The 119,759-nt window shown below is 39.2% G+C and overlaps 1 long non-coding RNA gene across 1 annotated transcript; it reads right to left on the minus strand.

The window, feature by feature from the left end:
• Window positions 1–258: 258 nt before the first annotated feature.
• LOC138845024 (uncharacterized) lies at window positions 259–70,057 on the minus strand. The gene is made up of 2 exons (XR_011381639.1): window positions 69,794–70,057; window positions 259–13,090 (listed from the first exon to the last, which is right to left on the minus strand). It is a non-coding gene; the product is annotated as an uncharacterized lncRNA (long non-coding RNA).
• Window positions 70,058–119,759: the final 49,702 nt, after the last annotated feature.

The raw sequence follows: 119,759 nt of genomic DNA on the forward strand, positions 1-119,759 counted from the left end.
TTGTAGACTAAGGTCTTTGATTCATTTTGAGTTGATTGTTGTGTAAAATGTAATGTAGAGGTCTTGTTTCACACTTCTGCATGTGGAGATCCAATTTTCCCAGCACTGTTTGTTGAAGAGACTGTACTGGCTCCAGAAATGTTTGAGTTTAGCTCTTTTGTCAAAGATAGGATGATTGTAAGTGCATGGACTGATTTCTGGAGTTTCTGTTCTGTTCTATTGGTCTCTATCTTTTTTTTTTTTGCCAATACCAGGCTGTTTTCATTATTATTGTTCTGCAGTATGTATTTTTTCAAATGTTCATTTATTTATATGGGATGTATGGGATATACAGTTATAGACAGAAAGGAGGAGAGTCAGAGAAAGGTCTTCTCTCTGCTGTTTCACTCTCTAAATGGGTGCCATGGGTAGAACTGGGCCAATTTGAAGACAGGAGACAGGAGCTTCCTCCCGGTCTCCCACGTGGGTCCAGGGCCCAAGAAGTTTTTCCATCGTCTACTGCTTTTCCAGAGCATAGCAGAGAGCTGGATGGGAAGAGGAGTATTTGGGTAATAAAACAGCACCTAGGGATATTGTTGCCATAGTAGGAGGTTTAGTCTACTATACCACAGTGCCAGCACCCTGTAATGTCTTGGTAATTGATATTGTGATGCCTCCAGCCTTACTTTTTGTTGTATAAGATGTCTTTAAAAAGATGTTGGCTGTGAGTTTATATAAATGTGTTGATTGTGTTCAGGAATGTTCCTTCTATATTCAATTTGATTAAGATTTTCATCATGAAAGGCTGTTGTAGTTTATCAAATGATTTTTCTGCATCTATTGAGATAATCATATAGTTTTGTTCTTCAGTTTAATGTAATGTGTCACATTTATTTATTTGCAGATATTGAACCATCCTTGTATACCAGGAATAAATCCCACTTGATGATCATTCTGATGTTTTCTTGGATTAAATTAGTTACTATTTTGTTGAGGGTTTTTGCATCTATGTCCATCAGAGAAATTGGTCTATAGTTATTTCTCTGTGGTATCTTTTTCTTGTTTAGTAATTAAGCTGACTAAGGAAGTAATTAAGGAAGTGGAGCAGCTGAGACATGAACTGGCACCCTTATGGGATGCTGGTACTGCAGGCAGAGGATGTACCTGCTATGCCACAGTGCTGGCCCCTGCTTAGGTTTTCTATGTCATTGTGACTCAATCTTGGTAGATTTTATAACTTCAGGAATCTACCCATTTTTTCTAAATTTTCCAATTTGTTGACATTCAGTTCTTTGTATTAATTGCTGATAATTGTTTTTCCCCCTGCAGTATCCACTTTTACATTTCTTTTTTTAATCTATGATTTTATTAATTTAGCTCTTCTCTTTTTCTGGTTAGTTGTTCTAATGGTATATCAACTTTATTTTTTCAAAAACTTTGCTATCCATTTCACTAGTTGTTTTGTATTTTTGGTTTCAAGTTTGTTTATTTCTTCTCTAATTTTAATTATTTATTTTCTCCTACTAATTTGGGGTTTGGTTTGTTGTTTTTCTGGGTCCTTGAGAGGCATCAATAGCTCATGTAGTGGATACATTTCAAATGTCTTCATGTAGGCACCAGTTGCTATAGCAACTTTTCTCTGAACACTGCTTTTGCTGTATCTTATAAGTTTTGATATGATGTAGTGTCATCTTCATTCATTTCAGTTTTTTATGATTTTTTCTATGACCCTCTTTTCATTAAGGAGCATGTTGTTCAATCACAATAAGTTTTCATTTCTATAGACACATGAGTTGTTGATTTCCAGTTTCACTGCATTGAGGTCAACAACATTGCATGGTATGGTTTTGAAGGTTTTTGTTTTGTTTTAAATATTTATGTATTTATTTTAAAGATCAAGTTACTGTGAGTCAGAGGTGGAGAGACTGAGAGAGAGAAAGAGGGCTTCCTTCTGTTGGGTCACTCCCCAGATGGCCACAACAGCTGGAGCTACACCAATTTGAAGCCAGGAGCCAGGAGCCAGGAGCTTTCTCCAGGTGTCCCATGTGGGTGCAGGGGCCCAAGGACTGGGGCCATCTTCTTCTGCTTTTCCAGGCCATAGCCAAGGGCTGGATTAAGTGGAGCAGCCAGGACCTGAAACAGCACTCATATGGGATGCCAGCACTGCAAGTGGCAGCTTTACCCTCTGCGCCACAGTACCAGTCCCTGATTTTGATGTTTTTGAATTTGCTGAGACTTGCTTTATGGCCTAGAATATGGTCCATCCTAGAGAAAGTTTCATGCACTGTGGTGTGAAAAGTTCTATAGGTATCAGGTCCATTTGGTTCACTGTGTCAATTAGTTCTGTTGTTTCTTTGTTAATTTTATATCTAGTTATCTGTCCTTTGATAAAAAGTGGGAAATTGAACTCCCCCAGTTATTATTATATTGGAATCTATGTCCCTCTTTTCTGTCCATTGATGAAAGTGGGAAATTAAATTCCCTCAGTTATTATTGTATTGGAATCTATGTCTCTCTTTAGATCAATTAACATTTCTTTTAAATACCCAAACACCCAATTACTAGTTACATGTACATTTATTATACTCACATATTCCTGTTGAGTTGATCCCTTCATCATTACATAGCGTCCTCCTTTTTCACTTTTAGTAGTTTTCATGTTAAAGTGTATTTGGCTGATATTATGATGGCTTTACCTGCTATATTTTTATTTCCATTAGTATATAATATGTTTTTCCATTCTTTCACTTTCAAAAGGTCTGTGTGTATTGTTGGTGAAGTATGTTCCTGTAGGCAGCAAATAGATGGGTATTGTTTTTTAATCCATTCAGCCAGTCTGAACTTTTTAACTGAAGAGTTAGGGCATTTACATTAGATGTTGCTATTGATAAGTAATGACTTGGCTCTGAATTTTTCATAAATATTCCTATTGTTTACTTTGAATTTCCTTTCTGCACTTACTGAGATATTTTCAGCCTTCACATTCTTTCCTACTGTTGAATATATTTCTGTTTCTGCATGTAGCACACACGTTAGCATATTTTTAAGGCTGGCCAAGTGGTGCCAAATTCTCTGCACTTATATTTGTAATGGGAGGTCTTTATTTCACTTTCATTCAAAAGTAAGAACTTCACAAGGTACAGTATTCTAGGTTGAGATTTTTTTTTAGTCACTTAAGACTTAGACTGTTTCTCCATTCTCTCCTAACCTATGGAATTTCTGATGAGTAGTCAGCTGTGAGTCTAATTGGAATTCCTTTGAAAGCAATCTGGCATTTCTCTCATGCACATTTTAGAATCTTTTCTTTAGGATTTATTGTGGAAATTTTGACTACAATGTGTCTTGGTGAAGGTCTTTTCTAGTCATGTCTACTAGGAATTCTTTTTGCTTCCTGTATTTGGATGCCCCATTCTTTCTTCAAATTGAGCATGTTTTCTGTAATTATTTCACTTAATAGCCCTTCTAATTCTACCTGGGATATTATTTCTTCTGTTCATCAAGTCTGTTCTTAAAGCTTTCCAAATCATTTTTATTTCATGTATTGAATTCTTAATTTCTAATATTATTTCAAAATTTCAATTTCATGGGAATTATTTTCATTCATGTCATGTATAGATTTAACTCCTGGATTTGCTTCTGATTGCTTTTGAGTAGTCCTATTATTAATCATTTGAACTCCATTTCAGGTATTTCATCATTCTCTTTATTTTCAAATTCTAATACTGAAATATTGTGTTCATTAGGGGCATCATGTTGTCTTCCTTATTTTTATTTATTGAGTTTGCATGTATTTTTAGACATTTGTAGAGGTACCTGTTTTTTTCTTCTGTTGGTCTTCATATTTAAAATGTGCCTCTGTGGCTTACTGAAGATGTGTGTACTTTAGTGAGTAAACAGTTATGTGCTGGATGTGGCAAGGGCACTCACTCTGTTCAGTACTGCCAGAGGGGGTATCTCTGGTTGACTCACTTTTGGGTATAGTAGACATCCATGAGATGAGGGTGGAGCATGCCTGGCAGTAGACATTCATAAGATGAGAATGGAGCATGCCTAGGCAAAAATGGGGAAATTCTAGGCCCAGGGAAGAGGGAGGGAGCTCATTAGGCTCTCTACCTCTTTCCCCTTTCCTTTAGGGGCCAGTGCTGTGATGTAGTGGGTAAAGCTGCTGCCTGCAGTGCCAGCATCCCATATGGGCGGTTCAAATTCTGGCTGCTCTACTTCCAATCCAGCTCTCTCCTATGGCCTGGGAAAGTAGTAGAAGATGGCCCATGTCCTTGGACCCCTGCACCCACAAGTGGGACCAGAGGAAGCTCCTGTATCCTGACTTTGGCTGGGCCCAGCTCCAGCCATTGTGGCCATCTAGAGAGTGAGCCAGCAGATGGAAGACCACTCTCTCTGTCTTTGCCTCTTCACCACTACATGAACCTGGATACTCTGTGAATCCATAGTCTAATACACATACAATTGATATATGAATTTCAATATATAAAATAAACTGCAAATAGAAAATAATATTAAAAGACAATAAGCAGACAAGGAAACACATATGTACAAGAGGAATGGTCCAAAGTATTGATTTTTGTCAATATTTTAAAAAAAATGACCCAACAGAAAAAGTCAAAAATATGATAAAAAAGAAAAGCCCAAAAGCCAATAAATTTCTGTTAAATTGTAAATCACATACAGCAGGTTATGGCCAGCACCAGATAGTATTCCTGCAGGAACCCAGGTAATGAAGTCCTGGAGTGATCCCAGCAGGTAGCATGATCAGGGACCTGACAAAGCCTCCAGCTCCATGAAGGAAAGCACCCTGGAGGTCTGTACTCAGACCTTGCCCTCCCTCTTCCCACTTGGTGTGAACTCAAGTGAGGCCTCCATGCTAGGCTGGATATGATTGGCTGTGTCTTTGTGATGTTGCACAAGCTCACTTCTGGACATTCTGCCCAGTCAGGCTCCATAGCATCAATATATAATCTCATGGGATTTTAACATCATAGTCATATCTGGGCTGCTGTTAATCTTATAGAACATTAAAATTGAGATCCAGGCTTATGGCTTTGGCATGGCCTAGCCCTATTCATTCTTGGGGAATGCACCAGCAGATGGAACATCATTTGCTTTCTGCTCTGTCTTTTGGTCTTCCAAATAAATAAATGTTTAATAAAAACGTCTCTTCTGGGCCGGCGCCACAGCTCACTAGGCTAATCCTCCGCCTTGTGGCACCGGCACACCGGGTTCTAGTCCCGGTCAGGGCACCAGATTCTGTCCCAGTTGCCCATCTTCCAGGCAAGCTCTCTGCTGTGGCCCGGAAGTGCAGTGGAGGATGGCCCAAGTGCTTGGGCCCTGCACCCCATGGGAGACCAGGAGATGCACCTGGCTCCTGGCTTTGGATCAGCGTGGTGCGCTGGCCACAGTGGCCATTGGAGGGTGAACCAACGGTAAAAGAAGACCTTTCTCTCTGTCTCTCTCTCACTGTCCACTCTGCCTGTCAAAAAAGTCTCTTCTGATAATCACATAACCTTATAGCATTAGATTATAAGTATTTAACTGAGTGGTAGTCATCTCCAGGTGTTGACCCAGCCAGGTGGTTCCATGATCTTCTACCATCAGTGAAGCAGTAAAATGTTCTTACACTTATCTTTTCCAGTTGTACTCTTCTGAATTGTTTGAGAATTTAACAGTTTGTTGAACAGCGTTGGTCAGGCAGAAATTCTGCTGTCAGGTGTAGAATGCTTCTAGCCCATCAAATGAAATCTCTGGGTCAGTTAGTAAGAGTTTTTCATTTCCTGTGTAGACAGTGACAATACCCTCCCATAGCGTGAAGTTACAGCAGATTTACCTTCTTCCCTTAAACTCTTTATTTTTAGTTTTTGACATGCAGAGTTAAACAGTGAGAGAAAGGTCTCCCTACTGATGGTTCACCCTCCAAATGGCTGCTACGGCTGGTGCTGCACTGATCCAAATCCAGGAGCCAGGTGCTTCCTCCTGGTCTCCCATGTGGGTGCAGGGCCCAAGCACTTGGGCCATCCTCCACTACCTTCCTGGGCCACAGCAGAGAGCTGGACTCGAAGAGGAGCAACTGGGACAGAATCTGGCACCCTAACCGGGACTAGAACCTGGAGTACTGGCACTACAGGTGGAGGATTAGCCTAGTGAGTTATGGCGTTGTTCCCCTTGAACTCCTTTAAACATTGTACAAAAATCTCAGAGTAGAGGAAAGATAGGCTAGTAACTAGCAAGCTCTTGGATCTGAGAATTCCATCATCAACTGTGCTGAAGACACCCACTCCCCAAACCCCATATCTGATATGCATTTGCCAAGATTGTGCTGAATAGAATCATCCAACATGGTTGCAGGCTTAGGACACTCATTCTGTCTTAGGCACTCAAGCATCATTTACCATAATATACCAGATGCCATGACACTTAGGGATTTTAACATGTGCTGCAGTCACAGGCACCAGATACCATGATACATTTAAGAGGTCCCTAAAAACATGGAATTGGGTAGCACTCAAGCCCCACCCTAAATGCACTCAATTGGAATATTCAATTAGAGCCAGCTTCATATCCTATAAATGAGAACACAAAATCTTTTAAATTGCAATAGTCATTTTCTCCTGAGGTCGCCTACATTCCCATCTGAATGTGTTCTCTCCCTTTAAATAAATTTTGCTTTCTTTATGCCTTTGTCTACTTCTTTGAATTCTTTTTCATCTAGAGACAAGAATATGGAGTAAAGCATAGCCTAGCTTCCCCACCCCCACAACAAAGACACTAGTACAAAAATGTCTACACTGTCTTATAGTATTGTAGCTTTAAATCCATTTTAATATAGTCTTATTTGGTTTCATTATTCTCCCTCACTTTAAGGTGACACTCAGTTTTTTATTTTAATTCTGTGTACTTCCCTTCCCCATTCACAAACTCCTTTCTGCCTTCTCCTTAGATTTATAATTAGTTCAAATCTCAGCATGTATTCACTCAGGATGGACAATTCATCAAGGTGGCATGACACTTTCTAGGTAACTTGGCTACAATTGAGATGACGGATGATCTGAATATAGTTGTTGCTTTTCTATTTCCCACCCTGAGGACAGTATTGAAACTACTTTTTTCCACCTCCACTGCTATTTATTGGCCATAGGCATGTGCCCTGGGCATATTTCAAGTGTTAATCATGAGATGAAAACATGAAATGCAAGAATAAGATTACAAGAAAAAAAGATGCTATTCATTTATACACTTGCATGTTTAGACAAATTTACTTTCTTGAAAACTAACCCCCCAAAAGATAAAGTGTTGACTTCAGGGTCAAAGTATTTTAAGAGACAAAATAATTTAATATTGATAAAATCTTTAACCTATTAAGATGATTGAAGAATTATAACTGATTTTGTGCCTCCCAACTTGACCTCACCAAATAGACAATTAAGGTTGAGCAATATAATGAAGCAGACAAATCATCAAGACTCAGTAATATCTCTTAATATCTCCAAAGTCATATTACTGATCCCATCATGGAGTTTGTTTCCAGCAAAGGAGCCTTCTACTGGCTGAGGTAACCCCTCTGCTGTCCACAGGGTCTTTCAGGCAGTCAGTCCCAAGCTCCAAAGGGTCCCATCATTTGAGGGAGCATTTTAGGTACAGCCATGTCTATGTTCATGGAAATAGTGGTCACTGCATAGCTTTCTGGGACCTAGTTCCTGGAGCTGAAAACTTAAGAAATAAGATGGGGATACATGGAGTGACTGTGGTTGATATGACACACTGTGCAGGGTGCTTGGGTTGTGCACCTTGGTGTATGTTTGGCCTCACAAATTCTATCTAGTTTGTGAGTCTGGTGTGTGTTGTGATGAAGTCCTGGATGCCTATGGAGCACAGTTGGTGCAGGGAGCACTGTGGATATGAACTCACTTATTTGTTATTTTCTTTGATGGAGCTGGACTAGAGTTTGGAAGTCCTTGTTTCTATTATCAACCATGCGTGCAACTTATGTCTGGACCCCTTGTGATATCCCTGGGTCTTTAGACAGATAGGTGATCTGTTTGGAGTTAAAATTGCTGGAGAGTAAGCAATAGTCATTTTCCTTGAGTGTAAATATCAAATATCCTTCCAGAACCCATGAGATCTAAATAGACTCAGAATCTGCTTATAACTACAGCATGGTCTACATCCCACAAGCTAAGCTATCAAATCAGTGGACAAATGCAAGTGGGTGTTGATGGCTGGCCTATCCCTCTTATGGGTTCAGGGAACACAGAGAAGAGTAGGGAGAGTGTAGCTGTTTTTGCAGGGTCCAGAGTTCAGGGAGGAGGAAGAAATAAGTAAAGTGTAATGGAATCTACTATAGAACCTGGAGTAGTAGGACAGAGGTCCTACATGGGAAGTAAGTGCATAGTGACTCCTGTTGATTTAACAATTGACATTCTTATTTATGATGTCAGTAATCACCCAAGGCTCTTATCATGAGCTGCCCAGACTATGAAAGCCTCTTGGGTTTGCCAACTCTGATCTTCTTTAGACAAGGCCATAGTCAAAGTGGAATTTCTCTCCTCCCTTTATTACTGATTCATATCTGTCTCAGTTATGGGTCTGTTTAGGTTTTCTATGTCTTCATTGTTCAAATTAGGTAGGTTGTATGTGTCCAGGAATCTATCCATTTCTGAAAGATTCCTCTCTTTGCTGGCATACAACTCTGTAGTAATTTCTGATGACTCTTTATTTCTGTGGTGTCTGTTGTTACATTCTTTTTCATTTCTGATTTTATTGATTTGGGTCTTTTGTCTTCTTTTAGTTGGGCCAATGGTATGTCAATTTTGTTTATTTTTTCAAAAAAATCCCTTCATTTTGCTGATATTTTGTAAATTTTTTTGGATTGAATTCTGTTGATTTCTTCTCTAATGAAGTCTTCATGACCTATTTTATTTTTGCCTGTGTGACTCATTAGTCAAACTTGGAACAATTTCCTGCATTGTAGAGAACACTGTATCCTATTAGGTACTCCAGTTAAAATAAATTTTCATACTCTTTAGAAAACTATGTAACACAGTATTAAATCCAATATTTTTAATTCAAATGAGACCAAATTGAGTGAGTTGACATAATGCAAGTCTCTAAAAAAGAAAAGACATCGTTATAAAAATTTCAGCCTGGCTTTTTTTTGTTGTTGTTGAGAAAATGTGTTTTTCATGCCAACTTTTCTTTTTTTTTTTTTTTTTGGATTTTTTTTCTTTTCAACTTTTATTTAATAAATATAAATTTCCAAAGTACAACTTTTAAATTATAGCAGCTTTTCCCCCATAATCTTCCTCCCTCCCTCAATCATTGCATCTCTCACTCCCTCTCCCATCCCAACTTCATCATGATTCATTTTCAATTATCTTTATATACAGAAGATCAACTTAGTGTATACTAAGTAAAGATTTAAGCAGACTGCACCCACAAAGACACACAAAGTATAGAGTACTGTTTGAGTAGTAGTTTTACCATTAATTTGCATAGTACAAAACATTAAGGGCAGAGGTCCTACATGGGGAGCAACTGCAAAGTGACTCCTGTTGTTGATTTAACAATTGACACTCTTATTTATGACATCAGTAATCACCCAAGGCACTTGTCATGAGCTGCCAAGGCTATGGAAGCCTCTTGAGTTTGCCAACTCCTATCTTATTTAGACAAGGCCATATTCAAAGTGGAAGTTCTCTCCTCCCTTCAGTGAAAGGTACTGCTTTCTTTGATGGCCCATTCTTCCCAGTGGGATATCACTCACAGAGATCTTTCATGTAGGTCATTTTTTTTTTTTTTTGCCACAGTGTCTTGGCTTTCCATGTCTGTGGAAATCTCATGGGCTTTTTAGCCAGATCGGAATGCCTTAATGGCTGATTCTAAGGCCAGAGTGCTGATTGGGACATCTGTCATTCTATGAGTCTGCTGTGTATCCTGCTTTCCATGTAGGATCATTCTCTTCTTTTTCCCACACAGAAACATAAAGTGAAAAATAATAGATGATTTTTTTTAATGATGATGAAATCAGATCAGATCTATTGTCATGTTTAATCCCAGTGAGAGTCAAGTTGGGAGTTGATAGTTTCTTTTCTTTTTTTTTTTTTTTTTTTTTTTTTTTACAGAGGATCAGTTTAGTATGCATTAAGTAAAGATTTCAACAGTTTGCACCCCCATAGAAACACAAAGTGAAATATACTGTTTGAGTACTCGTTATAGCATTAAATCTCAATGCACAGCACATTAAGGACAGAGATCCTACATGAGGAGTAAGTGCACAGTGACTCCTGTTGTTGACTTTACCAATTGACACTCCTGTCTATGGCATCAGTAATCTCCCTATGCTCCAGTCATGAGTTTCCAAGGCTATGGAAGCCCCTTGAGTTCTCCGACTCTTATCTTGTTTAGACAAGGTCATAGTCAAAGTGGAGGTTCTCTCCTCCCTTCAGAGAAAGGTACCTCCTTCTTTGAAGACCTGTTCTTTCCACTGAGATCTCACTCACAGAGATCTTTTGCCAGAGTGTCTTGGCTTTCCATGCCTGAAATACTCTCATGGGATTTTCAGCCAGATCTGAATGCCTTTAGGGCTGATTCTGAGGCCAGAGTGCTATTTAGGGCATCTGCCGTTCTATGAGTCTGCTGAGTATCTCACTTCCCATGTTGGATCACTCTCCCCTTTATTTATTCTATCGGTTAGTGTTAGCAGGTACTAGACTTGCTTATGTGCTCCCTTTGACTTTTAGTCCTTTCATTATGATCAATTGCGAACTGAAATTGATCACTTGGACTAGTGAGATGGCATTGGTACATGCCACCTTGATGGGATTAAATTGGAGTCCCCTGGTATGTTTCTAACTCTACCATTTGGGGCAAGTCAGCTTGAGCGTGTCCCAAATTATACATCTCTTCCCTCTCTTATTCCCACTCTTATGTTCAACAGGGATCACATTTCAGTTAATGCATTCTCTTCTTTTTAATTCTATCAATTATTTGCAGACACTGGTCTTATTATGTAATCCCTTTGACACTTAATCCTATCTTTTTGATCAATTATGAACTTAAACTGATCACTTAAACAAGATGGCATTGGTACATGCCACCTTGATGGGATTGAATTGGAATCTCTTGCACGTTTCTAGCTCTACCATTAGGGGTAAGTCCGAGTGAGCATGTGCCGAACTGTACATCTCCCTCTCTTATTCCCACTCTGATATTTAACAGAGATCACTTTTCAGTTAAATTTAAATGACTAAGAATAATTATGTGTTAATTAAAGAGTTCAACCAATGGTATTAAGTAGAACAACAAAAAAAAGCACTAAAAGGAATAAAGCAGTAAGTTGTTCCTCAACAGTCAGGACAAGGGCTGATCAAGTCACTGTTTCTCATAGTGTCCATTTCACTTCAACAAGTTTCCTTTTACATGCTCAGTTAGTTGTCACCGATCAGGGAGAACTGATGATATTTGTGCTTATTTTTCTCCTTGATGCTAATTTTTCAACATCTACTTAGATGCCAGAATATTATTCTCAAATTGTAAAGAAATCATCAAAAATCTGGGAACTAGAGCTATTGGATATATTTACACAAAATAAAATCTTCAAATACAGTGCATCTATTTTTGGAAAAATGGTAGACAATAAATAGTAACCATTGTTTAATAACATGGTAAAAAATCACACTTTAATGAATAAGTGATGACATCTGAGCTCTTCGGGAATCGTGGATGTGTGTATGTCTTCTCTAAGGGAGAAGGGATGTCAGAGATGCTGTTATCATTGGCTATGAATTTCTACTTCTAATACATATTCAGCACAGTTCTGAATATGGCTCAGGCATGGGTTGTATGTGATTGAAATAGAGACAGTTTTCCTTCTTGATTCTCCATAATAAAAAGATATATTCATGCTTCATCTTCATATTTACAAGTATTAAATCTTTCAATACTGCTTGTTCCTAATTTGTTTGATGTGTTTCTGCTTCTCTTTAATGTCATTTGAAATATTTCAAAAGTAAGTTTTACATCTGGTATTGGCATTTGCTCCTATACACAGCTAATGATACAATTAATCAAGCTATGTACATCCTTCCATGTTAAGAAACCATTTTGGCCATCTGCACAGTGCTTTTCCATGACAAGTTTTTCCTGTGACTAGAATGATATCAATTTCAGTTTACTGTGATTGCCTCATTGAAAGATGAAAGGGAAATTTTGATGTTTTAAATTCAGTTATCCCAAGAATCATTGAGGTTAATAGCACACAGAGTTTCTGACCTTGAGTATGTTTCTAATTTAGTGGAGACAAAGGTATAGTTGAGATCCTAAATGTGGGAAATTTAAATACCTTGCATTAATAGGAGAGGAGTGACTGGAATATTTGTGCCTTGCCTATTTGTAGAATGGCCTTGTTTATTTTTATTTCTGAAGCACATTTTACATAAGGTTAGTCAGCTAGTCCATGCTGTGGCAGAAGAGGACAAACAGAAACAACTTTTTGGAGCCAGCATTGTGCAACAAGTTCTGTTATTGCCTGTGATGCTGGCATTGGAAATGGGTGTTGGATCAAATCCCAGCTTCCTCATTTAGGGTGAAGTTTCCTGATAATGTGTCTTTGAAAGCACCAGAAGGTGGTCCAAATCAATGGGTTCCTGCATCTGAGTGGAAGACTCAGATCCTGTTCCAGATTTTTGGCTTCAGGCTACCCCGGATTGGCCATGGTTACCATTTGGGGAGTGAACAAGTGGAATAAATATTTATCTCTTATCATTGTCTCTATGCATTTAAAATATAAACAAATGATTCAAAAATAAATAACAGCTTTTTATGTTAGAACAAAGAAAATCCATCTGTTGTCTATTTTTACATTTGTTAATGTTTGCACTACTAGAGAATGGGCAATTTCATGATTATTTCTATATTAATATATCCATTTTATCTTGTCCAACTTGTCCCAGGCTAGGTAATTCACAATATGCAGAAATTTATTTCCTCACAGTTGGGGACAAGGAATTTTTAGATTGACTCTTCACTGTATCAGTGGTTCCAGGATGACACCTGTTCTCTTTAGGGCAAGACTATGTCTTCACATAGGAGAAGACTCAGGTACCTGAAATGGATGAGTCCCCTCTTAGTTATGTTTACACAAATAACCCACTTACACATAAGTGTGTATTCAGTGACTCTAATCACCTGAAAATGATCTTCCATCTTAAATCTATTGTCTTGCTGATTGGGTCTCTACATGAATTTTGGAGGGAGACATTCAGATCACACTATTCCCTTCCCTGTGAATCCTTCCTTTAATCTTAGAAAAGAACAAAATTAAGAACAACTCCAAAGATCTAAAATGATATACTTCTTTAAGTGGAAAGTCCCAGTACTGGCTGAGAGAATGACCATATAATCTGCTCACTGTTAGGATAACAAATCTAGAACATTCATAAACTTTAAATAATTACCTATTCAGTAAATTTTATGATAAATTTATATGATAAAGCTTAAGGCAGGGCCAGAAGTGTTTGGACTTTCTTTTTTTTTTTAAATTCTGGAATATTTACATGAAAATTCTCCCATGGCTTTCCATGGGATATGTATGGGAGACAGATTGCTTGGATTGCTTTAAGGATTTGGTCCCTTGGAAATGCTGAGTGAACCATGCATTGTACCCCTGTTTTGAATATGATCCATCACATGAGGTTACATGTGAAATTTCCAGTACTAGCATCATGCCAGCACATAAAATGTCTCAGATATGAAAGCTTTTGGGATTTTGTGCTTAGGAATACACAATCTAGAATGTTGAAGCTTTTTACATTGAACTAGTTTTACATTTTGGTCCAGAAATATCTAACATGTTCCCTGTTTCAGCACCGGAGGCCTTACTCTCTAAATTTCTTCCCAGAAGCTTGAATCACAACTCTATATTGAGTCTGTCTTATTTCTTCCTGGTCTTCATGTCTGGGTTCCTAAATTCAACCATGTGTTCTTAGATACAAATTGGTTCCTGGGCTCTGGGTACATTCCTTCAATCCCCAGTCCTAATCACCAGACATGACTCTACAACTTAAATTCATTATTCTGTTCCTGGGAGTATTTTCTAGAAAGACAAGATCCCCATTTATAGCTTGGATGTGACTCCACATCCTCAGCTTCCACCTTGAGGCTTAGAACATTGTCCCCTGAACTTAAGTTCCTATGTGCAGGATAGTCCCTTGCACTCATAGAGTCCTATTGTTCATTTCATGCACTGCAGTCTGGAGTATCAGAACCGGAACAGTTGAGTATCCAGTGTTAATTCTTACAGGCAGGGGTTGGGAAGGTGGATTGATCCTCTGTGTACCAAATTGGTTCAGCTGAGCAAGGAAAAAGGGTAATTTCTCTGTGCTCTTATTTCTTGCTTTTTTCCTTTCCCCTTGAATTTGCTCACATGCACATGTTCAAGGTTACATACCAGCTCAAATTGCAAACTGTGGCCCCATGGAGAAAGTGTCCCCCAAGAGAACTGCCAATGCCCTAACATGCAGCTGTGGGAACATCAGAAAAAGTAATGAAATGAGACTCAGCCCTTGGGAATCTGATATGTGACTGAGCTGAGAAGGAACAGTACTCAAGGAGGTGGGCTGGATGAGCCAGAAGGGACAGAAGGCCTTTTCAGAGAACTGGAAGTTGAAATCATTTCCTTCCTCCCACAGGCAAAATGCCACCAATGCTGCAGCACTTGCCATAATAATTGTTCACATTATTTATGACATCACATGGATGGTTTATTATATATGTTTAGAATATGATGCCAAAATGGTGAATGATATCACAATGATTTATGACTTAATAATGGGTGCTTTATGACAACACAAATTTTTTTTAACATGCTATGGGTTGATTTATATCACCATGTTCCATGACATTATGATGATTGTCACAATGGTGAATAATATCACAATGTTTTGTGATACCACAATAGTTACCCTATGACATCTCTGCCTGGTTTATGAAATCTCAACTGTGAATGGCATGATATAACAAGTTTTGATTTATTACACATGGTTTGTGACATGATTTAAATTCTATCACTAAATTCTGTCACTGTAGTTCACAACATCACAATGGTTATTCTAGTGCATCACAATTCTGAATTTTTATGACACCACAATATTTCATATATGACATCATGAAGTTGAATGACATCACAGTGGTTTGATAATGTAAGTGGTGAATGACGTAAACTATTCAGTTTTATCATCTCAATGCTTGGTTCATAACCTCACATGGGTGAATGACATAATTTTTTTTTTGACAGGCAGAGTGGACAGTGAGAGAGAGAGAGAAAGGTCTTCCTTTGCCATTGGTTCACCCTCCAATGGCCACCATGGCTGGTGCACTGCGGCCAGTGCACCACGCTGATCCGAAGGCAAGAGCCAGGTGATTCTCCTGGTCTCCCATGGGGTGCAGGGCCCAAGCACTTGGGCCATCCTCCACTGCACTCCCGGGCCACAGCAGAGAGCTGGCCTGGAAGAGGGGCAACTGGGACAGAAGCCAGTGCCCTGATGGGGACTAGAACCCGGTGTGCTGGTGCTGCTAGGTGGAGGATTAGCCTAGTGAGCCGCGGTGCCGGCCTGAATGACATAATTTTAAATCATGATGGCTTATGACATCAGAATGTGATTGACAAAATTTTACTTCATCAAATGGTTTATTTACGACATCACAGAGGTGAAAGAGATCACAAATCTTCATGACATTGCAATGTTTGGTTTATGACTTCACAATGGTACAAAATATTACAAATGATTTTGACGTAACTTTTAGGGAATCACAATGGTAAGTTTATGGCATTGCAGTGCTAAATTATATCAAACCAGATTATTACACCACAATGGTTTAACAGCACAATAATTCATTTATGATATCACAGTAGACTAACCACAAATATTTATGATATCACAAAAATCAGTTTAGGACATATCAATTGATGGGAACTTACATAAAAATATGAATGACATAATATTCTGATATCACAATGATTTCACTATAGCATGTCAATGTTTGATGTCACAAAAATAATCACATCACACAATAATATCACAATGTTAGTTTATGATCTCAAAATCCTTTTTATGACTCTAAAATTGATTGTATCAATGCTAAGTATTTTAAAACACAATGGTGGAGTACAAAATCCCAATTGATTATTATATTGAAATGCTAGCTTTAGAATTCACAATTATTTTTATGAAATTACAATGGTTAGTTTATGACATCAAGATGAGTTTACATCACAATGATAAATTTGACATCACAATTAATTTTATGACACACATTTGATTATGATGCTACAACATTTTTTGATGCTACAATAGATTAAAACATCATAAATTCAATTTGTGACATCACAATTGTTTGGTTGTGACATCACAATGCCTTTTATAGCAGCAAAGTAGTGATTTATAACATCAAAATTATTTGACATTACAATGCTTTTTTTTAACAACAAATTTGTTATGGCACAGCAATGCTAAGCTTATTACAACACAATTAGTGTTTTAATATTACAATTAAATATGGCATCACAATGGTTTTTATGGCATATTTTTAGATGACATCACAGCACTCATTTTACAATATGAGTTGTGCTTTAATGCATCACAATTCAATATAACAGTATTACATTGATGATATCACAACAGTTTTTATACAATCATAATTTCTAAATGGTTTCTATGGCTTCATAATTACAATGTAACAGTCATAGCATTATGATATTACAGTGGTGGGTTATCACATTGCAACTATTATATCAAAAGCAATTTTACACCATAACAATTATTTCATCACTACATTAGCTCTAGGATATCATGATGATATTTTGACATCACATAAATTTTGACAATACAAATATTTTTCATGAAATCACAGTGCCATTCTTATGGTATTGCAAATGTTTACAGCAAAATAATGGTATTTGTTTTCATAGTTTATTATGACCTAATTGTAGCTTTATGACTAAATAATGTTTTATTTAATCACAATTGATAATGAGATCCCAATGCATTTTGCACCACAATTTTTATGACATCATAATTGGTTCTGACATTTCTAAGGTATTTTATGGTATCATAATGGTTTACAACATCACAAAAGTAGTTTATTACACCAAATTTTGGCTTATGACATCATTGGTTATAACATCACAGTCATTTTGATGATATCACAATGGTAGTGTATGGATTAACAATGTTAGTTTCTAACATCACAATTTTATTTATGATATCACAATTGATTAGAACAACACAAGGCTAGTTTCATGATTTCATGAATCAAGTTTTTGTGACTTCACAATTTATTGTGACATCACATTGTTAGCATTATAACATCACAATATTTTATGATGTTGCAGCAGATTTTGACATCACTGCTTTTGATGACATCAGAAGGCATCACAGTAGAATATGGCATTGCAAATATGGTTTATAACATCACAATTGTAGTTTGTGACATCACAACAGTGATTCATGGCATCTTATTATATCACCATGGCAGTTTTTGACATCAGATTGATTATGTTACAGTTTTTGTTTATGACCCCATAGTTGATTACATTGCAATAGTATGTTTTTGCTTTCATAAAAGTTTTATCACATTGAAATCAGTTATGACTACATGATGATTCATCAAGACATCACATTAGGTTTTATGACAAAAATTTATTGTGACATCAAAATGTAGTATATTACATAATTAGAGCTTATAACTTGAAAATTGATTTTGATATCAGGGGTCTCTTTATAACATCACAGTTATGACCTCATCATGGTACTTTTATGACATCACAATTTATTATGATTGTACAATGATTGGTTTAAAACATCACATTTGAATGTTTAGTATATAACACTAGTTGTTTATATCATTGTAATTTTATTACATAATGGTTATGTTGTCACACTATATTTCATGACAATAGAATCACTCATAATCACAGTTAGTTTGTGACATCACATTTGATTATGACATGAGAATGCAAGATTTACACCATAACATTATAATAATTTTATGACATCAAAATTATTTATAACAATAAATTTTTATGATATGTAAGTTTAAGTAAATTAAATTTCAGTTGATCATGATATCACAATTGTGGTTTTGATATCACAATAGATTATGATGTCATGGTGGGTTTCTGATATCACAATAGTTGGACATTACAGATATTTCATAACATATTATTATGAAATTATGCCAGTTGCTGTATAACTTTACAATGGTCAGTTGATGGCAAACTAATGTTAGTTTACACATCACAATGATTTTATGATATCACAATTGATTATGACATTACACAGATAATCTATCACATCTGATTATGACAAGTGTTTTATGACATCAAGTTGATTATGTATCACAATGGTAGGTTTCTTTTCATGAAGGTGGATTATCACATTGAAATTGATTACAAAAATAATAGTTACTTTATGAAATAACAATGGCTTGTTTTATATTCACAATGATGGTCTATAATATCACTGGTTTTGTGACATCAAAGTGATAGACTTCATAGCAGTGCCTTATGACATTACAAACGATTATGACAAAACAATGGTTTATGACATCACAATGGTAGGTTGATGGCATACCAATATTGATTAATTCAGTGGTTTTTAATCAGAAATAATTATGACATCACAGTAGATGATTTATAATACAAGTTGATTTATTACACCAATATTGATTATGACATCATACAGCTATTAATGATATTATAATTAATTTTGACATCATAGTTGTAGAGTCAGGATGTTACAATGACTTTATAACATCAGAATTGATTTTGCCATCATAATCATTTTCATAATCTAACAATTTTAGTTCTGTGACATTGCAATCATTAAGTTAAAACAATATATGAATTTTGTACATGCCATTACAAAGATTGTGACATCACAATAGTGCTGTATGATCACAATTCATTAATATCACCTGCATTTCTTTTACATCACAGTTGCTTATAATGTCACTAGGTAGGTTTATGGCTTCACAATGGTCTTTTGGTAATTAAAATTGTTTTTATAACAATTCATTTTGACATATCAATGGATTCTATGACATACCAATGAATTATGAAATCATAAATTTTATGATACCATACCACAATAAATTATGATTTCACATTGGTGTTTGATGAAATTATGATTGATTACTGTATCACAATCTTGAGTTTATGACATCACAATAATTTTATGACACTAAAGTTGATTATGATATCACAGTCATTTCATGTCACCACACTTTATTATAATGTACAATGCTGGTTTATGACATCACATGGTATGTAAAATAGGGTTACAATTACAATGGATTTTATGAAACTATAATGGTATTTTACCACATCCCAATGGTGATATCACCATTGATTATGATGTCAGTGCTATAGTAATGACATCTAACAGTTTATTATTTTGCAAATGATTATGACATCTCCATAAGTTTTATGGCATCACAATTGATTCTGTGAGAGTCAGATACATAAGCTCAAGGTCAACCATCCACTCAGGCAATACCAGCATGCCACATCTCCACTCCTCCCCTATCTACCAGAGCAGTTGATATTCTTTAACACTGACACCTTTATGGCTCTTAAACTAAGGAGACTGATTCACACATGTTGCTCTACTAAGGGGCTCTACTTTGCCTCACCCACATATTCTAACCAACACATACCAGGCTTGTACTTCTATCAAGAATAGGATCAAGGGCCTTATGTTGAAATGGAAGCCCATCCAATGGGTGCCTCCTTTGCCTGCACAGGCTCACATATTACAGTGGCAGCCAAGGGCACCAACAAGCCAGAAGTGCACTCAGCCACCTGGGCAAGAATCCCAGCACTCAGTGGAGACATCAAATCTATTGGACCAACTGCTTTTCAGCCTGAGGTTTTGTGAGAAGGCACAAACCTTTGGGTATCTAGGCCTCTAGGAGCAGGACCCTCCAGTAGAAGAGCCACTCCTTAGTTACGATTTATTCCAGGATCTAATTGAACTTCAGCAGACCTCACCAGTGTGATAAGCTTTGGTCACTAGGCATCCTGGCCAGAGATGTGATGTCCTGCCCTCCTCAACTTCATGGGGAGGCAGGATGATCTATTAATATACAGCACTGGTAAAAAGGAATATATCCAACTGTCCTGTCCTTATCAGGCTGAGTTGGGGAAAAGCATTCAAGGCTTGGACCACAAATAGGTGCCTTCTGAGTCAACAGTGGGCTTGGGTGGCTTAGAACATATTGAGGCACTAACTGGTCCCTGCCATATTTGCTGGCCTCCAGCATCCCATGCCAGATCCCACAGACATTGGACCCAGAGCCCAGTGGCGGATCTCAACACCAAAGAATATTCACCATTTCCTTCCCATAATCATACCCAATTAGGGGTTCTGTGGCTAGATTTGCCAAGAACCAGACTGGGGCCAAGCCTCTGGGTTGTCAGGATCCACAAGAGCACAATGTTATTTCTTGCTACCCAGGTGGCCTGCCTGTAGGGGCATGATCATGGTCTCCATACTAGCAGTTCACATTAAGGAATTCATTACCACTCAGAGTATTGTCCATAAAAGGGAGGGGGTGTCAGGGCATGTGTTCAGGACCCATAATGCCTCTCATGTAATGATCAAATGAACTTATCCTGAACACTGTGGAGCCTTCCACAATGGATTAACACCTTGCACATCTAAAGTGGACAAATGATGATGGACAAGCATAATATAGGTAATCCAGTGTCTCAGAGAGAAAAGCCTGTCATGGATGAATGGACCACGACCTCTTGCATCATACTTTCTGTATCTTGACATGCATCCATTTCCAGAAAGATGTCTTCCCATGTCATGTCAATGACATGTGACATTGAAGATTTAGTGGCATCCCACCATCTGCATATTACCCTATCTCCTTTTAGGATATGCCCTAAGAACATCCTGGCACCCACAGCCAAGCTACAGGAAGGCATGACCACCATTGTTCTAGGGACTTTGGCAGGGAGAGGAGCAATGTGGGGTATTGGCAAGATGTCTCATTTCATCTGGGCTGGACAGCAAGATCCCTGAGCCCATTGACTGCACTTTTATGATCTTTTGCTGATGGGGAAAAAGTGGGACAGTCCATGCAGCCCCACCCCGGGGTCCTGCTTCACTTTGAAGGCTCCAGTTCCTCATAAACTCCTTGATTTTTGTCAGGTTGTGTTTCATACAGAAGAGTTGAGAGTTATAATGGTGGAATCAGATGTGAGTTTGGGCTCAAGAAACTGGCCAAAGTAGTGTCTGAGACCCTGTGATGATTAGAAGCTTGTTTGTGAGGGAAAGGGGGACAACTTGTACAGTGCTGGAGCCTTAGATGTTTGATGCTTAAGGAGTCAAAACTGGATGGAGTGGAGTTTTAGGTGTAGGGCCAGGGTACGGAACACATGTTAGCCACCAAACAGGATGTATGGGATCTCATGAGTACAGAGTGCAATGCCAAGACCCATGAAAAGCCTATGGAAGACATACCTCATTGGGCCCAGGAGGCCTTTTGCATAGAAGCCGGGGGAACATTTTCCTAGAACCAGTCAGCATGTGGGGAGTTGTCAGAGCAAATGGAAGTCACAGTTGCTTGTTGCAGGTGGAAATCTAATGGGATGAGACCCTCTGCCTGTGGCATGTGTCCAGGCTGAAGTCCTTGGAGGACCAGGGACCCAATCCACCCCCCAACTTTCAACACAACCCCAAGCCCTCTTCTTCCTCCTGGTCACCCATCTTCCATGAACTCTGGGCAAAAGGCTACAAGCTCAGTTCAAAGCTTTTGTAGTCAGTTTCTGGACCAAATCTGGTGTCCCATACTGTCCACCCCTCTAAAAACTAGCCACCTAGCCACCACCTGTAAAACTCTGAAACCAGCATAGAGGTGAGGCCCCATCTTCTGGGCCTCTGGGGCCAACTAAGTAGTCAGTTCCTGGCTTTTCAATGGTAGTTGGTTTTGAGCTGCATGCTTCAAACAATACTAGGTCCTTGTTGTTTACTGAATCTCCCATCTCCCTACCAAACACCAACACTGACCTTGACCCTGGCACCCATCATGCTGGTCTACTGATTTCAAGAGGCCCCAGACCAAATACCCCATCCCTAGTGAGTCAGTTCTCCATATAGGGCCCTTGGTTCCAACCATGACAGGATTGTTGTTCTCCAGCTCATGTTCCCAGCAATTCAGGGAGAGAGCTTTCCAGCTCCCCACACAGGCCACTGGCATGGCTCAGCCACACTGGTCACACTGCAAGTCTATTAAGCTCACTCAGTTGAAGTGGGTAAAGCAGTTCACGTATGTCCCTCACAGTGCCTGACTCATGCATTCACCACTGTTTAGGCAAACAAAACACCCTATGGCTTGAAGTGTGACTACTAGCCTACAGGCAATTTAGGTGAAGAGCAGATACCTTATGTTGTGATCACTTCTTCACAGGTCCTGTGGGACACATCCAAAGTCCTGCAAACTTTGCTATGGTATTGCTTTCATTCCATGCACAGTTATCCCTAGCTGTCTCCCAATTGCCTTCTTGCCAATTGCCCTACCATTTCCTATCTTTATTTCTACAATTCTCAGCAACCCAAATTGCTTTGATCTAACTGTGACCCTGGAAGTTGTACAGGTCCCTTGCTCCAACCCCCACTCTACTTTCCCCTCTACACACACACACACACACACACACTGCATGCCATGCAATAGCCCAGCCTCACTTCTTCACCATCACTGCCATGTTTTTTATTTACTTAACATTTATTTTGTTTGAGAGGCATAGTTACAGAGAGAAGGAGAGACAGAGAGATTTCCCATCTGCTGGGCCACCCCCAAACGGCTGAAATGTCTGGAGCTGGGCAATTCCAAAGACAAGAGCTTTGGAAGACATGGGTCTTCCATGTGGATGCTGGGGTCCAAGAACTTGGTCCATCCTCCACTACTTCCCCAGGTCATCAGCAGGGAGCTGGATTGGAAGTAGAGCAACTGGTACTCAAACCAGTGCCCACGCGGTATGTTGGCACCACAGGCAGATGTTTAATCTACTATGCCACAACACCAGCACCTCTACTGATTTATAATGTGTACAGATGAAGTTAGTAAATAGCATATGCACATATTAATGTTTGCCATTCATGAGCATGATCTGGAAAGCCTGAAGAGCTCTGGCCTTTCAAGTATACATAAAACAAATTCAGCTTCTTTGCCTCTGCTCCCCAAGTGCAAACAAAATAACTTTCTTGGCTCCAGTGGTGTTAGCTGCTTCGCCTTATCATCTCTAGACTTCCTCCACAATCAATAACATGTTACGACTCTTGTTAGAAATGACTTTTTCCTTCATTATTACAGTGTTACTTTTCTTAACATATATTTTATTTATTTGAATGACAGAATGATGAAGGGGATAGAAAGGAAATGAGAAAGAGATTTCCATTCACTAATTCATTCCCCAAACTGTTGCAACAACAAGGTTTGACCAGGCCAAAGCCAAGATCCTAGAACTCCATTCAGGTCTCTCCCATGGGTGCCATGGCCCAAGGATTTGGCCATATTTCACTGCTTTCTCAAACAGTCACAGGAAGATGGATTTAAAAGTAAAGCAGCCAGAGCTCATACTGGAACTCTGACATGCGATGCCAGCACTGCAGGTGGTGGATTAACCCATTGTACTACACCACTATCCCAGAAAGCCTGTTTTTGTTGTTATCTAAAACCTGAGCTCCTCCAGAGGGCCATATGCCTCATTTAACACTATGCTTCCCAGGATGAGACTGCTTTAGAAACACATCACTAATAGACATTTCTGTTCATCCTGCCTACCAAAACTGAGTACATGCAAATGTGCCATACCCTGAGTTAGAGCTGTAATTGAGCAAGTGGCTTGCTGGAGGAGACTGACATCACACAAATAACTGCATGGAAGCGTGTGTAATTTTCACTGTTTGGAAAAGAAGTCCAGGTTTTTTTAAAGAGTAAATCAAGAGGGTCCATCTTGCTTCCAGGTTGGGAAGACTGCAGGTGGGATCTGCAAGGCTTTTATGAAGAAGCAGTACTAATATCAAGAACTGGGGACTGTACTGTTTTAGGCAGGGGGAAGAGTCAATGCACAAGTCCTGCCCCTCCATGTGACTGGTAGAACAACAATTCAGATGGGGCTGGGGTGTGGCAAGAATGGAGGAAACTGAGGGGGACAATGAATGGATTTGAAATGTTTAAATGATTATATTAATGATTTGGATTTTATCCTAAGATTGAAGAATAGATAGGAAATGTTTGATTAGGAGATTGCTATCTTGTTTTAAAATCCTCATATGAGCCCTGGGACTCTTCCAGGGTGGGAGATGTATGGCAGCTCCTAGAAAGAACAGGGGTGTGCAACTGAGGGTGGAGTAGAAGCTCCTGGCTGGCTCCCTTCATCCCTTGGGAAGAGTTAAGAAGAAACAACAGATGGTACAACTGCTTCCTTATCACACATAAACTTTCAAGGAGTGTGTGTATGTGTACACTCACAGGCATGTGTGTCTCTTCCTACTGCTTTACCTGGTTCGTTCACCCATTTAATGAAGTAACTTTTGATATGGCTTTAACATTGTTCCATGAATGAGACAGATATAGATTGTGCTTGTGGGACTTCATGGTCCAGAGGGGATAATTATTAAATAAGAACTGACATCATTTTTGTAATTGATCATTGAAACATAATACCATAGACTGGGAGGCTTAAGAAATAGACAATTATTCATAGTTGTAGAGACTGGGAAGTACAAAGTTGTGATGTTGGCAGATTCTGTTCCTGAAAAGTGATTGTTCCCTGGTATGCAGACATCAGCCTTTCATATCCTCATGGGGTAGAGAATAAACTGTTGTCTCTACTGTCCTCTCACAAAACCATTAGTTCTATTATGGTGCCCACCGTGATTTCATCTAAAACTAGTTATAGTTCCCCAAAGGCCTCAATACCAAACAGCATCCCTTTTTATGTTAGAGGTTCAACAAATGAATTTTTGGGGTAGGCAAACTTGTATTCCACAGTAGTTGCATCTCATTTTGTTTCTTAACAATTGCATTCTATTCCAGAGATGGAACATTCTAGTTTTTCAAAAATTAAATACATATTAAGAAGAACCTGAGTCATATTTTATATTTTTTCACAGCAGAAAGCAACAGACCCTTATGAATATGATTGATAATTATATAAAATGGCTAAGGAGAAATTACATCAATGTTTAAAATACTTCTCCAGAAGATGGACACAAAGAGGATATTTTCTTTTTTCTTTTTTTTTTTTTTTTGACAGGCAGAGTGGACAGTGAGAGAGAGAGACAGAGAGAAAGGTCTTCCTTTTCCATTGGTTCACCCTCCAATGGCCACCGCAGCCAGCGTGCTGTGGCTGGTGCACCACGCTGATCCGAAGACAGGAGCCAGGTGCTTCTCCTGGTCTCCCATGGGGTGCAAGGCCCAAGTACTTGGGCCATCCTCCACTGCACTCCCTGGCCACAGCAGAGCTGGCCTGGAAGAGGGGCAACAGGGACAGAATCCAGCGCCCCGACCGGGACTAGAACCCAGTGTGCCGGCGCCACTAGGTGGAGGATTAGCCTATTGAGCCATGGCACTGGCCCATACTCCTTCTTACTACTGTTTTTAAACATCCTCCTGGAAGTCCTAGATAATGCAATAAGATAAAAAATGGACATAAAAGGCATATATCTTGAGAAGGATAAACAGTATATAAGATACATAATTATTGATTTGAAAAATTCTAAATGATCAACTAAATTATTCCTTGAACAAATGATAATTATACCAAGATTGTATATAATTTTGATCAGCAATAATCTAATTGAGTTTTAAATAAAAGCACACTATCATTTACACTAACCCCTCCAAGATATATCTTGATATAATTCTAATAAATTAAGTAAATGTAGGTAGAGTATAACAAAATACATAAAAGATCTATATGAGGGAACTTGTAAGCCTTTGATGAATGTTGTTTCAAAAAATTCAATATTTGGAGATACATTCTAGGGTTTGCAAAAGAATACATAATATAGCTAAGATTAATAGTCCTTCCCCACTATATATATATATATATATGTATATATATGTGTGTGTGTGTGTGTGTGTATATATAACATAAGCCCAACCGAATATTGGCAATTGATTTTGTGATTATAAATTAAAGCTGACTCTAAAGTTAATGTAGAAAATTCAAAGATACAGAATAGCCACCTCAACTCATTAATGAAACAGAATACACTTGGAGGATCCGGAATATACAACTTCAGTGCTTACTAGAATGTTAGCCAAGACACTGCAGTATTGGTGAAAGAATTGGCAAACAGATAAATAACAGAATAGAGACCCAGAGTTGACCTTTCCAAGTATAGATAACAGATAATTGACAAAGCAGTGAATGCAGTGTAATGGAACACAGATATCCTTGCTACAAACATTGAACATATCATACAATGAAAATCTATGCATAGATTTAACAAAAATTAACTTAATTAATATAGTGGGTTATACATCTAACCACAGGAAATCAAAATTATTAACCTCCCAGAAAATAATTCTGCAGAAAATTTTAGGTAATATTGGGTGTGATGCTGAATTTTTGATACAACGCTGAAGACATAATCCATGAACTAAATGATTACTAACTGGACATCATGAAATTTGGAAATATCTCTTCTGACTGACAATTTCAAGGGAAAACAGTCAAAATGGACAGAAAATATTCAAGAAAGTAATTTATTGTAACGAATATATGCATTATCCAAAATAAAAAAAGCAACTTTTAGAATCAATGAAATGAAAATGAAAGCAGATTTAAGAAGGGCCCCCACAAAGGAATTATGTGCATACTGAGTAGACCCAAGATGAGTAGGAGTACCCTGGACTACTGCAGCTGAGGACAGATCAGGATATGCATGGAAGATGACCACTTGAAGAGAATCATCCATAGAATCACAGGAAACAACATCAGCAATTTAGATGGATGTGGGGCCTTTTCCCTCCAACCAAGTTAGAATTGTCAATTCCAGAGGCATGCACTAGTATTTTAAGAATATATTTGCCTTGATAATGGGAAAATTAATGCAGAATTTAACACTGATCCGTAACACCCACAAAAGAATAAAATTAAAACTCTAGAGAATGCAACTGGTTTTAAATGACTTAAGTGATTCCCAGAACAAATCTAAAATATTTGGACAAACATATTAAAAAGGATCATAGATATAGAATTTACACAATTTAAATTGAAATGAGTAATATCCTTAAATTAAAAATGTGAAAGAATAAAATGCCTACATCAAAAAGGATGACCCTGTGTTTGATAATTAGATTTCAGTGTTGCACCAATAACATATTTCCTAAAAAAAAAAAAAGGAACTGTGTGAAAGTTAAACATACTTTGTTGAAAGATACTATTAAAAATGACGAGAGATTACAACTAGAAAATATGCCTATGTCAAGATTGAGATAAAAGATTGTTCAGGGAAACACTGCAAGGCAATTCCATAGGGGAAAACTTCTTGGAAAAGACCCCAGAAGTACAATCAAATAAAAAAAATAGAGAAATGGGATTACAATAACTTTAGAAGATTCTGCACAACAAAGGAAATGCTCAACAAAGTAAATTGGCAACCAAGAGAACAAGTGAAAATATTGGTAAACTATGCAAATGATAAATTATTAATATTCAAAATCTGGAAAATGCTGAAGAAACACAATAACAACACAACAAACAATGCAGTTTGAAATAGGCAAGTGACATGAATAGGTATATTTCAAAGGATGAAGTACAAATGGCCAAGACACTTGAAAAAAATGTTCAGGATCATAAGCCATCAAAAAATGCAAATCAAAACCATAATGCAGTTTGACCTCACCCTAGTTAGAATGGCTATCACACACAAATTAAAAAAAAAAAAAAAGGGCCAGGGTTTTGGTGTAGTGAGTAAAGCCACCACCTCTACTGCTGGCATCCAATATGGATGCCAGTTCTGGTTTCCAACTGTTCCATTTATGATACAGCTCTGTGTTATGGCCTGGAAAATCAGTAGAAAGATGGCCCAAGTCCTTTGACCCCTGCACCCAGGTGGGAGACCCAGAATAAGCTCCTGGCCCCTGCCTTAAGATTCGCACAGCTCCAGCTATTGCAGCCAACTGCGGCAGGGGGAACCAGTGCATGGAAGACTACTCTCTCTCTCTGCCTCTCCTTCTATCTCTGTATAATGCTGAATTTCCAATAAATAATAAATCTTTAACAAAATAAAAAAAAATAACACTGGTAAGGTTGTAACAGAAAATTACCCCAATCGACTTCTGATGGCACTATAAATTAATACAACTATTATGGAAACCAATATCAATGTACCTCATAAATCTGAATATAGACCTACCATAAAACATAGTCATCCCATTCCTGAGGATTTACTGCAAATGAAATGAGCATGTGAAAGTGTTATTTGTTACACCATGTTTATTGGAGATCAATTTATAGGAACTAAAATATGGAATCAATACAGCTGTCCTTCAAATGATTACAGGATAAATAAAGCATGGTGTGCACACACTTGCACACATACACTATGGAATCCTACACAGCCATAAAATGCATAAAATCCTCTTTCACAGCTAAATGGGTGAAACTGGAAATTATTATGCTTACTGAAATAATATATTCCCCAAAAGAAATATATCACATGATTTCCCTGATATATGGCAGTTACTATAGGATACAAAAAAGATATAGGGATGAAATGAGCACATTTTTATTTGATTGTTATTTTTAGCTCTCATTTACCTCTCTTGTGGAACTGTGCTCTTACTACTTTCTACTCGTTGAACCTTATGGTTATTGGTGCATTAAGCCTGTGATTATTGAGCAGATTGAAATTATGTTTTTGGAAAAATGATGAAAACAAAAAGCAGAGGAAGGAAGGGGATTGAGGGAGGGAAATATGTTTATATTCTTAGAACTGTTACCTATGAAATGCATGAAATCTGTTCTACTTATGTTAATAGTATTTTCTGAATAAATTGTTATAAAATAAATTCCTTAAAATAAAACTATAAAAATATGCATCCAAACTGAAACTGGGTAAATATCCAAGAAGTATCCACATTATATTACAGCAATAGATTCCAATAAAAACATGGACAGATGTTTACCATCATATTTCCGTAGGAAATTACAAATGAAAATCACAGTAAGATATCAGTACATATACTTTACAAATAAAAAAGTAAATACTTGACAAAACAAACAATTGGCAACAAATAGGAATCATGTTCATAGCTGGCAGAAGTGCAACATGGTAAAGCAACTCAGATTTCAGTCACAAAGTTTCTAATATTTTTCACTTTTTAATATCTTTTGAAAGGCAGAGTTACAGAAAGAAAGGAAGAGACAATGAGATGTTCCATCTGTTAGTTCACTCCTCCAATATCCACAACAGCCAGGGCTGGGTGAGACTGAACTCAGGAGCCAGGAGCTTCATCCAAGTTTTTCACATGGGTGCAGACACTGAATTACTTGGCCCATCTTCTACTGCTTTCCCAGGCTCATTATGAGGGAGATGGATAGGAAGTGGAACATCTGGGACTCAAACTGGTGCCAATATGGGATGCCAGTTTTTTGGGTGCCAGCAAAACTCATTATGCCACAGTGCCAGCCTGTTTTTAGTATTTTTAGTTATTTAGAATATCTATTTGAAATACAGAGATACACAGAGGCACAGATATAGAATAATATACCCCAATTGCTAGTTCACACCCAATATGCACAATATCCAAGGCTGAGACAGACAAAAAAAAGGAGCAGGAAACTCAATTAGATTCTCCCACTGGGGCCAAGGACTCAACTACTTCAATCATCACCAACTGCCAACCAGGGACTGTACTAAAATGAAGGAGGAATCAGAAGCGGAGGCAGGACTTTAACCCAGGAACTCTGTCCAAAGTGGTGTATCCACCAGTATGCAAAATGAATACCCCACAGTTGAGCTGCTTCCTATGTAGATTTTAAAATGGCTTGAATGAGGATCAAATAATTTGTATAGCTAGAAAGTTACCTCAGTGATTCAAAAACTTGAATCAATACTAGATCTTGCCTGCTTGCAAGTGCTGATGCCCACTTTATAACCACCAAGAATCAAAAGTCAGGGTCCATGCTGTGGCTCAGTTAAGCCATGGCCTGCAGTGCTGGCATCACATAGGGACACCAGTTTGAATTCTGGCTACACCACTTCCAATCCAGCTCCCTTCTGCTGCTCTCAGGAAAGCAGTAGAAAATGGAACAAGTCCCTTGGACCATGTAAACATGTGGGAGATCCAGAGGAAGCTCCTGCCTTCTGACTTCTCCCTGGCACAGCCCTGGCCTTTGTGGTCTTTAGGGGGACTGAACGAGTGGATAGAAGTTCTCTCTCTCTCTCTCTCTCTCTCCCCATAACTCTCTCTTCTGGGTGTGTGTGTGCATAAGCATGTGTCTAGGTCTCCTCTCTGTAAATACACCTTTCAAATAAATAAATGACACTTAAAAAACAAATCATAAGGGACTGATGTGTTTTCATAGGTGCATAAAAAATAAACTCCAGGACACCCATACAAGTTAATTCTCTTCAGCAATATAAAGGAAATGGCTATCATGTCACAGAAACCCAGCTGGAATCTTTAAATGTGTGTTTCTCTGTGAAAGAGTAAAACCAAAATAATGGCGAACAAATTAGTGTTTGTGACATATGCAGAAAAATAGATGTGTATGTGGAGCACAGGGGAGTGTTAAAGAATGCTGAAACTACCCTGGGGCCTGGTGCTGTGGCACAGTGTGGTAATGCCCTGGCCTGAAGCTCCAGCATCCCACATGGGCACTGGTTCTAGTCCCAGCTGCTCCTCTTCAGATCCAGCTCTCTGCTATGGCCTAGGAAAGCAGTTGAAGATGGCCCAAATCCTTGGGCCCCTGCACCAGCACAGGAGACCCAGAAGAAGCTCCTGACTCCTTGCTTTGGATCAGCGCAGCTCTGGTTGTTGTGGCCAATTGGCAAGTGAACCATCGGATGGAAGATCTCTATCTCTTCCTCTCCTCTGTGTAACTCTGACTTTCAAATAAATAAATGTTTAAAAAAAGAAACTGCCCTGGAGGATGACAGTACATTATGAACTTGTCCAAATCTATAGATTTTAAAGTCTATAAATCAAAGATAAAGAATGCCAGGAAATTCAGGAACTGAATACAGAATTTGAAGAAACAGGCATAATGTATTCTAAATGTAAGAAACCCCACTGAGAGACACATGATTGGTGCTAACTTAGGTACCTGTGAAGGCGTGTGGAAGGGCAGACATTGTGGCAAAGCAGGTAAACTGCTGCTTGTGATGCGTACATCCAAACTGGGTTGTGTATCATGTCTTGGCTGCTCCAATTACAATCTGGCTTCCTGATAATTACCTGGGAAAAATGGAAGTATGCCCAGGTGTTTGGGCCCCTACCATCTATGTGGAAACCCTAATGAAGATCCTGGCTCTCACTTTGGCCTGGTCAGCCCTGGCCATTGCAATCAATCACCTGGGGAAGTGAATCGGCAAGTGGAAGATTCTGTGTGTGTGTGTGTATGTGTGTGCTTGTAGGTCTGTCTGCCTTTCTCACTGTAATTCTTTAAATAAACCAATAAATCTGAAAAAAATAATGTGATTGGAGTCTGGCAAACTAAGGCTAAATACTATTCTCTGGTGCAGCAAGTAATTAACTACCAGAGTTGTGGTTTCACAATTTTGAGATGGTTAAGTAAATGGACTAAGGTGCAACAAATAAGTGGAATAAGACAGACTTGTCATTTTTGGAGTGGGACTTCATAGGGAAGCAAGGGAAGCATCCAGAAGGATACATGTGTTGGAACAGAGTTGAAGACATCAATATTGACCCATACTCACTTGAATATAGATGCAGAATGTTACATAGAAACCATTTGTAGATCCATGACATTCATGAGTTATTAACTACACATTTAGTTCCTTGTTATCAAAAAGCCTAAAAATGCAGTATCCCCCATATGAAGAAGAATGCCCAGCTGAATGGTCTTTCTGGTGAGTTGACTCCCATTTGGAGTCACCTCATGTCCTTGCATCAAACCAAGTAAGACACAATGAATGACAGGCACTGAAGTTGCTCAGAAAACTGAAAGATTAAAGAACCTGAGGAACAGGTGTCAAAGAGAAAACATAGTTTAATGACTTAACAACAGACTCAGTGGGGCTTAAGAACAGCTGAGCTGGAAGACACTTTTTGAAATAGCTCAGGCAATAAAGCAGAAGAAAAACTTAGGAAGAAAACAAAATGGTGTTTGGGATTTATGGGGCAGCACTAAGCAAAAAAGTAAACATATCTTGGGCAAACATATCTTGGAGAAGCAGAATGACTCAGAAAACTCATTCAGTAAAAATAACTAATAAAAATTAGAAAAGAAATAAACAAATTTTTAATTATTTTAACTTTTATATAATATAAATTTCCAAAGTACAACTTTTAAATTATAGCAGCTTCCCCCCATAGCTTCCCTCCCACCCACAACAATCCCATCTTGCACTCACTCTCCCACCCCATCCTTCATCATGATTCATTTTCAATTATCTTTATATACAGAAGATCAACTTAGTGTATACTAAGTAAAGATTTCAACAGACTGCACCCACAAAGACACATGAAGTATAGAGTACTGCTTGGGTAGCAGTTTTCCCATTAATTTGCATAGTACAACACATTAAGGACAGAGATCCTACATGGGGAGCAGGTACACAGTGACTCCTGTTCTTGATTTAACAATTTACACTCTTATTTATGACATCAGTAATCACCCAAGGCTCTTGTCATGAGCTGCCAAGGCTATGGAAGCCTCTTGGGTTCACCAACTGTGATCTTGTTTAGACACAGCCATATTCAAATTGGAAGTTTTCTCCTCCCTTCAGAGAAAGGTACTGCCTTCTTTGATGGCTCATTCTTCCCAGTGGGATGTCACTCAGAGATCTTTCATGTAGGTCATTTTTTTTTTTGCCACAGTGTCTTGGCTTTCCATGCCTGAGAAACTCTCATGGGCTTTTTAGCCTGATCAGAATGCGTTAAGGGCTGATTCTGAGGCCAGAGTTCTGTTTAGGGCATTTGTCATTCTATGAGTCTGCTGTGCATCCTGCTTCCCATGTAGGATCATTCTCTCCTTTTTAAATCAGATAATTAGTATTTGCAGACACTGGTTTTATTTATATAACCCCTTTGACACTTAATCCTATCTTTTTGATCAATTATTAACTTAAACAAGTAAGATGGCATTGGTACATGCCACCTTGATGGGATTGAATTGGAATCCCCTGGCACATTTCTAGCTATACCATTAGGGGTAAGACCAAGTGAGCATGCGCCAAATTGTACATCGCTTCCCTCTCTTATTCCCACTCTTATATTTAACAGGGATCACTTTTCAGTTAAATTTAAACACCTAAGAATAACTGTGTGTCAAAGAGTTCAATCAATGATATTAAGTAGAACAAAAAATAACAAAAGGAATAAAATAGTAAGTTATTCCTCAAAATCAGGACAAGGGCTGATCGAGATATTGTTTCTCATAGGATTCATTTCACTTCAACAGGTTTCCTTTTTTTAACTTTTATTTAATGAATATAAATTTCCAAAGTACAGCTTATGGATTACAATGGCTTCCCCCCCATAACTTCCCTCCTTACCGCAATCCTCCCCTTTCCTGCTCCCTCTCCCCTTCCATTCACATCAAGATTCATTTTCAATTCTCTTTATATACAGAAGATCAGTTTAGCATATATTAAGTAAAGATTTCAACAGTTTGCACCCACATCAAAACACAAAGTGAAAAATATTGTTTGAGTACTAGTTATAGCATTAAATCACAATGTACAGCACTTTAAGGACAGAGATCCTACATGAGGAGTTTAGGTGCGCAATTGTCACCAATCAGGGAGAACATATGCTTTTGTGCCTTTCGGACTGGCTTATTTCACTCAGCATGATGTTTTCCAGATTCCTCCATCTTGTTGTAAATGACCAGATTTCATTTTTTTACCCCTTTGTAGTATAGTATAGAGTACATATCCCATAATTTCTTTACCCAGTCTTCTGTTGATGGGCATTTAGGTGGTTTCCATGTCTTAGCTATTGTGATTTGAGCTGCAATAAACATTGAGATGCAGACAGCTCTTTTATTTGCCAATTTAATTTCCTTTGGGTAAATTCCAAGGAGTGGGATAGCTGGGTTGTATGGTAGGGCTCTCTTCAGGTTTCTAAGCAATCTCCAAACTGTCTTCCATAGAGGTGGCTTTACCAGTTTGCATTCCCACCAACAGTGGGTTAGTGTCCCTTTTCCCCCACATCCTCACCAGTATCTGTTGTTAGTTGATTTCTGTATGTAATGTGTTCTAGCCGGAATGAGGTGAAACTTCATTGTGGTTTTTTTTTTTTTTTTTGGACAGGCAGAGTGGACAGTGAGAGAGAGACAGAGAGAGAAAGGTCTTCCTTTTGCCGTTGGTTCACCCTCCAATGGCCGCCGCTGCAGCCGGTGCACCACGCTGATCCGAAGGCAGGAGCCAGGATCCAGGTGCTTTTCCTGGTCTCCCATGGGGTGCAGGGCCCAAGCACCTGGGCCATCCTCCACTGCACTCCCTGGCCATAGCAGAGAGCTGGCCTGGAAGAGGGGCAACCGGGACAGAATCCGGCGCCCCGACCGGGACTAGAACCTGGTGTGCCGGCGCCGCAAGGTGGAGGATTAGCCTATTGAGCCACGGCGCCGGCCCATTGTGGTTTTGATTTGAATTTCCCTGATGGCTAGTGATCCTGAACGTTTTTTCTTGTATCTGTTGGCCATTTGGATTTTCTGCTCTAAAAAATGTCTACTTAGGTCCTTGACCCACCTCTTACATGGGTTGTTTGTGTTATTGTTGTGAAGTTTCTTGGTCTCTTTGAAAATTCTGGTTATTAATCCTTTATCAGATGCATGATTTGCAAATATTTTTTCCCATTCTGTTGGATGCCTCTTCATTGTCCTGACTGTTTCTTTTGTAGTACAGAAACTTCTCATTTTGATGTAATCCCAATTTTTAATTTTGGCTTTGACTGCCTGTGCCTCTGGGGTCTTTTCCAAGAAGTCTTTGCCTGTGCCTATATCTTGCAGGGTTTCTCTGAGGGGGCAGAAGCATGAAGCAAGATCCTACCTTACAACTCACACATAAATCCACCCAACATGGATTAAAGACCTAAATCTATGACCCGACACCTTCAAATTTTTAGAGAAATCAACAAATTTTAAATCAAAAAATGATGCAAAATATCAGTGAAATAGAATCTCTGTTTTCTGGAAAAAATAAACAAAATCAACAAACCACTGGCCCAACTAATAGAAAAAGGCAGTAGGCTCAAGTTAATAACATTAAAAATGGAAAAATTCTTTTAACTGATAGCACTGAAATGAAAATAATCATTAGACTTATTACAACCAGCTGTATGGCAACAAATTGGAATATCTGGAAGAATTAGATTTCTGGATATATACAATCTATAATTGAAACATGAAGACACAAAAACTTGAATAGACTAATAACCAAGATGGAGGCTTAATCAGTAATAAATACCCTCCCAACAAAGAAAAGTCCAGGACTGGATGGCTTCAGTGTTGAGTCCTAGCAAACCTTTAGGAACCTATCTAAATTCATCTTAAACTATTTGGAACAGTTTAAAAGGGAAGGAATCCTGCCCATATTCTATCAGGCCAGCATCATCATAACTCCAAAACTGTAAAACATACAACAAAAAAGGAACAATAAATGGATATGCATAATGAATGCAGGCACAAAGTTCCTCTAAAAATACTAGATAACCAAATCAAACAGCACATCAAAAAGCTCATACACCCAGAGCAAGTGGGATTTATGCTAGAGAAACAAGTATACAAGGATGGTTCAACACAAAAAATTAATAATCATGATACATATCATTAACAAATTATGAAGAAGAACTGCATAGTTATCTCAGCAGACACAGAGCAAGTATTTGATAAAATACAAATTCCTTTCATAGTAAAAAATAAACTTAAGCAAAATGAGTACAGAAGGAAGAAAATCAAGGCAGTGTATGACACACTCACATCCTGCATCACATTAAATGGAGAATAATTTTAAGTATCCCCACTAATATCCTGAACAAGAAAATGATGCCTACATCCACCATTGCTATCCAATATTGTTCTAGATTTGTTCACATTGGAAAAGGAAAACTAATAAAAGGATGCAATGTGGAAAGAAGGAGTCTAATTATTCCTATTCTGTGGATGGCATGATATTATGTATTGGGAAAACAAAACAAAACAAAAACCACTAAGGCAATATTATAACTCATAGAAGAGTTTGATAAAGTTCAAGATATAAAATCAACACTCAAAAATCAATAATATCCATATAAACAAACAATCTTATTGCTGGGAAAGAACGTGTAAGCTCAGTGTAACTCACTATACATATAAAAATTTAAATAGATGGCTATAAATTTACCAAGGATGAGAAAGATCTCTACAATGAAAATTACAGGGGCCAGCGCCGTGGCTCACTTGATTAATCCTCTGCCTGCTGCACCAGCATCACCTATGGGCACTGGGTTCTTGTCCCAGTTGCTCCTCTTCCAGGCCAGCTCTCTGCTGTGGCCCAGGAAAGCAGTGGAGGATGGCCCAAGTACTTGGGAACCTGCACCTGTGTGGGAGACCAGGAAGAAGTACCTTGCTCCTGGTGTCAGATTGGCATAGCTCCAGCCATAGCAGCCATTTGGGGAGTGAACCAATGGAAGGAAGACCTTTCTCATTGTCTCTCTCTATCACTAACTCTATCTATCAAATAAATAATAAAAAAAAAACAAATTAAAAACAGAAAATTACAAAATATTAAGGAAAGAAATAGAAGACACAAAAAATGGAAAAAATCTTCTATGTGTATTCTAAGAATTAATGTCATCAAAATGCCCATACTACCCAAAGCAGTTTACAGATTTAATGTAATCCCAATCAACATATGAATGATATTCTTCATAGATCTAGAACAAAAATGATAAAATTGATATGGAAACACGAGACTCCAAATAACTAAAACTTAACCACCAAAACAAAGCCAGAGACAAAATACCAGATTTCAAGACATACAGTATAGCTGTAATGAAAACAGCCAGAGAGGTAGAAAATTTTTATTGGAATGGGAATGGGAGTAGGAGGTGGGATGAGAGTGGGGGTGGGAGGCGAGAATGGGGGGAAGAAACACTATATCCCTAAAAGCTATACATATGAAATTTGTGAAACCTCATTGTGGTTTCTATTTGCATTTCCCTGATTGCTAGTGATATTGAACATTTTTTTTCATGTGCCTGTTGGCCATTTGGATTTCGTCTCTTGAAAAATGTCTATTGAGGTCCTTGGCCCATCTCTTAAGTGGGTTGTTTGTTTTGTTGTGGAGTTTCTTGATCTCTTTGTAGATTCTGGTTATTAATCCTTTATCTGTTGCATACTATGCAAATATTTTTCCCATTCTGTCAGTTGTCTCTTCACTTTCCTGTTTCTTTTACAGTACAGAAACTTCTCAATTTGATGCAATCCCAATATTTTTCTTTTGGCTTTGACTGCCTGTGCCTCCGGGGTATTTTCCAAGAAATCTTTGCCGGTGCCAATATCTTGCAGGGTTTCTCCAATGTTCTCTAATAATTTGATAATGTCAGGTCAAAGATTTAGGTCTTTAATCCATATTGAGTAAATTTTTGTGTAAGGTGTAAGGTAGGGGTCTTGCTTCATGCTTCTGTACATGGAAATCCAGTTTCCCCAGCACCATTTATTGAATAGACTGTCCTTGCTCCAGGGATTGGCTTTGGACCCTTGATCAAATATGAGTTGGCTGTAGATGTTTGGATTGATTTCTGGTGTTTCTACTCTGTTCCATTGGTCTACCCATCTATTTCTGTACCAGTACCATGCTGTTTTGATTACAACTTCCCTATAATATGTCCTGAAATCTGGTATTGTGATGCCTCTGGCTTTGTTTTTTTGTTTGTTTTGTTTTTTTGTTTTTGTCTCCTGTGTCTCTATGAATTTCAGCATCATTTGTTCTAATCTGGTATTTTTATTGGTATAACATTGAATCTATAAATTGCTTTTGGGAGAATGGACATTTTGATGATATTGATTCTTCCAAAACATGAGCATGGAAGATTTTCCCATTTTTTGTTATCCTCTCCGATTTCTTTAAGATTTTGTAATTCTCATCTTAGAGATCTTTAACGTCCTTGGTTAAGTTTATTCCAAGCTATTTGATTATTTTTGTGGCTATTGTGAATGCGATCGATCTTAGAAGTCTGTTCTCAACCATGGCATTGCCTGTATATACAAAGGCTGTTGATTTTTGTGCATTGATTTTATATCCTGCTACTTTGCCAAACTCTTCTATGAGTTCCAATAGTCTCTTAGTAGAGTTCTTTGGATCCCCTATATAAAGAATCATATCATCTGCAAAGAAGGATAGTTTGACTTCTCCCTTCCCAATTTGTATCCAAAATTATAATCTATACATATGATGAAATATTAATATCAATGATACATAATGTCAGGAAACTCAACAACAACAAAACAAATAATGCAGTAGAGAAATGGGCAAGGGAAATGAAAAGGCATTTTTCAACTGATAAAATACAAATGGCGAACAGAATCATGAAATGCTCAGGATCACTGTTATGCAACTAAAAATCACAATGATGTATCCCATCACACCAATTAGAAAGGCTATCTTCCAATCAAAAATGTTGGTGAGCATACGGGGATAAGTGGACTCTAATATCCTGTTGGTGGGAATGTAACCCATTATGGAAGACATTATGAAGATTCCTAATAAATCTATAGACCTACCATATAACACAGCCATCCCACTCCTTGGAATTTACCCAAATGAAATGGCATTGGTATAAGAAAGAACTTTTTATACCTAATTTTTATAGCAACTCAATTCTCAGTATCTGAGATATGGAATCCATCCCCATGTCCATTAACAGATGACTGGATGAAAAAACATGAGGGCAATTCGGGAGGAGGAGGCAAGATGGCGGAATAGGAAGGGAGCACACTGATAGTCCGGGGAGAGATAGTTTAATAAAAGTGGAGATACTGCAGGTTCAAGGAAGAGTAGGGGAGGAAACAGCAGAAGAAACTCTTCCAGAACGTGTGATTCACAGTGGACCTGCGTGGAGAGCGTGGGAGCCCACAGTTCGGGACACCAGCGGCAGACTCAACACACCAGCGCTGGAACGTGAGGTGAGCCGAACCTCAATAGCCCGAGACACCGGCAGGCAAGCTGAGAGGAGACTAGAGGGAATGACCCCCCCCGGGGGGGGGAAGTTCACCAGGCTAACTGGAAGAGAGAGAGAGAGAGAGAGAGAAAAAAAAAAAAGGTGACTGGTACGGACACGGATTTCTCTCTTTCCGCTCACCTCTCAAGGGCGAGCAAGACAAAGAGCAGGCGCCATCTTGGACATACGTCATAAGTAGAGCGACCTCAGGTCTGCACCGGCCCTAAGCCTAGCAGAAAAACCTGACTCTGGCCGGGGCGAATTAACAGGAGATTAGGACCTAGTAAGTTTGTGGTGCTACTGAACTGAGACAGTGAAAAAAGAGACGGTGGGGGAGAGAACTCACGGAATTCACGTGAGTGCTCTCCAGAGACGCTACAATTCCGTAACTTTGGCAACCCAGTGGGAGACTGAAGGAGAATTTGAGCCCACTCTGAGGGCCGAACAGATTCCCTGTGTGGTCCTTGGGAAAGAGCTTCTGATCTCTGGCTCCTGTGGGTATATCATTTGCCTGCTAACTACCTCCAACTTCGTTCAGCTGTGCAGAATTACTTCCCTTTTGAAACAAAAAAAAAAAGAAAGAGAGAGAGAGGTTTACCATGCCTAACCTGGGAGTGTCACCTTTGGCACACCAAACAGAGCTCTCAGGCCACACCCATCTCAAGCCCTAAGGCTCCATCAAAAACAGATAGTCCACTTAATCTAGAGTCATAGTATTACTCAGATTACTCTCAGAGGATCTCCAATCAGACTCACAGCTGACTTCTCATCAGAAACTCTACAAGCTAGGAGGGAATGGCAAGATATAGCCCAGGTACTAAGAGAGAAAAACTGCCAGCCCAGAATATTATATCCTGCAAAGCTATCATTTGTGAATGAAGGTGAAATAAAGACTTTTCATAGCAAACAGAAATTGAAAGAATTTGTTGCCACTCGTCCAGCCCTGCAAAAGATGCTTAAAGATGTGTTACACACAGAAACACAGAAACACGGTCATCAATATGAAAGAAGGTAAAGGAAGGAAACCAAGGAAGGAAACCTCACAGCAAAAGATCACAGGGAATTCAAAGCATATATAAGAACTTATCTTTGGCAAATGGCAGGGCAAAGTTACCACTTATCATTAGTCACATTGAACGTGAATGGCCTGAACTGTCCAGTTAAAAGACACCGATTGGCTGATTGGGTTAAGGAACAAAACCCATCTATTTGCTGCTTACAAGAAACACATCTTTCCAACAAAGATCCATACAGACTGAAAGTGAAAGGCTGGAAAAAGATATACCATGCCAACAGAAATGAAAAAAGAGCGGGCATAGCCATCTTAATATCAGACACCATAAACTTTACCACAAAAACCGTTAAGAGAGACAAAGAGGGGCACTACATAATGATTAAGGGATCAATTCAACAGGAAGATATAACAATTATCAATGTATATGCACCTAACTACAGGGCACCGGTTTATCTAAAAGATTTGTTAATAGACTTAAAGGGAGACTTAGACCCCAATACAATAGTACTGGGGGACTTCAATACTCCACTCTCAGAAATAGACAGATCAATAGGACAGAAGATCAACAAGGATACAGTAGATTTATATGACACTATAGCCCAAATGGATATAACAGATATATACAGAACTTTCAATCCTACAGCTAAAGATTTTACATTCTTCTCAGCAGTACATGGAACCTTCTCTAGGATTGACCATATACTAGGCCATAAAGCAAGTCTCAGCAAATTCAAAAGAATTAGAATCATACCATGCAGCTTCTCAGACCATAAAGGAATGAAGTTGGAAATTAGCAACTCAGGAATCCCTAGAGCATATGCAAACACATGGAGATTGAACAACATGCTCCTGAATGAACAATGGGTCATAGAAGAAATCAAAAGAGAAATCAAAAACTTTCTGGAAGTAAATGAGGATAACAGCACAACATACCAAAACTTATGGGACGCAGCAAAAGCAGGGTTAAGAGGAAAGTTTATATCAATAGGTGCCTACATCAAGAAATTGGAAAGGTACCAAATAGATGAGCTTTCAATTCACCTCAAGGATCCAGAAAACCTACAGCAAACCAGACCCAAATCGAGTAGGAGAAGAGAAATAATTAAAATCAGAGAAGAAATCAACAGGATTGAATTAAGAAAAACATTGCAAAAAATCAGCCAAACGAAGAGCTGGTTTTTTGAAAAAATAAACAAAATTGACACCCCATTGGCCCAGCTAACTAAAAAAAGAAGAGAAAAGACCCAAATCAATAAAATCAGAGATGAAAAAGGAAACGTAACAACAGACACCACAGATATAAAAAGAATCATCAGAAATTACTACTAGGACTTCTATGCCAGCAAACAGGGAAACCTATCAGAAATGGATAGATTCCTGGACACATGCAACCTACCTAAATTGAACCAGGAAGACATCGAAAACTTAAACAGACCCATAACTGAGACAGAAATTGAAACAATAATAAAGGCCCTCCCAACAAAGAAAAGCCCAGGACCAGATGGATTCACTGCTGAATTCTACCAGACATTGAAAGAAGAACTAACTCCAATTCTTCTCAAACTATTCAGAACAATCGAAGAAGAGGGAATCCTCCCAAATTCTTTTTTTTTAACTTTTATTTAATGAATATAAATTTCCAAAGTATGATTTATGGATTACAATGGCTTCCCCCACATACCGTCCCTCCCACCCACACCCTCCCCTTTCCCACTCCCTCTCCCCTTCCATTCACATCAAGATTCATTTTCGATTATCTTAATATACAGAAGATCAGCTTAGTATACATTAAGTAAGGATTTCAACAGTTTGCTCCCACACAGAAACATAAAGTGAAAAATAATAGATGATTTTTTTTAATGATGATGAAATCAGATCAGACCTATTGTCATGTTTAATCCCAGTGAGAGTCAAGTTGGGAGTTAATAATTTCTTTCTTTTTTTTTTTTTACAGAGGATCAGTTTAGTATGCATTAAGTAAAGATTTCAACAGTTTGCACCCCCATAGAAACACAAAGTGAAATATATTGTTTGAGTACTCGTTATAGCATTAAATCTCAATGCACAGCACATTAAGGACAGAGATCCTACATGAGGAGTAAGTGCACAGTGACTCCTGTTGTTGACTTTACCAATTGACACTCCTGTCTATGGCATCAGTAATCTCCCTATGCTCCAGTCATGAGTTTGCAAGGCTATGGAAGCCTTCTGAGTCCTCCGATTCTTATCTTGTTTAGACAAGGTCATAGTCAAAGTGGAGGTTCTCTCCTCCCTTCAGAGAAAGGTACCTCCTTCTTTGAAGACCTGTTCTTTCCACTGGGATCTCACTCACAGAGATCTTTTGCCAGAGTGTCTTGGCTTCCCATGCCTGAAATACTCTCATGGGCTTTTCAGCCAGATCCGAGTGCCGTTAGGGTTGATTCTGAGGCCAGAGTGCTATTTAGGACCTCTGCCATTCTATGAGTCTGCTGAGTATCTCACTTCCCATGTTGGATCACTCTCCCCTTTATTTATTCCTCCCAAATTCTTTCTATGAAGCCAGCATCACCTTAATTCCTAAGCCAGAAAAAGATGCAGCACTGAAAGAGAATTACAGACCAATATCCCTGATGAACATAGATGCAAAAATCCTCAATAAAATTCTCGCCAACAGAATGCAACAACACATCAGAAAGATCATCCCCCCAGACCAAGTGGGATTTATCCCTGGTATGCAGGGATGGTTTAATGTGTGCAAGACAATCAATGTGATACACCACATTAACAGACTGCAGAAGAAAAACCATATGATTATCTCAATAGATGCTGAGAAAGCATTTGATAAAATACAACACCCGTTCATGATGAAAACTCTAAGCAAACTGGGCTTGGAAGGAACATTCCTCAATACAATCAAAGCAATCTATGAAAAACCCACAGCCAACATCCTATTGAATGGGGAAATGTTGGAAGCATTTCCACTGAGATCTGGTACCAGACAGGGATGCCCATTTTCACCACTGCTATTCAATATAGTTCTGGAGGTTCTAGCCAGAGCTATTAGGCAAGAAAAAGAAATTAAAGGGATACAAATTGGGAAGGAAGAACTCAAACTATCCCTCTTTGCAGATGACATGATTCTTTATTTAGGAGACCCAAAGAACTCTACTAAGAGACTACTGGAACTCATAGAAGAGTTTGGCAAAGTAGCAGGGTATAAAATCAATGCACAAAAATCAACAGCCTTTGTATACACAGACAATGCCATGGCTGAGGAAGAACTTCTAAGATCAATCCCATTCACAATAGCTACAAAAACAATCAAATACCTTGGAATAAACTTAACCAAGGACGTTCAAGATCTCTACGATGAAAATTACAAAACCTTAAAGAAAGAAATAGAAGAGGATACCAAAAACTGGAAAAATCTTCCATGCTCATGTTTTGGAAGAATCAATATCATCAAAATGTCCATTGTCCCAAAAGCAATTTATAGATTCAATGCAATACCAATCAAGATACCGAAGACCTTCTTCTCAGATCTGGAAAAAATGGTGCTGAAATTTATATGGAGGCACAGGAGACCTCGAATAGCTAAAGCAATCTTGTACAAGAAAAACAAAGCCAGAGGCATCACAATACCAGATTTCAGGACATACTACAGGGCAGTTGTAATCAAAACAGCATGGTACTGGTTCAGAAACAGATGGATAGACCAATGGAACAGAATTGAAACACCAGAAATCAATCCAAACATCTACAGCCAACTCATATTTGATCAAGGGTCCAAAGCCAATCCCTGGAGTAAGGACAGTCTATTCAATAAATGGTGTTGGGAAAACTAAAGGCATTCGGATCTGGCTGAAAAGCCCATGAGAGTATTTCAGGCATGGAAAGTCAAGACACTCTGGCAAAAGATCTCTGTGAGTGAGATCCCAGTGGAAAGAACAGGTCTTCAAAGAAGGAGGTACCTTTCTCTGAAGGGAGGAGAGAACCTCCACTTTGACTATGACCTTGTCTAAACAAGATAAGAATCGGAGAACTCAGAGGGCTTCCATAGCCTTGCAAACTCATGACTGGAGCATAGGGAGATTACTGATGCCATAGACAGGAGTGTCAATTGGTAAAGTCAACAACAGGAGTCACTGTGCACTTACTCCTCATGTAGGATCTCTGTCCTTAATGTGCTGTGCATTGAGATTTAATGCTATAACGAGTACTCAAACAATATATTTCACTTTGTGTTTCTATGGGGGTGCAAACTGTTGAAATCTTTACTTAATGCATACTAAACTGATCCTCTGTAAAAAAAAAAAAAGAAAGAAATTATTAACTCCCAACTTGACTCTCACTGGGATTAAACATGACAATAGGTCTGATCTGATTTCATCATCATTAAAAAAAATCATCTATTATTTTTCACTTTATGTTTCTGTGTGGGAGCAAACTGTTGAAATCCTTACTTAATGTATACTAAGCTGATCTTCTGTATATTAAGATAATCGAAAATGAATCTTGATGTGAATGGAAGGGGAGAGGGAGTGGGAAAGGGGAGGGTGTGGGTGGGAGGGACGGTATGTGGGGGAAGCCATTGTAATCCATAAATCGTACTTTGGAAATTTATATTCATTAAATAAAAGTTAAAAAAAATAGCAGAAAATCACTGAACAGAATGGCTAACTGAATTAAAAGAAAGAATTTGGTTCCTAAAAAAAAAAAAAAAGAAAAAAACATGAGGGCAATTCCAAGATGTGTGGTGCACCACACTTGGCTAAGGATTAATAGTAAAGGCAGTAAGTGCAGAAGTAGAAAGAAAACTGAAGAACTGGTGTTGGCATCTCCTACGTGCACCATTTCAAGTCCTGGGTGCTCCACTTCCAATCTAGCTCCCTGGTAGTGACCCTGGGAATGCAGAAGATGATGGCCAAAGTCTTTGGTTCCATGGAGCAATATGTCAGACCAGGAATGCTCCTGGCTCCTCCCTTTGAATAAGCTCAGTTATGGCTATTTCAGCCATTTGTGGAGTGAAACAGTAGATAGAAGACCCCTCTCTCTGTATGTCTTATTTCATTTGGGTAAATTCCCAGGAGTGGGATGGTTGTGTTATATGGTAGGTCTGTAGATTTATTATCCTGTACTTCTTCCATATATATAAAATAAAGAAAGATAAAGAAAAATCCACAGTGGAACTTCTACAGAAGGAAGGGGAATGCCTTGGACCTGTGCAGAATTTGTGGATGTGCAGAATGATCATAGACACAGCATATGACTCCAGCAGTAGCAATCCAGAACAGTTACCAACTTGGAGATGGATTTTAGGTCAGACTGCAGTGATCTTTGGTGATTCTGCCAGTTTGATTTTAGCCATGATTCCAAACAGGAGCCCTAAGAACTAGAGGGTAATCTTGGTTCCAGTGGATGGAAGGGGCATGTTTCACTGATCCCAACCTCCCCACCACGGTGCCTGCTGCAATTAGGGGAGGAGGGTGCCATTTTAGGCTAAAGTAGCTGCTGCTGCAGAAGCCTTTATGCACATACTCAGCATCTGGATGAGACAGGATGGCATCTTCTAAGCAGTACTGTCAGCAGTGGTGGGGAGACAGCAAGATTCAGTCAGCGGCTCCTGTGTACATGTATAATCGAGATATTGTAAATAGAGGGAAAAATCCATGGTTGTCACTGAGCCTGACAGGAAAACTGATAGTTGACTGGGCACCCATACAAGATTGTGAGATGCTCTATTCTCCTAACATACCACAGGCTATGGGGCTCAAGCCACCTAAGTGGAGCACCCACAGAAAGCTGGCTCAGGGAATGTCTTCCACTCTGTGGGTCAGAAAGTCTGGTGAGGCAAAGTGGAGCTTCTGCACCCAATGACTTGGAGCCTTGTGTCCTGAGACTGTAGGAACTCTGTGCTTGGAGGGGAGGGTACATGTTGTAGCTGGGTCTTTGGGTAATTGCTGTGTGCAGCTGCACATGCTCAGAGCTTCCTGGTTGCCTGAGACCACTCACTGTATTGGGATACAAGCCTGAAAGGAAGATTCTGTAGATCATTTGTGTAGTTCACATGGCAGTGCACATGAATGTTACACCCACTTGGGGTTACTACCTAGACATTGATCACCTTAGAGGAGAGGAGGTAAGAGTGTGATCACACCAACAGAGATGATCATTTCCCACCCTTCTGTTATCAAGAAGAGACTTATCCTGGATATTTGCCTCATGCTTGAGCACAACCGGAACTCTCTGACTACAACCAGCACACGTAAGGGCATTCACTGAAAGTGCAAATATTCCACTAAGCCACAAAGGCACAGTATAAAAATCAAAGCCATCAGAGAAAAAAACAACAAGTATATCCACAAATGCCTAAAAATAAGTGCAGAAATTCAATAAACAAGAATAAGGAAGAAAACATGACCTCCCGAACAAAGGAACACAAAATCATTTCAAAATTAGATTATGAAGATGAAGAGATTGATGAAATGTCAGAAATTGAATTCCAATGATTAACCACAGGATTACTCAAAAATAACCAGAACCAAATTAATGAAATAAAGAAATTCATGGTTGAAATGAATGAAATTTTCCCTTGAAATTGAGATTTTAAAGATAAATCAAAATGAAATTTCAGAAATAAAGAATTCAATAGATCAAATTAAAAATATGGGAGAAAGCATTAAAAACAGATTCACTGAGGCAGAAGAAAGAATATCTAAGTTGAAAGACAGTGTTCTGGAATTTTCACTGTGAGATAAAAACTGAAGAGAAGACCCAAATCAATGAAATCAGAGATGAAAAAGGAAATATAACAACAGATATACAATTAACATGAAAAAAACAATAACCTTTGTATACCCAGACACTATAATATTAAAAAAGTAATTTAGCTCAATCTCATTTACAATAGCAAAAAAAGTATAAATACTTTTGTGGTGGAATGAGAAAGCCATGCCAAGGTGGCTGCTGGCAAGTGAGTGTGTTACTCAGGAATGGCTTTGAAACCCACTTGGCAACATAGCCTACCTGGCAACAGGCTGTGATTGGATGGATTTGAAACCCACATGGCAAATGGAGCCTGCCTGGCAAAAGGCTGTGATTGGATGGCTTTGGAAACTGCCTGGCAACAGGCTGTGATTGGTTGGGGCATAGACCGCCCATTCACCAGATTGGCTGGTCTTGGTTATATAAGATGTTGTACCAACTGAAATAAATGAGTCTGCAGGCTGCTTGCCTCAAGCCTGCTTTCACCCGACTCCTGGGGTCTGTGTGGTGACTCCACACCTCTTGCCCCCACCACGCTCCTCCACTCAGAAATGAATCCACTGCAACATTGTTGAGAAATCAACTGCAACATACTTTGTTATAAATTTAACCAAGGTTGTCTAGGATCTCTATTTTAAAAATTATAAAACATTAAATAAATAGATAAAAACATAAAAATGGACACATCTTCCAAGTTCATGGGTTGGAACAATCAATATTTTCAAAATATCCATACTGATGAAAGCAATTTTCATATTCAATGGAATCCAAATAAACATACCAAAGATTTTTTTTTGAGATATAGGAAAAATGATGCTAATATTCATATGAAACACAAGAGACCCCGAATAGCAAAATCAATCTTACACAACAAAAATGAAGTCAGGGGCATCACAATACTAAATTTCAGGACATACTACAGTGCAGTTATAATCAAAATAGTCTGGTACTTGTACAAAACAGACAGGTAGAAAAAATGGAACAGAATAGAGGTTCCAGAAATCAATCCACGCAAAGGAGCTAAAATCAATCCTCAGAACAAGGACAGTCTCAACAACAAATGGTGCTGGGAAAACTGGATCTCCATATGCAGCTGTATGCTACAAGTCCACAACCTAGGCCTTGCACAAAAATCTACTCAAAATGTATCAAAGATCTAAATTGACAACCTGATAGAATCTAATTATGAGGAAACACTGAGGAAATACTTCAAAACATTGGAATGGGCAAAGACTTACTAGAAAGACCCCAAAACACAGGCAATCAGAATTGAAATAGACAAATAGGATTACTTCAAGTTGAAAAGCTTCTGCATTGAAAAAGAAACACTCAGCAAAATAAAGAGGCAATTGACAGAATGGAAGAAAATAGCTGAAAACTATGCAACTGATAAAGGGTTAATATCCAGAATTTATAAAGAAATCAAGAAACTTAAGAATGACAAAACAATCCAGTCAAGAATTGGGCAAAGGACTTAAACAGTCATTTGTCAAGAATGGAAATTAATATGGCCAAAAGACACTTGAAAAAAATTCCCAGAATCACTAGGTATCAGGGAAATGCAAGTCAAAACCACAGTGTCTTTCCCCTCACCGCTGTTAGAATGGCTGTCACACAGAAATCAATAAACAACAATTGCTGGTGAAGATGTGAGGAAAAATGTACACTAATGCACTGTTGGTGGGAATGTAAACTTGTCCAGCAACTGATAAAACAGCATGGAGATATATCAGATTTACCATATGACCCAGCCATTCCACTCCTGGGAATTTACCCAAACCAAATAAAGAAAAAAATCAGCATATGAAAGAGTTATTTGTACTCCCATTCCATTGAAGCTCAATTAACAATAGCTAAGATATGGAATCAACTGAGATGTTCATTAATTATTGACTGGATAAAGAAATCATTTATATATGTGTGTATATATACAAATGTGACATGATCTGCCTCAAGTGTTAAACTCAACTACCTCTGTGTGATGCCAACTATCACAAGAAAAATGCAGCCATATCAATTATCTCTACCTCCTGTGATGCCACCATCCCATGTGGGCATAGTTTTGAGCTTCATTAGTTCATTTCAGATCTGCCTCTCCGCTAATGTGCTTAGAAAAGCAGTGGAAATGTCCCAAGTTCCTGATCCCCTGCACTTAGTGTGAGACCCATAGGAAGTTCCTGTCTCCTGACTTTAGCCACACCCGACCCCAGTCTTGGTGACCATTGGGGAGTGAACCCATGGATGACCAATCAATCTCTGCCTCTATATCTCCCTCTTCCTATCGTGACTCTGGGTTTCAAAATAAAAAATTTAAAAAACTAAATAAATATTGAAAAATAAACAAAAAAGTCCACCCCAAGAAGTGGAAAAATGGTCAAGTAAAGCTCTACCCATAGAAGGATGCCCCTGCCACAGCCCTTGGCCCCAAGGCCTCAATACAATTCCCATTTGTTGAAAATGAAAGTATTGAATGAATGCTATGTCTACATAACCTTTTTTTAACATGAGCAAAATGTCTTTCAAAACCAAACAATAAGGTAGAAGCTTATGCTATGAAATAAATGTTTAATTAATGCACAGTTTTAGTGAGCAAAATTTAGTAATGCAATATGAGAAATAAGAGTGACAAGTAAAAATAGGAGTATTTGGTGTAAAAATATACTCCACTACACTTAAAAGAGAAATATAAAGATTATTTCTCAGTACGTTGAATCAAGGAGTGATCAAGAAAATGAACTTAAAGAAATCATCCTAGTACCTAGAACTATGCATTAAAAACTTTCTAAAACCAAAGGTTAATTTATAATCCCATAAATTCTATTAAAATGTAGATATGATGAGGGAATTTGGTGAGAATAGTTCATTATAATTACATTTGAAGTGAAATAAAAATAAAAATCAATGAATATAAAACAACCAGAGATCATTCTACCAACTTTAATAATTTTAAGAGAAAATGTATCTATGGCTACATTTTGGAAAATTTCTGTGAATGATAATTTTGCCATCATAAAAGTCAACTAAGTTTAAAATATGTGACTTTGAAGGTCTAAAAGACTAAATTTCCTCTTGACAGATCACAGATACTGTGTGTATGAATGTTGCAAGGGAAACTCAAAATTTTGAGTGACCTAATCACATCACTACTAAAAATCATGCAAGATGGCCACAGGTTCATTGTAGTAGCACTCACTTAAGCTAGGATGTTAGAAAGGAAGAGAGAGGGAAAGGAAGAGGGAGAAGGAGAGGGAGAGAATCAGAGACATAGAAATAGCAGTAAATCAGTAAATTCAAACACAATAGCCAAAGAAGAGACATTAACTATATAAAATATTTTTCCTCTTTTCTTTCTTTCTTTATTTTTTAAGAACAGGGCCCAGAATCTCATATGCAAGGGCTATTTTTTAAGATTTATTTATTTATTTGAAAGTCAGAGTTACATAGAGAAAAGAGAGGTAGAGAGAGAGAGAGAGAGAGAGAGAGAGAGAGGTCTTCATCCACGGGTTCACTCCCCAATTGGCCACAACAGCCGGGACTGCGATGACCCAAAGCCAGTAGCCAGGAGCTTCTTCCAAGTACCCCATGAAGGTGCAGAGGCCCAAGTATTTGGGCCACCTTCTACTGCTTTCCCAGGCCATAGCAGAAAGCTGGCTTGGAAGCAGAGCAGCCGAGTCTTGAACTGGTGCCCATATCAGATGCCAATGCATCAGGCCAGGGCATTAACTTGCTGTGCCACAGAACTGACCCTAAAATATTTTTCTAAAATGGAAAGTGAAACTGAATAACTTGGCTGGAGTAATATTAATTAGCAAGCATAAAGGTATTTGGTTAAAAAGAGTCTGTTACAACAAAGTTTAATGTGTTTCTTAGGGATAATGCTGTAGTGTAGTAGTCTAGGACTCTGCCAGTGGTACTGGCTTCCCAGATGTGTCCTAGTTCATTTCCTGGATGCTCCTCTTCTAATCCAGCTTTCTACTATAGCCTGAGGAAACAGTAGAGAGAATAGGCCAAGAACATAAGCCCCTGAACCTATTTAGGGGACACGGAAGAAGTTCTTTGCTATTGGGTTTGAATAGACTCTGCTCCAGCCATAGCAATGATTTGAGGAATGAACTAGTAGATGAAAGATATTTCTCTCTGACACTCCTTCTATCTGTATATATCTAAATCTACCTTTAAAATAAATAAAAATCTTTAAAATATTTTAAGTGGATTACCTTAAATTGTGATGAGATTTTTCCATTTTACATGGTATATTAGCAGAAATATAGCAGTGTCTAGAATGAATGATGAAAAATTTTATATGCCAGTGATAAAAATCTGGAAAAGGTAAAAGTGTGTCAGTTGGAAAGGAAGAATGAATACAACTGGCTTAATACTCCTGTATATATATGAAATTTTCCAGGACAACTTAGAGAAGTTTGAGCAACCTGATGAACTTACAATGAAAATGCAAAGTATGGCACAAGGTCACTGTATCACCACTGGTTTACTAGAATGTTAGTGATACACAGGCTATAACAAAAGATTAAAAAGTAAAGTAAAAATAAAAAGTGATGTATGTGTTATAAAAACATATGTTGTGATCATGGACACAAGTAAAAATGAACACACACTATGAAATAAGATATGTTATGATTACTGTGAGAAGTAATGAGTAATCTGAAAGGGGGACTAATGAGGTGAAAAGTAGAAATAGGGAATATTCTGATAAATAGTTCAATACAATTACATCAATACCATAAAATACAAAAAAAGTCCCAAAATTTAAATAATATAAAGATCATGTCATGTTCTATAATATATAAAAGGAAAGGTTCACATATCTTGAATTACAGTGTGGAAGTTTTAAAAATCAAAGGCAAAATTTAGAACATGTCTGTGAGAAACTATGTACATGACAGTTAACAGGAAAAACTACAGAATTTGAGTGTGTTAATGACTTCACAAAATGCTAACCAAATTAAACACTTGGTGTTGGGCTGGTTCTGATTAAGATATTATTTTTTTAACTTTTATTTAATGAATATAAATTTCCAAAGTACAGAATATGGATTACAATGGCTTCCCCCCCATGATGTCCCTCCAACCCGCAACCCTCCCCTTATCCACTCCCTCTCCCCTTCCATTCACATCAAGATTCATTTTCAATTCTCTTTATATACAGAAGATCAGTTTAGCATACATTAAGTAAAGATTTCAACAGTTTGCTCCCACACAGACACATAAAGTGAAAAATACTGTTTGAGTACTAGTTATAGCATTAAATCTCAATGTACAGCACACTAAGGACAAAGATCCTACATGAGGAGTAAGTGCACAGTGACTCCTGTTGTTGACTTAACAAATTGACACTCTTGTTTATGGCATCAGTAATCACCCTACGCTCTTGTCATGAGCTGCCAAGGCTATGGAAGCCCCCTGAGTTCACTGACTCTGATCATATGTAGACAAGGCCATGGTCAAAGTGGAAGTTCTCTGCTCCCTTCAGAGAAAGGCACCTCCTTCTTTGATGACCCATTCTTTCCACTGGGATCCCACTCACAGAGATCTTTCATTTAGGTTTTTTTTTTTTTCCCCCCAGAGTGTCTTGGCTTTCCATGCCTGAAATACTCTCATGGGCATTTCAGCCGGATCCCCATGCCTTAAGGGCTGATTATGAGGCCAGAGCGCTATTTAGGACATCTGCCATTCTATGGGTCTGCTGTGTATCTCACTTCCCATGTTGGATCATTCTCTCCCTTTTTGATTCTATCAGCTAGTATTTGCAGACACTATTCTTGTTTATGTGATCCCTTTGGTTCTTAGTCCTATCATTACGATCAATTGTGAACAGAAATGGATCACTGGGACTAGTGAGATGCCGTTGGTACATGCCACCTTGATGGGATTGAATTGGAATCCCCTGGTATGTTTCTAACTCCACCATTTGAGGTATGTCAGCTTGAGCATGTCCCGAATTGCACATCTCTTTCCTCTCTTATTCCCACTCTTATATTTAACAGCGATCACTTTTCAGTTAAGTTTCAGCACTTAAGAAGAATTGTGTATTGATTACAGTATTCAACCAAAAGTATTAAGTAGAACAAACAAAAAGATACTAAGAGGGATAACATATTAAGATGCTCATCAACAGTCAGGGTGAGGGCTGATCAAGTCACCATTTCTCATAGTGTTCATTTCATTTTAACAGGTTTCCTTTTTGGTGCTCAGTTAGTTGTCACCTATCAAGGAGAACAAGTGGTATTTGTCCCTTTGGGATTGGCTTATTTCACTCAACATAATGTTTTCCAAATTCCTAACAGGGATCACTTTTCAGTTAAAATTTAAACACCTAAGAATAATTGTGTGTTAATTACAGAGATATTACTGAAAATAAATATAATTTAAAATGTCATATGATTGTGAAAAGCTAATTATGATCAATGTAAGAACAAATAAATATCCTGGGAGAAGAAACAAAAATACACTAATGTAGATAAAGTGACAGAAGTACAGATTGTTACTGTTGCATAAAAAATGAATGATAAGAAGTCCAACATATTTATACCAAAGATCATACCATCTATCACAGAAGTAAAATAAGTATGTCTGGGGGATGATGTTCTCATCCAGTGGATTAAGCCACCAGTGGCTTAATCAAACATTGTGATGCCTGGTAGAAGTACAATCTATTCTGCATTACTGATCCAGCTTTCTGCTAATGTACTTTGGAGGCATAAGATTATGGCATAAATAATCCTTTTCTTGCCATCCACATCAAAGCCTCAGATGGAGGTTCTGGCTCCTCGCTTAGGCCTGGCTCAGTCCCAGTTTCTTTGGCAATTAGATGGGTACACAAATACATGAAATTTCCCCCCCATGTTTCTTTTCCACACTGCCCTTAAAATAAATCTTTAAAATACTAAAATCCTTGACTATACAGGAGTATGTCATTTTCAAAAATAAAAGGTACATTTAGATCCCCCAAAATATCAACAAAATTTTCAAAATGTTACCTATAGAGTTAATAGCCAGGTATTGCATTACATTTATCTGAAAAATGTGTACATAAAGTTGTGAGGTAAAGTTACACTTTCCAAGGCTGATAACATCTCAACGAACAAGATAACATGGAAGGCTCTGGCTTCAAGATACTGTGGACACATAAAGGTGACAGTTGCAATGCAAAGGCAGAAACACAAAATAGTATGGGGATGAAAATGCAATAAAATACATATTGTGATCATTGTGAGAAAAATAAACAATTTGTTAAGTAACAGTTGGGGCTGAACTTATGGATTAATAGGTCAAGACACTACCTGTGATGTCAGCATCCAATATGGGCACTGGATGCTCCACATCTGATTTAACTTTCTGCTAATGACTTGAGAAAAGCAATGGAAGGTAGCTAAGGGTTTAGAACCTTGACACCCTTGTGGGAGAACCATATTAAATTCATAGCCTTCAGCCTGGATCAGACTCAGTTGTTTCAGCCATCTGAGAAATAAAACAGCAGATAGAAGAGCTCTTTCTTTCTCTCTCTTCCCCCCCCCCTTTTTTTTGACAGGTAGAGTTATAGACAGTGAGAGGGAAAGACAGAAAGAAAGTTCTTCCTTCTATTGGTTCACTCCCCAAATGGCCGCTACAGCCGGCACTGCACCAATCTGAAGCCAGGAGCCAGGAGCTTCCTCCTGGTCTCCCATGTGGGTGCAGGATCCCAAGCACTTGGGCCATCCTCTGCTGCCTTCTTGGGCCACAGCAGAGAGCTGGACTGGAAGAGGAGCAACCAAGACTAGAACAGTGCCTGCCCCCTTCCTTCCTCTCTTTCTTTTCTTTTTTTCTTCTTTTCTTTTCTTTTCCTTTCATTTCTTTTCTTTTCCTTTTTTCTCTCCCTCTCTCTCTTTCTACCTTTCTCCCTCTCCTCTTTCTCCCTCCTTCCTTCCCTTCCTCCCTCCCATCCGTGATGCTCTGATTTTCAAATAAATAAAACATTAAAGAAAGGAATGAGGTATGAAAACCAATGTGAGATAAGGTGCTAAAAATAGTCCATCACAATTGCAATAAAAGGGGACAACAAATTAAATCTTTTCCAAGAAATATTAGTCAATGATATATGTCACCATTTATCTGAATAACAATAAAGAAAATGTGACATGAATACTCTATTGTAACTCTTAGAAAACAAAGGAAAAATCTCATAAATATTGAGACCAAGCAAAAATATATTACTGAAAAGAATGAATTATCAGAAGGCTTAAAATTATTCTGAAAATATGTGTGCATGTAAACTTAAGAATCTGGGGGCAAGATGGCAGAGTAGGGAGGGAGCACACCAATGGTCTGGGAAGGGAAGGTTCAAGGAGGGGTGAGAATCTGTAGTTTTGGGAAAGGGTAGAAAGAATATACTGCAGAGAAAACTCTTGTGAAACTGGGGAGACAGGGTGGACCTTTGAGGAGGACGCGGACGCCTGAAGCGTAGGACACCAGCAGGGGAGTCTACGCACCAGCGCTGGAAGCAGAGGTGAGACAGGGCACCTGGCACCACTGCAGCAGCTGCCGCCGCCCCTCCCCCAACCCACCCTGGGATGAACAGTGAGACACGCACAACTGAGTGGGGGAGGAAATAAAAAACAGAACAGAGTAGTGCCTGTGGAAGGAGTGCATGATCCAAGGGGATGAATTGAGGGACTGAACACACCAGGATCCCTTGGTGCCTCCGCCCTTCCCCAAATTGGAGCTGCAGTGGGCGGAAAGCAGCCATCTTGTTTGTTTACATTTGGGCTTAAAGGTGAACAACCTCTGCCTCCACACTATGAAGAAGGAGGAAACTTCAGAGGCGGAGTCCAAAGGTGGAGTGGAGCAACTCAACACTACTTGCACAGGGGGTGCAGTGAGGGAGGGCAGCTGACCAACAACTCAAGCCAAACAAAGGAGAGGGAAACTTGCCCTGAGGGGCGGAGCTTGGCACCTCAAAGCCCTGACACCAGCCTACTCAAGTTACCAGACAAAAAAAAAATGAATAGCACCCGGGGGAAGAGGGCATGATACAAGGGGGCAAACTGAGGGATTAAAAATGCTAGGATCCTTCGGAGCCTCTATTGGGCACCAAAAAATATGTTGTGCCCAGATCATTAGATCCCCACAGAGACCCCCAGAGAGTCGATCATACCGAACTGCAAAAGCAAGGTTTATTCGAGAGTACAAGCCACGACAGGGACCCCATCTAACCAACCAGCACAGCGGAGGAAGGAGTGAGGCCCCAGTCTTTGTGTGGGAGAGTTTTTAAAGGAAAAAAGGGCTACATCAGCAGGAAAAAAAGAGTTACATACAGCATGGAAGCTTTGGGTATAGGGAGTTACAGCGGGGGCTCACAGCATGGGAGCTTTGGGTACAGGGAGTTACTTTGTTTAGCAATCTCTACTGTGCTGTCCTTGGTCTACTGAGCTAGCTATCCCTGGTAAGCTTGGATACCTCCGGGATGCCTGAATGCCTGCTTTTACAAGGACTCGGGTCTGCTATGGGAAATGGAGGCTGCTTTTTTATTGTCTTAAAATAGAGTCACTTTGGTTCTTCACCTCCGCCCTCCCCACAATCAGAGCTGCAGTGGGCAGAGAGCAGCTATCCTGTTTGTTTACATTTGGGCTTAAAGGAGGCTGGCCTCTGCTCTGAAGGAGGAAGCAGCAGGGGCAGAGTCCAAAGGTGGTCTGGAGCTACTCAACACTCCTTGCCCAGGAGGCACAGTGAGGGAGAGTGGCTGACCAACAAACCCTAGGCACTGACATGTAAAGGTGAACAAGGGAACAGAGAAAGCGGCCCCCAAGGGGCGGAGATTGGCACCTCAAAGCCCTGACACCAGCCCACTCAAGTTATAAATAAATAAATAAATAAATAAACAAACAAACTCTAGAAAGTAGAGCAGCCTGCTTACGCTTATGCTGGATATTGGTAAAGACCCACAGCAGCCTATAGCAGAGAGAAATCGACCTGAAAAACAAGGCAGATGGAATGCTGAAAAACAAAGGAAAAACCCAGAATAAGAATATAGAAGAACATATAAACTCGCCAATGGAGCAGGTTAAACCAACCATAACAGAGGCTGAAGAAGAAGAAGAATTTGAAACCATGCCAGAAAAAGAATTCAGAAAATTAATAATCAGATTACTTAGAAATAATGAGAAACAGATTCAAGAGCTGAACAAAAAACAAGCCCAAGGATTAGAGATCCTAAAGAGAAGCCAGAATGAAATACTGGAAATGAAAAACTCAATTGACCATATAAAAAACACCGTGGAATCCCTCAGAAATTGAACAGATGAAATAGAAGAGCAAATATCAGAATTCAAAGACAAACTTCCAGAAATAATACAGTCAGTTCAAACGCAGGAAGAAGAAAATAAAAAAATTAAAAATACAGTCGGAGACCTACAGGATGCACTCAATCCAAACTTCTATAACCAACTCATATTTAACAAAGGACCTAAAACCAACCCCTGGAACAAGGGCAGCCTCTTCACCAAATGGTGCTGGGAAAACTGGATGTCCACATGTTGAAGTATGAAGCAAGACTCCTACCTTACACCTTATACAAAAATCCACTCAACATGGATCAAAGAACTAGAGATACACCATGACACCATGAAACTAATTGAGAGCATAGGGGAAACCCTTCAAGACATTGGAACAGGTGAAGAAGTCCTGGAGAAGACCTCAGAGGCATAGGTAATCAAAGATAAATAAATGGGATTACCTCAAATTGAAAAGTTTCGTTACAGCAAAGGAAACAGTCAGGAAAGTGAAGAGGCAACCAATAGAATGGGAGACGTTATTTGCAAACTACACAACAGATAAAGGATTAGCAACTAGAATCTATAAAATGAACAAGAAACACCACAGAAACAAAACAAACAACCCAATAAAAAGATGGGCCAAGGACCTTAACAGACATTTTTCAAAAGAGGAAATCCAAATGGCCAACAGACACATGAAAAAATGCTCAGGTTCCCTAGCCATCAGGGAAATGCAGATCAAAACCACAATGAGGTTTCTCCTCACCCCGGTTAGATTGGCTTACATATAGAAATCAACCAATGACAGATGCTGGCGAGGTTGTGGGGGAAAAGGGACACTAACCCACTGTTGGTGGGAATGCAAACTGGTAAAGCCACTATGGAAGACAGTTTGGAGAGTCCTCAGAAACCTGAATATAGCCCTACCACAGGACCCAGCCATCCCATTCCTTGGAATTTATCCAGATGGAATTAAAGGGGAGAAAAAAAGAGCCATTTGCACCTCAATATTTGTTGCAGCTCAATTCACAATAGCTAAGACATGGAATCCACCTAAATGCCCATCAACAGAAGACTGGATAAAGAAACTATGGGATATGTACTCTATGGAACACTATACAGCAGTAAAAAAACAATGAAATCTGGTCATTTACAACAAAATGGAGGAATCTGGAAAACATCATGTTGAGTGAAATAAGCCAGTCCAAAAGGGACAAATATTGTATGTTCTACCTGATCGATGGCAACTAAATGGACTGTTGAGGAACAACTTACTATTTTATTCCTTTCAGTATTTGTTGTTGTTGCTTTGCTTGTTCTACTTAATACCACTGGTTGAACTTTGTAATCAACACACAATCATTCTCACACATTTAAAATTAATAGAAACATGATCTCTGTTAAATATAGGAGTGAGAATAAGAGAGGGAGGAGATATATAGGTCAGCACATGCTCATTCGGACTTCCCTCCAATGGTAGAGCTAGAAATGTGCCAGGGGATTTCAACTCAATCTTATCAAGGAGGCATGTACCAATGCCAGCTCACTTGGTAAAGTGATAAATATAAGTACATAACTGATCAAAAAGATAGGGTAAGTGTCGAAGATATTTAACAAATAAGACCAGTGTAGGCAAATAATGAAGGATAGAATTAAAAGGGAGAGAATGATCCTGTGGGGGAAGTAGGACACACAGCAGACTCATAGAATGGCAAATACCCCAAACAGCACTCCTGCCTCAGAATCAACCCTTGGGACATTTGGATCTGGCTAAAAGGCCCATGAGCGCCTCACAGGCATGGAAAGCCATGACATGGTGGCAAAAAACAACCTAAAGGGAAGATCCTGATGAACAAAACCCCAGCAGAAGGAACAGGCCATCAAGGAGGGAGGCACCTTTCTCTGAAGGGAGGAAGGAACCTCCACTGTGATATGGCCTTGGCTAAACAAGTTCAGAGTTGGTGAACTCAAGGGGCTTCCAGAGCCTAGATAGCTCATGGCAAGAGCCTCGGGTGATTGCTGACATCATAAATAAGAGTGCCAATTGTTAAATCAACAATGGGAGTCACTGGGTACATGCTCCCCACATAGGATCTCTGTCCTTAATGTGTTTTACTATGAAACTTAAAGACGACACTACCCTATAACTTGTGCGGTTGTGTGAGTGCAGCCTGTTGAAATCCTTGCTTAGTATATACTAAGTTGATCTTCTGTATATGAAGGTAATTGAAAATGAAACTCAATGAAGGGTGGGATGGGAGAGGGAGTGGGAGAGGGGAGGGCCACGGGAGGGAGGGAGGTTGGTGGGGGAAGCCACAACAATACAAAAGTTGCACTTTGTAAATTCACATTTATTAAATTAAAAAAAAAAGAAAACAGAACACTTAATAATCGTTACTTTGTGAAGAAATGACTAATCTGGTAAGATTAATAGAAAGACAAACGATTGTAAAGGCAGGTGCTAAAAATAAATCATTAAAATTATATTTAAAATGGGAAAATAAAGTGATGGTAAAAAATTCCCATGTCCATGAGAATAATCATAAATGAAAGATGATGGCACATGGAACTACTCGATTGGATATTTTAAAAATAACAAGAAAATTCAAAGTTAACCCAATAATTGAGAAAAGATTTTCAAAAATTGTCATCAAGAAAAGGTGAATAACTGGTGGGACCTAAGATGGCTCTAAGATTTGTGTAAATGAAGATTGCAGGGACAACTTACAGTTTTGATGTAAATGATGACCTCATATTGAAAAAGGATAATAGTTATATATATACATAAAACAAATAATATCAAAGACAAAACTAAAGAATTAGAAATATTATGAGGTGGCAGTGCTGTGGCACAGCACACCACCTTCAGTGTTGGTATCCATATGGGTGCTGGTTTGAGTCCCAGGTGCTCCACTTCCAATCCAGCTCTCTGCAATGACCTGGGAAAGCAGTGGAAAATGGCCCAAGTCCTTGGGCCCCTACACCCATGTTGGAGACATGGAAGAATCTCATTGGCGCAGCTCCAGCCATTGCGGCCATCTAGGGAATGAAGCAGTGGATGGAAGACTTCTCTCTCTCTCTGCCTCTGGCTCTCTGTAATTCTGCCTTTCAAATAAATAAATAAGTCTTTTTTTTTTTGACAGGCAGAGTGGACAGTGAGAGAGATAGAAAGGTCTTCCTTTTGCCATTGGTTCACCCTCCAATGCCTGCCACGGCTGGCGTGCTGCGGCCGGCGCACCACGCTGATCCAAAGGCAGGAGCCAGGTACTTCTCCTGGTCTCCCATGGGGTGCAGGGCCCAAGTACTTGGGCCATCCTCCACTGCCTTCCTGGGCCACAGCAGAGAGCTGGCCTGGAAGGGGCAACCAGGAAAGAATCTGGAGCCCCGACTGGGACTATAACCCGGTGTACCAACACCGCAAGGCAGAGGATTAGCCTAGTGAGCCATGGCACTGGCCATAAATAAATAAATCTTTAAGAAAAAGAAATATTATTAAATAAAATATGGGATATATACACAATGGAATACTACTCAGCCATAAAAAAGAATGTAACCCCATCATTTACAACAAACTGGATGCAACTAGAGTCCATTATGCTTAGTGAAATAAGCCAGTGACAAAAATGGTAATATGTGAGAAATCTTATATGTGGTAGTTAATATAGAATACAAAAAAGCATAAAAATGAAATGGACACAACGATATATACTCATTGTTTATGAAGTCTATCTTCCTGTGGAATAATAGTTTTCCTACTTTTTACTTGTTGAACATTGTGGTTAGTGGTGCATTAAGTCTGTGATTATAAAGTACATTTAATTGTTATTGCAAAAATTAAAGAAAAAAGAAAGCAAGAGGGGGAATTGAGGGAGGGGTAAATGGTGGTCATCTTCCTGGAATTGTATCTATAAACTTCATGAAAACTGTTATTTTTATACTGACAAAAGTTTTAAAAGAAATAAAATTTATTTATAATTACTGTGAGAACAAATTAATAATTTCAGTTGAAACAGTAATTCTTTGAAAAGGAGATATGAGACATTACTCTAAAACAGACCAATATAAGTACATTGAAAAAAGGAAAACAAAAAATGTATTTCAGGAAAGATAAATCAAAGACCGTATAATTTACCACAATAATTTTATTTTTTCTTTCCTAATCACAATTATCATAAAGGAAATATGTATCTAGAAGTATTCTATCAAAACTTTCAAAAATTGAAGTCTCAAGCACTCAGAAAAGATAAAAATTTACTAACTGCAAGAATGAATTATCAGAATTATCAGATGAATCAAGGATGTCTCTGAAAATATGTCCAAGATGGTTACCACAAAAACTGTAGTATTTGGTTGGAGCTGATGATCTAATGAAAAATCCAACCATGATGTCCATGCAGTCATAGTGCTAGGACTGGCTTACAATACCAAGTTAAAGAGATATATAGGTGTCAGCTATAAACTCAAATACAAAAGCAAATAAAAAAGATGCTATGAAATAAAATATATTATTACTATGAGAATAAGTGAATAATTTTAGCAGCAATGATAGAATGATAAGGAGATAGAGAAACTGTTGAAAACTAGACTATTGAGGCTGATATTGTGGCAAAGTAGGTAAAGTCACTGGCTGGCATCCCATATGGGTGCAAATTTGAGTCCTGGCTGCTCCACACTGATCCAACTCCCTGCTAATGTGCCTGCAGAAGCACTGGATGATAGACCAATTCCATGGCCATTGCACCCCTGGGAGAGACCTGGAAAATTCTCCTATCCTATGCCTTCAGTGTGGCCCAGTCTTGGACTTTGTGGGCATTTGGGGAGTGAACCAAGAAGGAAGATTTCTCTCTCTCTCACTCTCACTTTCTCTCTTCCTTTCTCACTTTAACTCTGTCTTTCAAATAAATAAAATATATTTCAAACGTATACTATTATAATTAAGGTAATATAAACAAAAATTTTCCATGAAATGTAAATAAAAGAAAATATCACCTGTCAGAATAATAACACAGCTAAGATATATGTATTTAGAACAAACCCACTCACATTTTCAAAAAAAATCAAAGATAATCCCACAGTTTCATAAATATTCACAATTACCTAGAAATATGAAGGGGGCAGTGTCCAGATTCCCCTGAAATGGCTCTGAAAAACTGTGTACATAAAAATTCCCAGAACAACTTACATAATTTTATGGCAGTTGATAACTTCATAATGAAAATATCAAACAAAATGACCTGAGGTTCACAGTTGACGGATTGTATAGAAGAGATTATTAAAATATACATAGATGATAGTTACAAGTCCAGATTAATAAAAATTAAAGAATGATGCTGGAGATATTATGAAATCAAATATATTATAAGAAACAATAATTTCATTGAAACAACAGGACAAATAGTAAAAAAATATTTGGCTGGAAAAAAATAAGACTACAATTACTCTACAAAGGAATATGAATGAAAAAAATACAAAATAGAAATCAAAGATCAAACAAGTTAGCAGCAAGAATTCAATGAAGCCAGTGTCTGTAACTACTCTACTGCAAGTCTCATACACTGATAGTAATTATAGAGTCCCATAAAATTCATATAAGTTAAAAATATGTCCACTGGATCTAGCATCCTAGTGCAGCAGGTAAAACTGACATTTGTGAAAGAATCATCACACATTTGTGCTGTTTCCTATCCTGGTGCTTCATTTCCAATCCAGCTCCCTGTAAATGGCCTTGAACTATGCAGTGGAAGATAGCCCAAGTGATTGGGCACCTGCAACTCATGTGGACGATGGGAAGAAACTCCTGGGTCCTGGATCTTGGCTCCTGGGTCCTGGCTACAGCCTGATCCACCCAAGCCACTGAAGAATCTGTGGAGCAAACCAGAAATGGCAAATCTCATTCTCTCTTCTCTGTGTAACTCTTTCAAATAAGTAAATAAATATTTAAAAAAGAAAATAAGAATAGATGGCTCTAAAAATGGGTTACATGGATAGTGTGAATTATCAAGGAAATCAAGATTTGTCAAAATGTATGTGCATGACAACTGTCAGTAGAACTTAAAACAATTTTATTGGAGTTCATGACCTCATAGTCAAAATTTAATTTTTTCACAGGTTCACAATGGAAGGATAAAGTTAGACTAGGATATTAAAACACACAGAGGTAATGGTAATCTGAAAGATGAAACATAAAAAGTTAGATGTTTTATCAAATGAAATATATTAATCAAATAATTATAAATCAGTAATCCAGAGGGATAAATAACAGATTATTAAAAGACTTATAGAGGCTGGCGTCATGGCTCACTAGGCTAATCCTCCCCCTGTGACCCCAACACCTGGGGTTCTAGTCCTGGTTGGGGGACCAGATTCTGTCCCAGTTGCTCCTCTTCCAGTCCAGCTCTTTGCTGGGGCCCAGGAAAGGAGTGGAGGATGGCCCAAGTGCTTAGGCCCTGCACCACATGGGAGACCAGGAGGAAGCACCTGGCTTCTGGCTTCGGATCGGCACAGCACTCCGGCCATGGTGGCCATTTGCAGGGTGAACCAATGAAAGGAAGACCTCTCTCTCTCTCTCTCTCTCACTATCTAACTCTGCCTGTCAAAGAAAATAAAAGACTTATGGAAAATTGGTAATAAATAGTCTATTACAGCACATTAAAAAAAGACTCAAGAAAAAGAAAAACAAAGACAATGACACTTACCATAACAGTCTTCAACTATTTTAGTTTTCCCAATTAAAGGGAAATTTACAGTCCCAGAAACATCCATAAAATACTCAAAATATATTACCTGGAAGTGGTGGATGATTACCTCATCCTAAGATGTCTCTGAGAAACTGTGTACTTGAAAGTTGCCAAGACAACTTACAGAACTTTGAAGAAGCTGATGACCTCACAATGTAAACCCTAGCAAGATGGCCTCCATTTCACCAGGAAAATACTGACTTAAACTAGGATATTAAAGATATATGCAGATGGAATGCAGAAAGTCAAGAATCAAAAGAATTCTAAAATGCTGCAAATATTATGAAGTGAAAAGCAATATGCTGGCATTTTTTGACAAGGAATGAGTATTTTGTTTGAAACAATACTAATGTGACAGGAGAAAAGAGAAATTACTTAAAAATAGAACATTCAAATTACATTAAATCTGTATTTGTGGTAGTTATATATTCAGAGACAGCAACAAAACAAAAAGATTCTAGGTGTTTTAAAATAAAAATATGGTAATTATCATGAGAAGCAATGATTATTTTGTGGAGCATCTGATTTAAAATGAAAAAAAGATTACATTTTTCTGTCCTCCCAGAATTTCACTTTTATAGTAATTATTATTCATTTTACTTTATTTTACAAAATATCAATTTACCATGGGATGGGAAAATCTTGGTCCTTTCCTACAGATGGTTTGAAAAGCACTGCTCGAGCAACAAGCTAGAATGCATCATTAAAAATGTATTGACATTATACAGAGTACAAATATTTAATTAATTGAATAATAAACTCCTTCTTAAGAGTAGGCTTTTTTTATTTTTTGACAGGCAGAGTGGACAGTGAGAGAGACAGAGAGAGAGGTCTTCCTTTTCTGTTGGTTCACCTCCCAATGGCCGCTGCAGCCAGCACACCATGCTGATCCGAAGCTGGGTGCCAGGTGCTTCTCCTGGTCTCCCATGTGGGTGCAGGGACCAAGCACTTGGGCCATCAAGAGTAGGCTTTCTAATTATACCCATAAGCTTTCAGTTTTTTAAGATTTATTTATTTACATGAAAGTCGGAGTTACACAGAGGTAAGAGAGAGAGAGAGAGGTCTTCCATTCACTAGTTCACTCCCCAATTGACTGCAACTTCTGGATTCATTCCCATCTAAAACCAGGAGCCAGGAGCTTCTTCCAGGTCTTCTACACAGGTGCAGGGGCCCAAGGACTTGGGCCATCTTCTACTGCTTTCCCAGGCCATAGCAGAGAGCTGGATCAGACGTTGAGCAGCTGGTTCTTGAACCAGTGCCCATATGGGATGCCGACGCTTCAGGCCAGGGCGTTAACCTGCTGTGCCACAGCACCAGCCTCCCCCATAACCTTTTTAATTATACTCACATTCCGTTTCTCAGAATGCAAGTAGATATGCATATTACTAATTTGACTTTATATTTTCTTGTCTGTATTTGCTTACTGTATCAGTCTGGGTTCTTAATAGAGGAATTTGCATATATACACATATATACATATATATACATATATATAATATTCTTTATTTAGATGATGGTAGATGTTAATCACATCTACAATATGTCTACTCAGCAACATCAATAACAGTGTTTGGCCAAACAGCACAACAGCCCAACTCATTTGACTGAGTTAATATTTACAATAGGATCCTTATCAATCCTGAATTCAAAACATCTCCTTAAAACAAATGTATAACCCAAATAACTGTCCTACTTCCATGTCAAATAATACAAAAATACTTAGAACCAAAAATGCACAATCTCCCTAGAAGAGAATGCACATTCCTTGCATAAACAGTCACCCTTCTTGATATCTTGTAGTTAAAATTTTTAGGATTTAAAGTTAAAAAGTCTGAGGCAAACTGTAATATGATAACATGATAAAAGAGAGCAGTATTTAAAGCACAGAAATATTTACATAAACATTCATAACAATAATGAAGAAATATTCAAAGAACACCACCCTAGGCTCCAGCTCCCACTACCATGGCTGGAAGCCAGATGACCCTATGGCCCAACCACTGGTGTCAGCTTCACCCCCATCCTAATGGGATTTGCCACTCATACTTCCCTGCCCACCCCCAAGTAAGGTTTTAAGTGGTTGAATATGCATTGTCATACTTAATTTTCACAACAACCATAAGAGTCTGTTTTCATCTACATTTTATATATGTGGACTTCAGGCTTAAAGACATTGCAATGGTGGCCAATGTCATACAACTCAAAGCCTAGAACTCTCACAGCCTGGATTCAGTCAGTCCATTTGTTAGCATAGCTCACACACATCATCATGCACTCTTTCCTTAAATGCAGACATCAACACAGGATTGCTCATTTCCTTGTGTTGTTATGGCATCACATTCTGAAATATTTATTTGTCTGGTCAGTGAAACAGGGAACAATGACAAAAACAGAATATTTCTAACAGGCAGAAACATTCAACTTTGCACACTGTTTTGACCAAAACTAACTGCTTCTGAGCAATAAAATCTTAGTTAAAATATAAAGTCCTGGGTCCCTGACTCAGAAAACACTGGGGGAAGGGAAAGTATTTCTGTTCTCATGGTCACTACCCAGTGGACATGCAAATCCTATGCTCTATCTGATACCAATTGTTTTTATTAAGTTATTTAAACATATGATACCTACTACTTTACACAAACAAAAATCCACATACAAACATACCCTAAATATAAAATTGTCACTGCAGAAAAAATGATCACTCTCAGAGCTAAACCTCTAAGGACGAAATGAACAGATTTTGGTTTAATACAAGTTTATAATGATGGTAAAAAAAGACTGCACAGAGGCATAAGGAAAGTTAGCCAACTTTGGACAACAGTTAACCCTCTGCCCTCTGTAGCTTTCCTTTCCTTTACCTTTTAGTCATTGTGAACTGCCAGCCATGAATACCTCACACAGTTGTCATGGATTAGAGATCTGTAAGTCCTCATAAAACCATAAGGCATTGTATAAGCATTTATCAAATAGTGCTCTAGTCAATACTGAGATCTCAAAGACTGTGGTAGGTGTCCTGTAGGGGAAATAATAGGTTCCACATGCTGGCCCTTATCTGAGCTTTACAAGCTTCACTATGTATTAAAGGTGTTCAGGACTTTGTAAACTGATGATTCTGAGCCTTTTTTTAAATGAATATTACCTCATATTATTTTGGTGCGTTTAGTATTCTCCAGAATATGACTTTGGGAAAAATGAACTATGCAAATAAACACTACTACTGAACCCAGGCTACCTGAAAGTGACATAAGCTTAGCCACCAATGGTATTCTTGTCTCATATTATCACTGTCTCTACCGCATGAAGGGACAGGATTAGTACTATACCTTCTACCTCACTATGTGTACCAATTAATAATTAAATAATTAATAATTAAAACTGGACTGTGACAGTTTCTGCCTGGATCCTGCCCAGTTAGAGGCACATCTTTGGGGATGCTGGGACCAGCAAGTAACACCACAGTTACCAAGTGGCTATACACTATTGACCACATCTGAAGCAGAGGCAAATTGGACATCTACATGCCAAAAACTGAAATATAATATCTTTATATTACGCCAGGCATGAAAGTCAACTCAAAATGAATTGAAGGCTTACATGAAAGGTCTGAGAATATAAACCCCTTACAAATGGAAGAAGATTCATTGATATTAGTCTCAACAATGATTGTTTAGATATGACACTAAAAGTACAAGTGAAAAAGCAAAGGCTGCAAGAAATCTAAGAAATATTCTTCATACGATAGGAAAAACAGAACAGATAAAGCAAGGAATGGAAGAAAGTATTGGAAAGCCCGAGTTTGAACACAGACAATTCAAAAGTAAATATTGTAATAAAAATCACACAAAGGATTGATCAGTTTTCAAATGAATATACAAAAGTAGCCAACAGGTAACTGAGAGGGGGCTCAAAAACTGCTAACGAAGACTACAATGCTAATCAAGACCACAATGGTTACCATCACATATATGTTAAAATGATTCTTATCCAAAAGTAAAAAGATAACATTGGACCATGGATGAAAAAAAGGAATATAAAAATTGTTGGATAGAAAGTAAATTGATACATCCAATATAGAAAACACTGTGTAGGTCTTCAATCAAAATTAAACATAGAACATATGACAAAGCAATCCCACTATTGCCTATGTATACAAAGCAGATAAAATCAGTACCTCAAAGAGACACATATCTCCACATTAATGGCAGCATTATTTACAAGAAAAATATATGGAAACAACCCCATTGTCAACAGATGAGTAAAGAAAATGTGATACACACACACACACAGGAATCAAAGTCAACCTTAAAAAGGAAATTCTTCCATTTTGTCAGAACAAGGATCCAAAAATATGAATGTGGACATTAGGCTATTTGAAATAATGCACAGAAAAATAAATGCCACACAATGTCACTCATATGTGTCATCTAAGAAAGTCACACTTAATCACAAAACAAAATGGTGGTTATCATGGGCTGAAAGTGAGGACATGGGAAAATGTTAGCAGAACACACATTTGAAGCTATGAGATAAATTAACACCTCAAGACCTTAATATTCAACACAGTAACTAGATGATTACATCACAGACTCACAACTTGCTAATATCTTACATATGCTTTAATAACATAGGGGTGTAAGGTGATCGATATGTTAGATTGTCCTAATCATTTCATAATATATATACACAAAAGGATTCCAGAAAGCTTATGAAAAACGTAATCAAACGATAATGTGAATTGTCCATAATTTTTAAGGTCCCCTCATATAGCAAAACATACCTTGAATACGCACAAATTGTGTCAATCATACTCTGACAATCTTGAAAAAACAAAACAAGCAAAAAACCCTCCAATATTAAAATAAAAATTCAAAATAACTTGGTAAACTAGACATATATTCAGGATTAGGAAGGCTTTCATGGAACAGAAATCATTTTTAAATACACACAAATTTGAGTAGCCAAATTTTCTATTTTGAAAGTGCAAATATAGATGGCATCTGTTACGAGGAAGTGTAAGGGCTAAGATGACACCCAAGTACCGAATTACAGGGGCCTCCTGCCCCTCTAAAACCTGGGTAAAAACTCTGAGCCAAATAAAACTTCTGTTTCTACCTTACTCAATCTATGTTACTGTGTTACTGCAAACAGAAAACGGAGTGAGACGTCCCAGACACAGCTACGTGAAGAAGTCAGTGCCCTGGAAGAGACCCTGCGGCTCACATATTTAGAAATCTGGGGGGACCAAGTGCCCGCAGGGAAGGGAGGAGGAATCCACAGCGCCTGTCCCGCGGGGAAGGGAGGAGGAACCCACAGCGCCTATGCATGAACCGCACACACAGCGCCCGCGTTCTCCCTAGTGAACACCCCGTCCCCGCTGCACAATCGGGGAGACGCGGAGCTGCCGCCACACAGCTGCCCGCTATGGCTCCGGGGCCAAGAAGTCTCTGCGGGCAGAGAAGCGGCAAGACCTCGGGGGTCCTGGGTGCCGGCAGAGCCCTCAACCCATGGGTCTGGGGGACCGAGGGAAGCCCTGAGCCAGAGCCAATATGGAGTCCACAGTGCCGGGCCCGCGTCCTCCCGGCCTGCGGCGTGTTCCCCTCTCGGGACCCCCAGGCCCACACACTCACCGTGTCGCGGTGTCCGGCTCCATAGGTGCCCAGCGTCCCCGGGGAGCGAAGGTGGAGAGAAGCAGAGGCCGACTTCACTTGGCAGATTCACGGCAGCTGAGCTGCCTCCCCGGACCTCACTCGGCGGAACGCTAAGACAACTGTGACGTCAAGGCCCCGAGTGCTGACGCAGCGTGGACGGCACCGTGCCTGATTGGGCAGTTTGCCGGCCTGGCAAGCACGCAACGTCACAGAGGACAGAGCCAATCAGCATCCCCCACAGCAGGACCCCTGACTTCAGGTTGTCTTGGATGGGAACAGGAGGGTGAGGCCTGGGTTCAGGTCTGAAGTGGCCGCACCTGGGCGCGCACCTCTGAGCTCCAGCTGCCCGTGGCCTCGCCCTGGGTCCCCGTCCTTCTCCCTGGGGATCCTGCCTGGCGCTAGCCGACCCGCCTCAGTGAGTACACCTGCTCATAGTGCTACTCATAATGCATTGTCTTAAAAACTTGAGAAACACAGTGAGAAACATCGCTAATTCCTAAATCTGTATATATGAAATACATGGAATTTGGTTACCTTAAATATAATAAAAATGTATAAAGAAAGGGAGATCATTTTATCTTGAGAAACCATGAATGAAAAGCTAGGAGGAGCAGGTGTGTGTATGTGTGTGTGTGTGTGTGTGCATGTACACATATGTAAGTCCTAGGAGATAGATCTATGCCTTCTTTTCAAGCTTTAGGTCCTCCCTCTTAATCAGATTTGAGTGTCACTTCCAAAAGTTCTGCCCATATATTTCTTCACCCCCATCCTATTTAAAAAATTAAGTCAGGCTTATCAAGAAAGAAGAATGGTAAATCAGTGACAGTGTTGGCTTGAGCCAGCTATGCTAGTAATGGGGCAGGTCTACCATGATTCCATGGCCCTCACTATTCCTTTATTTTCCAAAATAAAAAGGATTTCAAGTTAAATTACTCCGGATGCTGGAAGAAATAATGTCCTATAATTTCAAAGGTCTGGGTCAGATGTCTATGTCTGTTCTTCTACTACCAGGCAGGTGCTTCCAGTAGAAACAGATGTGAGGTGTAATTATAAATTTTCTAGTAGTCATATCAAAAAAGTAAAAATAAGGAGGTAAAGTTACTCTAATGCCATTTTCTTCAGCCAAATAAAATATAAAAATGTATTTCAACTTATTATAAAAATTATTGGCGAGGAATTTTAAATTATTATTTCCAGTCTGTTGTGAGCCTCACATTGACAGCACTTCTTGGTTAATGCTAGCTGCATTTTAGGCACTGGGTAGCAATAAGTGCACTCAACATTGCAACTCTAAATCATCCAAGACAGTTTTGTCGGGGAGAGGAAATCCACGTTTTTTTTTTCTTTTTTGATTTTGTAAGGACATTTATATAAGATACATACTTATAATTCTTATTGTTTCAAAACATTTTTATAAGGCAGTGTTCTCATTTTGTGTATATCATTTGCTTCTAGTGTGAGTACACTCTTTCATAAGTGCTGTTCAATCTGTAACACTCCAGATACCTTTACCTTTTCATGTATGACCCTTACAAGGACTCTCAGAGAACTATAGGAAGGAGTCATATCTATATCTATATCTGTACATATATCTATATATATCTATCTTGCTGACTGAATCTCTACTATAATCTGCTATAATGTAAATAAATCTTTTTATATAAATGTATATAAGTATATGTACTTCTTAGTACTACCAAGGACAGATGAAATGTTATTTTCATTAAGCAGTGAAAGAGTTATTTTATATGCTATTTGGTTTGGAATTTCAAGGTAGATGTGTACAGAGGCAGCATAAAAGTGTTCCCAGATAAGAAGAGTGGAATTCAGCAAGCATAATGTCATAAATGGAAAATACAGAACAAAATATATGAAGTTTATTAAGAGAAATTAAACATAAACTTAAATCCCTACAAGAATGCCCAGTTGCTAGTGAATTTGAGCTCTATTTTATAAATCGAGGAATTCTCTCAGTAGTTTAAGCAAGGCAGAAGGAGAATTATAGCTGTTTGTTGAAGAATTAAATTTATACCACCATAAATAAAATAAGGAGGTTTAAGAGTTCTGAGAAGAACGCATGCCTTATAGATTAGGCACACTGTCCAAAGTGTAATAAGTAATTTTGCAGTTGATACAATGAAGAAAAACCAGAAAAAATAAGAACAGAGACCTGCATTCTCTGGGGTAAACCAGGTTATACTAAATAAGATTCAAATGTGTGATAGCTCAATGTAGGAAGTTTGTTTCTCACCCATATAAAATGGACCAAGAATATTCTAGGGGGTTAGGTGGTGTATTGGGGCCATTTAAAAATATTCAGTCTTCTGTAGTAATGCCTTTCCAGTAGGCTCCCAAAATCATCCCAGAGGCTCTTCTCCAGTCAGCCAGTACTGAAAAAATGCATGTATAGCTATTGAATGCCTCAAAGCTGGAACTTTGCTAATATTCCTTGATTAGAATTTTGTCTAACAATATAACAATTATAAGGGAACCTGGGAAATAGGATCTAACTGTGTCTCAGAAGAAGAAAAAATATTTTGACAAATGTTTAAAAGTCTTGGCCACAAAGGTCATGGAGAGAAACTTGAGTAATTCCAACTCTTTGGATAAGGAGAAAGGAGGAAAACCATCATAATAAAACTATAATGAACACTGACTAACTTCTCATCTCATGCAAAGAATTGTGCTTTTTACATTTTACATTTAAATACCATTGTCATTTTTGAGGGAGGTAAACATTTTTATAATTTTTATTTATGATATTTGAGCATATGAGAGAGGCCCTAATATGAATTATTTTAAGACATAGATTCTAAGGCTCATGATTAACATGCAAGAAACATAAAGAAAAGCAAAATTTATCATTCATTTATCTACTGCATCTACTATTTATCTACTTCATCTACTATTCATTTATCTACTTCATGCTTCTCTAGTACCACTTGGGTTAGGTGCATTTATGTAGACTTCAGGATGCACAAGACTACCCTCACTTCTAGCATCAACTACAAGTTTAGGAATATCCAGGATTACACTCAGGTTCAATAATATACCAGAAAGACTCATAGAACTTACTGAAAGTTGTTGTACTCACATTTGTGGTCTATCACACTCCTCTCCCAGTGGAGTGGTAGAGGGCAAATTAATTTCCCCAGAAATCATATGTGGCCATTCACATGGTATGCTGCCAACCAGGGAAGCTCATCTGTGCCTCAGTGTCCAGGGTTTTATCTGGGGGCAGGTCATATCACAGAGCTGACTGCCTACATGGTTGTTCTTAGCCTCTTACTATTCTGGAGATAAAGCTGATATCCTGTAGCTCAAGGCTACCAAGTAAAGAAAATATTGTTATCATTCAGGAAATTCCAAGTACCTAGAAAGTGCTTTCTTGGAGCTCAAGGCAATGGCTGGACCTCTCCATAGGTTATTTTACTTATTTACTTGGTTTTTTTGAACATCAGACAAGGCAGGAATGCCAGACATGGGTGTGTTGGGGGATAAATGTAGTCTAGCAAAAGGCTATGCTTCATCTTTTCCTTGCATGCATCTTTAAAGACTGCATTTCTTCCTAATTTTAAAAGACTACCACATATTTATTAGGCTCCCACATTTCCCAGGGTTTATTCCTTTGTACTTGTTGGACTAGGGGATATAGTGATCTTCAATCGTTCATTTATTTAGTGGTTTTTATTCTTCCATATTTTAGTTCCCCAAATTTGTTAATCATCTGCTATTTGCAAAGGAACTAAATTAGGTAGGTGCTGGACATTTGTTTATCTAATGGATATTAGGATCTAGTATAAAGGGAAAATAACCATGCCAATGTATGAATAACTGCTAACTTGGATAAATGATGAGAAATGTATATGGTATTGTGGGAGAAACCAGCAAATAAATTGATGTAGATTTCTGGCTTAGTGTGTACTTCTTAGAGAAAGTGACACTTGACCTGGTGATCAAATGTGAATAAAAATGAAGCATTTAGAGATAGATTGGAGTTATATCGAGTTGGGGTAAGGACATAATATTCAGTGAACCATCTTTAATGTGGGGACATTTGAACAGGCCTGAATGAAGTTAGGATTGCACAATGTTGGTATCCAGTGGAAGTAAGGTTTAGGCAAAGGACTGGTAAGTACAGTGGAATTGGAGCAATAGCTTCCTTAGGCTGATTGAGAAGTGTCAAAGAGACCAGGTCAACTGCAAGGTAATTAATGAGTGTAACAGAAGATGAGGGAAAGGAGATGGGACATGACTTAGAAAAAGAACTTAGAGATACACTCAGTGACTAAATAAATAAGGATTTAAGATTCTCCCAATAGCCTGAAAGCCACTGAAGAATTTTGAGGAGAGTGACTTGACTATATCTACACTTTAATGTAATTACTTTGGTTACTATTTGGAAAATGGATCATAGGTTGTCAAGAATGTAGCAGGGGCACAAGTTGGGAGAATATGATGATATTAGAAGCCATACAGAATGGGGAAAATAGAGGTGATGAGAACTAATTGGGTTTCATAAGCATTTTGAATCTGGAATAAATCCGATTAGGTGACACATAGGTATGAGAAAGAGAATGGCTCGTTTGTGTGTCTAGAATTACTTCAATGTCTTTATGCATTAAGAAAGGAAAACCATTCACTGAAAATTAAGAAAGAAGATTAGAGTAGGAGTAAATCTAGGGAGGAAATGCAGAGTTCAGTTTTAAGATGATTATTAGATATTCCAGGGCAAATGTTGAGAGAACAGATTTTATTACTTGCTTTTTAATTATATAATTTATTTGAGAAGGAAACTTCCATCTACTGGTTCACTTCCCAAATGGCTGCAAAGGCTCGGGTCAGGCCAGGCAAATCTAGAAGCTTAGATCTCAAAATGGCTCTTCTGTGTGAATATAGTGACCCAAGCACTCAGGCCATCTTCTGCTTTTCCAGCACATTAGCAAGGATCTGGATCAGAAGTAAAGTATCTAGGGCTTGAACCAGTGCCCAGATTTTGGCCCTGAGAGGACATTTTTGTGACTCTGGTGTTCAAAGAATAGTTTCATATTGTATAAATAATTTATGGGCAATATGTAATGGAGTCAAAATACATGAGAACCAAATGCAATGCCCTAAGGACACAATGCAAATGGAGGTAAAGATCTGAGTATTCAGCTATGGAACACTCTAACACCTAGAGTTTGGTACAGAATGTCCTACAAAGGAAAGAGCTGCAGTTGAGGTTTAAGAAAGCAAGGAAATTACAGTGTTTCTGGGACCAGGGAAGAGAGTATTCCTAGAAGTGCTCATCATCTGTCAAAACTTCTCATATACTCTGTGAGTGAGATCCCAGCGGAAAGAACAGGCCATCAAAGAAGGAGGTACCTTTCTCTGAAGGGAGGCGAGAACTTCCACTTTGACTATGTCCATGTCTAAATAAGGTTGCAGTTTGTGAACTCAAAAGGCTTTCATAGCCTTGGCAGCTCATGACAAGAGCCTTGGGTGATTACTGATGTCATAAATAAGAGTGTCAATTGTTAAGTCAACAACAGGAGTCACTGTGCACTTACTCCCCATGTAGGATCTCTGTCCTTAATATGTTGTACTATGTGAATTAATGGTAAAACTACTACTAAAACAGTACTTTATACTTTGTGTATCTGTGTGGATGCAAACTGTTGAAATCTTTACTTAGTAAATACTAAGTTGATCTTCTGTATATAAAGATAATTGAAAATGAATCTTGATGAAGAATGGGATGGGAGAGGGAGTGGGAGATGGGTTGGTTGCAGGTGGGAGGTAGGTTGTGGGGGGAAAAGCTGCTATAATCCAAATGTTGTACTTCCAAAATTTGTATTTATTAAAAAAAGTTTAAAGGAACTGCTCATATGGAAACTGAGATGGAGAACCTTTGGCTGAAATTAAGATGCTACTTTGGACACAAACATTCCATATCATTGTGCCTGGGTTTGGGTCCTCAGTCTGCTTCTAATTCCAGCTTCCTGCTGAGGTTCACATTGGGAGGCTGTGGGGAGCAACTCGGACTGGACTGAGTTACTGGAATTAAGACTTATTCTATGCATCTGCTCTCCCACAATATGGCGCTGGGAGAGGAGGAAACAGCTTCTACGCAGCTGCCTCTTGCCAACTTGAGTGATGACCTCCAGGAGCTGATCCTGCTCCTGATTGGAAGGAGAGCAGCGTACTCGGCGTGTGGGCAGCCGAGTTGGGATTGGCGGAAGAGGACTATAAAGGAGGAGAGAGACAACATGCACCAGGAACATCTAAGAGGAACATCTATCTGAAGGAACACCTGTGCAGCCCCTGAGAGAGCCGGCCGGCGGTGTGCCGCTCCCCTGCGGAAGTGGGGAAAGTGGCCAGGGGGAACCGCCCTTCCACAGAGGTGGAAGGGACAGTAGCCAACCCGGGAAGAACCAGCGGCAAACCCGGGGAGGGCCGAGCAGACAAAAGAACAGCACAGGGTCCTGTGTCGTTCCTCCACGAAGACGGGGAGCGACATAATGGTGCCATGACTCGGATAGAAAACCTAGGAGGGAAGAAATGGGAAGAAGTGGAAAATACCGGAGAGAGAGACTAGCAAAGAGCCTAGGGAAAGCCGGACGAAAAAGGTGTCGGAAGAAGCTATCAAAAGCCTGGGCATAGACTCGGATACAGACTGTGGGAAAGAAGTTAGGATTTAAAGTGAAAGCAAGAAGTAACTTAGACTCAGATACGGACTGCAGGTTGAAAGTGAAAGTGAAACCTATAAGAAACAGACTTGGATACGGACTGTGGGGAGAAGCCAGGAGAAATGAGGGAGGAATATTGTTGGAAGAAAACTTAGGGAAACATACCGGGTAGAGAAAAATGTTAGGGAAATTGAAGCCGTGGGGGCAGGCTGAGGCGGAGACATAAGCCATCTTGGAATTCTTCAAGTCAGCCCGGGGAGCAAAAGGTAAAAATCTGGAACCAGAGGCAGAGACGTGGGCTGCCAGGTTGGAATTCGCCAGGTTAGTCTGGGGAACTTGGACTGAATACCGGTGGTGGTGGAAACGTGAGCTGTGCTGTGTGACTCGTGGAAGCCGCCGCGTGCAGAGAGAGCACGGGGCGTGAATAGATAGGGAACGTGGGGCTAGTGCGAGGCCGTGGTGTGGGCGCGCGAAGCCAGGGAGCCGCACAGATGAGAGAAGCATGGGCTGAAGCGGCTCAGAGCCGGGAAGCCGCCGAGAAGCAGCCTCGGGGCGGGCACCAGGAAGCTGCAGGGATAAGAGAAACAGAAGTTTAGAAGTAAAATGAGAGAAATAGGAATGCTGGTAGATAGAAGTAAAATAGGAGAAATAGGAATGCCCGGAGATAGAGAAATAGAGAAAGGCCTCCCCACAACACAGCAATGAGAGAGCTTGGATTTGGTCTGCCTGATTAGGACGATAAGCACCTGCGGGCGGCTAGCAGCTTATGCACCGCAGGTCACCGAAGACAGGCACGAATTAACATCAATAAGTCTCCCCACAATACGGCAATGAGAAGGCTTGGATTCGGTTTGCCTGATTGCTAGGTTTTGTAAGCACCTGCAGGCAGTTCTAGCAGAGCAGAGCATGCGCTGCAGGGCACCGAACACAGGCACGCATCAGCGCCTAAAAGCCTCCTCACAACATGGCAAAGGGAGGACCCGGATTCGGTTTGCCTGATTGATAGGACTTGTAAGCACCTGTGGGCAACTCTAGCAAGCAGAGCAGAGTGTGTGCTGCGGGGCACCGAAGACAGGCGTGTATCAACACCAAAAATAAAAAGAAAGGGGGATCTGTGGGGAGCAACTCGGACTGGACTGAGTTACTGGAATTAAGACTTATTCTATGCATCTGCTCTCCCACAATATGGCGCTGGGAGAGGAGAAAACAGCTTCTACGCAGCTGCCTCTTGCCAACTTGAGTGATGACCTCCAGGAGCTGATCCTGCTCCTGATTGGAAGGAGAGCAGCGTACTCGGCGTGTGGGCAGCCGAGTTGGGATTGGCGGAAGAGGACTATAAAGGAGGAGAGAGACAACATGCACCAGGAACATCTAAGAGGAACATCTATCTGAAGGAACACCTGTGCAGCCCCTGAGAGAGCCGGCCGGCGGTGTGCCGCTCCCCTGCGGAAGTGGGGAAAGTGGCCAGGGGGAACCGCCCTTCCACAGAGGTGGAAGGGACAGTAGCCAACCCGGGAAGAACCAGCGGCAAACCCGGGGAGGGCCGAGCAGACAAAAGAACAGCACAGGGTCCTGTGTCGTTCCTCCACGAAGACGGGGAGCGACATAATGGTGCCATGACTCGAATAGAAAACCTAGGAGGGAAGAAATGGGAAGAAGTGGAAAATACCGGAGAGAGAGACTAGCAAAGAGCCTAGGGAAAGCCGGACGAAAAAGGTGCTGGAAGAAGCTATCAAAAGCCTGGGCATAGACTCGGATACAGACTGTGGGAAAGAAGTTAGGATTTAAAGTGAAAGCAAGAAGTAACTTAGACTCAGATACGGACTGCAGGTTGAAAGTGAAAGTGAAACCTATAAGAAACAGACTTGGATACGGACTGTGGGGAGAAGCCAGGAGAAATGAGGGAGGAATATTGTTGGAAGAAAACTTAGGGAAACATACCGGGTAGAGAAAAATGTTAGGGAAATTGAAGCCGTGGGGGCAGGCTGAGGCGGAGACATAAGCCATCTTGGAATTCTTCAAGTCAGCCCGGGGAGCAAAAGGTAAAAATCTGGAACCAGAGGCAGAGACGTGGGCTGCCAGGTTGGAATTCGCCAGGTTAGTCCGGGGAACTTGGACTGAATACCGGTGGTGGTGGAAACGTGAGCTGTGCTGTGTGACTCGTGGAAGCCGCCGCGTGCAGAGAGAGCACGGGGCGTGAATAGATAGGGAACGTGGGGCTAGTGCGAGGCCGTGGTGTGGGCACGCGAAGCCAGGGAGCCGCACAGATGAGAGAAGCATGGGCTGAAGCGGCTCAGAGCCGGGAAGCCGCCGAGAAGCAGCCTCGGGGCGGGCACCAGGAAGCTGCAGGGATAAGAGAAACAGAAGTTTAGAAGTAAAATGAGAGAAATAGGAATGCTGGTAGATAGAAGTAAAATAGGAGAAATAGGAATGCCCGGAGATAGAGAAATAGAGAAAGGCCTCCCCACAACACAGCAATGAGAGAGCTTGGATTTGGTCTGCCTGATTAGGACGATAAGCACCTGCGGGCGGCTAGCAGCTTATGCACCGCAGGTCACCGAAGACAGGCACGAATTAACATCAATAAGTCTCCCCACAATACGGCAATGAGAAGGCTTGGATTCGGTTTGCCTGATTGCTAGGTTTTGTAAGCACCTGCAGGCAGTTCTAGCAGAGCAGAGCATGCGCTGCAGGGCACCGAACACAGGCACGCATCAGCGCCTAAAAGCCTCCTCACAACATGGCAAAGGGAGGACCCGGATTCGGTTTGCCTGATTGATAGGACTTGTAAGCACCTGTGGGCAACTCTAGCAAGCAGAGCAGAGTGTGTGCTGCGGGGCACCGAAGACAGGCGTGTATCAACACCAAAAATAAAAAGAAAGGGGGATCTGTGGGGAGCAACTCGGACTGGACTGAGTTACTGGAATTAAGACTTATTCTATGCATCTGCTCTCCCACAATATGGCGCTGGGAGAGGAGAAAACAGCTTCTACGCAGCTGCCTCTTGCCAACTTGAGTGATGACCTCCAGGAGCTGATCCTGCTCCTGATTGGAGGAGAGCAGCATACTCGGCGTGTGGACAGCTGAGTTGGGATTGGCGGAAGAGGACTATAAAGGAGGAGAGAGACAACATGCACCAGGAACATCTAAGAGGAACATCTATCTGAAGGAACACCTGTGCAGCCCCTGAGAGAGCCAGCCGGCGGTGTGCTGCTCCCCTGCGGAAGTGGGGAAAGTGGCCAGGGGGAACCGCCCTTCCACAGAGGTGGAAGGGACAGTAGCCAGCCCGGGAAGAACCAGCAGCAAACCCGGGGAGGGCCGAGCAGACAAAAGAACAGCACAGGGTCCTGTGTCGTTCCTCCACGAAGACGGGGAGCGACAGGAGGCAGAAGATGATTGTTGAAATACTAGGGTCCCTGATAACCCACATGGGAGACATTGATAGCTTCAGCATGGTCTTTTATGGGCATTTGGGAAGGAAGATTCTCTCTCTCTCTCTCTCTCTCTCTCTATATATATATATATACACACACACATATATTTCAAATAATAATTTTAAAAAAGTGATGGAGACTGAGAATTTGCCATTTTATTTAGTCCTGTGTCATCACTGGTGATCTATTAAAAGTGGTTATAATAGAATGTGGAGGATGAAAATCTGACAGAATCAGGTTCAAGTAGATCTGCAACATGGGTGGCAGGGCCCATCCACTTGGGTTACCATATACTACTTTCCCAGGTACAAAAATGAGGAACTGAACTGGAAGTGGAGCAGTTGGAACCTAAAGTGATGCTCTGATAGGGGAAGTAGGCATCATAAGTAGTAGCTGAACCTGTTGTGCCCCAATACTGGCCCCAAAGACTGTAACAATCACTGCTGCCCATCAAAGGAAAATGGTTCCAGAGATATGAATGCAAAGTAAGAGTTCTTGGATAACTTGAATGAGCATCTCTCAGGGACACTGAAAATGAGGATGCACACCTTCTTTAGACAAGAGTTCAGACAAGAAAGTCTCCATGGGAGTCTCCAGTTAAAATATTCTATTAGCAACTTTAATAGAATTGAATAGCTGTATAGGCATTAGCAGAATGCATGTTTTTCTGTTTTAAAAATAATTTATTTGATTTGAAATAGTTGTAAATAGGGAGGGTCAGGGATAAAGGTCTTCCATCTTCTGGGTCACTCCCCAAATGGATGAACCCAGTGCGGGGCTAAGCTGAAGCTAAGAGCCAGGAGCTTCTTCCAGATCTCTCACATGTGTGGCATGGGGTTGAGCACTCAGAATATCTGTTGTTTTTCCCAGGCCATTAGCATGGAGATGAATCAGAATTGGACAGGGGTTGGCACTGTGGTATAGGTTAAGCCTCTGCCTGCAGCCCTGGCATCCAATCCAGACACTCCACTTCCAATCCAGATCCTTGCTAATGGCCTGATAAAGCAATGGAAGATGGCCCAAGTGTTTGGGCCTTAGAATCCATGTTTGAGACTGGAGAGAATCTCCTGGCTACAGGTTTTGTCTAGGCCCAGCTCTGGCCATCATGGACATTTTGTGACCAAACCAGCTGATGGAAGACCTCTCTCTCTCACACACACACACACACACACACACAAATAAATGAATATTTAAAAAAGGAGTGGAGCAGCCAGAACCTATATGTGCACACATATGGTATGCTACATCAGAGGCAATCCCTTAAACTAATTAGTGGGACTAGGCATGCATAAGTTAGAACAAAATCATTCTCACATTTCTGTGTGCTGCCGGGTTAGATAGCCATTGTTACATTTCACAGATATGCTTAAGGCAAAGTAAATGGCATGGCCCTCATACCTGACACACAGCAGTTGCTAGGTGTTAAATTGTGTACTCTGAAGAGATATCAGAAGTTTGGAGAAAGACATGGAATAGATTCTCAGAGGCCTCAGAAGGGTGTTCAGACTTTGATTTTGCACTGCTAGCATTCACAGCTATGAGATAATACATTCCTGTGGTTTAAAGCAACTCAGTATGTGATAATTCTTTTTTTACCTTTTATTTAATAAATATAAATTTCCAAAGTACAATTTTTGGATTATAGCAGATTTCCCCCCGTAACCTACCTCCCACCTGCAACTCCATTCTCCATCAAAATTCATTTTCAATTATCTTTAAACACAGTAGATCTACTTAGTATTTACTAAGTAAAGATTTCAACAGTTTGAACCCACACAGACACACAAAATGTAGAATACTGTTTGAGTAGTAGTTTTACTGTTAATTCACATAGTACAACACATTAAGGACAGAGATACTACATGTTGAGTAAGTGCACAGTGACTCCTGTTGTTCTCTCTGAAGGGAAGAGAGAACTTCCACGTTGACTATGGCCTTGTCTAAATAAGATCTTAGTTGGTGAACTCAAGAGGCTTCCATAGCCTTGGCAGCACATGAAAAAAGGCTCAGGTGATTACTGATGTCATAAATAAGAGTGTCAATTGTTAAATCCACAACAGGAGTCACTGTGGTACTTCTTTAGGGAAGCACTAGAAAACTAATATAGTAGCCATTCTGTTAAGCCCGTTACCTTATCTGGCCATACAATGACTCCCTAAATTACCCAGGCTCACAGCAGCCCCCACACAGAGAGGTATATTTAAATCAATCTCCAGGAGTTATATTAACTACATGATTGCTGGTTAAGGAAGCAATCAAGCAGATAGGTGTTAGAAATCAGAAAAACAGGGAAGCGAGTAGGTAGATGCTTGAGTGAGAAATTGGTTGCCCAAAATGGAAAAAAAAAAGGGTCAGATTCAGAACATCATTTCCAGATTTTTTTCTTTATTTTTAAATGGGCATATATCAGTTCATTGTGGGTAGGCTAATAGGTACTGGTTTGCTTTTGCTGTTGTTTTGCTCATGTTTTTTGCCTTTATCTTTTTCTTGTGTATATAGTTTGGGAAAATGCATAACCACACCTGTAATACCTGCCTTTAATCCTAAAGTGTCTTCCTCTGTTGCTTGAAGTTTTAATAAATAAATTAACTGCAGTAGGAGGGTAGGTAATTGGGAGGTCAGCAGAGGGAGAGTGAGAAGCTGTGCAAGTCAGAGGCAAAAGAGCTGAGCCAAAGTCCAAGCTGTGTCCTGCATCTCTGAGCCTCAGACTATTCTGCAAAAGAGCAACAATCAGATCAGATCTAGCTCCCAGAATCAGTAGAAGGATAAACTTTATTATAGTCTACATGTTGTCTCCCTTGTGGTTTCTGTTTATAGTGCAATGGTGTTAAGTTGAAAAAGACAATTTTTTGGCTGTGTGTCAGTTTTATCAAGTTCTTATATTTGGCATGATTCTTTCTAATCCCATGATTCTATCTAACTAGGATTCTTACACCTTCACCTGTCATTTTGCTGCTGTTCACTGTGTTCCCCTCCTCACTTAATTGTGGTGGTGGTGCTGCAACTGAGAGTGATAAATCAAAGTAACTGCTGAACTCTCAAAGACTATTACTAGTGGATGAGAAACCTTGTTATTGTCTGTAATGTGGTATTATAACATCTCCTCTTGGTGGTACTGGCTGTGTTCCGGGTTCTGGAAAAAATATGTAAGAAACACCCAGACACATTAGCTCCCTGCCCTGTTTCAAAGATGCTGTGGTGCAGTAGGTTCCACCTTTGGCGCCAGCATCCTATATGGGCACCGGTTCTAGTCGCAGCTACACCTCTTCAGATCCAGCTCTCTGATGTGGCCTGGGAAAGCAGTAGAAGATGGCTCAAGTGTTTGTGTCTTTCCCTCTCACTATCTGTAATTCTCCCTCTCAAATAAATAAATAAATAAATAAAATCTTTTTTAAAAAAACAAAAGAAGCTTTCTGCTTTCTGCCATTTTAAATTAAAAATGAATGTGTTCACACCCTGTCTGTTTATATTAGGAAGGTTAGGGAACAGGCAGCAGCATATGCAAATACCAGTTCACATGCAACTGTGTGTTGTGGGTAGGAAGAGGACAAAACCAGAACTCTGCATGCACTGCTGGAGACTGTCTGCCCCCCGTGTATTAGGTCTGGAATATGTGTACTACAAAACACCAACATTGAGTCAGAACACAAGGTCTTCCTGTATATTACTTCTGTTCTGTTGGTCTTGACTGTTGGTTGTCCAGAATAGCAGATTGATGGTCCACGCCCAAGATGGAAACCTGGCTGTGCTGGGTGTAGGCTGTGGCAGGGAACTCTGTGTGTGTCAATAAAGCCCAGAAGGCAAAGTCAGCTTTGAGTTCTTTGGGTGTCATCCAGAAGTCAACATACCTAGGGAGTTGCCTAGTCTGCTGTTTGTCAGAGACCTCTCCTACCATTGGGATATTGAGGATCTAATGAATCAGGATTACCAAGGGTGGGTTCTGGCATTGTGGGGTAGCAAGTTAAGCCATTGCCCACAATACCAGCATCCCATATGCATACCAGTTCGAGTCCCAGCTGATCCACTTCTGATCCAGCTCCCTGTTGATGCACCTGGGAAAGCAGCAGAGGACATCACAAGTGGTTATGGCCCTGCAGCTATGTGGGAGGCCTGGATGAAGTTCCTGGCTCCTGGATTCAGCCTGCCTCTCCCTCCCTCCATCTCTCCCTCACTCCCTGCCTATTCCCCTCTTGCATAAAAACAAATAATTTTGGCCAGTGCTGCAGCTCAACAGGCTAATCCTCCGCCTTGCGGTGCTGGCACACCAGGTTCTAGTACCAGTTGGGGCACCGGATTCTGTCCCAGTTGCCCCTCTTCCAGGCCAACTCTCTGCTGTGGCCCAGGAAGGCAACGGAGGATGGCCCAAGTGCTTGGGCCCTGAACCCCATGGGAGACCAGGAGAAGCACCTGGCTCCTGCCTTCAAATCAGCATGGTGCGCCGGCTGCAGCGCACTGGCCACGCAGCCATTGGAGGGTGAACCAATGGCAAAAAGAAGACCTTTCTCTCTGTCTCTCTCTCACTGTCCACTCTGCCTGTCAAAAAAAATAATTTTTTAAAAAGCATATCTAGGGAAATATATCACCATCAATGAAGTTTTAAAAAGGAATTTCCACAAGAACTCTCTGGTACTGACTTTCTAGTTGGTGAATACGAATAGAGGAAGTGATTGGGGTCTCTATGGTGGAAGTGACATTGCGCTTTGGCCAGATGCCTGGACATTATTATGCAGTCATCCATGTGCATAGAGAAAACAGTGTCTGGCAGAGCATAGGGCCTCAGGCAATGTTAGTCATTGTTACTATGACAATTATAGTAATGGTTCATATAATTATTGTTTCACATATTGAGGTAGAAGGTATAGTACTAATTCTGTCCCTTCATGCAGTAGAGATAGTGATAATCTATGAGACAGGAAGACCATGGGTGGCTAGGATTATGTCATTTTCAGGTAACCTGCATTTGTGGTACTGTTATTTGCATAGTTCATTTTTCCCAAAGTCATATTCTGGAGAATACTAAACTCATCAAAATAATAGAGGGTAATGTTCATTAAAAGAGACTCACAATCATCAGTTTAAAAAATGCACAACAACTTTACATAGTAAAGCTTATGAGGCTCAGATAAGGGCATAAAGATCTCCTCCCCCCTTTTTCAGGGGAGGGCCAGAATGTGGAACATGTTATTCTCCCCACAGGACACCTGTTGCAGTAGCAGGCGTCTCAGTATTGAGTAAAGAATTATTTGAGAAATGCTTATACAGTGCCTTATGGTTTTCTGAGGACTTACACACATCTCTAATCCATGACAATTGTGTGAGGTATTCATGGCTGCCAGTTCACAACCAGGGAAAGGTAAAGGAAAGAAAAGCTACAGAGGAAAGAGGATTAACTGCTGTCCAAAGTTGACTAACTCTCCTTATGCTTCTGTGCAGTGCTTTTGCCTTCACAGTAAACTTGTATTTAACCAAATTCTGTGTGTCTCATCTGTAGAGGTTCAGCTCTGAGGCTAATCATCTTTTCTTCAGTGACACTTTTAAATTTAGGACGTGCTTGTTTGTGGACTTGTGTTTGTGTGAAGTAGTTGAGATTGTATCTTCCTATAACCTAATAAAACAATTGGTATCAGATCTAGCATAGGATTTACATGCCAACGGGTAGTGCCCATGAGAACAGAAATACTTTCCCTTTCCCCAGTGTTTCCCAGGGCCAGGGACCCAGAACTTCAGATCATAACCAAGATTTTATTGCTCAGAAGCAGTCAGTTTTGGTAAAACTAGCATTTGCTTTAGCCGAGACTATTAATCTCATGCAAACATGAATGTTTCTGCGTATCAGGAAAATTCCGTTTTTGTCATTGTTCCTTGCTTCATTGACCAGACAGATAAATATTTCAGAAGGTGGTGCCATAACAACACAAGGAAATGAAAAATCCTGTATTGATGTCTTCATTTAAGGGGAGGGGTGGATGATGATATGAGTGAGCTTATGTGAACAAACAGACTGACTGAATCAAGGCTTTGAGAGTTCTAGGTTTGAGTTGTATGATGTTGGCCACCATTGTAATGCCTTTAAGCCTGAAGTCCACATATGTAAAATGTAGATGAAAATGGACTCTTGTGGTTGTTGTGAAAATTAAGTGTGACAATGCATGTTCAACCTTTAACAGTGTGGAAAATCACATACACTCCATCAATATAAATGAATAGAATTAGCCTCCTTGAAAGAAAGGGATTCCAAGGCACTGAGCCCAAACAAGCAACCAAGAGTGCTAGGTTAGGAGGTTTCAGATCACCAGCTACCTCTTTCTCAGATGGGTACACTGTGGATTGCTCTCTTTGGTCAAACAACTCCGCTATCCCTTGACTCTGCTCTCCTTCTTTCTGTCAGGCACTTATAGTACATATCACATTCCATCAAATTGTGAAACATTGCATACTTGCTTACTTATCTCCCTCTACCATTAGAACATAAGCATCATTTAACCCAGGGATTTTGTGTATTCTGTACCCTTTTGTACAAACACTGGGAGCAGGTGAATGTACTGATACATCCATGATTTTTCATTGAATGAATGAGTGAGTTCAATGTTATGATTGTTGAAATTTGCATATACACAGGCAGCCATCACCATATCAATCTTGTCATTTTATTTTTTATTATTTTTGTATTTGTGACATAAGTGGAAAGAGACAGACAGATGAGGAGAGACCTTTTATCTGCTGGTTCACTCCCCAAATGCCTGTAGTAACTGGGACTGTACCGAGCTAAATCCTGGGGCTGAAAGATCAATCCATGTTTCCTACATTAGTACCAGGGCCCCAGTTTTCTGCCTCCAAGATACTGCATTGTTAGGAAGCTGGAGCCAGGAACAAGAATCAGACACCAAACCCAGGTAATCAAGTGTGGGTTGTAGATGTCTTAACCACTATGCTAACAACCTACTCTAATCCTTCCATCTAAATATCATTATAATGTAGCATTGTGCATTTCTGCTTTATTTTAGGGCCCTTAAGAGGGAGACAGACCTCTCACTATTACAAAATATTATTAATTTATAAAAGATTTATTTGAAAGGGAGAGCATGAGAGAGGGAGGGAGGGGGAAGGGGACAGGGAGAGAATGCACACACAAGCAAACAGTTCCATTGTATCCATTGGTTTACTCTCCAAATGTCCCCAAGAATAGCAGCCTGACCAGGCTAAAGGCAGGAGCCAGGATCTCCATATGTTCTCCCAGGATGGTGGCAGGGTCCCAAGAAGTTGGGCCATCACCTGCTGCCCTCCTAGTTATATTAGCGGGACACTGGATCAGAAGCAGAGTACCCAGAACTCAAACCAAAACTGTAATATTGGATGTTAGAGTTGCAAGCCATGGCTTACCCAAGTAATTCACAAGGCCAACTGCTATTGTATTTTTGAAAAAGATTTAATTATATTTGAAAGGCAGAATTACAGAGGGGAAGAGGCAGAGAGAGAGAGAGAGAGAGAGAGAAAGGTCTTCCATATTCTCGTTCACTCCCCATATGGCCGCAATAGCCAGAGATGTGCTGATCTGAAGCCAGGAACCTGGAGCTTTTGTGGTCTCTCACACAGGTGCAGGGGCCCAAAGACTTGGGTCACTTTCCACTGCTTTCCCTAGCCATAGCATAGAGCTGGATTAGAAGTGGAGCAGCTAGGTCTCGAATGGGATGCTGGCGATATAGGTGGCAATTTTACCTGCTACACAACAGTGCGTGCACTACTATATTTTATTGAAGGGATTAAGCTATGATAAGCTGAAGCTATACATTCTGTAGCCCTTTTCATTAGATTCTCATGGGAAACATAATTTTAGTAAGTTGGCACAGGTAGTCATGTATGATTGTTGTTAATTCATCCTTATAGGTATCTGATGAGAACAATCCTTATAAAGTAAACATATCAAATGTGAAGTTTCTTATCCTCATCAATGTTAGTCCTCTAATCCATTACTAACAAAGAAAATAAAGGAGAAATGTTAAGTTCTAACAGATAGAGAAGACTTTGTGTCAGAAAGAACCAGGTTCTACTCAAGCTAGCACTTCTTTGTAAAATTGCCCAGTATCCATAGGGTCTCAGTTCCCTTAGCCATAAAATTGATGAAGAGTAACTATTTGATGTGGCTGCATTTATATTGCACAAAATGTGTATCTTATACTGCTAGTTTTGTGGTAAACTATCTGTGGCAATTATGCACCCCTTAGAAATGAGAGTAGGGGTGTGTGTGTGTGTGCATGAGAGAGAGAGAGAGAGAGAGAGAGTCAATTGTATATAGAGTGGGAGAACCTTAAGAGAGTGTGTGTGTGTGTGAGCAAATGACTCTTTTTTAATGAAGTCTTTCTGTCTTTTTAAGATTTATTTATTTGAAAGGCAGAATTACAGAGAAGGCCAAGGCTGAGGTAGAGGCAGAGAGAAAGAAAGAGAAAGAGGTGTCTTCCATCTGCTGGTTCACACCCCAAGTGGCTGCTAGGGCCAGAGCTGAGGCAATCTGAAGCCAGAAACAAAGAGTTTTTTTTTTTCCAGGTCTCCCACATGGGTGCAGGGGCCCCATGACTTGGTCATTTTCTGCTGCCTTCCCAGGCCATAGCAAAGAGCTGGATCAGCTGCGAAGCAGCCGGGATTCAAATCAGTGCCCATATGGGATGCCGGCACTGCAGATGGTAGCTTTACATGCTATGCCACAGTGCTGGCCCCAGTCTTTCTGTTTTTAAAGATTTACTTATTTATTTGAAAGTCAATGTTACTGGGGCCAGCACCATGGCATAGTAGGATAAGAGTCTACCTGCATTGCTGGCATTCCTTATGGATGCCAGTTTGAGTCCCAGCTGTTCCACTTCTGATACAGCTCCCTGCTGATGGCCTGAGAAATCAGCAGAAGATGGCCCAAGTGCTTGGTGCCCTGCACCCACATGGGAGACATAGAAGAAGCTCCTGACTCCTGACTTTTAGATTGTCCCAGCCCCGGACATTGAGGCCATACATGGAGTAAACCACCAGAGAGAAGACCTCTATCTCTGTCTCTCCCTCTCTCTGTAACTCTACCTCTCAAGTAAATAAATAAAATTTTTAAAACAGAAACGCTTACAAAGAGAGGGCGAGATAGAGAGATAGATCTTCCATCAAGTGGTTCATCCCTGAAGTGTCTGTAATGCAGATCTTCTATCCAGTGGTTCATCCCTGAAGTGTCTGTAATGCAGATCTTCTATCCAGTGGTTCATCCCTGAAGTGTCTGTAATGCCCAGAGCTGGGCTGGTACATCTCCCACATGAGTACAGGAGTCCAAGGATTTAGCCTATCCTTTACTGCCCTCTTAGGCAAACCAGCAGAGAGCCAGATTAGAAGTGGAGCAGCCCAGATTTGAACCAGTGCCCATATGGGATGTCAGTGCTGAAGGTGGCAATTTTACCTGCTATACCACAGTGCCAGCCCCAGCAATTTTTTCTAGTTTTTGGTTAGAAATATTAAACTGTGGTCTGTAAAGAAAACTTCCATCTATGTAAAACCATAACTGATAAGGAAAACAGGTCAGAATTTGTGATACAAGTGATATAAGTGATTCTATCAAATGTAAGCAAGGATTAAAAGGCAAAGATTGGTGTTTAGTTTTTATTAAGCCTAAAGTATCTGCTATATGCATGATATACTACCTCAGAAGTAGAGGGAGCCATTAAGGTAACAGAGGCAGCCTGTTCTGTTCACTTGTTTTCATTATTACTTTTGTGACCTATCCAGTCCATCCTCACTCATTTCTGTTTGGCATGTGTAAATACGTATAGGTGTGTATGTTTGTGTATGGGGTTCTCATTCTGTGGATTTCTACTTATTAATGTCTTTGCAATCATTTACTTAATTTAAAGGACAGAGAGACAGATGAATGAGTTCAATAATGATGATTGTTGAGAGTAAGTTGCATATACACAAAAATCTGTCACCACATCAACTCTGCCCTTATTTATTTATTTATTTATTTATTTATTTAAAGAGAAGGTACAGACAGATGGACTGAGATCTTCTATCTGCTGGTTCACTCTCCCAAATGCCTGTAACCACTGGGACTGCACCAAGTTGAAGCCTGAGGTCAAAGGATCAATCATAGTTGCTATAAACATGCCTGTGCTTTTTGGGGATATACCATGGAGTTGATTGATGGTTGATTGTGGTAAATGTGTATTTGGATATTTGAGAAACTTCCGCTCTCTTCCAGTGTTAACTGTACTACTTAGCATTGTACCAGCAGTGAAGCAAAATACACATTTGTGTATTTCTCCACAAATGTGCCAGCATTTAATATCTTTACTGGTTTGAATTTTCAAAATTTAATAGTATGGCCAGCACCACAGCTCAGTAGGCTAATCCTCCTCCTGCAGCACAGGTACTCTGGGTTCTAATCCCAGTTGGGGTGCCAGTTCTGTTGCAGTAGCTCCTCTTCCAGTCCAGCTCTCTGCTGTGGCCTGGGAGTGCAGTGGAGGATGGCCCAAGTGCTTGGGCCCTGCACCCATGTGGGAGACCAGAAGGAAGCACCTGGCTCCTGGCTTCAGATCGGTGCAGCGCACCAGCTGTAGGGGCCATTTGGGGGGTGAACCAATGGAAGGAAGACCTTTCTCTCTGTCTCTCTCACTGTCTAACTCTGCCTGTCAAAAAATTAATAGTATGTGGTAGTATCTCACTTTCATCTTAATATTAACTTTTAAATTTCTTATACCTATTATAATGCCTGATAAAGAAGAGACAAGTATGGTGTGTGTGTGTCTGTAAATTAGGAAAGTAATCCAAAATCTATCAAAAATTTAGAATGTTGAACATGAATCAATAACTTTTGTAAAAGCATACTTTAAATGTTCATTGAAATATTAAATTAAAAGGTAAATTCATTTTGATGCAAAATATTTTTTTTGACAGGCAGAGTGGACAGTGAGAGAGAGAGACAGAGAGAAAGGTCCTCCTTTGCTGTTGGTTCAACCTCCAATGGCCGCCGCGGCTGGCGTGCTGTGGCTGGTGCGCTGTGGCCAGCACACTGGGCTGATCCGAAGGCAGGAGCCAGGTGCTTCTCCTGGTCTCTCATGGGGTGCAGGGCCCAAGCACTTGGGCCATCCTCCACTGCCTTCCCAGGCCACAGCAGAGAGTTGGCCTGGAAGAGGGGCAACCAGAACAGAATCCGGCGCCCCGACTGGTACTAGAACCTGGTGTACTGGCGCCGCAAGGCGGAGGATTAGCCTAGTGAGCCACAGCACCGGCCTGTAACAAAATATTTTAAGAAAAGTGAGTGTGAGTTATCTGTCAGCAGCATGCTGGTTATAATCTCTGAGAGAATTCATCAAGGAAGATGGCAAACCAGATGGTCCCTATGGAGCACTAGCACCTTATTTAAAGAAAGAATATCTTAATTTTATCACTCACGTTAATGTCTTGTCCAAGACTCAAAGGATGTTCTCAACTATCTCTTGGATCCCATCCATATACAAATTCAGTTTTCCCCCATTTTTAAAAATATTTTGTTTATTTATTTATTTAAAAGTCAGAATTACACGTAGAAAGGGGAGGCAGAGAGAGAGAGAGAGAGACAGAGACAGAGAGACAGAGAGAGACAGAGATAGAGATACAGACAGAGAGAGAGAGGTCTTCCATCCACTGATTCACTCCCCAATTGGCCGCAACGGCAGAGCTGCACTGATCCAAAGTCAGGAGGCAGGAGCTTCTTCTGGGTCTCCCACATGGGTGCAGGGGCCCAAGGATTTGGGCCATCTTCCACTGCTTTCCCAGGCCATAGCAGACAGCTGCATTGGAAGTGGAGAACCCAGGTTTCAAACTGGCACCCATGTGGGATGCCGGCACTTCAGGTCAGGGCGTTAACCCACCGCACCACAGCATCAGCCTCCCTCCCATTTTAAATCATTATGGTGGCATGAAAATTATTTTCCCCATTGTATATTATTAATGAATTAAAAATTATTTAGCTTCATCCAGTTTTACTTTTAAATAGTTTTCTAAGTAATGCTCCTAAGATGTGAGACATCCAAGAAATTGCACTCATGTATTAGTCTCTTCCCTGGGAGTAGAACCCTAGTACTACGGACTGCATTTTGAATGTTTTGTGCTACATACAGAGCTAAGTTTATTACCTCACTTATCTGATTTAATTTTCATGATAATCTGCTATTTCAGTTCATCTCTGCAATAAATTACTTCAAGTACGCTTACAGGATTCTTTATATGCATATATAAAGAATTACTTTATATATATATATAAATTATGATATGTATAAATATTTATATATATATAAATTATATATATATATATAATTCTAAGTAAAAGAAAATGTCTTACAACTTGGCTGGGCAAGCAGATTCAAACCAATGGCTTGTATTTTACTGATTCACATCTGCATCAAATAACTCATGTTTCACATTGATGTAGCAACTGACAAGTAACAATTCACAAACTCCAGAATTTAGCTGAAGGATAGAACGTTGTCTTAAGAGCGTAACCCATTTCCTCCAGTTAAGCCAATTATCTATTATCACAGATATGTATCACTAACAGGACTCAGCATAGCCCTAATACAATCATCCATCATGTGAGCAAAAAGTTAATAGCCCTCTCTTTTATATTATTTCTAAATGATTGTGAACTATCAGAGTTACTCAATTATTTATTATTTCAAGAGTTTGACCCATTAAAACTATCCTAATAGTTTATATTTTATGTTCATGTTCTTATATACAAGCTGTCTACTCTCAATTGAGCTTCCTTTCACTCAGAATAAGAGATACTGTCATTTATTTGATCAGAAAACACTTATTGAAAGTGTCAGGCTTTCCCAGGACTGAAAGGGGCTAGAAATGAGGAGGGAAATGACTCCAAACCTTAAATCTCAGTTGAAATGAAGAAGAAAGTATTTAAAAATAATAGTACAGCTATAAAATTATAACAGATATATTAAATTTGGAGCCTTAACATCTACCCTCTTCTAATGTTTCAAATAGAGAAACAGTTCCATAAACAAATCCTCTTTTTACTGTATACTTGATCTTTTGAAAATGTTGTTGTAGTGTGCGGAATTCTTTAATGAGTTCTGATATACCATGGCATTCCTGCTATCAGGTCCTCTCAGTAACTAAGGAAGTAGTAATATTAGCCAGTAGATATAATCCCATCAAGGAGTACAGGCGTTAGTTCAGGGAAGTCAATCATTTGTTCTCTCTTCTTAAATCTGAAAATGTTTTTCCTTCATGTAGAAGAGTTAGGACAATAGAAGCTAAAGACAGCTTTTATTAGTTACCACAGACCATGGAAAACATATTCTGTCTGTCTTTTTGGTACTGGCTTATTTCACTAAGTATAATGGTTTCCAGTTGCATCCTTTTGTTGCAAAAGATTTGTTTTCTTTTTATTCACAGCTAAGTAGTACTCCACAGTGTATATATATCATGATTTCTTTATCCTGTCACCAGTTGATGGACATCTGGGTTGATAGCTAATAGAGTACCTAAAATGTAATGTATTGTAATGAAATTGACATTTGGAGATTTGATGATCGTTTACAGCCCTTGCTGTACTGTTGAGGAACAGTGTTTTTCTCTTCATACTATTTATTGAACACTTTACTTAGTGTACCATTAGTCTTATGAGTACAAAGTGAACTGAAAATAGATCTTTGTAAAAATTAAGAATTGGAATAGGAGAGAGAGGAGGAGGAAGTGTGGGAGCATGGGTGCGTGGGAGGTATCATGATGTTCCAGGAACTGTATATGTGAAATTGATATACATTAAATAAAATTTTAAAAAATACAGTTTCTGCTGCTCCATCTATCATATTTTAGAAATTTAGTGTATTTCTTTTAGCAACATTTATGACTTTATTGTATTCCCAAGTAATATTTAAAACATCAGTTCATTTTAAAATGTACTATTCATGATGTACTTGTATTTCAGTGAATTTTCACCCCCAAATTGAACCCATAAACTGAAATGATATCTTCCATTCTCTTCTTAGAAATCAATCTTTTAAAAAAAGATAAATTTTTTGAACTGCAGATAAGGAGGTGAGGGAGGGAAGGAGAAGTGAGAGACAAAGAGAAACTGATCTTTTATCCATTTATCCCTAAATGGCCACAACAGCTGGAGCTTGGCTGGTCTGAATCTAAGAGCCAGGACTTTTTCTGGGTCTCCCACAAGCCTTAGTTACCTGGGCCATTTTACACTGCTTTTGCTGGCACATTAACAGGGAGCTGGATTATAAACTGCTGCAGCTGGGACTCAAACTAGCCCTCTGATAGGTGATGCTGATGTCAGATCCAGCCGTTTAACTTGCTGCACTGCAATGTCAATCCCTAAAATATCATTTTATGAAACTTTATAAGTACCTGAATTTTAAATATCAACACTCTTATTCTGTGTTCATGAACACAAATACAAGTTTGTAAGCAAAACTGCAAATTCAGAGGATCACCTTTGTAGAGTTGAGGGCTTTTGTGTTATGTAGTGAAATATTTTATATCATAATTTCTGATCAGATTTATGCATCAAAACTCACATTTCAACTGCATTCTTACTTGTCTCCAAGCAATAAAATTCTTTAGGTTACATTTTACAGTTTGGCTATTGTCTTCAGGTGGGTATGCCTTTAATATCGGACTGGAACTTAATACCCAATGTGACAATATTGAAAGGCTGTGTCTTTATGGAGTAATTAGGTCCTGAGATTCTGATGTTATGAATAGGATTAGCACCTTTAAGGAGAATCCTTCTTGGAAAATGCTGCTCTCACCATAGGAGGGCACATAAATATTCCTTCCACTTGGCAGAGAATGAGCTGTTACAAGATATAGAATGTGATGGTGTCTTAGTCTTGGATTTTGCAGGTTCTAAAATTAAGTTACAACTTTCTGCTTAAATTATCCTATGTAAGGAATTCTGCATCCTGGAGGGTCTGCGACATCTGTAAAACATATTTTATAAATGTCTAACTAGATTAAGTATGCTAATGTTTAGTAAGCAATGAAGAACATCACAATTTCTCTTCATGTATTCTGAGGAAATTTACACTTTTCAAGCATCAAATATGTCTTCCATACATTCAGCTTCATTTCCAAATTGATTGTTTCCCAGTTTTTGCTTTTTGAGGTTGCTCCATATCAATTTTAGCATCATCCTGTAAATATACAGATACATTAAATCACGCATAGTTTCAATTGAAGTTGTGTTGGATCTGTAAATTAGTTCAGTTGGGGAAATTGGTATTTTGACAGTATTGAGTGTTTTCATACATTAATTTGTATCTGCGACTTACTGCACTGTCTTTGATGTATTTTGCAAATGTTTGCAGCACATGTTACAGGTCTTATATTGTTACTGGTGATTGCACTGTTTGTGTTTTAATATTAGTTCATTGATATAAAATAAAATATAATTGACTTTGAATATTAATTTAGTCACTGACTTTTTAAAATAAGAATTATTTTCTTTATTTGTGAGGCACAGTGATTGAGAGAAGGACAGGGACAGAAAACGCTATTTCACTCACCAAACAGCCTTAAGCATCCAAGCTGAGCCAGGCTAAAACCAGGAGCCTGGAGCTCCTTTGGGATCTCCCACATAGGTGAAAGGGGCCCAGACACTTGGGCCATCTTCTGCTTTCTCAGGCACATTAGCTGGAAAGTGGATCAAAAACAGATTATCTGGGACTTGAACTCCATTGTCAGATGCTTGTGTTTCAAGCAGTGGCTTAATGCACTGTTCCCTGATGCCAGCCCTGACCATCTTAATTAAGTCAATTTTTACTATATTGTCATTTTTGTATTAGAGTTTTCTATAAAAACACTTCATCAATTACTTATTTCCTCAAGTATTTCTTCTTTCCCTTTATCTTCTCTTTCTGCATTTAAAATTATGTGTATTTTTCTCCATTTACTTTTGTACCTAGTTTCTTGTATGCTATTTTTGTTAATTTTTTTCTCACAAATTTCTTTTTTTTAAAAAGATTTATCTATTTATTTGAGAGTCAGAGTTAAAGAGAGAGGGAGAGACAGAGAGAAAGGTCTTCCATCCACCAGTTCACTCCCCAGATGGCTTTAACAGCTGGAGATGAGTCAATCTGAAGCCAGGAGCCAGGAGCCTCTTCTGGGTTTCCCACATGAGTGCAGGCACCCAAGCACCTGGGCCATCCTCCACTGCTCTCCCAGGCCACAGCAGAGAGCTGGATAGGAAGAGGAACATCCGGGACACAACCCAGTGCCAGTATGGTGTGCTGAATCCACAGGCAGATATTTAGCCCATTATGTCACAACACTGGCCCCTCACAAGTTTTTTCTTGGGCTTCAGGCTATGTAATTTCAGGCCAAACTAATAGCTTCAGGTTCACTGATAGTGCACTTTGTGGTGTCAAGAATACTAAGTAGTCTGTGAAGGGCATTTTCATCTTTGTTAATGTGTTTTTCACACCTAGCATTTCTGTTTGATTTTTCTGTATGTCTACAGAAATGACCCAGTGGATCATGCATATTTTCCATGTTCTCCAAAACAGCCTTTGAGCACATTAATTAAATATATTTCAGATTGCTTTGTCCCATGTTATACCCCTTCTGTTCTTGGCCTTGGTTGGTGTCTTGACTTTATTTGCTTAGTTCTTTGCATGCATTAAAATTTTAGTGTGGAAAGCAAAGCAATAGAGAGATTGAGATAAATCATGCTGTGACTAGAATTGATTTCCTTTATTGTGTTAAACCTTTAGTTTTGAAAGTTGAATTGGCCTGCTCCAAAGTAAAGATAGTTTTTTTTAATTTCATTTTCCTGTGGTTACTTTCAAACCCACAACTTTTAAATTCTTGTAACATTACCTTATGGTAAGAGGTGTGAGCTGTTTTCCAGAGAGGATCTTCCCTGATGTCCATCCAACCCTAAATGTGGATCTTCTCTTTTGAACTCTGCCTTAGCATGCCCCTCTCCATTCACTTTCTTCTACTGGTAAGATATTGGTGTTTGTTATTTTATTTTTATTTACTTGAAGATTATATTTAGAGGTAAAAATATTCACTATTGTTCTGATGTATTTTGTCTGGCATTGGGTCCCTGGTCATGTGGATGAGGTATTCTCAGTGACCCCTGCTCTGTATCTGAGCAAGGCTCTGAAGCCAGCCTCTTTGACTCTTCCTTCCCACTGGTAAAGTGGCTTTGTTTTCTATTATGTATTCTAATAAGATGCTCAAAGTCTTAGATTCTGTTTTTCTTCCCCAAATGTTTTAAGTCTAAAAAATAGCAGACATAGGTTGAGGCAGGATTCATATTTTCCACAGTTGCCATAGCCCTTTACTTCAAGAATTGTCTAGACCTATTTTTGAATACCAGAGGAAGCTAATGAACAAAAATATTTTAATATTTATTTTACTTATCTGAAAATCAGGGTTACAGAAACACATATCTTCTACACACTGGTTCACTCCCCAAATGGCCACAATTTCTGGGGCTGGTCCAGGCCAAAGCCATGTGCCAGGAGGATCAAACAAGTCTCCCACATGGGTACAGGGGCCCAAAGACTTGGGCCATCCTTCACTGCTGTCCCAGGCACAATAGCAGGTAGCTAGTCTTTGCATTTTATTCTAAGAAAGAAAGCTAAATCATTTTATATAGAGGTAGGATATTACTATCTTCTTTATTTGGAGACAGAGTTACAGAGAGAGGTAGAGACAGAGAGAGAGGTCTTCCATCTGCTGGTTCACTCCTCAGATGGCCACAATGGCAAGAGCTGTGTCAATCCAAAGCCAGGAGCCAGGATCCCCCTCTGGGTCTCCCATATGGATGCGGGGGCCCATGGACTTGGGTCATCTTCTACTGCTTTCCCAGGCCATAGCAGAGAGCTGTATCAGAAGAGGAGCAGCTGGGACTAGAACTGGTGCATATATGGGGTGCCAGAGCTTCAGGCCAGGGCTTTAGACCACTGTGCCAGATTGCCAGCCCCATTACATTTGTTTTAAGGAGATATTTATGGGCTTAGCATCAATAAGCAGTCTGTTGTGAAGGAGAGGGAGAAGGAAAGGGGAGGGGGAGGGGGAGGGGGAAGGAGATTCTCCATCTGCTGGTTCACTCCCCAAATGGCCTCAATGGCTGAAGCTGGGCTGATGCATTGCCAGGAGCCAGAAGACTTCTCTGGGTGTCCCACACAAATGCGGGGCCCAGGGACTTGGGCAAACTTCTACTGTTTTCTCAGGCCATATCAGAGAGCTGGATAAGAAGAGGAGCAGCTGGTACACCAACAGGTGCCATATGGGGTGCTGGCACTATAGGCCATGGCCCCACCCATTATGCCAGTGTGCTGGACACATATGCTTTGCAATTTTCTGCTCTGTGTGTGTGTGTGTGTGTATATATATATATATATATATATATATTACTCAGCCATAAAAAGGACAAAATCCTATCTTTTGCTATGAAATGGATGCAATTGGAAACCCTTATACTTAGTGAAATAAGCCAATCACAAAAAGACAAATACCATATATTTTCCTTGATCTGTGGTAACTAATAAAGTATAAAAAGAGGACTTTAAGGACAGAGTATAAAAAAGAGAGATGAAAATGAAGAGAAGTCTTCTATACACTTGTTTTCAAATCTAATTTCAAGAACAAACTGGGGCTGAGCAACTTTAAACGCAGCAGCCACCCACCTGGATCTCCCATATGGATGGCAGAAATCCAAGTACTTGTTGCCTCTAAGGTAGATTGGTAGGAAGGTAGAGCAGTAGTGCTGAATAGAAGGGACTAAATCCAGGTACTCCATCCAATATGGGATGTGGAAATCTCAACTGGAGGCTAAACTCACTGCATCACAGCATCTGCCATCTAGCATCTTTAACTTTACAATGGGTGGCATGATCTTTGATTGTTGTAAACATTGGTTTTTTCTTTTGTATTCACTTACAATGTAATTTCAATTGTCTGCTTTTCAGCCAGTTTGCCTATATTAGCTATTTCCCTTTTTTCCTCACCAAATTATTAACAATTTTCTTACAGTAATAGCAGTAACTTTTTTCACAACTGCATGCCTTTTTGCATTCTTATATTTTTGTTATTTATATCTAACCAGTGAATATTTGCAGTATCAGTCTAAGTCAGCCCAACACTACGAAACTGTGGACAGCTTTGTTAGTTTTTTGATTGTGAAGGAATCAATTCAAAATTCTATGGGTTTCCTGGCAACTGCCATTTCCATAGTTTCTTAGAGATGTTAGTCTGCTGTGATCATTCACTCTATCCAGGTAGCATATGTACTACACTTTCTAGATGATTATAAAACCCTAAATTTTCCTCTGGTTTTAAAACTTCTATAATATAATTCTAGACATATTAATCTACTCTTTAATATACTATAAAAATCAATGATCATTTATGTTTCTGATATAGTTTTCATATTTTCTAATATTGATGTAACTATTTTTCTGAAAATTACCTATGTCTGCTTTTAATACCATTAATGTCCCTACCTAAAAGCTCTTCTTCCTTTTTGTAGTAATCACAGCACATCTTATTTCATAGCATGCACATTCCTTATATTTCTGTTTTCTTTTTTAGTCTGTTACCATAACCTGTGTGTATCACTAACATTTCAGGAAGCCAATGGATATACTATGAACCTGTGTTGTTGGTTTGCATTTTCATTGTGAGATCACAAGTTTGCTCAAAAATCTTCTTTTTTATATAAGATATAAAAACTTCATGGGTTTCATAAATGCAAATTTAGGAATATAGTGATTCTTCCCACAATACTCTCACTCCTACCCACACTCCCACCATTTTCTCCTCCCTCTCTTGTTCACATTCTTATATTTTACTAAGATCCATTTTCAATTAAGTTTATAAATCTAAGATTAACACTACACTAATTAAAAATTGAACAAATAGTAGGAAAAAAAACCTGTTCCTTAACAATTGAGACAAAGATTGTTAAAAATCATCACATCTCAAAGTGTGAACTTTATGTCTCTAGGTTACCTTTACCTTTCAGGCACTCTAATATTTGTATTTTTGAGACTGGCTTATTTCACTAAGTATACTGTATTTCAGTTGCATCCATTTTGTTCCAAATGATAGCATTTCATTTATATCTTGTAATTTCTTTATCAAGTCTTCAGTTGATAGACATTTTAGTTGAATTATTATCTTAGCTATTGCGTATTGAGCTGAAATAAACATTTGGATGTAGAAAAATCTTCCATATGCTAATTTTCTTTACTTTGGGTCAATTCCCAAGAGTGGGATTGCTGGGTCATATGGTAGGTCTATATTCAGATTTCTGGGGTATCTCTATACTGCCTTCCATAGTGGATGCACCAGGTTACATTCCCACCAGCAGTGGATTAGGGTGCATTTCCCCCCGCATCGTCACTTGCCTTTATTTTTTGGTTGATTTCTTTATGAAAGCCATTCCACCTGGGGTGAGGTAAAACCTCATTGTGGTTTTGATTTGCATTCCCTGATGGCCTGTGATCCAATGTCTGTTGGCCACTTGAATTTCCTCTTTTTAAAATGTCTCTTAAAGTGCTTTGCCCATTTCTTAACTGTACTGTTTGGTTTGTTGTTGTTGTTGTTGTTGAACTTCTAGAGTTGTATATGAATTCTGGATTTTAATCTTCTATTAGTAATGTAGTTTGGGAATATTTTATCTCATTATGCTAGTTACCTCTGCACTTTGCAGAGTATTTCTTTTGAAGTACAGAGGCTTCTCAATTTGATGTAATCTCATTGTCAATTTTGACTTTGATTGCCTATGCTTCTGAAATCTTTTCCAATAAATCTTTGTCTATGACAAATTCATTCATATTTTCCCAATTGTTCTCTAATAATTTGATGTTATTGGGTTATAGATTTAGGTCTTTGGTCCATTTTCACTGGATTTTTGTGTAAGGTGTAAGGTAGGAGTCTTGCTTCACACTAATGAATGTGGAGACCTGGTTTTCCCAGGACCATGTGTTGAAGGGCTGTCCTTAATTCAGGGATTGATTTCAGCTCTTTTATCAAAGACAGATGGCAGTATATGCACAGATTGATTTCTGGAGTTTCTATTGTGTTGCTTTTTCTACCCATCTCTTCTTGTGCCAATACCAGGCTGTTTTGATTATAATTGCCCTGTAGTATGTCTTGAAATCTGATATGTGATGCCTCTAGCTTGGCTTTTGTTATATAATATTGCTTTAGCTATTTGGGGTCTTCTGTGCTTCCATATGAACCTCAACATCATTTTTTTCTATATCTGAGAAGAATGTCATTGGTATCACATTGAATCTGTAAATTCTTTCAGTACTGTGGACATTTTGAGGATACTGATTCTTCTAATCCATGAACATGGAAGATTTTTTCCATTTTTTTTCTTTTTTTTTTTTGACAGGCAGAGTGGACAGTGAGAGAGAGAGACAGAGAGAAAGGTCTTCCTTTGCCGTTGGTTCACTCTCCAATGGCCGCCGCGGCCAGTGCGCTGTGGCCGGCGCACCGCGCTGATCCGATGGCAGGAGCCAGGAGCCAGGTGCTTTTCCTGGTCTCCCATGGGGTGCAGGGCCCAAGGACTTGGGCCATCCTCCACTGCACTCCCTGGCCACAGCAGAGAGCTGGCCTGGAAGAGGGGCAACCGGGACAGAATCCGGCGCCCCAACCGGGACTAGAACCCGGTGTGCCGGCGCCGCTAGGCGGAGGATTAGCCTAGTGAGCCGTGGCACCGGCCCGATTTTTTCCATTTTTAATATCTTTTCCTTTTTAATGTTTTTTAATTATCATCATCAAGATTTGATGCCCTTGGTTAAATTTATTGACATATTTAATTTTTACAGGTATTGTGAATGCAGTTGATCTTAGAAGTTCTTTCTCAGCCATAACGTTGTCTATATATTCAAAGGCTATTGAAGTCAAACTATCTTTATTTACAGAGAACATGATTCTATATATAGGGTATCCCAAAGACTCCACGAAGAAAGTATTGCAACTTACAAAATTGTTTAGAAAATGGCAGAATATTAAATTACACAAAATTTAATATCTATGAATTCTTCTTGCAAATTTTTTGTTTAAAGTTGTTCAGACTATTAAGCCAATGTATTCATTTTCCCTTCCATGTAACATTTTTACCTTTTCTGGATTTTTACCATCAATGTATGAAATTTTCTGTGATGTATTTCTAGAAGTCACTATAATACATTGTGCAAAATGGAATGATATCTTCATGATTTAACACACTCAATTTTTTAAAGAAATATTTTTTATCTTTATTCTGAACACTTTTTCAACAAATAACTTTATATCTGCTTTCTTAATCAATTATTATACCTGGATATTCAGCTTTACTTAGAGTTCTACCCATATGTTTCATGTCATTAACATTCATTTTTGATTATGTGTCTGAATTTACCATCTACCTATATGTATGTATGTATGTATGTATGTATGTATTTATCTATCCTATTTACCCGTCATTCTAATATTCTAGTTTAATGAGTCCTAGTACTGTGAGCCTGTGTCTGTCTTGTTGATATTGTCATTGATATATCATCAGGTCACTCAGAATTATGAAAGTTGTGCTGGCATCATTCATGTACACAGTGTCTCGGATCTGCTTAAGGTAATTTTAATTTTTTTTTAACTTTTACTTAATGAATATAAATTTCCAAAGTATGGCTTTTGGATTACAATGGCTTCCCCCCCATACCGTCCCTCCCACCCACTACCCTCCCCTTTCCCACTCCCTCTCCCCTTCCATTCACATCAAGATTCATTTTCAATTCTCTTAATATACAGAAGATCAGCTTAGTATACATTAAGTAAGGATTTCAACAGTTTGCTCCCACACAGAAACATAAAGTGAAAAATAATAGATGATTTTTTTAAATGATGATGAAATCAGATCAGACCTATTGTCATGTTTAATCCCAGTGAGAGTCAAGCAGGGGTAATTTTAATTTTTAACACTATCAAAGTCACATATTTAACCTTCCTTGATTTTTATGACTCCAGAGATATCTTTCACTGAAATATTCCAATGTGTAGTGCTAGATATATTTGATCCTAAAATTATTCTAGTAGATTGAATGTGGCTTACATTACAGCCACTAATTTTTTTTCTTTTATATTCACTACACATTCACTACAAATTCCCCCATATCTACTTTTTAATAGTATTATATAATGTAAGTTAAACTTTTATTTTAGAAATTTTCTATCGTGTAGTTCTAGAGATACTAGAATAATTCCATTAAGGTTATTTTCTAAAGTTGTTTGATCATTTCTTGACTCAAGATATTGGGGAATGTTCTTTAGTCTTATTTTTAAAATATAATGAAATGGGGGCTGGTGCTGTGGCATGGTGTGTTGACACTCTGGCCTGAAGCACTGGCATCCCATATGGATGCTGGTTCGAGACCCAACTGCTCCACTTCCAATCCAGCCCTCTGCTGTGGCCTGGGAAAACAGGGGAAGATGGCCCAGGTCCTTGTGCCCCTGCACCCATGTAGGAGAGTCAGAGGAAACTCCTGGCTCCTCAATTCAGATGGGCACAGCTCCAGCCATTGTGGCCAATTGGGGAGTGAACCAGCAGATGGAAGACCTCTCTCTCTGCCTCTCCTCTCTCTGTGTAACTCTGACTTTCAAATAAATAAATAAATAAATCTTTAAAAAATAAATATAGTGAAATGTTTTCCACCAAATACTCATATCTGTTATTCTTCATACCAATTACTCAGTTATGCTCACAATAATCACATAAAACATCTGTATAATGAGTATCCACTTTATTTCTTTTTAGTTAGAAAGATTTTGCCCATAAAAATGTTATGTGAACAAAAAATTCATTCATTACTGTTTTTTCAACCAAGAGATACTTTATTGAGGCTGTGGGGCTATAGGCGATGGGCAAGATGTTGACCTGTGGGGTCAGGTACTTATCTTTTTCTTCTTTGGGAAGAGGTTGGGTATGAACATTTCTTCTTGACATTTCTTTTTGATAGAACTGATCATAGCACTTATGGCAGATCATTTTAACACAGTTGTACTTCTAGGCAAGCAGGCAAAGGGAGGGCTCAAAGATGCCATCTTGCAGCAGAGCACCAGTTGCAGGTTGGAGTCTTCCTGGGTGTTGTGGTTTGATAGAATGTGTCCATCATCCAGCTGCTGCCTGCAAATAGGAGATGCTGTTGGTCAGGAGGGATGCCCTCTTTGTCTTGGATTTTGGCTTTGGCATTCTCAGGAGTGATACTGGGCTCAGAATCATGAGGGATGGTCTCATCCAGCAAGTCTTCAGAGAGATTTTTATCTCTGCATTTATGGAGCTACTTGACTGTCTCACTGAAGAGGAAGCTCATTCAGTACTTGAAAGCTGTTTCCTTCCCTATGTCATACAGTTAGCATTCATGCCAGCAACGCATCTGGTGTCCTTCTGTGATCTTCTGTGAATAAGGTAGCATTATTTTTTCTTCAGTGCTTTGCAGAGTTTAACTTTATTCCTGGATTTATGTAATTTAATTATGATCTGCTTGGCATAGTGATTTTATTCCATCCTGTCCTTGGAATACAATGAGCAGTGTGGAACTCTGGATTTATAGTTTTTGTCAAAGTGAAAAAAAGTTGGCCATTATTTCCCTAAACAAGCACCAGAGCATTTCAGAGATCCTACTTAAATGTATAATTGGACTGATGCTCTCCCCAGCATTTTCAGTCTTTTCCTGTCCTCAAGTTGTGTTTTGATGGCTTATATTGATGTTTTCATGTCCATTCATCTTTTCTTCTGAAATGTCTAATCAGTACATCTTCCATTCAAAAATTACTCATTTCAGACACTGTAGCTTTAAACTCTATTAGCTGGTCTGGGAGCTTTCTGCATATTTACTCTGTGTATACTTCTATATAAAATTGTGATTCATGTCTAATAACTGTTGCAGACTCTTCCTTAGTATTGTTGTCTGCAACTTTTGGATATAAAATATATTTACCTAGCCTTTGTCCCTGTTGCTCAGATTCTCTATTTTCTGAGCAGTATTATTGTCATTGCCATCCCCTTTTGTCTCACTTGGTTTGGTGCTAAAACATAAGATGAGTCCAAATGGTGGAGTCATCTCACCAGAAAGACCATTCAACTGGGCATACTACATCCTACAGGGATTTCTTCTCCATGTTTAGGCCTTTGGCTTACAACAAGGAAGAAAATAAATATGTAGTTCACAACCTGTGCATGCCACAGATCTGCAAATGGGTCTCTATGTAGCATTCTGCATCTGTATTGAAATGAGCATGAGTTAATACTGATGTCTTCAACTCTGATCCATCAATCCGAGTATCTTTCTGGGTGCTTACACTTCTTACCTATAGAGATCCACTCCAACAGTGACAAGTCTATCTCATTCCACTTACGTATTCCACCTTGGGATGCATCATTAACCATGTCAAATTTGTGAAGCTAGCTGCATCTCTGTAGGGAAATTCTTCCTGACCGCGAGCACAGTGCTAGTGCTGTTGCTTGAGTTTGCCAGACTCCTATTAATTTCTTTTTAAAAAATTATTTAATTTTGAAAGAGAGTGAGAGTGAAAATGAGAGAAAGAGAGAGGGAGGGAGAGAGAGAGAGAGAGAGAGAGAGAGAGAGAGAATGCTTCATCTGCTGGTTCACTTTCCAGATGATCACAATGGCAAGAGCTGGGCCAGGCTGAAGCCAGGAGCCAAGAACCTCATCCCAGTCTCCAATGTGGGTGGAAGGTTCCAAACCCTTCAGTCATCTTCCCCTGCTTTTCCCATCCCTTTAATAGAGAGCTGGATCTTAGGTGGAACAGCTGAGGTATGAACAAGTGCCCATATGGGATGCTGGGTTTTGCAGGAGGTGGCTTTACCTGCATGCCACAAAATGTGCTTTCCACTCACTTTCCTAATTACCTGTTTCACCTCACAAAAAGCAGCAAAAATTTTGGTGCTGTGGTGTAGTGTGCTAAGTCTCCACTTGTGGCACTAGCATCTCAGCTGTTCTAATCCCAGCTGTGCCTCTTCTGATCCACCTCTCAAGTACTTGGGCCCCTGCAACTGTGTGGGAGACCTTGAAGAAGCTCCTGGCTCCTGGCTTCAAATGTTCCAGCTCCAGCTGTTGTGGCCTTTGAGGAGTGAACCAGTGATTGGAAGACTTCTGTCTCTCCCTCTCTCTGTAACTCTGTCTCTAAAATAAAAAAAATCAATCTTTAAAAATAAGAACTTTAATTATTTAGAATGTTTATTTGCAATGCTGGGAGACACAGAGACATATAGATATAGTGAAATTCTATAACTTCTAGTTATTATATCAAAAGTGGCATATACATGCTTACCTAAATTTGCCCATATATTGTTTCTGTGAGGTTAATAATTTGCATTTTTGCATTTGGGTCTATGGACAATTTAAGTTATTTTTGTGAAATATATGAAAAAATTTTCATTATATCATGTTAGGTGTCCAATTTTTGTAGCAATAATTGTTGTCTCAGTTACATTGTCTTTACACCTTTGCCAGTGATCTGGTATTGTACTCATAATGGACTCTTTCTGGACTCCATTGTGTATTTATCTGCTTACAATTCTTTTACCAATTCTGTACTTTCTTGGTTAACTTCTTAGTAAGTATTGAATTTGTGCAGTGCTGATCTTCCAAGTATATTCTTTTTCAGTGATGAATTGGTTACTCTGTGCCTTTTGATTTTCCACATTAACTTTAGAGTCAGATATTATGTATAGTCAAAAAGTAACTTTCCATATTGTAATTGGGATTAGGTTCAGTCCAAATATCAATTGGAGAAGGACTGATGATCTTGGTCATACTGGGTCTTCTCACCCATTACCATGGAATGCATCTCCAACTACTTAATTCTTCTTTGATACCTTTCCACAAAGGTTTTCTCATATAAATGTATTACATATTTTGTTATACTCTGTCAGCATTTACATAATTTTTAGAATTACACAAAGATATATCTTTGGGGATAATGTAAATGTAATGTGTTTTAAAATTCATCCAGTTTATTGTTGACACGTAAGAAAGCAACTGATCTCAAGCGTATGTAATCTTGGTATGATTTATCATTGGTTTCATAGTAATTTAGTTGGTCCTTTTATATTTGCCAATATAAGCAATTATGTCCTCTCTGTACTATTTTTCTCCTTGAGATATATGCCTCTTATTTTCATATCTTATTGTATTAGGTAATGAATATAGTAGGATGTTAAAAAGCAGTAGTGAGAAGGCACAGGTTTGTCTTGTTCCTGTTTGTGGTAAAATTTAGAACTTCCCACCATTATCTATAAAGTCAGCTGAAATGTTGATGCAGATTCTATTTATCAGTTAAGGACAAAATTACTCGTCTATTCTAGTTTGCTGGAAATTTTCATTTTTTATTCATCTTCTTATTTCCTAATCGGTGGTATTTGATTTTTCCAAGTTTTTGTTGGAGTTGTTGACACATTGAGTTTATTTACTGTTCTATTGAATTGACAAAACTATGTTTCTCTTTTTGTTATAGTAATTGACCAAATTATGAACTTTTTTTCAGGGGGAAACACACAAATTTATTATGTGTTTAACAAAGTTAGCTACACATTGAATATGGACTCTAAGAGCTGCAAGATTGCTACACCATATATGGAGCTAAACAAAGAGATTGGGCTTGAGCTCTGAGAGGAAAGGAAGTGACTCAGGCCATGGCAGGTTGCAGGAAGGATGTGCAGTTAAGACGGGCTATCTTGTTACACAATACAAATTTCCCAGGTAGCAGTCAGCTGTGGGGATCTGTCTGGGCAAGAGTCAGACCTATTAATCTTTCCTTCCTGTGAAAAATCTTTCCTCAGCATAGAGGGGGATATCAGATGGAAAAGCCTCTGCCTGTCCCCCTATTGTTACTAATACGGATTTATTTTTACAGGACAGCTTTCAGAGCCATTCCTGTGTTGACAGAGGTCTGCACTTTCTCTGAATAATCACCTCAAAATGTGCCACAAATATGTTTTGGGGTGGAATTTTTTGGGGTGCCACAGTAGCCATGTCAGAAGTTGCCCACAGCTAGAGTATATCAAAATTTCATACAGAGTTTTTAAAACTGTGTGCAGGCCACAGCGTGCCAGCCACAGCGGCCATTGGAGGGTGAACCAATGGAAAAAGGAAGACCTTTCTCTCTGTCTCTCTCACTGTCCACTCTGCTGGTCAAAAAAAAAAAAAAACTGTATGCAAAATGTTATACAGAGTTAAAAATAGAGTAAGACTTTTCTGTTTAGTGAAACCCTGAAAGAAAGCTCAAAATTTTTGACAGCCATTAGAAACAAAGGTAATGCCTTGGTAGGGGACCCCGACTCTCCATGCAGATTTCAGCAGCATCTGTGCCTTTAGTTGGCATGGGGTATGGGGACTACCTGAAGCTCCCAGGCCACTCAAATTATGAACTTTTGTTATTTTGCAATTGAATATCTACAGTATCAATTGCATATGAAATATCACCATCTTCATACCTTTTCGATTCATTTAAGAATATTATGTTGTTTATCAGTATCTATGTTCTTGAGAGATATTGCTCTGTAGTTCCATTTGCTGTATTCTTGCTGTACGGTTTTCATGGTAGTGGAATGCTAGTTTCTTACCATGTAATCAAACTCTTTTACAGAAAAGTATTAAAAAGTTGGTATAAATTCCTCTTAACTATTTTATAGAATATTCCAGCAAACCCCTCAGTAGTCTGCTGCTTTCTACTTTGGAATGTTATCAGATGTAGGCTCAATTTCTGTTTTCAAATAAACAAAGTTATTTATTTATTCACAAATAAATCAATTTATTACAGAAATCTCACATCTTCTTGTTTACTCCCCAAGTGACCAAAACAGCCGAAACTGGGCCAGGATAAAACCAAGAGTCATAAATACCACCCAAGTCTCCTTTGTGGATGGAAAGAACCTAATGACTTGAGTATTTTGAGTGTTGCCTACAAGATTGCACATTTGCAGGGAGCCAGGAGTTGGAGTATAGCCAAGACCTGAAACCCTGGCCCTCTGATATAGGATGTAAGCACCTTACAGAGCATCTTAACCAGTGCAAAAAAGAAAAAGCACTTGATCCAATTCTTTTGGAATATATTCCCTATAAAGAATGTCTATTTCTTCTGGTATGATTTGAGACAGACTCTTCCTTTCCAGGAATTTGTCCATTTCTCCTAGGTTCCAAATACAATATTTTAAAGGACAATTTAAAAACCATTAATCCAGAATTTTATACAGGTTCAGTGAATAGTCTGGTCAGTGATAGTCCATCATTACCAAAGGAAACAACCAGTTTTCTTTGACTACTCTCTGTACATTTGTTCTAATAAGTAGTCCAGATCTTGACTTGTCACCTTGAACTTGTCTAGTCTTGGTTTTCAGGTTTTCTAGATTAGGTCTCTATAAATGTCATGATTTTCCTAAGTATGCCTAACTTTGAAGACTTGAACATCCAAATATTTTGTTACTTTTACATCATACCAAGTCTTTTTAAAAGTTTTTTGGGCAGGTCAATGTCTAAACTAAGTCTTACTGTACTGTGGATTTCATGTGGTTAATATACAATCTTCTGATATCTTATTTAGATGCCTTTGATATTAATAAAATGCTAACAAAATCTTCATTGTGATAGACCTGGATAATTTGCAAACTGAATAGCCTTTCCATTCCCATCTCAAAAGCACATTATCTACATTGAGTCTCATGTAGTTTAACTTGTTCTGTTCCCAGCCATCCCTTGCTCATGCAATTGTGAGGAGTGTATCCAGCTCTCAACCTTTCATCTTTGAACCTTCCTACTCCTTATTTCCTTCCCTAGAGATATTAGACCTACATTAGCTGACCCCAGATATGATAGTGATAGGCTCTTTCTGGAATCCAACCCATTGTGCAGTAGGAAGCTAATTTTCGAAGAAAGGGACAAAACAACTATAATGCTTGCTTGTGAAACATTCTTTTCTTGGTTGCCTTACTATTGTATTTGTTAGTGAAATGATGCCATTTTCCGAAACCCAGCCTGGTTTACTAGATGTCAAGTGACCAAATAGCCCAATCACAAGTATCAGCTCCACCCCCACCCTAATGGGATTTCTGTTCCCACTTCCTTACCTCTGAAAAGCTGTATAAGACCTGTTCTCCCATTACAAGCTGTTGTTCTCTCTGTGCATGGGAAGGCAGCCTGTTGGGCTTCCCCCACCCAACAATAAACCTTTTCTCTTACTCCAAGCATTTGGTGTGTTTTGTGGCGGCCTTTCCTTTCAGTATTCCTTGCTGTCTTACTGTTGTTATGCCAGGAGATTCAAACTAAGCACTGAATACAAAATTATTTGATTTCTACATAAAGATTTCTGAACCATTGCAAATATAACCTGATGTATCATATGAGAAAATATGTACTTTGGCAACTTTATTTTGATACAATTTTAATATTTTTAAATCTGTGAGTTTTATCTTTTTTAAATGTTGAAGAATTCACAGAAACTGGATGGTTTCCAGGTTGGGGGGTTAGTTGTCTCTGTGTATGCTTTAATATTCTTTAGATTTTGAATTTCATGCCTTCTGAATTCCTCAAAGAGAAATAAAATCTAATTGTTAAGTGAAAAAATGAGATGCTGCAGGTGTGGACTGAATGTTTGTGCCCTCCAAAAATTCATATGTTGAATCTGTGTCCTGAAAAGTTAAATGGATGTCCCCATGCTATGGTTTGCAGTTTGCCCTCCAGAGATTCATGTGCTGGAAATATAGAGTTCAGTGTGTCGTTGTTCAGGTGGTGCAAGCTTTAATATATGGGGCCTAATGGAAGATGAATAAGTCATTGGGGTAATCACCCTCAAAAGTGGTTAATGTGTTTCTCATGGGATCCATTTATTTCCTTGCAGAGTGTGTTATAAAGAGAACATGTCTGACTCTTACATCCCTGTGGCTTCCTATGTCACCCTGTGATCTCTTCTGTATATATCCCTACCATTGTGATGCTATCACCATGAGGCCCTCACCAGAGGCAAACATATGGGGCTGTCTGAACTTGAACATTAATCCTCTCAAACTGTCAGCCAAATAAACCTTTTTCTTTATAAATCATTAAGTTTTAACAGTATGTTATGTCAATGGACAATGAACTAATACCCCCTCAACAGTGTGCCTGCTCTTTTAAAATAATATTTATTTATTTGAAATTCAGAGTCACACAGAGACAGGAGAGGCAGAGAGAGAGAGAGAGAGAGAGAGAGAGAGAGAGAGTATTCCATCTGATGGTTCACTCCCCAGTTGGCCTCAGTGGCCAGAGCTGTGCCAATCCAAAGCCAGGAGCCAGGAACCTTCTCCTGGTCTCCCACATGGGTGCAGGGGCCCAAGGACTTGGGCCATCTTCTATTGCTATCCCAGGCCACAGCAGAGAGCTGGATCAGAAGTGGAGTAGCTGGGTTTCAAACTGGTGCCCGTATGGGATACTGGCACTTCAGGCTGGGCATTAACCTGCTGAGCCACAGAGCCAGCCCCGGTATGCCTGCTCTTGACTTGCTTCCATTGCTTTCTTTTAGATTTCCCCAAAAAACCAATCCCTCTGGGCTTCTCAAGAATTTGTTCCTGAATTGACTGTTGCCTTCCCATGCCAGCACCCCCATTCCCAGATTTTTCCAGCATCTGCTATCTTAAAAACAAAATTCCTCCCACCACCCCATTGTGCTCCCAGCTCTCAAACCCCATTTCCTGCTCCCTTCACAGCTAATCTTTCTGAAAGAGTTTTCAGTTTACCTGTCTCTCACATTCTTAACTCTAAATTTCTTTTGCTGTGCTAACTCAACTGGCATTCCCACCACTCAATAAAATTTCACTGGCCAGGGTCACCAATGACCTCACATGCATGACTTAATAATCCACAACCTTCTCAGGTACATTGGGGAATTTCATTTCCTTTTCTCCCAACAAAAACTGAATTTCAAGCAAACAGATTCACTGAAAAACTCCCTCTTGGTATCCTAGGCTGGAACCTTTAGAGAGACCATCTTGTGCACAGTGCAATTTGTAGTAAAGAGCCTGAGGTGTGGACCACTATCAGGTAGCCAGAAGGATAGAGTCCCAGCCCCACAGGCCATGCAGCATACTGGAATGAGAACATCTAAGCCACAGAAACTAAAACTCTGGTGCCCATAAGAACAAGAATGCCACAGAAGAGTGATGATATGCTGTGATATTCCTTCATCCATTCTTATTTCTTGTACCCATGCCTTCTACATAATAAGTTGTCAATAACTTGTAAGTCCATTAATTTCAAAGATATAGAGTGATCCACATGATGATGTCACCTTTAAGTCTCACAGCATCATGTCATCTGAATTCCTATTCTTGCCCTATCAGGATGATGAATTCTGAGTAGTGGCATATAAGACAGAAACAGTGCATGTCATTATTTAGTCCCTAGCCTTAGCATATTTGAAGTAAAATGAGATTTTTATTCCTAGGGAATTGGATATATAATCTCATTGTGTAAATAATCTCATGTGTGGTGATCAAAACTCAGTAATTCTTCAAATAGAAGTGATGACTGAAGACCTGCAGGGAGAAAAGGCAAACTTGGATTTAAGATATATACATAGATTTCAATCCATTTAATCAATTTTCAATCAACTAACTACATGGTCACCTCATGAATAGGAAATCAGAGAGTTATTGTTAATCCCTTTAGATGGTAGATTACCCAAAAAACAGTGGCAACACCTGGATCAGCATTATTGAGTGGTAGCCCAGGCTAACAGGTTTATGTTCAAAAAGTCTACAATCACTTTCTGCTTTGGCCACCATGGTCACTGTATTTGTGTATCCACTGTGTAATAAATGCAATAAATGGCAGTGTCAGAGACCTATTGAAATCAATGGCCCACATCATTCTGTCTATGCAGAAGCTTACTGGCTCTGCCTTCATAGTTGCTGTCTATTCATTATTAGTTAGCAATATAACATTCACACATTATAGCCACTCTAATAGGCACATTTCATGCCTCCTACTCAAAACTCCATGTGGCCGGCGCCGCGGCTCACTAGGCTAATCCTCCGCCTTGCGGCACCAGCACACCAGGTTCTAGTCCTGGTTAGGGTGCCGGATTCTGTCCAGGTTGCCCCTCTTCCAGGCCAGCTCTCTGCTGTGGCCAGGGAGTGCAGTGGGGGATGGCCCAAGTCCTTGGGCCCTGCACCCCATGGGAGACCAGGATAGGTACCTGGCTCCTGCCATCGGATCAGCGCGGTGTGCCAGCCACGGTGGCCATTGGAGGGTGAACCAATGGCAAAGGAAGACCTTTCTCTCTGTCTCTCTCTCTCACTGTCCACTCTATAGCTGGAAGATCTTTTTACCAAGTAAAATAGTTCGAGGAGTGCAAACTGTGCTGCCTCTTAAAAGCCTACTGTCAGCCTTCTTTCCTGGTAGGAACTGAAGTCCATCCCAAAAAGGAGACTTTTTTTATAAGAATGGGTCCTGGCATACTTCAGATCACTGCATGCCAACATAATTACTTATATGAAAGTCTTGAATCTTGGTACAGTTTACCTCTCATATTCTTAGATAAGTTTTAATAAGGTTTGCAATGTATTATTTAGATTTGCTCAATTGGTTTAACTCACATGGTAGCAGCGATTGAGTGTAATGCTGTGTTTTGTACAATAACAGAAAACAAATGTTTTCTCATGAGCTAAAAGAGAATGACAAGCTGAGGTTCTGATAAGACAAAAGGATTATGGAATGGGCAGTGATACACAGTAGTTACAAATTCTATCACAACTGAGATTTTTATGAAGATTTCTTTTGTTGTTGTTGTCGTTTTGTTTTAAGGGAAAGGGTTTATTGTGGGAATCCCAGCAGACCTGATGGAAGGGGCAAAGAAGGAAAAGAGGGAGAAGGAGAGTGTAAGAGAGATATCAAGAGATAGAGTGAGAGAGAGAGATTAGGAGATGGAGAGAAAGAGAGATGTATTCAGAAACAGGTCCACTTAAAACCTTACTTGGGGGTGGGCAGGGAAGTATGAGCAGCAAATCCCATTAGGATGGGGGGTGGAGCTGACACTGGTGGTTGGCCCATGGGGTCACCTGGCTTCCAGCCATGGCAGTGGGGGCTAGAGCCTAGTGTGGTGGTCTTTGAATATTACTTCATTATTTTGTTATGAATGTGTTTATGTAAATATTTCTGTGCTTTAAATACTGCTCCCTTTTATCATGTTTTCATATAACAGTTTGCCTCATAGTCTTTAAGTATTTTTAACTTTAAATCCTAAAAATTTTAGCTACAAAATATCAAGAAGGGTGACTGTTTATGCAAGGAATGTGCATGCTCTTTGAGGGAGTTGTGCATTTTTGGTTCTAAGTATTTTTGTATTATTTGACATGGAAGTAGAACTGTTATTTCTTTGGGGATTACATTTGTTTTAAGGAGATGTTTTGGATTCAGAATTGATAAGGATCCTATTGTAAATATTAACTCAACTCAGTCAATTTAGTTGGGCTGTTGTAATGAGTTTGACCAAACATTGTTACTGGTTGCTGTGTAGACATATTATACATGTGATTAACATCTACCATCATCTAAATAAAAGATATTATATATATATATATGTGTGTGTGTGTGTATGTGTATATATATGCAAATTCCTCTATTAAGAACCCATACTGATAGAGTAAGCCAATACAGGTAAGAAAATATAAGCTTAAATTAGTAATATGCAAATCTACTTGTGTTCTGAGAAATGGAATGTGAGTGTAATTAGAAAGCTTATGGGTATAATTAGAAAACCTACTCTTAAGAATGAGTTTATTATTAAATTAATTAAATATTTGTACTCTGTATAATGTCAATACATTTTTAATGGTGCATTCTAGCTTGTTGCTAGAGCAGTGCTTTTCAAACCATCTGTAGGAAAGGACCAAGATTTTCCCATTCCATGGTAAATTGATATTTTGTAAAATAAAATAAAATGAATAATAATTACTATAAAAGTGAAATTCTGGGAGGACAGGAAAAGTGTAATCTTGCTTTTTCATTTTGAGTTAGTTGCTCCACAAAATTAACAATTGCTTCTCATGACAATTACCATGTTTTTAAAACACCTGCAACCTTTATATTTTGTTGCTGTCTTTGAATATATTACTACCACAAATACAGATTTAATGTAATTTGAATGTTCTATTTTTAGGTAATTTCTCTTTTCTCCTGTCACATTAGCATTGTTTCAAACAAAATACTTATTCCTTGTCACAGTAATGCCAGCATATTGCTTTTCACTTCATAATATTTGCAGCATTTTAGAATTTTTTTGATCCTTGACTTTCTGCATTCCATCTGCATATATCTTTAATATCCTAGTTTAAGTCAGTATTTTCCTGGTGAAATGGAGGCCATCTTGCTAGGGTTTACATTGTGAGGTCATTAGCTTCTTTAAAGTTCTGTAAGTTGTCTTGGCAACTTTCAAGTACACAGTTTCTCAGAGACATCTTAGGATGGGGTAATCATTCACCTCTTCCAGGTAATATATCATGTATATTTTATGGATGTTTCTGGGACTATAAATTTCCCTTTAATTGGGAAAACTAAAGTAGTTGAAGACTGTTATGGTAAGTGTCATTGTCTTTGATTTTCTTTTTCTTGAGTCTTTACTTTCCTTTTTAATATGTTGTAATAGTCAATTAATCACCAATTAATAAAATTTATCATTTGTCCCACCGAATTAATCATTTCTACTCACTTAATAAATATATTTCAATTCATAAAACATCCAATTTTTATGTTTCATCTTTCAGATTACCATTACCCCTGTGTGTATTTTAATATCCTAGTCTAAGTTTATCCTTCCTTATGAACCTGTAAACAAATTAGATTTTGACTCTGAAGTCATGAACTCCAGCAAAATTATTTAAGCTCTACTGAAAATTGTCATGCACATATATTTTGAGAAATCTTGGCATCCCTGAAAATTCACACTTTCCAGGTAATCCATTTTAGAGCCATCTTATCTTATTTTCTTTTTAAAATATTTATTTATTTGAAGAGGTACACAGAGAGGAGAGAAAGAAATCTACCATCTTCTAGTTTACTCCACAGATTTTTCTTTTTTTTGTCTTTTTTTAACTTTTATTTAATGAATATAAATTTCCAAAGTACAGAATATGGATTACAATGGCTTCCCCCCGATAACGTCCCTCCAACCTGCAACCCTCCCCTTATCCACAACCTCTCCCCTTCCATTCACGTCAAGATTCATTTTCGATTCTCTTTATATACAGAAGATCAGTTTAGCATACATTAAGATTTCAACAGTTTGCTCCCACACAGAAACATAAAGTGAAAAATACTGTTTGAGTACTAGTTATAGCATTAAATCTCAATGTACAGCACACTAAGGACAAAGATCCTACATGAGGAGTAAGTGCACAGTGACTCCTGTTGTTGACTTAACAAATTGACACTCTTGTTTATGGCATCAGTAATCACCCTAGGCTCTTGTCATGAGCTGCCAAGGCTATGGAAGCCCCCTGAGTTCACTGACTCTGATCATATGTAGACAAGGTCATAGTCAGAGTGGAAGTTCTCTCCTCCCTTCAGAGAAAGGTACCTCCTTCTTTGATGATCCATTCTTTCCACTGGGATCTCACTCACAGAGATCTTTCATTTAGGTTTTTTTTTCCCCCAGAGTGTCTTGGCTTTCCATGCCTGAAATACTCTCCTGGGCATTTCAGCCGGATCCCCGTGCCTTAAGGGCTGATTATGAGGCCAGAGTGCTGTTAGGACATTTGCCATTCTATGGGTCTTCTGTGTATCTTGCTTCCCATGTTGGATCATTCTCTCCCTTTTTGATTCTATCAGCTAGTATTTGCAGACACTATTCTTGTTTCTGTGATCCCTTTGGTTCTTATTCCTATCATTATGATCAATTGTGAACAGAAATGGATCACTGGGACTAGTGAGATGGCATTGGTACATGCCACCTTGATGGGATTGAATTGGAATCCCCTGGTATGTTTCTAACTCTACCGTTTGAGGTAAGTCACCTTGAGCATGTCCCGAATTGCACATCTCTTCCCTCTCTTATTCCCACTCTTATATTTAACAGCAATCACTTTTCAGTTAAGTTTCAGCACTTAAGAAGAATTGTGTATTGATTACAGTATTCAACCAAAAGTATTAAGTAGAACAAACAAAAAAAATACTAAGAGGGATAACATATTAAGCTGCTCATCAACAGTCAGGGTGAGGGCTGATCAAGTCACCGTTTCTCATAGTGTTCATTTCACTTTAATAGGTTTCCTATTTGGTGCTCAGTTAGTTGTCACCTGTCAAGGAGAACAAGTGGTATTTGTCCCTTTGGGATTGGCTTATTTTACTCAACATAATGTTTTCCAAATTCCTAACAGGGATCACTTTTCAGTTAAAATTTAAACACCTAAGAATAATTGTGTGTTAATTACAGAGTTCAACCAATGGTACTAGAACAAAAAAAAATACTAAAATGGATAAAGTATTACATTGTACATCAACCGTCAGGATAAGAGCTGATCAGGTCACAGTTTCTCATAGTGTCCATTTCACTTCAACAAGTTTCCCCTTTGGTGCTCAGTTAGTTATCGCCAATCAGGGAGAACATATGATATTTGTCCCTTTGGGACTGGCTTAATTCACTCAGCATGATGTTTTCCAAATTCCTCCATCTTGTTGCAAATGACTGGGTTTCATTGTTTTTGACTGCTGTATAGTATTCTATAGAGTACATGTCCCATAATTTCTCTATCCAGTCTACTGTTGATGGGCATTTGGGTTGGTTCCAGGTCTTAGCTATTGTGAATTGAGCTGCAATAAACATTAATGTGCAGACTGCTTTTTTGTTTGCCAATTTAATTTTCTTTGGGTAAATTCCAAGGAGTGAGATGGCTGGGTTGAATGGTAGGGTTATCTTCAGGTTTCTGAGGAATCTCCAGACTGACTTCCATAGTGGCTTAACCAGTTTGCATTCCCACCAACAGTGGGTTAGTGTCCCTTTTTCCCCACATCCTCTCCAGCATCTATTGTTGGTAGATTTCTGAATGTGAGCCATTTCTAACTGGGGTGAGGTGAAACCTCATTGTGGTTTTGATTTGCATTTCCCTGATTGCTAGTGATCTTGAACATTTTTTCATGTGTCTGTTGGCCATTTGGATTTCCTCTTTTGAAAAATGTCTATTGAGGTCCTTGGCCAATCTCTTAAGTGGGTTGTTTGTTTTGATCTTGTGGAGTTTCTTGATTTCTTACTCCACAGATTTTTCAATGGCTTGGGTGGATCTGGCTGCAGCCAGGAACCAAGAGCCAGCTGCCAGGAGCCAGGAGCCAGGAGTTTCTTCCCATCACCCACATGAGTTGCAGGTGCCCAATCACTTGGGCTATCTTCCACTGCATAGTTCAGGCCATTAACAGGGAGCTGGATTGGAAGTGAACCAGCACAAATGTGGGATGATTGTTTCACAGATGGCAGTTTTATCTGCTGCACCAGGATGTTGACCCTCATGAACAATTTTTTAACTTACATGAAATGTATGGGACTCTATAATTACTATCGATGTATGAGTGTTACAGTAGAGCAGGTACAGCCACTGGCTTCATTGAATATTTTTCTGCTAACTTCTTTGAACTCTTTTGATTTCCATTTTGTAATTTTTCATTCATTTTCCTTTGTAGAGTAATTGTAGTCATATAGTTTCCAGCCAAACTTTTACCTACTCGTTCTATTATTTCTGTGAAATTACTCTTTCTTATAATATATTTGATTTTGTAACATCTCCAGCATCCTCCTTTAATTTTCTTTTCTGGTCTTGTAACTATCACCTATGTATATCTTAATAATCTATTCTATGCAAATCCTTCCACTGTGAACCTCAGGTCATTTTTCTTGGTGTTTTCATTATGAGGTTATCAACTGCCATAAAATTGTGTAAGTTGTTCTAGGAATTTTCATGGACACAGCTTTTCAGAGCCATTTCAGGAGAATCTGGACAATGCCTCCTACACAGCATCATATTTCTTGGTAATTGTGAATATTTATGGAATTGTGAGATTACCTTTGATTTTTTTGGAAATGTCAGTAGGTTCCTTCTAAATCCATATATCTTACCTGTGTTATTGTTCTAGCAGGTGATGTTTTCTTTGATTTATAGCTCATGGAAAATTTTTATTTGTTTTTCTTTTTACCTTAATTACAATAGTATATGTTTTAAATAGATTTTATATATTTGAAAGACAGAGTTACAATGAGAAAGGAAGAGAGAGAGTGAGAGTGAGAGATAGAGAGAGAGAGAGAAGTCTTCCTTCGTGGTTCACTCCCAAAATACCCACAAAGTCTAAGACTGGGCCAGACTGAAGGCAAAGTACAGAAGATTTTTCCAGGTATTTCACAGGGGTGCAATGGACAAAGAATTGGTCTATCATCCAGTGCTTTCCCAGACACATTATCAGGGAGCTGGATCAGTGTGGAGCAGCCAGGACTCAAATTTGTATCCATATGGGATGCCAGCACTACAGACAGTTACCCTACCCACTTTGCCACAATATCAGCCTCAATAGTCTAGTTTTCAACAGTTTCTTTACATCCTTGTCATTCTATCATTGCTACTAAAATTATTTATTTATTCTCATAGTAATCATAATATATTTTATTTCAAAACATATTTTTTGTTTTTGCATTTGAGTCTATAGCTAACACCTATCTCTCTCTTTTTTTTAAAGACTTTATTTATTTATTTGACAGGTAGAGTTACAGACAATTAGAGGGAGAGACAGAGAGAAAGGTCTTCCTTCTGTTGTTTCACTCCCCAGATGGCCA

Source organism: Oryctolagus cuniculus, chromosome 13 (assembly GCF_964237555.1).
Source record: "Oryctolagus cuniculus chromosome 13, mOryCun1.1, whole genome shotgun sequence".
In the NCBI taxonomy this organism is placed as follows: Eukaryota; Metazoa; Chordata; class Mammalia; order Lagomorpha; family Leporidae; genus Oryctolagus; species Oryctolagus cuniculus.